Below are 144,179 nucleotides of genomic sequence, written 5' to 3' on the forward strand. Positions count from 1 at the left end.
ACCCCACTTAAGTACTTACCTCTGAAAGTACTAGCCCAAAGACCATCATCACGTTGTAACAAACGCTAACTGGACTTGGCCAAAAGAGCAGCATTCATGTACTTCATTCTTTTAAGACACAAACCACCTTTGTTCTTCGGAAGACAAACAGAACTTCATCTAACCAAACAAGTTTTACTTTTGACTTCAGAAGAACCCCACAAAAATTTCCAATTCAATCCCTCAATTAAATCACAAGTGCTAAATGGGAGCTTGGCTGTCTGCATCACATAAACTGGAATAGCTGAAGTAACCGCTTGAATAAAAGTAGTTCTTCCTGCAAGAGATAAAGTGTTGGCTTTCCAAGCAGAGAGTCTACTCTGAACCTTGTTAACAACCTCCATATAGGTGCTGGAATTAATTCTAGAATGAATTAAAGGCACACCTAGATACTTTCCCAAGTCCTGAACAATTGGATAGCCACAAATTTCACTAATTAGATTAGCAACACTGCTGTCCACATTAGAAGAGCAAAAAATTTGAGACTTCTCAAAGCTAATTTGTTGCCCAGACAAACAACAAAAATTGTCCAAACAATGTCTAACCACTTTAGCTTGAGAAATAGAAGCCTCGCTAAAGAGAATAATATCATCTGCAAAAAACAAATGTGAAATGGCAGGCCCATTTTTAGCCACTTTGACGGGCTTCCAACATTTATTAGAGACATATTAACTAATAAGATGCCCCAACTTCTCCACACATAACACAAAAAGATATGGAGAGAAAATGATCACCCTGCCTAACACCTCTCTCCGGCCTAAAACTGGTTGAGCATTCCCTATTAACTATAATCTTGTAATCCACTTTGCTTACACAATCCATAATAAGCTTGACAGTCAATTCATCAATACCCACTTCAACAAGCACTTCCCTTATAAAATCTCATCTAAGTCTGTCATAGGCTTTAGACAAATCAATTTTCCACGCCATACAGCCTATGGCCCCTCCAGTGATGGAGAAACTATGCAAAACTTCCTAAGCAATTATAATGTTATCAGTAATATGTCTTCCAGGGATGAAACTAACCTGATTAGGACTGATAACGGATTTCATAATAGGTCTCAATCTGTTAACAAGAATTTTGGTCACCACTTTGTACAAAGTAGAACACAAACTTATAGGACAAAATTGGGAAATATCTTGAAGGCCATCAACCTTAGGAACAAGAGTGATTAAGGTACTACCAAGACCATCTGGAATAGAGCCATTCTTAAAACACTCAGTAATAAGACAAAGGATGTCAGAGCTACATAACTCCCAAAAAGTTTGAAAAAATGCAGCAGGGTAACCATCTGGCCTAAGAGCCTTAAAAGCACCAATAGAAAACAAGAACTTTTTTTCTTTAATTTTAATTATTATTGTTTTAATATTTATGTGGGACCCTATGACACGTGGCACCTAGTCATTGCCCACGTGAGCGCCACGTCATCAGTTAACGGCTGATTTAACAGCAAACTTAACATATGTATGAAAGTGTCCCAAAATTATGACTTTATGTACCACTCTGGGATGAAAAAAAATTCATGTATTAAATGTTAAAAACCAATAGACTTCAAGATAGTAAACTAAAATTAACCCAAAAATAAATTTGACATTGATGTCAAATTTGACTCCTAAATACAAAGGCTTCAAATCCAGTCAGCAAATAACATTTCGGTTAGAATGATTTTTATGTCAAATATGCACAATCAGATCTCCATGTAAGATTTGACATCTTCTTTGGAGATGATCTTAAAATACACCACGAATTTTTTCCAACTTGGTCGAATTTCTCAAATTTTTAAAGTTCTTTAAATCAATTCTTAATTGAAAACATAAAAACTTCTTTAAAGTCCTAATTGAATACACCTGGATTTCTAAGGATTTTTTAAAATATTGATTGAATAGAGTTTAAATTTTAGAAAAGAGAAATACTAAAGAGGCTCTCTCAAAGTGGGACTCTCTGCCTGACACATCCTGACCCAGAATGCCCACTTTAACTCCGAATCGAGCTGTGTTGACCGACACCTAAAAGTTGACGAAGCCATAAAGTGTAGTGTAGTGGAAAATGTGAATAAATTTAAACTTATAACTGCCTAAATATAAGAGTGCACTGGTGAGCGGGAATGAACCCATTTCACACATGATAAGTAAAATACAGTAAAGTCGGATGAGAATTATACCATTGAAGGTAATCTCCAATACCAATATTTGCCAAGAATCCTCGTCGATACGAAAGTTCAACTACTAAAACCTGGAGGGGCAAAAAATAAGGGTGAGTGGGCCTGAAAATAAAGTTTTAACAAAACCTTTCTGAAAACATTATAACCCTTCACTGTAAAACAAGTATAGTTTTCAAAATATACATACTACATATAGTATGGAAATACTTACCGTAGCCTGTAATATCTCAAGAATTCATTACTGCACAATATTTCGTAAGTACGCATGACGTCCGTAATCACACAATTTCGCATAGGCAAACATATCATATCGAGTGCCAACGTCCGTAATCACACAATCTCGCATAAGCAAACATATCATATCGAGTGCTCATCGACACGTGCTGACACACGAGTTCATGCAGAGGTAATCTAACATGAACATGACTGGGTGTAACAATGACATACGCTCTAGTATTACAATCATGTGAAGACTGGCGTTATGCGCAACACATATGAGTCCTAATTGCCTACAGCAATCTAGGACAGAACTGACACCTACAATGGATCCAAAGTGAGCGTACGGTGCGATGTGCACATACACGTGAAAGACTGGCCCTAGCTCGGGCGAGTACTAACACCAGTGCAGCAAACAATGAGCAAATAACATGAATGTAGTCATGTCATAATGATTCGATAATTCTAGTCAACATAATATCATTCATAGTCTTAAATTTAGCTCAGGCATCCCGTGAGATCATAATGATTTCCTAATTCTTTTTGTTACGTCATTTTCTATAAATATTAATTTAATTGTGGCATTCATATAGAAAATTCATTATTAGATGTATATATATATATATGGAAACTAAACATATATATATATATATATGTATATATCAAAGAAAATACCCACTCATAAATCATGTCGTCAAGTCAAACCCGTCTCGTAGCATCTAGAGTCCTTGCGATGTGTTTCGCCTGGAAACGAAACCATTTATGTAAATACATAACGTATAAACGTATAAACGCGTTTTCGTACCAAGTATGGCTAATAAAGAAACTATTTTAAAACGGTCGAATTTCAGAAAACGGAGGGCAGATTCGAGTCTGGCATGTCGAGAAACCTAAGGAATGACCTGGAGTTCCTCCACGCACAGCCACACGCCGCACACGCCACCACGCTGGCTCCCTTACGCGCCCCTATGCGCCTGCGAGTACGACTGTACTTGCCTTCCTCGCGAGTTTCTATAGTTTTGCAGGTTTTTTGTCCAACTTCCAGAGCTCCAAACGAGCTCATCTCTTAACCAAACTCAATGATTCAAAAACCATAATGAAGTAAGCAATGTAGTGAATCGATCTGTACCTATTGGAAACCCAAACATGGTCTGTGATGGCCGGATATTTGGTCTGAAAATGGCCAAATGGCCACGGTTCCTTCCTTCCAAAAATCTAGGGAAAACTCCCCCGAGTTTTTTTCTGCACTAAATCACCCGTAATCATAATTTTAAGGTTAAAAATAATACTAAGGGTTCAAAATAGAAAGGTTTGAGGTTGGGAGTAGTCCAAACTTACCTTGGTTGTGCACGGTGGAAAGTTGCCGTGAAAAATGGCAAGTGAGGGTGGTGATGGTTGTCCGTCATGTGAATGATGATGGTTGCACGATTTTTCCACTATGAAATGGTCATGGTGGTTAGCTGACTGCCTCTGTGTAATGAGTACAGCAAGAGGGTTTGAAAGGGAGAGCCTAAAAGTGGAAGAGAAAGTCTAGGATAGACAGAAAATATAGAAGTTGGTGTGGTTGGTTCCAGGCCTTTGGGCCTCTCTGTTTTCAAAGAAGAAGATGGTGATAAGGGGGAATAAGCTCACAAAAAAAATGAGGGAGTTAGGTGAGAGAGATGAGAGTGTGAGGGCAAAGAGAGAACATGGGGAGGGAAACACATGAGAGATGGAAGGAATGGGGTGGGTCACATTGGCTCACAAAGCAAAGCCACAGACAAAACAAAAAAATAACTCCCGAAAACGTGAAATTACTAAAACGTCCTTCACATTCGTAGTTCCGTAAAATTTTAACCGTAGCTCCGAATTTAGTTCTATTTGCGCCTACGCATTCGTATCGTTGCGTACTACACAAATACGCCAAAAGAACAAGTCATACGTCTCTCCAAATAATGGTCAACGGAAGTCAAAATCCTTGCCTCTAGGGGCATTTTCGTCAATTCACACTTGTAAAAATTATATTATCGTAAAATTAGGGATGAGCTGTCACACTGCCACCTCACAATTTAATATCAATTCTCGTACTAACATTATAAAACATTGTGACAAAAACATGAGGTGGAAGATACTTTATGGAGAGTCCCACTTTTAAGAGAGTCTCCTTAGCATTTCACTTTAGAGAATTATTTAAAATCTTGACTAAATAGCAAATACTCCTAACTTTATTAAAAGAATTAAAATCTGTGAAAATCTCAATTGAATGCACCCTGCAGTACTAGACTAGACTTTGGTTTGTTCGATGAAAAGAAAAACTCATTGTTCAGCAAATGCAATGGAGGTTTATCTTTTATTCAGTGAATCACTCTGTAAAAGTAAAACATGCAAATTCATAGAATCTATTTACCACAAAATAACTTGTTTTGGAAATATAAGCCATTTTGGCAAATATATAAATTTTGTATATGTGAATTGTACACAGAACCTAGCTACCTGCATGGACAAAAATGGAAATTAAAATGCCAGTCTGGTGAAAACTGAAGATGTTAATTAATGAACAATTTTGTCAATTCACAGTCACCCATAAATATAACATATACACACAAAATGTTATAAGGTCATGTTATCCATCTTTTTGGTAAATTTTTTCGTTTTTAAATCTAACCAAAAAAAATTGGAGGGGAGAGGTTGATGAGAGATCAAGAAACATAGCTACTAGTACATATTCATGCAGCTAATTTACATACAAATTTAGAATAATGACAACTGTTGGTATTGAGAAAGTTGGAGCATTGGTCTTTGGACCTTGGCCTAAGCCCCAGTTTGGGGTTGAGGTGATTTTAAAAAAAGCTCTTATGAAAAAAAGCTGGGAGTGTTTTTGGTGTTTGGTAAACTTAAAAAAAAAAGCTTATTTTAGAAGCTGCTGTAAGAATAAGTTGAAATCAAAGGAAAAAGCTGAAGCTGCAATTTGTAGCTTTGGAAAACTGGCTTTTTTTCAAAGCACATAGAACTACAGTGCTCCTTTAATGAAAAGATCCACTATCAGACTGCTTTTTTTTCAAAAGCACTTTTACAAAAAAGTCACCAAACACTCTGCTGATTTATTTCACAGCCGCTTATTCTCACAGCACAGCCGCTTATTCTCACAGCAGCTTTTTTTCAAAGCACAGCAATACCAAACCAGCCCTAAATGAGGTATTGGCTCTTGAAGTAAATGTCCATACGAATTGGTCCCAGTTATAACATCCAAAATAAATGGTTTTAATGAGCATGTGAGGGACAGGAGTTCTAACGAACTTATCTTAAGGACCATTGCCCCCACATTGTGAGAAGTTCAAAGATTAACTCAAAAGTTTTAGTTCAGGGACAAAGCTCTAATTAGGACAAAATTTAAGGACAATTGCTCCAATTTCGTTTTTCATGCTTCCTACTATGCATTTTTTAGAGTAACAATAGTAATTTCATTGATTAAGAGAACAGGGTTACATAGCAGATAAATGGGTACCAATTTTCTTTTGTTCCGAGCAGTAGCTATTTTAATTGGTTCATTTCAGTTTAGTACTAGCTAATCTGAATCTCTCGTGATAATTTGTGTTCAACAGGCCATATCCTCATGTGGATTTTTAGTTTTTTACTCGACAAAGTGGATGCAAATTCATGAACCTGTATGTTAGCTATTTCGTTGTCGTATTCTTGCAGTATTCTTTTAATTTCTGAAAATTTTCCATATCACTGTATCATACTGTATTGTCGTGCCCGTACTCCGTATGCATGCAACACCGGTTAATTAGACTCTAATTTCCACCAAGACTAGTGAATGGAAGTTGCTGGAAATGCTTAAGGGTTTAGAGTTTAGGGAAAATTGTTTTGCATGTATTGGAAGATCCCTTCAAGCATTACGGTGACAAGTTCAATACATACCAAAACAATTTGTCTGACTAATGACTGTACTACTACAAAAGGGGATATCACTGGCGGTTTAAAACCGACAAGAAACACCACTTACTGTCGGATTTTTGGTAAAAATCTGACATTAAATCGTGCAATGTCGCATAGAGGAACCGACGCCAATATTACCGTCACAAAAGGGTATTGACGTTGCTTAGCCCTCTTAATCCGCCACCAAGAAGTAAAGTAATATAAATAAAAAGAACAACAACATCGCTTAAAAGTGACATCGGTGCTTACATCGCTTATAAGCAACATGGAAATCTGATATGATGACAGTCCAAACCGACGTTAAGTTACAAATAAACAATTAAATTATCACACTTACTGTCGGTCCAAACCGACATCAAGTAATTTTAATAAATAAAATAGTAAACTATTGTCGGTCGTAACCAACATTACCTAACATTTTGATAAATAAAATATTTAGGCTGGTGTCGTCCATAAGCGATACCAGATATATTAAAAATAAATAAATAAATAAATCTTCCAGCTACTGTCAGTTTTTATGCTGGAGCTGATGTCGTCCATATGAAAATGTACAACCCTTATAAGTTCTGCCCGAATTCTTTCAAAAGATTTTGCACCAGTTATGTGATTCATTGATTTCAACCGCCTACTATGCTTATTTTTTGTGGCAATCTCCTGAAAATAAAAAGAATTTATTAAACAAATTTCAAGCTATAACAAAACAAATCATAAAACATTTACCTTTTTCTTTATTCCAGTAGGCTACCAAACGGTTCTCGTGCTCATCCGACTGGTTTATCAGTATAATGTTTTTTTTTATTTTTTATTTATGTACTCTTTATGCGCATGCTCCGCAATATGAAGAGTCATGTGATGGATCATTGGCATTTTCGCCATAGCTTCTTCTTGAAAAATAATAGTTTCCTATACTCATAAAAAAAATTAAGCAAATTAATTATCACCATAAACATTGACTTATTCTACTCTCTTCAAGTAACAAATAATATTTATACCTTTATTCTATTCCAGAAAGCTACCATGCGTTCTTCCTTGATCATTTGATCATACGCCAATCTCTCACCAACGGAATATTTCTATAATCTCTAACCTCTACCGCTACATGTTTTGAAAAAGCACTAGAATTTTCACTAATGCATTTTCCAGAAGCATTAAAAGAACACGGTTGTTGCTTCCAACTGGAAATTGAGGGTCCCCTTCTTCTTGAGTTGATCCTTACAAATACAGAAAAAACAATTAAAAACCAAGGAACAAAAATTATATTTTCAATTTAGGCATCATACTAGTTGGAATACAAAACAAAAAACTAAAATTAATAACCATAGTAAATAAAAAATGGACCACCTTCCTCTTCGAATTGGAGTTCGTCAGCATGTTCATCTTCAAAATGATGATCCATAGCAAAAGTTTCTGGAAGGAGAAATGCAAAAACTGAAAAGGGAGAAGAAATGAAAGATACGGACGAAATTGGGAAGGAGAAGGAGAGACTGAAATTAGTCAACAAATGAAAGCACGGATGAAATGGGGAAAGAAGGGGTTTAATATGGATACGAAGTTGGCGTCGGTTAAAACCGACATTAAGTAAAGGACGTCGTATTCAATCCAACTTCTACCACAAATTACGTCGAATTCAATCTAACTACTTTCTGACCAAATTTATTGAACTAAACGTGGCGTCGCTTTAGTTAAATTTAGTGTCGGTTTCAACCGACACAAAATTCTGACACACTACTGATGTACACGTCCCATTAAATCAAACAACTTCTTTCTGACATAGTTTCTTGAAAAGCACGTGGCGTCGCTTTGGTTAACTTTGGTGTCGCTAAAAGCGACACCATCTTCTGACAAGCTTTACTAAAATACACGTGGCGTCGCTTTGGTTAACTGTGGTGTCGCTTAAAAGCGACACCATGTTCTGACAACTTTACTGAAATGCACATGGCGTCGCTTTGGTTAACCTTGGTGTCGCTTACACTATCTTCTAGCAACTTTACTTAAATGCACGTGGCGTTTCTTTTAAGCGACACCATCTTTTGACTCGTGCAAAACAAGCAGGAAAGTTCCCGCCTAGTGCACTTCAAATTATCTAACAATGCCGTCGCCTAAAAGCGACATCAAAATAGTTTTTTTTTTTTTTTAAAGTTAACCCATACAAAAAAAAGGGAACTTTAACGAAAAGCACCTGGTACTGTTCACTTTAACGAAAAACCACATTTTTACACTAAAAAGTCAATCCTGGTACTATTCACTTTACCCTTTATTTTGTCCTTATCATTAAAACTCAAAGTTTTCAAGCCCTTTTCATTAGTTTTCCTAAAAAACTAACGAGTTTTTTTTTTTTTTGGTATCTCATATAACATTTTAAGATTTTAATTAATAAAATACATAATAAAAAATAAAAATATTGTCTAATTAATACTTAAAACACATAAAACAAAGGTTATGGATGTTCCATGTCATCATCGGTTATGTCGTCGTCGTCGGCATTGGCATAACTAGCGAACTGGGTAAGCAACAGTAATGAATAAAATACTTTATGTTATCGCATATAATATTTTAAAATTTTAATAAATAAAATACGTAATAAAAAACAAAAATATAATTTTATGATAAAATATCATCACATACGAATTGAACCATAGTCTAATTAATAAATAAAATAATTAATATATTTAGTCTAATTAATGAAAGTATAAATAAACTCTAAATGTTAATGAATCTATCGTTTTGATGGGATACGCATCCTACGAAACTAGTTTTAACGATCCAACTGTCAAACATGTTTGTATATACTTCGAGATCGTATATGCCAAAAATTGCAAAAAAAAAAACATTCAAAGATCAAGCAACGGGACAAAACTTTCCGACGGTTATAAAACGAAAAATCACGATTTAACGGTTATTTTAACTCTGATTTTGATTATTTTTTATAGCTACACTCTTTGATCCTATATGAATACAATGAATGAATTCGATTTTCAATTTAAAATATTTACACTAGTGGATACCACAAAATCTTATGTTATACTTAATGATAGTATAAATAAACTCTAAGTGTTAGTGAATCTATCGTTTTGATGGGAGACACATCCTACGAAACTAATTTCAACGATCTAACCGTCAAACTTGTTTATTTATGCTTCGAGATCGCATACGCCAAAAATTGCAAAAAACAAACATTCAGATATCAAGTAACGAGACAAAACTTTTCGATAGTAACAGTTATTTTAACTCTACACTCCTTGATCCTATATGAATACAATGAACTAATTTGAGCGTCAATTTAAAATATTTACACAAGTGGATACCACAAAATCTTATGTTATACTTAATGATGGTATAAATAAACTCTTAAGTGTTAGTGAATCTATCGTTTTGATGGGATACGCATCATACGAAACTAATTTCAACGATCTAACTGTCAAACTTGTTTATATATGTTTCGAGATCGCATACGCCAAAAATTGCAAAACACAAACATTCAGAGATCAAGTAACGAGACAAAACTTTTTGACGATTATAAACGAAAAATCACGATTTAAGGGTTATTTTAACTCCGATTTTGATGATTTTTTTACAGCTACACTCCTTGATCCTATATGAATACAATGAACTAATTTGATCATCAATTTAAAATATTTACCTAAGTGAATACCACAAAATCTTATATCATGATGATCGATGAAAATTGAGGATTTTGTAAAAGGAATAACATGCGAGCTTTGAGTTCCATTGGCAAGGTTTAAACTTTTGAGAAAGGCTTCACAACCTTGAAAACAAAAACTCTTTCATTTTGCATATCCTTGCACATTTAACATTTTTGTGCAACATGTTTGTTTATTAGACTCTTATTTTCAAGTGTTGATGTAGTACTTAAACGATAAATGTGTTTTAATGTTTTGAAGTAATATTTATATGGCAATATGTGGTATGTGCAAATTTAAGAAAAAAAAATATTTTTCTTAACGGGTCATAACAGGTTGCCTGTTAAGATAATGGGTGAGACACGACACGACCCGTTAAGATAACAAGTGTTAGACGAAAACAATAGACACGACCTGTTTGCCAGGCCTAGTTGTGTGCCACTTCATAAACTCATCCTTAAGAAAGATGCAAGAGATGAAGAAGAAAACACGGGGGATAGTATATAAAGACCATCAATCTGTCGCTTACAATCGACACCGGGTTTCAAAATATTAAAAAAAAAAAATCTATGTCGCTCAAGCTTTAAAATATTTAAAAACAATACTTTATGTCGCTTAAAAGCGACACTATTATTTAAAAATTATTAAAATGTATGTTGGTTATAAGCGACATTACGTCGGTTAAAAACGACATTGATAGTTTATGACGCTTATAAGTGACAGTAAATCCGACGTCATGTTCAGTAAGTGTCGCAAATGTCTTATCCGTCACTATAGTATGTTAAACCGAAACCAACCACCGACACAATAAGCCGGTTTTGTAGTAGTGCTGGGGTGTTTTTTGGCTGGAATATGACCGGCAAGGCTTTCTTTGTCCAATCGAGCAACAACATCCATCGGGCCTAGGTAAGCCCAAAACATAGGGTTTGTTTTTAAGGAAAAAGTACAGTATTCATCTTACATATATATATATATATATATATATATATATATATATATATATATATGCTCACACGAGACTACAATTTATTTTTGTTACAATAATATATGCCTTGGACCATCATTCTTACGGATAAAAATTACCACACAAAATATAATGAATGAATCAATACAATAATTAACTAACATTTTATGGTGATGAAAACATAATCTGCAAGCATCACCCGCTTATCTCTACCTTAATCAGCAAAATAAATAAATTCAATATGTCACACAGGATTACATAATTAATTAACGGTCTGGTTCACGCTCATATGAAGCCAATTGGAAAACCCACTTGTTCTTTAACCACCTGGATTTAGACAGTCCTGTTTGCTGAGGAACGATGGTGGATTCAACGAGGGCCTTGATACGTTGCATTGCAACCATTAGGGTTTCTTCTGACATGTTTGCAAAGCACATTCTGAACCAACCGGGTTCAGAGCAATGGCAAGAAGAACCGGGAGAGATATTCAATCCGAATTCACAAACCACTTTCTTCCAAAGCTTTTTTTCAGCTTCAAAAGTGTTGGACTCCAAAAGGTGCCTCATGTCCACCCAGCAAAACAACCCAGCATTGCTTTCCAAACACCTAATACCTGCACCTTTGAGCCCACAAACAAGCATCTCCTTTCTTCTTTTAAGCCTCTTTTGATTCTCCTCCATGTAGTTGGCGGTAAATTTCTTGTCTTTGAGCATTTGGGAAAGCGTGTACTGAGTTTGTGCAGAGACAAGTCCGAAGCTTGACATCTTTGTAGCTGCGGACACAACGGCTTGATTGTTGGAGTAAATCATGCCTACTCGAAAACCTGGCAGCCCCAGATCCTTAGAGAGGCTGTACACAATGTGACAACGATTCCATACTTCGGCATCTTCTAGGTTTCTCTCAGTTAGAGCTTCTGCGATGCTTACGAAACTTGGGGAGTCGAAGACGGTGCCCGAGTATATTTCGTCGCTTATTATGTGTATTTCTTTTTCAATGGCAAAGTCTATGAGGTGATTGAGTTCAAGCCGAATCATTGTTGTGCCTAAAGGGTTTGAAGGATTTGTGACCAATACTCCTTTAACTTTTAGGTTGAATTTTTGGGCTTGTTGGTAGGCTTCTTCCAATGCAGTCTCAGTGATTTTGTATCCATTTGCACTTGTGCATTTTATTGGAATAATTTCAACTCCGGTACGCCACTTCAGATCTCTATCAAACCTGCCAAAAAGAAGTGATCAACAACAATAGTTGAGTTATATTGTCAAACAAAATATAAGTACTAATTAAGAATTATATGTGGGGGAAAATCATTGTATGTATCGATTATTTATGCGTGCGAAACTCACATATATCCGTCAGATTGATCACTATTGTGTGGTGAGTTTTACATGCATGCATGTCGTGAGAGAAAAGTTTATATGTAACTGTGCATACAAAAGTCCTCGAGAATTATTAGGAAGAACAATACGTTTGGATGTAAATATAATGTAGCGCACAAAGATTATGATCAATACCCTGGGTAGTATGGAATCGGGAGGAGGAAGGCGTCGCCAGGATCAGCAAGGCAAAACATAAGAGTCTCGTTGGCAGAAGTTGAACCAGCGGTGAGCACAAGCTTGTTAGGATCAAATTTTACTTTGTTTCCTCTCATGCTTGCCATGAAATCTACCATCTCCTGTATATACAAGTGCGTATTAGTTTAGAAAATATATATATTCGTATACTTACATACACACATAAGTATATACATGTGTGTGTGTGTGTATACCCATGATAAAAAATTTCTAAATGTTTACATTTAGATGTAATTACGTACATTCTTGAAAGCAGGGAAGCCGTTGTAGTCTTGAAAGAGAGCCAACTCTTTGAAAACAGATTCTCCATTTCTTTTCAACTCCAGTGCATCGGGATTGCTTGCAAGCCATGACTCAATAAGGTCAAATGAAAGCTGCAAAAGGATACGTACATATTAATAAGCATGTTACCGGAAGTGGAGACCAAAGCATGCACAAAATATTAACACTAAACTAATTGTAAAAATTAATTAAAAATTATATAAACAGGTATAAGACCATGCACACGTACGCAAATTCACCAACCAACTTAGAGATTGTCACTTTGAACAACGATGGACCATCTAATTGGTTACATTATTATTTCTTATCATGATAGCTTGAGGCTTGACCGCGCCATGAGATCTTTTCAAAATATTTTGTGACAAAGTAAGTTAGGTAGGATGTAGTATCGCTTTCTTTTTGTTACATTAGAGAGTTTCGAACCTTGGACTTAATCAACTAATCCCGATGGACTTTAGTAGTGATAATAGATTAAATTTTCATGATGACTGATTCTCACCTGATTCTCTGCAAGTCCCATCTGAATGATACCGTTTGGATTTTGAACTTGATCGTAAGGGTTCTTCTCGTATTCCTGCCATCCCAGGAAGTAGGATGAGTCTTGGCCATGCGAGTCACAACTTGCTTTCTTTGACAACATTTTCAGTTCAACCAAGCTAGCTGGCCTCTGATTAAGTACTTATGAAATGACAAGAACCTTTTCTTAAAAAGCTTTGAGAGTGAGAGAGAGTGAGAGAGAGAGAGAGAGAGAGAGAGAGAGAGAGAGAGAGAGTAGAGAAGTTGGTCGACTTGGTCCGTAAGGAAGGGGGGTTTGCTTTGTGGAAAATAGAGCGCTGCATGCATTTAAATAGGGAGCCTCAAGAGGCTCAGGATACAGGAGGGAACAAACGGGAAAGACACTAGTCCGACGCTATGAATAATGAATTGACGGTGATGATTCTTTGACCAGTGTTTACATATTATATACATATTTTTAGATGATAATAATACAAAACAATTATAATTACTAATCATAGTATAAGTACTCGCATTTTTTGTTAATTAGGTACAATTATAGGAAAGTGTTATTGACATTCCAAAAATCTCATTCTACCCTCATCATAAGTGTATTTTTCTATCTAAATATAAAAAGTTTGGAGTGTATAATGAGAATTTTAGAGTGCTAATAACAATTCCCTAATTATAAGTATAAGTCGCTTTATGGATATTGACATTATTATTAAAATTTTGCACGTACGTACTGATATCCACTTGTAATTAATTTGTGTATACAACAGCTCCAGCTAAGTGTTAATGTGCCGTTTAGAAGTGCTGCTTCCGAGATATAGGCATAGATTCTTATATTATACTAGGGTTTGGTACCGAATCTTAATTTCGGGCTTAAAAAAAAAGTATATAAAATGCACAAGTATTTGCTGTCAAATTAAAACAGCAAAAATTTAATTGGACACAGCTCCTCTCCGGATCTGAGCCTAGGAATCAATAGATCCGGACCATTGAAATTTGATCCAACAACTACAATTATTATAATTTTTAGGGAGGCCCCCTGTTTGTAGCCGTTGAATCAAATTTCAATAGCTCGAATCTATTGATCCCTAGGCTTAGATTCGAAGAGGATCTGTGTCCAATTTAATTATCTAATTTACTGTTGCATCCCATATATACCTGAGCATTATAAAATTTTCGTACACTTGCACCCGTAAATATAACATATACAAAAGTGTTACAAATCCATCTTATTTAAACGCAAACTAAAATTCTTATCCATCTTTTTGGTATTTTTTTTTTGAACAAGTATTTCATTTTTATTTTTAATAAAGGTAGAAGGAGATGAGAGATCAAGAAAAATAGCTCATACTAATACATATTCATGCAGCTAAATTACATACAAATGAAGAGAATAATGACTAAGCATAAATGGTACCTTTTGCCGCAATTTTTTTAAATATTGTTTAATTAATTAAATAATATATTTTTAGTTGTTGTTATAGGTGGATGGGGTTACTGGGAGAAAAAATTTTATTGTGATCGGAACACGAGTGGTATATCAGGTATTTTTATATAGAGGTGTGTTATCCACACATTCTTTTTTACTTCTCACACATCCCTTGTTAATTTCTATCCATTGATATTCTACAATTCATCCGATCCGACTGCCGAAAACCAAAAAGGTGTGGGAGAAGTAAAAATATGTGTGTAGATATCACACCCCTTTATATAAGTGGTGAAATTTTTTATTTTTTAAGTTATTAATTTTTTAACATACATATCCCACAATTTATATTATGACACATGATATACCATCTCGTATTCCCGTCACACTAAAAAATGTCTCGGATTATTGGATGTCCAAGAGAGAAGGCACTCAACTCTGACTTCCAGTGAAGCACCGACACGCTACCGTCATCTCTTTTGGTCTGAAAGCGAACATCCCCCTATTTTCAATTACCAATGTCTTTTGCGTCATCTACTTCTAGTTGACCAAGTTTTTTAGTTTTCAATTTCATAATATACAATTAAGTGTCTTATGGTAGGGATATGTAACCACGTTAAGTTTTGTGGTAGGAGTAATGTAATGTTTTCAGTTTATACATTCAAAGTTCGCTAAAACAGAAAATATTGCTTGAAAGGCAAGACAAATAAGCTAGCTAAATTTTGAATTGTTCACTAACTAAATGAGCAAAATGTTATAGTAATTCTTGGATATGCTTTTATACTTTAAACTAAATTGCACAAGGGGGGGATTCGAACTCAAATTTGCAATGTTGTGTTGTTTTAAGATAAAACCGTATCAAAAACATACTATTTAAATCAATGGCTTATTTATATTTTTTATGAGCAAGATTTGTCTTTTTGGAGTGATAATAAGTATGATTCCATTTTTTTTATTAAACTCAAATATCTCCCAAAGATGCAGATGTATGTTTACTGGCTATAATAATGTATGTTACTTTACATATGAGTTTGAATTATCTTATTATAAATCTGAATAGTGTAAAATGTCAAATAACATAACCAACCCTAGAAATTTATGAAAGTAGTGTAGAATATCAAATAACATATTATAAAAATATAAAATAAAAATAAAAATAAATTGTCACGCCTCATGTTACATATAAGTCGGTTTGGTATTTCGTAACCTAGAAAAAGAAAATTTGATATATTTGCATGATTGCACCTTTGGAGAAGAGGTTGTGAAATATTACTGTTATTTACAGTGTCCTAAGTAGTTGTAGTCAATCACGGAACCCATGAAGTCTATTCTACTTCTGCAGACCCTGAAATCAGGTAACGCAATTTGGGAACATTTGGGACTTGCTTGTGAGTTCCTCTTTGTTTTCATTTCTCAGAGAGAGAGAGAGAGAGCGCACTCTGCAAAGCTTGACATATGATGCCATGCCAACCACCCCCATGATACATATTTTCTCCATACAGTCATTCTATCCAAAGGTTAGCACAACCTATCTAGGTGGTCCATAGGTGCAGAAATGCTAGAGAGAAGTTTCTGGTTGTGGGCTGTTGCCACGTGTTGGGTTTTCAATTCGGACCTCGGGTGGTCCATGGTCATCTCCTTATTGCTGATATTGTTATCTACTTGTCTAGTTGATGAGAAATGAGAATCTCACTAGAAAGTGTGTAGGGTTCGGAAAAGGGCTGGCAGTATCATGGTCAAATCCAAATGATATCTGGGTCCTATCTTGTTACTCTCTGCTTCTCGATGGAACATGTTTACTGTAACGTGATGTTTAGTCTTATAATGTATTATTGTGTATAAAACAAAATTTCAAATGACAAACTTATTAAATCAGGTTTAGTCTAATAAATTTATTTCATGTAAATTGTTCACCTTAGTCTCTCAGTCATTTTCGATTGCATTCTCCCTTCTCAGTTTTAAAGCATTATCTCTCACCTTAAAAATCTCGTAAAGTTAAATTTCTTGTATAATAAATAATTTTTCAATCAATCGCATCCAATACTTATTGGACTATATAACTGATTAAGTTAAAGATAGTCTCAGAGTTAGTGTTAGTTGGTAACGAATGTTTGACCCTTCTCAGAAACTCCGACACCCATTTAAAAAAATACGACTTGCCTTGTATTCTGGATGAGTTTCTGAGAACTAACTGAAGTCTTATCCTATATCTCAACTAAAAACTACTAATTAATTAATTTATTTATAGAGCTAGCTAGCTGCCACTGCATGCTTATTCGTTTTAAGGATTGACTTATATAGCTATTGGTAATGATCATAGAGAATCAAATTCACACGTGCCCGATCCTTCATTAGGAAATCTATTTATTCTTACATTTCATGAACCGTCTGTCAATTTCTATGTTTTATTTCTGGTGCCGGTGATCGCACAATAATGGTTAAGGAGGTTGAAATGCCTCTATAAGTCTTTTCGGCCTTCAGAATAGGAAACTGACGTAGCAAAACCATCAACTGGTTCCTTTTTAAAAAAATAAAAATAAAAACAACACAAACAATCTGTTAACATCTTAATGTTAAGTGACTTCCTTACAATAAGATGCTAATTATTTTCCTGTTTTTAAACAATAGCACTTCCTTTGTTCAAAAATAAAATAAAATAAAACTATAGCACTTCCACTCTCGTGATTGAATCAACCAAGGAAGGAGATGAACTAGCGAATTAGGAGCAAAAACCAAGTGAATTACTTTATTTGGATCTGTTTTTAGCTATATTTCAACATTTTCTCTGATGACTTTTGTTTTAACCTAAATATTTAAGTGCAAATTTAATTTTGACTTGCAGAAAAGTTATACGTCTGATTTTCCCAACACTAATACAACAAAAAGCAGCAGATTAGCTAGATTGATTATTTAAAACAAGTGATTAAAAGGCAGTGACGGAAAGGGGTTGGTGTGTGGTTTATTTTCCATCCAATTAAGCTTGTTTTGTTTAGCATCATCACACGCGTTATAGAGTGATGTACAGCTCAATTGCAAGATTTGTTCTTGATTCTGCAATTATTTTCCACATTCCGTCTTAGCAAAATAATCTAAAACTACAACTCGTGAGTTTAATATTTATTTTTTATTTAAATTGACCACACACACAAAAAAAAATCAATTATTCATCTAAGAAATTAATTTAATTTTTGAAATAGTAACCATCATGATGAGCTGCCTGAAAACGAACTAGATAGTGATGAATTAACGCGGTTTTGTAAAATGCCAAAAACCCAGTTTCTGCTGGATGAGACCTTGGGAAGTTGATTGTACTTGAATTTTATTTATGTTTCTAATTTATTCAGAAGTGCGTTTTTCTCTTGTTTTTCTTGAGAGCTCAAAGTCGTGCTCTCACTTCGCACGACAGGGATATGAATTTGTCTTTGACTACTTGAGAGATTTTTTTTTTCAATGTGCAAATTTACTTTAATTTAGTAATTTAGTTATTTAATACAATTATCATCTCGACGGCTAAATGGTGATTGTATAAAACACAGATGTTCATATAATTATATATCTGATTGTTAGATAATGATTGTATTATAATTAACGCATTGTCAGTGGCGTAGTCAGGATTTTCAAATAATGAGGTCATAATATCAACCAAAAAGCTTCACTGAATGGCCTTCAAGCACCTAGTAGGCACCTATCAATATATACTGAAAGTTTATGCCTAACATATGTCAACAACTACTATTACTTGTAGAGGCTTGTCAAGGGTTGATGCATGATACTATGGAGTAATGTTGAAAATTGTTAAGGCTTTTCAACTGAAGTATTTCATGTGAGAAAAAAGAAAAGGAAGACAAATATGATAGAAGAAGTAGGAAGAGAATGTTATAATTTAGTTTGCCTTAGCTATTTATAGATTCGTATACAATAGGGTGAATTTCCAATTTAGTCCATGAATTATCACTTGAGTGAAAATTAGATCCCTAAACTATTTTTTTTCCAGAAAAATCAGTCCTTAAATTATAAAAATCTGCCAATTACATCCTAATATTATATTCAAAGCTACTATATTCAAATTTTCGTCAATTTAAGTCATGTTACTTGCATGTGATACACATTGGATGGTAAATTGATAATCTTCCGTAAATAAATAATGTATGGAGTTAACTTTGGAGGGTAAATTAGATGTTAGGTTTGCAACTCATATTAAATGTTAAGGGTTTATAGGCGTGAAAATGACATTATGATACTCTAAAGTGTGTCAAGTGACTTAAGTTGATGAAAAATTGGATAAAATAGCTTTGAATATAACAGTAGGGCTGAAATTAGCAATTTTTAATGAATTTAGGGACTTACTTTATCGAAAAAATAATTTAGGGACCTAATTGTCACTGAGATGATAGTTCAATGACTAAATCGACACTTTACCCTATACTATATAGTATATAGAAACAAATATACATGGGGTTTTTGAGGTTATTGTGGTAAAAAATAACCAATGACCACATACTGGCACTGCCACTACGTATTGTAGTCACTCTAAAAATATATAAAGTGTTTATAGTATGTTGAGCAATTTTATTTGTGAATCTCGTACATAGGCACATAGCATTATTGTTTCACTTACACACACACACACACATACATACATATATATATAACCGTAATTTGTTTTTTATTAATATAATCTAGAATTGGAACATATTAATTAATTATGTCATTCACCCTTATTATAACACGAATATAATATTACACTGTGTGAGTTGTGCTTGTGATACTTAAAAAAAAAATATTACGTACGCACCTTTCGGAATTTGTCAGTTGAATGTTTTCTAACAAAGTTGTTTTTTACCTATTACGATGCTCCCCATTCCTACCGAACGGCACATTTGATGGTAACAAGTAGTACTTTAGTTTTACCCATTTTAATTTGGGTCTACAGATATAATAGAAAAAATTTACTAACAGAAGTCACTCTGCTCAATTCCAACCCTGGAAGATTATGTGCCTTGAAAGGTTTGTGGCAAAAGAAGTGATGGATTCATATACACTCACTGTTTTTAATTTGTGTAACAATAAATGTGAGTAATATAAGTTAGTGTCTTGGGTACAATATTTAGCTTATATTATTACATCGTCACATGATGTTATTAACTTGTCTTTTATATTAACGTTCTAGGTAGACTATTAATCAAATCATGTACATGCACATCATAAATAACATGAATAAAATGATGATACTACGTGACAATATGATGGTACCATCGAAAATTCTCTCCAAATAAAGATGGTTTTGTAGAATGCCAGTAGGAATACAGTTGGCGAAACCTGATTGTGACGAGTGCGGTCCAGTGCCCCCTAGCAACAAAGTTTTTTCCATTATTTTGGGCCAACAACTTGGCTTATCCATTGATATTTTCCTTAAGGTGTTCGATTCAATGGCATTAAGGTAGCAACTAGTTTCAAATTATGTGGGAATATAGCATGTGTGTGAGGGAAACAGAGAAACAGGGATATGATAAGTGGGTAAAAGAGAGGAGCGAAAGGGTAGGGGGCACGTCGCTTTGTAGTACAAGATGATAGAGGTCCTTTTCTAAAAGCTCTGATCGAAATTTGTGTGACTTTAGACGCATACTCAGAAAAGACCCCAATATATGCAGTGACAACCAACATGGCTCCCACGTTACTCTCACTGATATGCCCTCATGCAGATGCAGCATATATATATATACACTCTTTCATCTTATATATCTTGTGATCTTTCTCGATCTCTCTCGTAACTCATTTCGTAGATTAAACAAGCCAATTTGTTTATCTTAATTAACAAGATTTTTCATGCAGTTACGTCTGCTAATTAGTACTCAATTATTAGAAATGAGCCAAATGATTGGTAATGCAAGTAGAAAAGAGTCAGGTCATCAACTCACCGTAGACACGGACTTATACTAGTTTTTTAGTTGTTTGATTAAGAGTATACTAGTTTTTTAGTTGTTTGATTAAGAGTATACGAAGGAGCATGTACATGATGTGTTTTGTAGGTATTCCTACAGTTCTCACAATGATAATACAAATGTGCATAGTTTTATTTTATTTTATATGCTTTTATAAGATTTCTGCATATATATCAAACTGTAACTTGCAGGAAATATGAATGACTTATTTCAGAGAATAAGCTATAGCAGCAGGAAGAATGAAATAGTACATTAGTATAATATGCTTTCATATTTATATACACAGATTTGGAGCTACAAAATACTGAAACTGATGATGATGATCATTTTAGACACATATAGATATGGTGAAAGAATACAAGATGTGTTTTGTACTTATGATCACCGTAAACAAAGACATAGACGTATAATAGTACGTAATGTTTGATATTAAGAATATAAGAAAGTTGGTAGAAGTTGTATTTCGTGCGTATATTTCATGTACTAAGTTTATTATCTCAAGAGCACAAAATTATCAACTAGGGTTGTTTGGAATGAAGAACAGAAGCAGTGAAGGTAGCTATTTGGATGTGACTGCATTTGAGCCGTATGTGAGTTCGAAGTCAAAAAGTAATGCAAACTCCAAGGAGATAACGATTTTAAGCTGCTACTTTTGTGGACATTTTCATATAGTTTGTACCATTGTCGGATGTTTCTGCAAGTAAGCAAGAAAATTATGGGAAGCTTGTCTGATAATTTTTTGGAGAGTTATAAAGACATTTCTCTTTTGACCCACATGTACTGCAGACTTTTCTTGCCGAAAATATATAATCATGGAGCATGCGTGTGGTACGTCTCGCCTTGTATGATCAAATTCTACATATGGCTTTTATTACAAGCACTTTTACAGTAAGAAATGTGGACGGTTTTCTACTTGTCTTCAGCCAAATGGGAAAAATGACTAAACTAAGAAGCTATCGAGTGTGGAAATTGCCAACAATCTGTGAGCTACTTTGTACTCTCCTGCATTTTGTTATAAATTCTAAGGCTACTTGGAGGCTCCGCAAACGTTGAAGCTTACATGGATTAGGTTAGGCTTGGTCGGTTGGTCCTTTCATTTATTTGAGAGAGATGCAAAGATGTAGCATGCAGGCAATGAATTGCATCCGCACTTGGTCTCCGCTCAAATCAATGTTCTTCAGTCATGGGCAAAGTTCTTAAGTCTTCATCTTCAGTCAAAACTATGCCGGCCGGCCCATGCGTGTTGCGTGTTTTTACCCTAAATGGAAGGAAAGACCATGTTTTTCTAAGGCTAGCTCCAATGTGACAGTGTGTGCTTGGAAAGAGAGTTGTGGAAAAATGGCATTTGAGTAACGTACGTACGTACGTTGTGTGCTTGAAAAGAGGTTGGAATCAGATGGAGAAAATTTTGTATACGGTACGTCGTGTCTTGTGATGTGACAGTATTTAGTTTGAAAAAAAAATGACATTTTCCTCAAAAAAAAAAAAATCAGAGTCAGAATGAGATTGGAAGTTGGAACCAGATGGAAGGAAAACTTGTACAGGATAGTTTATGACATCTCGTGATAGTACCTGTAGAAATGTTATTGGAGAATAAGATCTCACATCAGTCATATCAAATAATAATATACCAATTAATATTTGGGAATTTTCACTTTTAATATCACTGAAGCATTTTGTGATAAAACCCTACACCTAGTAATATGTTGTTAAGTTGGAACAATATCAATAATAGTGGTGGACCATGCTTGGACCTATAAAGTTTACAATGGTATTAGAGTAGATTATTCTCTCAACACGTGGAGCCCGAGTTACTAGGCTCGAACATGCTTCATGGAGTTGGGGTTTTGGAAAGATGCGCTAGCTCCAACTTAAGGCAACTGAATGACTGGCCTTCGAAAAGATTGGCATTGACTCCAAAGACTGAACACCGGCTAACCAGGCTCTCAAAAAGATTGGCGTTAGCTTTGGTATAATTACTTGACCAGTTCCTGATGTGGGAATTGGTTTCTCTTGTGACCTTGTGTGGAGCCACTCATGAGGGGTCGCATTGGAGAACAGGATCCCAAATCGGTTATATAACAAAATAATATTATAAGAGTTTCCACCATAATATCACCAATACCATTTGTAATAAAACTCAACACCTAGTAATAAGTTGTTAAGTTAGGATAATATAGTTGATATTAGCGGTGGATGATGCTTGGCTTGGACCTACAAAGTTTGTCAAATATTACAATTAGGAGTCTAGAGTGGATGGAGAAATTTTCTTGTACAGAGTGGTTTCTATCACGTGATGGTACTAATCATGAAAAAAAAAATGACATTTAATTAAGAGAAAGAACAAGGTCGTAATTTGAGCAGAAAAATAAAAATAAAGTTGTTTCCAACGCATAACAGTAACTAGTCACAGTACTAATTGGCAAGACATTCACATTGAGGTATATTAAGCCTCTAAACATTATCACGTAACAAAAAGAAAGCCTATTATTTTATCATCCAAACCTACTTCATCTCCCCTCATTCACGTCAAAAGCCCAAGCACCCCATTTTTTCTTGTCGTCCAAAATAGTTTGGGATGCTCATTCACGAAGACCTGCAGACTATCCGGTTAACAGATGCGATTACGAAATGAATACTTAGGGCTACAGGGATAGGGAAAGACCTATAAAGACTTGGAAAAAAACTTTAAAAAAAACTTGGAACACTTGGATCTAACAGAAGAAATGACACAAAACCGAGCATAATGATATTTTAAAATTCATATAGCCGACTCCACTTTGTTGAATAAGACTTTGTTGATATTGTTGTCCAGAATAGATTGGAAGATGTCATCTCCTCTCATCTCCAATTTTATCGGATTTCCCAAATGGAACAACCACCTCTCTAAATTTTCTAATAAAACGACCAACATAATCAAAGCAAAGGATAGGATGGAAATCAAACATGCGACACAGAAGCCTTGGTTTTTTTGTTTCCTCATGTGATGGGGTTGCCCCTGCAGACTCACTCAATGTCTCCCACTGGATTTGGTACACCGTATCTCTGAACACCAGTACCATTTACCACAACAGCTTCGAAGAATATGAAGCTTTGCTGCTTTGGGGTACACAAGAACTGTATTACATTGGCGTTCGAGTTTCCACTTTGGCTAGCATCAGTAGTTTCTATATTGCAGATTTGAAGCGTTAAAATGAAAAACCGAAAAACAACGAATACGGCGGGATGCGCTTTTCTTTTGACAATTAAGATCAGATGAAATCCTAGATTTGATTCATCTTGAAGAAACTAATGAGGAAGCATGAGTCTGCAAAACTCCATCCCAAATTACATCAATGCATTGGCTCAACAAAAACTAATTTATCCGACATATCTGAGCACTCACAACTCACCAAACTAATGCATGCTTCACCTCCCAAAACAATTTCAATGAAAGAATAAGGTTAGACAGAATGTCGTAAAGATTGTCCAAATATTTGAAATTACTGTACGAAGCAGCTTCAGAACGGCTACTATGTCAAGACGTCTTTTTTAATCGAATGTCAAGACATCAATTGAATGACCTGAGGTGGAAAACTTGGCAGTTTGAGACATATGACATCTTTGTTGCTGCCTCATTTAACTTCTTGGCGGCATCATCATTCTCTTCTAAGCTAATCTGACCAAAAAACTTAGACCACCAGGATGTGCTCCTTAATTTAGCCTCTAGAAAGAAAACACGACAATATGTCAGTTATTCTGTCTATAAAAACAACAATGCAAACCCTGACAAAAATTCAAGACAAAGTAGAATGACAAGAAGAATCGTCTGAAATGTTCGTCCTTCCCTCCTCCAAGGGGAAAGATACATATGGACATTACTCTCGCATAGGGAAACCTTAAGGCCTCATTTGATAGGGAGGACTAACTTGGATAGGACTATTCACTACATTGAAGGCAAGGAAGAAACAGAAACTTTCATTGTCCAAGTTGAAGGTTACTCATCAAGAAAAGATATCCCTAATAGTCTCCACAAAAATGGTAGGATTGAAAGGGACAACTTTTATTCATGAGTCATCTTCAACTTGGACAAAATAAGGAAGCTGCCATCCATTTCTCCCTTCGAAATGCCTTCAATATAGTGAAAATAGTACTATCCAAGCTAATCCTCTCTATCAAACGAGGCCTAAAAGTTTTGATATCCCAATAAACCAATCAAATAAGAAAACAAAATATTAAAAACAGAATGGTGTAAGGACATGGACAATGAAAATAAAATATCTATCCATTTGACATGTTCAAGGTTCATAGAATAGGCAAGATATATATGTACAGCAGTTACTTACCGCCCTCCCAAATTTGGAAACCTCAGCAGCTTTAGCTCCCTGCTTGCGAGGATAGCCTGTATGAGAAATATGAAAAATCTCACTACAGGTGGATTTGTAAGTTCCTCCCATCAAAATGCGAGTTTTGTATTGCTACTTGAGACAGATAAAAAATTATGTTCCTAACAAGAAAGAAGACAAAATATTCTCAAAGAAGGAGAAATACAACTTCTACATTGTAAGAGGCAAAACCAGGTGAACGACATGGGAGTCAAAAGAAAAGACACATTTCATCAAGTTATTAGAGAAACCTTTTGTCCACATTCTAGTTCTCTGTGACATGTTCATTTACCTTTTCAAAGCAAATGATACCATTCAGTATCATAATCCACTATAAAATCTTACAATACATTGTCGCAAATTGTTACAAGACAAGACGGGTTATAGAGATCCAAATCCAAACTTATGACATATTTGCTGTAAGATGTGGATTCGGGAAACATGTAAATTTGCGATTATATGAATTTGAACATCAGTAGTTTAGTGCAGGTTGGCAAATAACCGATATTCAATGAGAGGCATAGATTTGCGTAGAACCACAATGATATGGAGCACATGAGAGTACAAAAGGAGAAAATATAATTGGCTCGAGAAAAATAAAGGATCCACCTAAGACAGACTAATAAGTTAATAACACATATACACATACATATATAATCCCACATCTGAATGCAACCTACATAAATGTATATAACAACGGCCACATTTAACAAGTAGACATAAGATCTTACCTGTAAAGACCACAAGCCCGTCGGCCGACACCCTTGCCAAATCCGGGAGGGTCCTGTTGAGGTATCTTTCAGACAAATAATCCAATGCATCCGAAACAAGTACAAGAGAAAACGACTTTGGCATGTACGGAAGAGGATACTTAATATCAACAACACGCACAATGCCTTTGCGCACAAGAGACTTACAACTTCTACCAGCATCCTCTACATCGTAGGGTTCCACACCCCAGGCTTCAGTTTCTTCCTCACTCAGCAATTTAGAAACCACAGTACAAGTATCAAGGCCAACGTGCAAAACCTTATGCATGCTGTCTCCGTACGCTTTCTTCAAGATGGAAATTGCTCGTTGAACCTCGACCGTGCATGAGTAATCCCCAGCGGCTAAAAATCCTCACATGAGGTGACTCAGAGACAATTTCATCCACCAGAAAAAATGCAACAAAATTTTGAAAACATGAACCAAATTGCCACCAGCTTTGCCAACTCATACCATTTTCCAAAAGGGTAGTGATTTTCACACTCCAATTCTCTCCTTCTGCACTCATCTCCTTCTTTCCATTCCTTGATTATCCTTCGATTCATTCAATCCAACGCCTAGAAAACAAGAGAGGAGTGCCGGAGAGAAAAAGAGAGCGCGAATATCACCTCCCTTTCCGAAACTAGGAGCTAGGATTTAACTTCACAAACTTCAACATAACTTTCGAACGAAATTCTAATTGGTTTTACTCAAATTTATACTCATTTTCACTAAAAAAAACAGAAAAATATTGTCTTTAATTAAGCATGGGCTAAAAAAAACATAACCCAGAAAATGTAACAAAATTACCTTCAACCCTGCTAACAGCCCCTTTAAGATGGCCTCCACCTGCATTAATCCATACATAATACAAAACAAATTCAAATAAATTTTACATTAAGCAAACACGAATCGATATCTTTATAAATATCAAAACTTTATCAAAGTAAAAGGCTAATTACCTCTGCTGCTGTATGAATATGCTAATGAAATTGAGGTTACACCGTAAAACTAATTGGTAATATGAAAAGTAACTCAAGACCATATAAGCACATATCAAGCATTGTTCCTCACCAATGTAGGACAACTCTCAACATGCTTCTGCATGTATGGTGACTTTTTAAACATACACGTGGACAACAACCGAGTAACATGGAGCGATGTAGCCCGTTTAGCTTCACACAAAGATAACCCGATCCGATACCATGATAAAATTAAGATTCCAATATAAAACGGCAATATAACAATATTGGAATAGGAAGAACCTGAGAGCAAAGCTCCGCCGCTGTTCCCGAACCACCGGGAAGTGTTCAAGTTCAGATTCACCGGCCTCCGAGACATGGCTTTTGGACGAAAGTATGACTTGCTGGAAAATAGTAATTAAAAATCGAGCGAATTAATTAATTAACTGATAATTTGTTTAGATATTTTAATTAATACAGCATTACTGGAAAAAGAGGCGCTAACGAACCCGCATTGGATCGGATTTGTCTAGTGCTGAGACTCTGGAGGTTCTGTGTTTTGGCTGGGAGTTGAAGACAATTGTTCGTTTTTCAGTAAATGGTAGCAATTATCCTTATTTTAATCAGATATTTTTTGTCAACTTCGTTAAAATTTTATCAAAATAAGTTATGGTAGAATGATCATTGCTACAATTGGAATTCTTCAACTCATCAAAACGTGTAGCTATGATTATTTTGATCAACTTTGTCAGAATTTTGTCAAAATGAATTATGTTAGAGGGATCATTGCTTCAATTGTGTTAAAGTTGAGGAATTTTGCTCTAATTGGGTTAAAGTTGATGGACTATTTCTCCAATTAGATTAAAATTAAAGGACAAATGATAATAGATTTTTAGTTAAGAGGCTATTACTCAAATTGAGTTACAATTACGAGACTATTGCTACAATTTACATTTTTTTTTTTGTGCGAATATCTAACAGTTTGGATAGACGATGAAAATTAGTTTGGGCCTATTGAGCTCATGAGCCAAACGGCCCATAGTCACGCATGTCATCAAGATTCGGCCTCTTGACTTGCAATTTGATTTTCAGTCTTTTTAATCTTTTAAACGTGTCAATTTATTTTAATTGTTCAATTTCTCTTCTTTTTTTTTTTTTTTGCTAGTTTTATCCACTAATTTTTTAAACGTGTCAATTTATTTTAATTGTTCAATTTCTCTCTTTTTTTTTTCTTTTCTTTTTTTTTTTGCTAGTTTTATCCACTTCAAGTTGTGAAAGCAACTCTGAATTTGGCTATAACCGTTAGTTCTATTATCATCTGACGGTCAAATATGTTGTAATAAAGTTCAAAGAGTATATCTGATCGTTCAATAATAATAACACTAAGTACTAAAGTCAATTCCGAGAAAATAAGAATAAAGTACTAATAATATATGCAAGAAAGTAACAAAATAAATAAAAAAAAGGTGGGATACCAAAAACACATGAACAATAAGGTACCATATCAATTGACCAAAAAAAAAAAAGGTACCATATCAAGTAAAGAAAGTAGTTTATATCTTAGAAATGACAAGTATCATTTTGATTCACGATTTCCTTATTTCAAGTACGTAAACATATTTACGATAGAATTGCTAAAACTTTTTTTTTACCCTTTCTTACTAATAATTAGTTGGGCCTATTGGGTCATGATCCCACTACCCACCAATCAATAGGCCCATATCACCAAGGATTAGAGTTCGGGTACTCTGAATCAGGCGTCCCTCCCCGGATTTGGATCCTCGTCGGATCTCCTTTTTGGGATCCTAAAAATTAATGCACGTACACTGTTGATAAAAAATCATAAAATTACAATTAAATACTTCTTATATTTTTAAAAGTAAAGTAGCCTGGTGAAAGAAAAAAAAAATTATGATCGTTCATTTTTTATCAACGGTCCACGTGCCTTGATTCTGGGATTCAGAGGGGATCCGGCCAGATCTCCCCAACACCATTTCCATTGAGCATTCGAGAGACAGTCGTATACAAAGGCGGTGTAAAGCCAATTCGTGAAAAGTCCAATCTTTCTGCTTTTGAAGAGCCAAAAAGAAGGGGAAGAACCCTAACCATGGTTGCTGGGTTTCCTGAACATTTACAATCTGCGAAGAGTAAGAATTGCTGAACTCGATACCTAAAGTTTGAGAATTTCCTGGAAAATGAGCGGCGGCGGCGGCGACGGCGACGACCGTGATCGGAGTAGGAATAGGAATGGACCGTGGACTCCGCCAGGCAGAACGTACGAGGCAAAAGCGGAAGACATGAAGATTTGGGGAATTCTGGTGTTTGGTCTAATTGGCGCCACCGCCACCACTCTCGCCGTAAGTTCACATCTCTTCATTCCTATATGTTGTTTTCGGTTGTCCAATCTCCAGCATTTATAGAGAAATTGAGGATTGAGAATTGTGTGGGAATTTGGCAGGTTTCTCAGCTTCGTAGGACTGTTGATTGGGTCTATACTCAGGTAGATATCATAGAAGTCATGGGTTTATCGTCGATTTTGTAAATTCGAAACCTTTTCGTTACTCGTGAACCGAAAATTCAAAGCTTGAAATGGAGTTGAAGAAACCATAGTTAATGTAGATGCAATCCTGCAAGTCCTCATTGAAAAGTGATGCTTTTTTTTTTGGTAGAAATTAATATCTGGGTATGCTAGTAGTAGTTAATGGAGCTGATCATGTCTGTGATTGCATGAAAAAGTTGTTCAGATCGCCATCAACGGGGAGAGGAAGTGGCAGTTCATTCCGGACAGCTTTTCAGGAGGAAGCATGGAAAAGATACAACCGTCGCATGCGAGAGGAGTATGAAGAAGAAATGGAGAGAGTGGTGAGTTATAATTCCTCTGTGTTGTTTTTCTATTTTCTTCTCTGCAGCTTCCGGTTAATTTAGCACGCTTGATCGTAAAAAATCTAATTAAAAATAGTGGCTCTACTCTCATATTTTAACTCTGAGAGTGCAGTTTTCCGACCACTTACTATGATTGCTGTTTTCCCTAGTCACCATATTGCGTCACAAGACCCTGCTCGGTGCTGAATTTGATATTTTCAACTCCAATTCTAGTTCTTAGTGCTTGCCTTAAAATATGAAGCCTTTATTTATGCTATAGGAACACTCCTAATTTGACTCAAATGGGGATTTTTATCATGGATTTTTCTGTCATCTGTAGGAACGTATTAGGCGTATGCAAAGCGTGTTCAATAGAGAGAGGAGCAAATACAAAAGAACCTACGAGAGCTGGAGGGAAAACGATCAGGGTGGATATCATCAACAGTTCCAGCGAGAGGATTGGTATTGGAAGACTGATACATCCTTTAAAGACCAGAGGAGTAGCTACAGGGAAACTCCCAGAGAAAATGCCAACTATTTGTTATCACATCACTACTCAGTTTTAGGCCTTGACAGGTAATGTTAGCGTTTGCCGAGACCTAATCGCATTCATAACTGAAATTGATCTTAAACCATTTCCTCACTTTTGCATTCTTATGGACTTTGTCTAGTTGTCTGGGTCAGTTCTGAATTGACATGCCGTCAGCTGAAGTTTTAAGAAAATAAAAGTATTGAACTTAATAATTATATTGGAAGAACAGAATGGGGATGGATCTTCTAAGCTTTCATACTGATTTCCCTCTCTTGTGGTATTTAACAATACGCTAGCTAAATTTTCGTTGATAGTAGCTAGCTCCTAGAAATAGTAGATTATTCGTACGCATTCAGATTCTTTGTTGTTCGTTTTATAAATTTGAACTTCAGTACACGGTTAGGTATCCTGTGTTGGAATAGCACATACTCAATTCATGGAGGTTTGCAAATATGTTGCGAGAGGCCAAACCTATCTCTGTCAATGATATTTTTTAGATTCAAGCAATTTAAGTGTAAGTGAAGCAAGATTTGCACATTCTGTAAGAGATAAAAGTTTCATGCTGTAAAGTTGGATAACCCTGTGATCTCCTTTTCTGTATGTCTTTTATGGTGTATATCTTACTGACCCGCCAAGTCGGATATCTTTTATTTTAAGATGTAATGGTCATTCTTGATGTTGATGGATTCTCTTTGCAATTTTGCTTGTGTCCTCAAGATCAGGTCTGCTGGACATGTGTTTGCATGAGCACTCAATCTGATCAGTAACAATAAACTTGACGTTTTCACTTCTTTTTTAACAGGTTTAGAAAGGCACCTTACACAGACACAGAGATTAAGGTATTTCCCTGCAATCTTTGCATACTGTTGAGATCTAATATGTTTTTCCCTCAGTATTTTCCCCTCTTAATCCTACGACCTCGACAGTCACTATGTTGGTAGTTTAGAGTTTGATGGGATGTATTATGTTATATTCTCGCATCGCCAATAGTAATAACTTCCTTCTTGCAGACAGCATTTAGGACCAAGGCGAAGCAGTTTCACCCAGATCAGAACCAAAACAATAAAGGTGAGTATCATTGACACGTTGCCGATTCCAGTAAGCCGATGCCATTGCTTTGCATTGAAGTTTGGTTTTCAAATTTTGTTGCAGTGGCTGCTGAAGCAAAGTTTAAAGAGGTAATGACATCGTATGAAGCAATAAAGAAAGAGAGGGGGAACACGAGTTTGTGAACCGGCTGATACAGCTGAGATTTTGGAGAAGTTGAAGCACGCTAAGGTTGCGGTATTCAACCGGGCACTTCTACATTCCTCTGCACTACATTAGCAATGGCAAAACGTAATCCCGAATAGGTTAGTCTTCGCCTTTGGCAACAGAGTTTTTATTTTTATTTTATTTTAAACAAACGATATTATCTACACTAAGAGAGAGGGGTATGCTTAACCTCACACTGGGCTAGAAATAATGTGGTTCAAATTCCCCATTGGCGAGAATCGAACCTAAAACCTCTCACTTACAAGTGAGGAGGAATACTACTAGTGGCGATAGAATTTGAAAGTTTGTTTTTTTAATGTTGTATCATGCGGAAATAAATGGCAATTTTTTTTAAATACCGTTATAAAAGGGCTATGTATTAGGCTTAAAAAAAAATTCACATTATGTAATGTATATAATTCAGTTCTGTTTCATGTGTTCAGTGATACCAATAAGTTGATTTGTCGCATTTATCTTTTTTTTAATGGGATTTTTCTTGTGATATAAGCAATATCGAGGAAGGGAAAATTCGAACTTGGGGGCATCAGGCGTAAGAAAAAAATAAACGAGTCATATGTAGGAGATTCATACTTTTTCTTTCTATTATCAATGTGAAAAGATAAGATATGAACGTGTGTTTAAAATATCAATATGCAAATTTATGAAATTTATAGATATTTGTAATGGGATGAGTATAATAAGCTCATTCAGATTTAGTCGAAATTAGAGAAAATTTTCTCATAAAAAGTTCGAAAGTTTGAAATTTATAATAGATTTTCGCAAAATTTTTGTAATGAATCGGTAAATATTTTCAATACACATTGATTTTGCTATATCCCACAGATATAGAATTTCACCCCTATTTTCATATCAATCATTGTCTCTTCAAAATATCGTCAATTTCATAGATATTTTAAACAATGGTATGAACACAAAGAAAGAAGAATTCTAAAAAGCAAAATCTGCGGTTACTACAATAAATCTTTCTGTTTTTGGCATTCACCGTCCCCCTCAACTTCTAATGAGGAATGGCCGGGGGCAGTCCGCATCGGAAAATCCTCTCCCGACAGCGCTGTTTTCTCGGTACCATCAATTCACGCCATCTACGGTCCTCTTCATCTGCTTCTCACTTAAGACGGGCGCTCTGTAATATGCCGGAACAGTTGCAGGGAAGAACATTTGTCGAACTCCTTCTGCCTTGATTATGGGGAAGATGATTCCTGAGGCACTCTGCAGCAGAGACAATCGTATAAACAGAAACCAAATAAGAAGCATACAACCCAGATAAGTCTATTACGACGAAGGGGGAAAGAAACAATTTATACTTACTGAAATTAATCTGGCTCCAATCCAGGCGCGCTTAGGTGACGGAAATGGCAGCAGAAGACGGCCAACACCATACACTGCGACAGCGAAGAAATGGAGAACCAAACTCAAAGGGCGAGGGTTCAACCCCGAGAGTAGAGAGACTGGTCCCATAGAGAATACACCTCCGAGACTAAGATAGTCAAAGCAAGCCTGGCGCATTTCCTTCCTTGCTTGATCAGGTGAAGAAGAAAAGACCTTGTAAAGGGCACCCGCCAATGTATTTATCGTGGATGCCACTGGCTGCAAATTGGAAGATTATACAGACAATGAGCTAAAGTTAATATTTGGACAATTATTACAAACTTTATTACGACTTACCTTGCGGAGAGTGTAGAAGGATTCAAGATATTTGGACAGTGTAGATGGATCATTTAGGTTGCCCAAAGGCCTAAGAAGATTCCGCAGCACAACAATATCAGACAAGGCCACAGTCATTCCTCCACCTGTTAGAGGGTGGCGCATGTTGAATGCATCCCCCATCAAGAGAGCTCCCGGAGTAGGGTAGGGAGCGGCGGGCATGCTTCTGTTCGGCATTGTCCTTATGGAACCCTTATCCACTGCAGCTATGAAGGAATCATAAATTTGAGGGGGAATCTGCAATAAGAGAGAGGAGAAAACTTGAACCAAAATCCTGAATTTAACTGGTAAACAAAGTACAAAGAAAACGAACGTTAAATAACAAAACTGCAGAGCATAATATACGTACCTGCGGAGCCACCACAGTCTTCAAATACTTTGCCATTTCACCATTTGAAATGGATGGAACTTTTTGTCCCGGTACATCAACCAGACAGCGAACCTCCGTGCTACTGATTTGATAGAACAAAATAGGAGAAGGGTCTGCTAATATAACATGTCCATGATTAGCATGTGGAAGATTGCAATGCTCCAGAATTAACCCAACAAAACAAGAAGGCACATCCACCTGCATAACACAAAATTAATAAATAAGAAGTTGATGAGAGATGCTATGGATAAACAAGAAAAGTTGAATGTTAATTCTGCTTTCTGTTACTTTGTCGACATATATATAATGCTATCAAAATCTTACTATCCAAACCTCACCTTAGGATCACAAAGAGAGCGACGCAAGTTGGAGAAACAGCCATCACAAACAATAGTAAGAGGTGCATATGCGGTCATCTCTTCGCCAGTTTTAGTCTTGTATTGCACACCTTTAATTGTTCCCTTTTCTTCAAGTAGCGATGTAACTGTTCCTTGCTCCAATAGAACACTATAGAATATAAAAGAATAAAGGAAAGAATAACTACGAGTGAACAGAAAGTCTTCAAAGAAAGAAATGCACTGAACATTGGCGCATGAATCTCGCAACCGAGTCAACAGGCAGAAACAAACACTAAAAGAAACCAACATTTAATTTGTATCAAGTTATCACCAAGGGAGAAAAGAAGATATACTTGGGAAGAGTTGCAGCCTTCTCCCGCATCCTCTGTATGAAACGGCCATTGTGAAAGCTCCTTCCAGACACATCTGAGTGAAATTTCTCCAAGGGGTAAGAGAGTTTAGTATTTTTCCCATCCTTGAAAAGAGCGTATCCAAAAACCCGCTGAGCATCAATTTGCTCCACACAATCTGCAGTCAGATATAATACAAAGTTTATTAACTAATGATTTCTTCTGTGATTTGAAGCAAACAAAAATAATCATTTAATCAGTTCCAACGAATTCATTAACGAACAGAAACTCGCTGCATAACATATACATCTGCACGGTAAGAAGTTCGAACAAGCCTACCTTCTAGTCCCAGCTCAATTAATTTGAGGTAGCCTCCAGGTTGTAGTAGCTCGCCAACAATTCGGTCAGGCTCTGTCAAGTCTCGTTCAATCACATGCACCCGACGTCCATCCTGCAGTTCGAAGTACTTCCATCAATTTCCAAAAAGAAAAGAACTGGCACTAGAATCTAACCAAGTAAAAGAAAACAAGCCAATTTCCTTTGGCCAAAATGGCATCTCCCATTCTCCCTCAGGGCATCTCTTCAGCTTTAATGAGTTTTGGCATCTCCCTAAAAAGTAAGGATACAATATTCTTTTAGATCTAAAAATACAAACACGTAAAAGTAAAGGCAACGCGCATCAAAGCTTAATTTCAATCTATGACCCACGAGTGTAAGCTTGAATCCGGTCAGTAAGACAAATCTCGAAAAACTGCAGGCCCTCGTAATTACACGACCTGGAAATGGTACCAAACGGATTATTGAGTCGACGTTTTTTTCTTTTTGGTCGGACCACCATGTCCCGTTATACCGAGGAGGATTCTCGCCGGATCCTCTCTGTGGGAATCTGGATCTTTCCAATCACATTCGTTCATCATATATCGTGCAGTAAAAAATTATTATAATTTTTTTATTTAAAATTGAATATAATAGTATCTAATAAAAAATGACCGGTATAATGTACGACAAACGGAAGTAATTGGATTTTCAAAATCCTCACAAAGAAGATCTGGCAAGGATCCTCACAAAGAGGATCCAGTGAGAGAATCCTCTCTCCCGTTCTACACCCATTGCAATGTTTAAAACAATAATTAATCTAAACGAGAAATACAAAAGCTTGTTAAAAGATATATTCTTTAGGTTGGTACCTGTACGAATTCGACTTCAACAGGCTTGATCCAATCAAAAGGTTATACGATTATCAATTGAAACTGTAAAATACTAATGGTAACTTCAAACAAGAAAATCACTCGATTGGATGTGTTTGAAATTAACAACCACATACAATTTCACAAATGTAGCATAAAAATTTCACAATCAATATGTTCATAACATAACGTGTTGAACGTAACTGTTCGAGTGATGCAATACCCTCAGCGGAGACTCGAAAATTATTCGACACCAAGACTTCAAATCGAACACGGTATCTTCATTCATAATTCAGCTTGATTAATAAACTCATTAAGCAGGATTTTTGCTTGTTAACGCTTAATTAACAAGGTCATTAGAGTAATTATGTATAATGATTCCATATGAATATGCATGTGCCCGTCGATGTCACAGTATAATTAACCTTTAATATATTAATTCAAAAAACCGCAACTTTTTCAAGAGGTTTCCTTTTTTTGTTTTCCTTTCGAATTCAGGCGAATTCAAGCGCGTGCTTGGCAATCACAATTCCACATTGATTCAAACAATTAACAACAAAAATCGAATAAAATGTGTTTGTTTCCCGGGAAAATGCAAGGAAAACAGAGATTCAATTCAATATAAGCATTTCTATTTTCCCTCACCTTGCCGAGAGTGTGAGCAAGAGCGGCGCCGGCAACACCAGCTCCGACGATGATGACGTCGACGTCGCCGTCAGTGGATCTGCATTCTCCGTTGGAGACCATCACGCTCTTCACGCACTCGCTCCTCTCCTCCTCCACCAAAGCTCTCCCTCTCTCGCCGTTCCTCCTCGCCAGCGCTCTGCACAGAAACACGGCGCCCAGCACGGTGGCAAAGATCCATCCAAGCAAGTACTGATCCGCCATTCTTCCTCCTCCGAAACAACGACGCTTCTGTTTCTCTGCGCGCGGCCTTTTGTGGATGCCGCGGCCTCACACTCTCTCTCTCTCTCTCTCTCTCTCTCTTTCTCTCTCTCTCTCTCTCTGTATTTCTGGAATATTCGGCAGACTCTGCGCTGGCGAACTGCGTTTTAATTTTTGAAACCGTTTCGAGTCCGTTACAACAAGGTCACGAGGTGACCGCGTTTTATAGGGCATCCCCACAGGTCACCACGACGACGACAAATATACACACGCGCGCAGCCACGCCGATGCTCTTTGCGAAATACGAATCCGGATCCTTGTCATGATTTCAGGATTCGTGAACATATTCGTTTATCGTATATTTTACGATCAACAATTACTTTAAATATTTTTATTTAAAATTAATTACAAATAGTATCTGATAAAGCTGACCATGTAATATACGCGATATAAGAGGATGCTGTTGGGCGAAATACATGCGTTTTGGTTGGATTCTGATCTAAGTTCTAACGTGCGCCACGGCCCATGTGAGTGGTTTATAGCTTAAACAGCGCGTATTGGGACCCAGTAATGTTGACTGGTGGTGACCAAGAAAAGAAAAACAACTTCCCCGGTTGTGATGATTCATTATTATTCAATGTCTTAATTGGAAGAAGAACTTACGTGTTAAGGTGACATATTGTTCTAATAAAACGATCGGTTTAGGGATATTTTTTTCATTTGTAAAACAGAGTTTATAGGTTCGATTTTTGTAAAATACGAATTTAAATCATATTATTACTAGTTTATTACGAGACTAAACTTATCTATTTCCCAATAGTATAGATAATATCCTTTATTAAAAAAAATGATGAAATGTGCAAATTTTTTAACACATGTCGTTATTTTGGCTCGGAACACTACGCAATAGTCAAGTCATTTCACGTAAGGTGCTCTTCTTAATTTGAGTGATTTATTATGACAGTCATCTGATTATGGCTAAAATTTAAAACCAAAACAACTTAGCCTAAACTTTATTATGACAATCAAGCTAAACTAAACTGAAATGAATCGATTTTTTTTGGTTTTTTTTTACTGAACTAACAATCGAACCAAACCAACTTGAATATGTTTGGTTCACAGTTTTCATATCTTAAACCAACAGTTCAACCGAACTACATACAGCCAATGTACACAAGTGGCCCTCCAGCCTCCGGCCCAGGGCTATTAGGCCATCTCCAACCGAAGGGTCCAGAGGGCCAGAGGGCCGAAAATAGCCCTAAAACCGTCTCCAACCGAGGGCTAGGCCAGAGGGCTCTGGAATCTGGGAGGGCCCCACGGGATCGGAGAGGGCTGGCTGCTTTCGGCCAGCCAGCCAGCCCCGGGGCTGGCTATTTTTTTTTTTAATGTTTCCTATTGCTGTCGGTTAAAACCGACAGCATTAAAGAGCTTTTTTTTTTTAAATAGTTCTACTATTAGTGTCGGTTATAACCGACACTAATAGTTTGAAATGTTTTTTAATGTAACGGCTAGTAGCCGTTGGATTATTAGGCCTCTCTTTTTTTTTTTTTTTTTAATGAATTTAAACTTCTTTTTTTTTTTAATGAATTTAAACTTCTTTTTTTCCCTTTTTTTTCCTTTTCATATGAATCAAATTTTTTTTCATATTTTTTTTTCCTATAACTTCTATTTCACAAAATTTGTTTCATATTTTTTTTCAATTCTATTTTTTTCGTATAACTTCCTAGGCCATTTATACAACATTAAATTGTAGTTTTTAAATAATAAATTATGTTTGGCCCTATGGCCCTTTGGCCCTCGGTTGGAGACGGTTTTTTGTGACAGGGCTAAAACGAGCCCTTTGGCCCTCTGGCCCTCGGTTGGAGACGGAGACAAATATGACCCTGTACTGTTCATTAAAATATTAATATCTTGGGGAATCTTGGAGGGCCAGAGGGCTCAAACGAGCCATCTGGCCAGCCCTCGGTTGGAGATGGCCTTAGCCAAATGGTCATGAAATTTCATAGTTGCTCCTACTTGCGTTTATTTTTCGGCCCGCTATTCTCTTAATGTTTTTTTAAAGTTAACCCAACAAAATTAGACTAAATCATTCTTTAATATTTTGTAGCTTGAATCTTAAGCTATTAAAAAAATAAAAATAAAATAAAAAACCTTATTTCTAAGTGAAAGTTTAAAAGAATTAAAATCACTCAAATTCTCAATTGAATATACCCTCCTAAAGTTCTGTGATTTAGATGTTTAAGTTTTGCACATGACTTTATATATCAATTTAAACATTCTTTCTACTTGTTTGGGTCAATGTGAACAATTCGATCAAGATTTGATAATTAATTCAAATAATTCTACAAATTACGTCAAACAAATAAAATATTATCGGGGGAGACTGGATTAATAAAATATTTTCAGTAAAGAAATATTAAAATATCCATAGGACCACAGCCCTCGTGAATCTGATTTGAGACTATAGTTATATATTAGCTTATTAGGGTGCGTTTGTTGTATCAGATTGTCTCGGACTGAATTAGCATTAAGGACTAATCTGGATTAGCTTAAACTAGGCTAAACTGGACTAGCTTAGTGAAGTGTTTTGGTGTAGAGTCGGACTAAAGAGTAGGATAATGAAGATAGTATCGTCTTTAATTTGGTATTTGCTCGGATAGGAACTAAATTATTCTTATATTTTAATTTTTTTTCTATTAAACATATTATCAAAATTAATATTATTGATTGCAACATAATAAATAATCCAATTCAAAGCCCCCCCCCCCCCCCAAAAAAAATCCCAAGATCCTAATCCATCACTGCCCTTACTCAAAAAAACAGAAAAGAAAAAGGAAAAATCCATCACTACCATGCGAGTACTTGCTTCAGAAGGGGAAGCTGCAACATGCTTCTCTGCACCTTCAAAATGATAGAGCAGAATACCCTCTTGGAGACGAAACCCAGGTCCAAAAACGCATATTGAAGGCTGAATCTTCCTCCTCATGCTCGAAACTGTAGGCGCAGTGAAGAACCCAGATGCATTGGCCATTTATTTAAAGGAAAACTAATGAAAATGGTTTGAAAACTTTGAGTTTTAATGATAAAGACCAAATAAAGGGTAAAATGAATAGTATCATGATTGACTTTTTAATGGTTTTTCATTAAAGTAAACAGTACTGCGGGCTTTTCGTTATAATTCCCTTTATTTAAACCCCCAAAGCAAAATTTCACACCCACAGAAAAATATGCAGAGCTGCAGAGAGATTGAATTCAGCAACTATATGAGAACCACTAGTAAGTACAAATTCCCTATCCTCTTCCAAATCGAATTTAGCAAATAGAAATCATGATCAGAGGCGAATGCATTATGGGGCGAGGGGTCAGCTAACCCCCGAACTTCAGTGAATGTTTAGGAATAACTTGAGTGTTGATCATCCGAACTTCGGTGAATGTTCATGAATAACTTGGGTGGTACCCTTTAAAGATTGGAGTTGGTTTTATATATGTAGGGATGGGTTACCCCCCCATTTAAAGTTCACGGTTACGGTTATGGGTAACCGTTGAGATGAACAAACGGTTATGGGTATAACCGTTTATCCGTGAAATTCAAATGGGCGGTTATGGGTATTACCCGCAGTTATAACGGGTATCCATCGATTATGGGTATTACCCGCGGTTAGAACAAGTATTCATTTACCCATTTAATTTAATATATCTAAAATTAAAAAAAATTAAATTAAACACCCTAAATTTTCAATTTCTCTGCCAAACTCAGAGTCTCAACCCGCGGTATTACTAGCATACCTTTTTCTTTAATTTATTTGCTTGCTTGCTGGATGGTGGGGGTTAGGGAGTTGGGGTGTGGTTTAGACAACAAAGATTTGCTGCTAACCTTGAAAGTCAGTGCACCATTTTTGTTTTTTACTTTGGGTGTAGCAAAAAAATATCGTTCGTAAACTATTATTTTACTTATTGGAATTATATGAGGACTTGAATAATTAAAATAGGGAAATGCATGCTAAAATGTACCTGTAACGGTGTTTAATTGTCAGAAAACGAAAATTATGACAAATTTTTCTTTTGTAATTTTCAAGTTGTTAAAAAAAAAACATGTAGACAAGTGAAAAAATGGGTAAATGGGTAAAAAAAATGATAAACGGGTTCAAAAAATGGTAAACGGGTTCAAAAAATGGTAAACGGGTAAACAATTATGGTTAAATGGGTAAAAACAATTATGGTTAAATGGGTAAACGGTTATGGTTAAATGAGTACACGGTTATGGATATGGTTAACCGTTTATAAACGGTTATGGATATGGGTATAACCGTTTATGCAATTACCCAACGGGTAAACGGTTATGCGGCTATGAACATAAACGGTTATGGGTAAATAACCACGGTTACCCGCCCGCCATAATCGTTACCCATCCCTACATATATGCCCTCAAACTGTAAGAGTAACTCTTCTTATTTTTTTTAATAAATATTACTTTGTTAAAACGACATAGTTTTGGACCCTTAGTTTAATAAAAAAATAAACACCAAGAGCCAAAAAAAATAAACACATGGATGATGGATATATTACTCGAGGGAAATCACGGCATAGAGCTCAAAGAATCACAAACTTTCATCATTATCATGTGGAGCTCTTTGTTGTTATCGTTGATAAGCAACTTGTGGAATTAAATAGTTGCTTGATGAGGTAAATACAAAGTTGCTTCTTTGTTTAGCAAGTTTGAGCCCGAATGATTAATTCTTGGCTTTTGATGAACAAAAACTAATTTGTTTTGCTCATTTTATCTGAATAAATTTACTACTTGTCAACTCTTGGCACTTAAAGATCAACTTGGGTATTATATTCTTGATATGCATTCAAGTAGTGAATTTTCTCAATTGAAAGGAATTGATAGCCTTGCAAAAAAAATAAAAAATTGGTGGAGACGGGGAGGATCAGAGTATATAATCATGTGTAGTGGAGAGAGCTTTTTTCTGCTATGAATATTGGGAAGATTCCATTGCGTAACCAAATGAGAGATCAATGGTTAAGTGATAGCATGGTGGTTTATATTAAGCGCAATGTTTTTTCTTCCATTGACAATGAAGCTATAATGCAACATTTTCAAAATATGAAATTGCGTCAGGGACTATTGTAACTTGTATTGTTGTTTGTTCTATAATTTATGAATGATAAAATTATGGTTTAATTTTAAGGTTATTATATGTCTAAAAAATGTTTGTAAACTTTTACATATGACCCCACAAAAAAAAATTTCCATATCCGCCACTGATCATGATCCAAAAATAGCCCAGCCATATTCTTCTTCGCTTCAGCAACAAGATCATAACCGTCGGCCTTGCCGCCGTGAATCCACCAGATCCCAAATCGATCCAGTATAGAGGGAGAGAGAGAGAGGGAGGGAGAGATAGATAAAGATGGGACATATCTGAATGAAGCTCAGTCGAGGATTGTTTCGCTCCACTAGGTCACAGGAATGAGCAAGGAGGCAGCACAGTGAGGGAAAGCGCTAGTGAGGTCCTTAGCAATCCCATGCTTCAGCGCAGTACTAATTTAGGCAGTCTAACGAGGCCCGGAGTCCACACGAGTCGAGGCTAGTCCCGCTTAAACTAATCCCTAGACATACCAAACATGGGATAATAATCCTATCTAGTCCACTCCCTATCTAAGAAGGTGAAATTAGACTGGACTAGCCTTAGGGACTAAATTGGATTGGCTTAAAATAGACTAAGGTAGACTAAATTAGTGAAACGTTTAATGTTGTGTCGGACTAAAAAACTGGATAGTTAACACTAAATAATATTATATTATTTAATACATATTTAATAATAATTTATATCAACCTTTTTCTTTTTTTCTTAAAACCTGTACTATCTGGAATCTTTTCTCCCTTGTTGGCTCCGTCCAATCCCTTTATCTCCTTATCTCCCTCTTCTCATTCTTCATATCTCTATCACTCTTGCTCTCTGAAGCTACTTTCTCTCCCGTTCTCTAACCATTTCTCTCTTTTCCCAAAGCAATGAGATGATATGGATTGTGATTCATGCATCGGTGTCAAGTGAACAGCTCCCAGATTTCGAAGAAACCCAAACTTTCCTGCAACACTTTGATTCTCCGTTAAATTCCAGAACAAAATAACCATCTCCGAATTTTCTAAGAATAAAGGTGAAATTATCCGATTAGGGATTGTTGTTGTTATCTTTTGCTTTTCTTTTTTTTTTCTTTCAAAATTTGGTGGTTAGATTTTGAGATCTATAGTGTGGTGTGGCCATGTCAACTGTGGGCTGTAGCTGACGGCGCCGCAGAAGAAAGGAGGCGAAGCCCAGGGAAAACGAAAGCTCGGGTCTGATATTGTTTCCTGGTCCCGCTTATTACCAAGCGAAAGCTTGGGACTCGTTAACGAGGTTTAGTGAAGCAAGGAGCACCTCGTAGTCGAGGCGAGTCTCACGTATTGTAGTCCAACGCAATTCTAAACGCAAGATTATAGTCCTACTTAAGTTAGTCTAAGCCAATCCCACTTAAGGAGGTGCAACAAACGCACTCTTAGCTCTCGTTTGGCATCTTGGACTGTACTTACTATTTCAGTCGGATAGGATAATTTGTCATCGGATAGTGCTGACTATTTAATCGGGCGTTTGATGCAGGATGCAGTACCGGATTAAAAACCATTTATATATAAAAAGATAATGTCTATATACTTTTTAAGAAAATAAACAAATTAAAGAGCACCGATCAGATCTGTTCTCAGTTAAAAAAATAAAAACTCAATTCATCTTAGACTTGTTTTTGTCCGTAATTCTTCCTCCTATTAATAAAAGTTGATGTTGCCCAAAGAATCAAAGATTATCATGTTCATTTACTTCCTCAAAAGGAGATTGAAGAATATTTATGGCATTGAGTTTCACAATTTAAAACCAAATTTGGTATTAGAGCCTGTCGATTTGATGGGAAAAAACTAATAACCACCACCTCTAATCCAAACAAAAATGTTGCCGCCATGGATGTTCGCCATAAGCATCTGCAAATACAGGTCGACGGCATGTTCATCGATTAGCCCTAATTCCAACTTATTCCACCACCCAATCCCCATTCCCATACCCATCAACCATATACAGTCGCACACCCTAAACTCTAGTTCCTTGTTTGTCGAGAGAGAGAAGGAATACTGGTTGAGAAGATGGATCGGAAAGGCACTAGAGTAATCAGCAAGAGAGAGATGGAAAAAGAGCCAGCTTGGTTTTGTTTCCATTGACCCGACTAATAATACCAACGATTTGGAGTGTATAAGTTATCCGGCGTGTGTCGTATAAAATAGGCGGGGCTGCATAAATAATCAGGTGCTAATTTAATACTGAATAGCACCAAACACCGAATAGTATTAAATAGTATTATCCGATGTCTAATACGGCATGCCAAATGAGACCTTAGTGTACTACAGTCGGATTACAAAATAGTCAAACTTGAATCAAATACTCAAGTACATATTATTATTTTTCAGTTATTTTGATATATAAGAGAAACTTGCATACAGCTAAGACACTAACGTCACGATAAAGTATTTAAAACTCACGCTCGCATACTTATTGCTTATTTACATGCAATAAAGTTATTTTACACGCGCTACTCTATATTTTAACTTGAGATACAACCACCTGAAAAGTCCTAGTTACAGATGAGTTCTTCTCCAGATACTGAAACCTCATATTTTCGACAACGACAAGTAAAATTGATGCATCTCACTAAAAATCGAAATTAATTATCCTAAACCATGTTGTCACCACCCTGGCAAAGGTTAATTACATAGGAAGTGATTTTCCGCACAAAAATGCTACTCTTCCCACATGTGTTGATGAGTCATATCTCTATTAGATAGGTGGTATAAATGTAGTATGAAAATTGTGATAAATGTATCATTACTCTTACTCTTTTCACAACACCGTTTTTAACTTCTCATACATTTATCTGTATTTATAATCATCGAATCAAATGGATCAAATCAAGATTAAACAGAAATATGTAAGAGAGTAAAAGGGTGTACAAATCACTCCCCAATTGCTTATTGTTTATTGTTTATTGTTTATTTTCACCACTTGTTTATTGAATGAATGATCATACGCGCGCAAGACCTTTTTTCAAAAAAAAAATTGTCAGTATGTCCTTTTTCCTTAAATTATCAGCGTAACAGCGTAAAATCATGCATTATTCAGCATGGACCATGCAGCAGTTGGACCACCATGTAGCAGTTAGTATTAAGCCAATTAAATTTTGCTGACAGAAACAGAAAAAAAATGGACATAATTGGATGCTTGCTAGTAATAATATGGAAGAAGAGTGCGATAATTACCTGAATATATAATAATATTAATATGTGATAAGTGAGAGTGACTAAGTACAAAAAGTGTAACCACATCAAGTGGTCCAATGGTAAGAGTGCAGACTGCGACTTTCTAATAAATAAATATGGGAGGTCTTGAGTTGGATACTTCGAGCGGGTGAATCTACCCAATAAATAAATAAATGTGGGAGGTCTCGAGTTCGATGCTTCGAGTTGGCCAGTCTGCTTGATTGTGGTCATAGACAAGGAAAAATTCCCCATAGTCCCTCCGGTCCGAAATGAGTGAATAATCATAGTTTGCCACCAGTTGTCCCCCTTAAAAAAAATACAAAAAGTGTACGTAAGCGTTGAAGAAGGGATGTTTTTGGGGTCCTTAATAATTAAATTTTGGTTAAAAATACAAAAATTAAGATTTAACGATAAAAACACGAAAATATCGAATATTCCATAGCGCTTAAAAAAAAAATTGGCTGAAGAATTCAGCAAGGTACTTGCATAAGAGGATCTCCAACGGTTGGCATTGGAGTTGTTTGTCACTTGCATAATGCATTGCATGCCATGACATGTTGGTGATGTTTTATATTTGAGTAATGCTATGTGGACTAAATTTGTAAATTAAATTTTGTAAACTAAATGACATGGAAGTTGATGAGTGGATTATTACGTAAATGTTGATAAACATGTTCATTTTCTATTGATGACATATAATTTAGTTTGCAATTTTAGTCTACAAATTTAGTCTCCCTAGCATTACTCTTTATATTTTGCCAAAAGATTGAGTCGTTCTTTATTTAATGACGATATAGATCATTTTATTGTACATTTTTCATAAATCATAATCTTTTTTTTCTTTATCATTATTTAAATATTATATCTAGAAAATTCATTTAGAGACTGTTTAGTATATGTGTTGACATATAAACATTTATGAAAACAAGTAGTTTTCTCTTGATTAATCGTCAATTTATTTGATTAACATGGATGACTAAATGGTATCCAAATCGAATGAATTTTGTTTTATAAATAATGTTTAAATGATAATAATGATGATGATAAAGAAAATATATTGGTCAGATAATGACATTTATACAATAAAATAATGGCAAGTCGTCATTGAAAAAGAACTAACTCATTATGTAAAAAGTCAAACATTTGTGATTTGAGTGTCGTCATGTAAAGACCAAGCCAAGATTAAGGTTTTTGAGTCCGACAACAAAGGCAAGAATATGCAATCCTTTGGCTCTAATTTTCCTTAAAATAAGATATTCATCATCAAATTACTACGTCATTCACACCCTTTGATAGAATGGCGTCGTATGTAAGAAGTGACGTCTTTTTTAATTCTAAACATTAGTCTCTTGTCACGCGCCTACATGTATGACAATGGACTCTTTTTTGTTGTTTTACATTTTTGTTTATTTTAATTTTACTTATTTTAGATAACATTATTTTATAAAATATGTATGTGGTTTTTTCTTGTGAATTTTTATTTCTATTTTTTTGAAAATTTAATGAGAAACGTAATTTAGTATTATGAAAGCATACCCTTTGTACATTGGGCCGGTGTGTGTTACCAAAACTAAATTTTTATCTCTGGGCCTAATACAAAATGGGTCAACTTGGCCCAACCCTATGGACCCGTTTGGAAATCCATGAAGATTTAAGACCAAAAAAAAAGGCAGAAATTAAATTAAAAAGTCAGGTGATCTAGTGATATTCTTCTTCACATATAAGTAAGTTCAGTTCTCGTAAAAAGCGAATACGAATTTGAATTATATTATTACTAACATATTGTGAGGTTAAGTCGGCCCCCCATTTAGATGGAGAAAGATTCTCGCTGGATCATTTTCCTGAGGATCCCGTGATTGTTCATCGTACATCGTGCGGTTAGTTTTCGTTAGGTACTATTTAAATTTAATTTAAATTTTAAAATAATTTCTGACCATCCTATGTACTATGAACGATCACAATCACAGAATCCTCCATATCCTCAAGAAAAGGATCCGATGATCATTTTTCCAAATAGATAACATCTTTTGTTCAAAAAGAAAAATAAAAATAAAAAGGCGGGTGTACCGGGAATCGTTCCACCGCCCAACCAAACAGGCAAACGCCGTAAGCGAGAGAAACAACAACAGCAAATGAAGGTGCCTCATCCTCTATCCCTCTGACCCTGTCTCACTCTCTCTTGATTTCTTCTATGCATATAGTAATCTTGTACTAATTTGGATGTAAAATTGCGGAATTTGAGGCCATGTATGTTGGATTTTGTTTCAGCCTTGGATGATTTCGTGGTGAAATCGGCCTCCGAAAAGGTGTTCGATCACTTCCGGATATCTCGAAGGCCATCTCTAAGCTCATGGTTCTCAAGGGCGTGGGTTCGGCCACTGCCTCCGCCGTTGTCGCAGCTTATGTGCCCAAGGTGGCGCCTTTCATGTCCGACGAGGTGATTTAATAATTTGGGGTTTCTAGCTGTTGATTTTTGTGTTAGTTGCTTCTGATTTCAGTAATTTCTGCTGTATAATTTTGAAATTAATGTTTGTGTTTGGAATGGTGAAAGGCTATGGTTGCAGCTCTTGGAAACTCCATAGACCATACACTTAAGAGCAGCTTCAGCATGTGCTAGAGCCTGAGGGAAAATGGGGTGAACAGGGCCAGAGAGCCCGACGGATTTGGTCCAGTGTGTGGCAGCCCGAGGGACATGCCCGGCCTGAGGGAGAGGCCTGGCACGAGTTGCTAGCCCAATAGCTCGAAGGCATTCTGACACAAGGCTGACATCGTCCAGACGTCAGCCACATTTTTTTTTTCTATCAGGCGCGTGGCGCTCAAACGTGCGTCGTCCGACAAGATTTCGGAAATTGGGGCTCGCGGCCTATTGAGAAATGTTACCATTAGGAAGCCACGTGGTTTCCCCTCGTCCGTTGGATTTCAATGGCAACAATTTTTGGACCATTGGATTTCCAACGAAAAATAAATAAATAAACCTTATTTAATATCAGTCGTTGGATCTGAGATTAACGGTCCACATTATTTGCTCTTATAAATTAAAAAAAAAACAGTTTTAAAAATCAGATATGTTACCGTTGTGCCACGTGGGCGTGGCACAATCTAGAGTGTTGGAATTCAATTTTTTTTAATCCAACGACAGAGATTAATTTGTTGACTAATTTTTTTAAATGAATAAAAATCCGAAAAAAAATATTTGAAATTTTTTTAAAAATTTGATTTTACTTTTCTATAAATACTTTCTCATTATCTTCTACCTTACACCACAATTTCAGTTTTTCTCAACTACTTTCAACCACATTCCTATCTTTCTCTCAAAGTTTCAATCCAATTTTTTTTCCAATAGAATGACTAATGACTCATGTTGCACAGGTTCTTCGGTAGCGTCATGAGCACAATTTATACGTGTTCCTGAATTGTTCACCGTGTCTGGCTCATATTCATCAACAACATCATAATCGTACTCATCTTCCACAAGAATGTTGTGAAGAATGATGCACATCATTATGATGGATCGAAGCAACTTTACATCAAACATTCTCGTAACACCCCTGACAATCGCCCATCGAGCTTGTAGGATACTAAAACAACGCTCCACATCCTTCTTGCACCCCTCTGACAGCTTGCAAAGTGTTTTTCCTTTGTACTTCGCGGACGTGGCACTGTTTTGACAAATGATGGCCACCTTGAGTAAATGCTGTCTGCTAAATAGTATGGTTCATCGTACATATGTCCGTTGACGCAGTACATCACTTTTGGTGCATTTCCTTGCAGGACATCGTTGAACACTAAGGATTGGGTAAGGACTTTGAGGTCATTTTGAGCTCCCTGAACCCCAAAAAGAGCGTGCCAAATCCATGTATTAAAAGATGTCATCGCCTTCAAAATGATAATTTGTGCTCATTTTCTGTTCCTATAAGCCCCTTGCCATGCACTTGGACAGTTTTTCCATGTCCAGTGCATACAATCAATGCTTCTAATCATTCCAGAAAAACCTCGCATCTTGACCTTCTTCAGAAACCTTTGCAGGTCCATGTTAGTAGGTTTTTAGAGGTACTCTACGATGTAGATATATTCAATTGCTCCGCAAAACCTCATCAGGGACTCAAGAATGGTTGATTTCCCCATCCTCGCTATCTCATCCACTTTGTCTGCAGATGCTCCATACGCAAGCATTCACATCGCAACAGTAATTTTTTGCTCAAGAATGAGACCCATCGCACCAAAAGCATCATTCTTTTGCACAAAGTAAGAATCATGGTTGCAAATAGCAATCATGATTTTGTTGAACAAATGTCGTTCCATTCTAAAACGACATCTGAAGTACGTATCAGGAAATGCACTGTTACGAACAAAATAATCGTCTAAGAGCTCCTCACCTCGTCATTGCCTGCTTCTATCAATGTTTCCGAAACAGCTGGGCTTGGAGATCTGAGCCACAACTTGGATGACTCGACAGGATGTGAAGCTCTGGCCATTCTTGCTTCGTCATCTCTTTTTCTACGTTCCTCATCCTCTTCCATCTCATTTTGGGCCACCTGGAATTGAAAATTCCTTCTGATTGGTTAAACAATTCTTCATCTTGCTAATCGATTTCCCACATCATCCTTGAAGAAAAAGATATTGTAAAAAGGAAGCAGAAACTATGAATAATGATACAAATTTTGATTTTGGTGAAGAAGGAAATAGAAACTATGAATAATGATAGAGATCTTAAGAAAATTGGAGTGAGATTTCAGATGATGGATGATGGATTATATAGAGGATTCAGAAAGGATTAGGTTGTAGATAGTGTCACGTGGCATGCCGTCATTCGTTAAAAATCTGATCGAAATCTATCCTCAAAGATTCTGAAAAGGTAACGACACATGGCACGACGACATTAGATAAAAATCTTATCGAAATCTATCACCAATAATTATCTTTTAGGATAATGACATGTGGTGCAACGAGAACGATTTAAAATTTGATCGAAATCTATCCTTAAAGATTCTGAAAAGGTAACGACATGTGGCACGACGGCATTGGATAAAAATCTCATCGAAATCCATCACCAATAATTGTCTTTTCAGATAATGACACGTGGCGCAACGAGAACGATTAAAAATCTTATCCGAAATTACAAATAAAATGATTTTCTATTCTTTAAAAAAAAATATTTTATTGCCTATTGCCAAGGCTATTCAAGTGCAACGGTGGAGATGCAAAAGACAGTTACTGTTTATTAAGGGCAATTATTGTTCACTAAGTGGATTAAATAGTGAATAGCCTGGGGGTGGTTTCCCACGATGGAGGTGCTCTAAGTAGTACCTCTTATTCGCCAACAAGAGCTCGTTTGAATGTGCTTTTAAAATGACCGAAATCGCTTTTAGTGAAAATATTTTTTAAAATAATCTTTAGTAAAAATGCTCGTAAATCCTGAAAAAACACTTAAAATTGCTTACTGAAAGAAGCACATAATTGGTGCTTCTCGTAGAAAGCACTTACAGTGCTTTTATAACCAAAAATATTTTTTCTAAAAGTGATTTCAGTCGTTTTAAAAGCGCATCCAAACAAGAAAGCAAAGGTCAGTCAGTTTCTTCCTGATTTGTTTTACATCGAAAATTACTCGACGATTGTTAGATTGCTAGTACATGAGTTAAACTGTGAGCATACTGTTAGAATAGAACCCTTGACTCCGTATTCTTCTAGGTGATTGTTTCCTATTGTATATTATGTAATTCAATATCATAATTAGGGATGGGCAACGGTTATGGCGGGCGGGTAACCACGGTTATTTACACATAACCGTTTATGCTCATACCCACATAACCGTTTACCTGTTGGGTAATTGCCTAAACGGTTATACCCATACCCATAACCGTTTATAAATGGTTAACCATACCCATAACCACATACACATTTAACCGTAACCGTTTAATACTCGTTTACCCATTTACCCTTTTTAACCCGTTTATCTTTTTTTTTTACCATTACCCATTTTTTCACCAGTCTACATGTTTTTTAACAACTTGAAAATTAAAAAAAAATTGTCCTAATTTTCTTTTTTTTTTGACAATTAAACATCGTTATAGGTACATACATTTCCGTATTTTAATTTTTTAAGTTCTTATATCATTTCAATAATTGAAATAATAGTTTACGGACGATATTTTTAACTGTTACCAATGAAGGTAAATATAATATTTGCTAAGTATTATTGGGTTACAAAAATTGTTTAGAAATTTCTGTCAATTTCACTGTTACCCGCAAAGAATTTAAATTAATTTGACGAATTCCTTGATGATGAGAATCATCATTCATGTAGCAGTGTTATTGAGAGAATGACCGATGAATTCCTTGCTAATTTATTGGGTGCTAAGTATTATTAAATCAAGAACATGGTTTGTGTTAGTTTTACATATATAAAATAAATGGGTAAACGGTTACCCGTTTATAACCGCGGTTAATACCCATAACCGCCCATTTAAATTTCGCAGGTAAACGGTTATACCTATAACCGTTTATTTATCTAAACAGTTACCCATAATCGTAACCGTTTAATTTAAATGGACGGGTAACCGCGTTTACCCATAACCAATAAGTATTTGCCCATTCCTAATCATAATTAGTGTGTGTTTCCTACCGTAATGTAATGTGATGCGGTGTGGGGCAAAAGTTCTCTATTGCGGCAGTTGTATAGTGTTCCCTTTCCTATTTACCCGTTATTTGCTGCTCGTGCGATGAGATGATTATGAGAGGGCGCATATACAATCTTCTCGATTTGAAGACTTTCTCGGGGCTTGCAAAACTGTTATCACATTAACTGTAGGCATTCTTTATAACGGTTTAGTGTGCGGTGTTCAATTATAATGTTCAATGTAAGAAAATTGGTATGTTCTGTTCATTTCATTAGCATGTTGTTAAGCAGAGTCGACTTTTGATCATGCAAGTGCCTTGTATTTCAAGTTAATCATACAAGTGATTGAGCTGATGGAGCTTTACATTTACATGGATTTTGCTCCACTTTTAAGTATCTGTTGGAAATATCTGCAGGACTTGAGCATAGAGGGTGAGACCTTCACCCCATCAGATGTCGAGAGAGCTCTGTGGAGTTGCGCTGTTGGGGCCAAGTTATCTTCACAAAAAAGTACCAGACCCCAAAAGTGATACAAGTAAAAACTCCAAGCGGAAGAGAAAGCGTTGATATAGTGCCATGCCATTTAACTGACAATCCTTGTAAGTTTAACTAACTTTTTTTTTTGGTCGAAAAGTTTAACTAACTTGATAATCTAGATTAAAATGCCACTGCTCTTTCGGCTGTTCAAGCCAGCATTTTCATCAAGTCATGAACAGCCCCCCTGTGTACTGTATAATGTGTTCTAAGTTCTTAGGCCTAAACCTTGTCACTTCTACTTTGCATTCTACAAACGATGAATCTTCGACCCCAAAAGTAAATGTCCTTATCATCATTACACATTAGTGATTAGGTTTTTCTAAGCCAAAGTCTGAACTTTCAAGGCTAGTGATTGAAGCACTCCTCGTTTAGCCTCCAATCACGAGAAAAATTGTCAAATATCGAATTTGGAGTGCAGATGATCAGTAGTGAACTGCGAAAATCGCTACCCTTGAAATTGATCAAAATAGTGTTCTCGTCTTCCATGCTTTCATTTGCTGGATTCCAATGCTTATTAGAAGGGCTTGTAACATTTTTCATTTAACTTCTGTGTTTGGTCAAAAGTCTGCAATAAGTAAATTGGGCTGCAACGTCGGCAACCCAGGAGAACAAGCGTTGCCGTGTCATCAGTGGATACATGGTGTCACTATTTCTCGTTACAGATGTATAGACCTGGTGTCATCTACAATTCTGCCAAGTGCGAAATTCAGTTAGTATACGTGTTTGATTAAACTTTAAAACACCCAAATAGGAAGCAAATCTGAAATAAAAATCTTTTCAACTTAATCACTTGCGTTAGGTACTATGTAGGCGCCTCATCCCATCCTTGTGCTTTCCAAAGTTCACCCGTTTGTCTTTTTTCAACAAACAATAGCGTTAGTGGGTTAATTGTTAGTTGCTAGGGAACTTTTATGAGCCTATTTTGGTCAGATGACTCATATCAGATATCTACGTTGATAGATGCAGTTTTGATGATTTGAAAGCACTTGCTTCCTTCTGTTGTGCAGGAGCAGTAGTGGAATCATGACGAAGAAAGACAAACTAGTCTCGTGGGTGATCATAATTTTTTAGCAGTCTCCTCGAGCACGGCAGCCATCTCCAGTGACATTTAAGCGTTTTCAGCCGCGAGAAAGTCGCTGGAAGCTGACATACGAGGTCACCAAAGTTTTACAATCTTTTCATACAGAATTTAAGGTTTGATTTTTTTTTCCTTTAACTATTTTTTTAAAGAAAAATGAAAGCACCAAAAACTGTTCTAATGGGAAGCTTCACAAAAGCTCTCTCAATGATTTGATGATTCCATTAGTGTGGATGAAAGACTTCCCTTTTGATGTGGACAATGACATTACTTAACGATGATTTGCTGTCATTAACTTAGCCAAAGCTGTTTCGAATCTCATGATACCTACTGGCCCTCACAAGATGTTTTCATCTTTTTCCACATCGTATATCGACTCTTTCGCTTTTACATTGTGGTGGGCTTCCGGGGTTTATTCAAGTTTTCTTTTTCGTTTGACTAGGTAATTTGACGTGTCGTGATACATGAAGTTTCGCAGCATCTGTAGTACATTGCTCTCTCAAAGTTGTTAACTTGGCATCTCAGACCAATACGTTACCCCTGTCAAGCACTCACATTACCCGTTTTAAAACGTACGCGTTCCTGTTGTTCCCACTTAGTGTTGAAAAACACTGCTCCACAACAATGCTCCACAACAATGCTACATGTTGGAAAGCACTTTCGGGTCGTCCGACTGGTACATTGCTCTTTGGTAATGATCGATCTAGTCTCTAATCACGTACGTTACCACACCAAGCATAAACACCACCTCTTCAAGCACACAAACTCAAGAAGAAAAAAAACTATATACGTGAGAGTTTCCCTTCCTACGGCTCGAATCATTCTCAGCTGCCCCGACAGGAATTCTTTCCTTGTTTGCTGGTCTTCTTCCAATTATCAACTCAAATCCCAATTGGTCTTCTTGCAACTAAAATATATTTTTTCTGATCATTTTATCCACGTGATGACTGATAAAAATATGAAATAACGCCATCATGGAGCGTCCAAGTTTGAAAAAACTTTGTGATTTATCGATCGAAGAAGTCGCATGTGATCCAATATGTGGATAGAGTGTTGGGCTTCTATTCATGCGTTTCAGACTCGAAACTTCTTCATCTCCTAATTTATTGTAGTAGTTTCAAATCACTCTCTCTTCTTAATAATAAGAAGAAATTGTAGCAATAGTCTCTCAATTTTAACCAATTAGAGTAATGACTCATCAACTTAAAATTCATGATCATTGGTCTCTTAACTCAAAAGACATTTCATCAAAATGAATCATGTTGGAAGAATCTTTGCTACAATTTGGTTCAAGTTGAGGGACTACTGCTTCAATTGGTTTAAAATTGGGAAATCATTTCTCCAATTGAGTTAAAATTGAGGGGCCATTTTTACAATTTTCTCATTTAGTTTTCCATATTTACTTCTTGATTCAGCGTCACATGCATGACATGGAACTAATTTTGACGAAAGTTTTAATTGAGTTGATGAAAATTATCATAACTGCACGTTTTGATGAGTTAAAAGATCAATGGTCATAGATTTTTAGTCAAAGAATCATTATTCCGATTTGACTAAAATTGAGGAATCATTGCTGTAATTTTCTCCAATAATAATAAATTTAAAAGAATAAAAATCGATCCACGAAGTAAAACCAAAGGATAGTAAATTCCTATGCTCTTTTTTGTTCTTGAAAACGACAGTCGTTTCCATTGTTCATTCTCCGAAGAGCAAGTAACTTGATGGAATAATACTAATATTCCAGAACAAATGGTCCTGATTCCTGAGAGGACGAATACGTTGTTTCGTTGTTTGAACGATTCAGAAATGGACAAAGTCACCTAATTCATGCAACAGAATGAGGCAACAAAAGTTGTTAAACCATTTGTGGGACCCACTCTAATTTCGTCATCGCTCAACTCTTTCACTGCAACTTTGACGTGGTAATTTCTTGCATGATTTATTAGCTCAATGCGAAATGATCCGTTAATGTGTCGGGTTGTTATCAATTTACCTGTTAAGAATATGTTAAGATAATAGATTTCACATGATAATATCCATTAAGATAATGAGTATAATACAAAAAAAACACACACAAACACAAAAAACATAACTCATTTGCTAGGTCTACGACAACTCTTTCAACAATTTCCATGCATCCATCACCAAGCTAGCAATTTCCATGCATCCATCACTTGCATCCATCACCAGGCTAGTTCAAGTAAATTTATTTTAATCGTTAAATTTTTGTTTAAAAATATATAAATTATGATGTTACAGTTAAAACATTTGAAATATATATATATATATATATATATATATTTTTTTTTACCAGAATCCTTTTTTGTTTTAGATTATGTTTTGAGCTTGACTTTGGCCATCACCCAATAATTTAGGCAAAAGAAACCAAATTTACTTGACCTAGCTTGGTTTCTTCAATCTTGGCACCATGTACCTTCAGCCAAAATGCCAAAAAGGAAGACATTTAACTTTTTAGATTATGATCTTTTGGTCCAGCGATATCTAGTCTTTAATTTGCTGAGAAAGCTTTTATTACAAATTTTATGAACGACAAAATCATTTTTTGCACTCCTACAAGATTATACCCGCACTCGTACACTAACAACACAAAAATTATAGTCGCATCTTGTTTATATTCTAACAAAAGGGTAGTGTTTGGTGACTTGATTAAAACAGTAATTAAAATTTTAAACAATATTATATAAACTCTACATATTATAGTTGTCCAGTTTCCATCAGCAACAAGAACTACAATGAACTTGGACTGTTTGGATCCTCAGAAAGTTATTAGCATGAATAGAAAAAAAATGGGATTGGGAAAAACATGGACAGCATAAATCCCCACCAGAAAATGCTCAAGGGCTGCACGTTGACAGTGCATAATTGGATGGTTTAGACCAATCAGAAACTTGACCAAAAAACTGATATATTCATCAGAAAATGACATGTCAATTTTTGATTCACCCTGCTCTAATTTTTCAAAATTTTCAATTCAACTACCATTTTCCTTTTGTACCTTTCTTCCCTTTCCTTATATTTTAAGGAAAACTAATGAAAAGGGTTTGAAAACTTTGAGTTTTAATGATAAGGACAAAATAAAGGGTAAAATGAATAGTACCAAGATTGACTTTTTAGTGTAAAAATGTGGTTTTTCGTTAAAGTGAACAGTACCAGGTGCTTTTCGTTAAAGTTCCCTATATTTTATGCAATTGTGCTTTTCATTTTGCTTTCTCCTTTTAAGTGGGTTAGCTTAGAACTCGTTCGGAAGTGTTTTTAAAATGATTGAAAATGTTTCTAGAGCAAATGTTTTTTGTTTTCCAAAGCATTGGAAGTGCTTCCTCGTTAGTGCTTCTTCTAGAGAACACTTAAAGTGTCTTTTTTTTTTTCATAATTCATTTGTGTTTTTATTAAGGATTGGTTTCAAAAACGTTTTCAATCATTTTAAAAGCGCTTTCAAACGTTCTTTTAATATTTTTTCTATTTTTCTTAGATTAAAAATATAAGAACCCTTTGAATATAAAATAATTTGACGAAATAGTCCAAATTTAAAATAAAAATTTATCTTTCTTGCAGTCGTAAGAGTACACCTAGTTTGATTTTGCATAACTAATGGGTTTATAATAATTAGTAATTAATCATTGATTAGTGATTCGACAAAGAGCAGTGTCCGTATATCAAACACATTGACACAATTAAGTTCCACATAATTGTGATATAACTATTAGGATTAATATTAAATTAAATACTAAATATATCGTTAGTATAATTATTTCAAAATTGCAATAAACTGTCCACTTCGACTGTAATTGTGATCTGGGGGAGGAACGGGGTGGGGAGGACCTTAGACTATTTCTAAAGGAAATGTTAAATTTTAAATATATAAAATTTAAATTTGATAGCTTATGTAGCACTTTGATTTTTTTTTATTTTGTTCTCTACCGATATGTTAAATTTAAACTATTATTTATGGCATTATTTATTTTTTTAATTGTAATAAGTTATTTTTAGAACAAAAAATAATAATACAAATGATAAAAAAAAACATTTATTAATCATGAAAAATAGATTTGAAGTTGCAGTCAAATTTGACAGCAACCATTCTTAATGTGGTGATGAAGTCTAAACTTCATCTCATACTTGAGAAACTCTAAAGTTTAGGCTAAAATTGTCAAATTTCGTCGATATTTCCGATATATCTGTTAAATATCGAAAAAACTTTTATGTTTAGTCCAAACTAATGTTTGACATATTATAAAGTTTCATTTTAAATTTACATCAAAAGCAGCCGATAGTATCGATATATCCATCGATATTTCCAATGATATTGATGTATTAAACACTATTTTGATGTCAATTTACATCATGCCACATAAAAATTGACATTTAGATTAGAAAATACTTTGTTTACTATTGTTGCTGATATGGGCTTTTCTATGACTCCTTTAGAGATGCTCTTAAACCTTAATTATGGATTAAGGGCAGTGCTCTTTGATTGCACCCACCACCTAATCGTGATTAGATAATTAAAGATACCAGGTCGAGGTCCTACATGTTCTCCAACTTTAGGACTTACTACTTTGCTTAATACTTCTTTACATAATTAATTAACTTGTATAATTATGTGCGTGACTTAAAAAATGAAGGAGAAAATCAAAATCAAAAGCTAAGGCATGATCACAAAGTAGAGTTGTAATCCACAAAGTTAAATTATCATTGCTAATCCCAAGCCTAATCCACTGTACAATACAATACTAATTCGGTCATTAGTGCCTTGTTGCATGGCATTTTCTCTGAAATTGCTTAATTATGAAGGAACCGGATCCCCTTCGAATCCTTTAAAACTGAGCTCACTAATCAATGAATCCGGACCGTTGAAATTTGATCCAAATGTTACAAACAGGGAGCCCCTCTAAAAGTTATAATAATTGTAGTAATTTAATCAAATTTTAACGGTCCGGATTCATTAATTAGTGGGCTCAGTTTTGATGGATCCGGAGGGGATCCAGTTCCAATTATGAAATCATTCCATCATTAATCCTCGTGTATATGACTGTGAACACGAAAATTTCTTGAAACAAGAACAAACGTGTACAAAGAAAAATTTTAGTGTTAATGGATTTGTAGGGTTATGATCTCTTTTAACTTGATCCTCTCATTCGATCTCCATAAGATGTTGATTTATGGATGTTGTTGATCAAAGGGCCGTTGAGGCTTCATCTTGGATGAACAGTTGTGTGGATTTGGTGATCCAAGGGCCGTTGAGGCTTCATCTTGGATGAACAGTTGTGTGGATTTGGTGATGTTGTTGATCCAAAAGGGCCGTCGGGGCTTGATCTTAGGATGAACAATTGTGTGGATTTGTTGATGTTGTTGATCCAAAAGGGCCGTCGGGGCTTGATCTTAGGATGAACAGTTGTGTGGATTTGTTGATGTTGTTGATCCAAAAGGGCCATTGGGGCTTGATCTTAGGATGAACGGATGATGAACGATGAACACTTTCTTCAAGGACCGTTGAGGCTTGATCTTGAATTGGGCTGGTTTCTTCAAGGGCCGTTGAGGCTTGATCTTGAATATTTTTATTTTTATTTTTATTTTTTTTGAAATTTCTTCAAGGGCCGTCAAGGCTTGATCTTGAATGAAATTGGACCACAAGGAGTTTCATTTGGTAGATGATCTTTAGTTTTGGTAGTGGATGAATCGGCACGTATTTTGTTGCGTTTGTTGACTTTCCACAGCTTTGATCTTGAACTAGGTTGGAGGATTTTCTGGTTTCCTCCGAAGGTCTGAATTTACTTTCCACAAACTTAATCTTGAACTGAATTTGATTCAAGGGTGGTGAATCGGCATGTGCAGCTCACAACGCCTAGAGAGTCGACCCAAGAATTTGAGGGTCAAAACGAGTCCACCAAACCCAGAGTGATTAGAACCCTGATGATATGAGATACTTTTGCTTTTAAAGAAGTAGCGGATGAATCGGCATGTGCTTTGTTGTGCTTGTTTCCATATGCTTCAATGTATCATTTTCCCTTGCCTTATCTGTTCTTCGAGCAGATGTGGTATCTTATCTGGAAGCATAAGATGTTGAAACAATGGGTACTTCGAGAGCAGTGCTAGGTAAGCAATCAGAGAAGGGTTCCAGGCAGTCGGTTCTTGACTGGGAGTTTGACTTCAAGTTCCTATTGATTGCTCTCTTTCTCCTTGTCCTGCAGGTAAGAACAAAGACAAAGAAAAGGATAGGGAGAAATCATGACATGAGATACTCTTGCTTTCGAAGAAGTGGTGGCGATTTGACAGCGTTGCACAACGAAGCTTTGCTCTTTGGCGATGGTACCAGCGAAAGGCTTGTTGAAGTTTCTCGAGCTCTTTGATTAGGGCAACGATGCCGAGCTTGGCTTTGATTTAGCCTCCTCCATCTGGGTTATACAGTTCTGCAGGGAAGGGCGTCGTGCTATAGTGATATGTTCCGGCTCATCATTAATATTTCTGCTTTAATCTCTTGTAGTATTTGTCCATGATGCAGGAGTAGAATGCAACCTTTGCATTTAAATGGTCCTTCAGAACATTACTTCTTAACGACGATGAGTACTTGAGAGCAATGCAAGGTAAGCAATCAGGCAAAGGTTCCTAGCAATCAATTCCAGATCAGAAGTTTGATTTCATGTTCCGACTGATTGCTTTCTTTCTCCTTGTCTTGCAGGTAAGAGCAAGGGTAAATGAAAAGATAGGGAAAAAGCATGATATGAAATACTCTTGCTTTTGATCCTGATGATATGAGATACTTTTGCTTTGGTGTCATTTGTTTGCAGAGGTATTCTCAGAGAGGAAGAAAACTGAGTATTTCGAGAGGCTCTGCTGGGAGTGTACTCTTGGAGGTGAGGAAGAGTTGGGCATTTTTGCAGGTCTGCCTTGCCATGGAGGACAAGAGTCAACATATATAGGAATTTCCCAATAGCTAGTAGTGGTACTATACTTTTACTTTTGTCGACAACCGATGGGTAATTGAAACAGTAAGATTCACGCGTCTTCAACTTTGTCAGAAATCTTTGACAAAGTTGCGCGTGATTTCTGGAAAGCTGAGGTTGCGTGTGAAAGGTGCTGACAAATCCGGAAAAGCTGAACTTTTAAAATTTGAAGAGCGGTGCCTCTTCGATCTCTGAACAATTGGCCTTATTGCCTATTCGATTTGTGATCAAGCGGCATTTTTGCCTCTTCGATTTCTGAACAAGCGGCCCAACTTTTGAAATTCGGGGAGAGATGCCTCCTCGATTTCTAAACAGTCCTTGTTGCCTTGTCTTTTTATAGAGGCATTAATCGTGTTCAAAAACACACTTAGAGAGTTGCCGTCTGTAAGCATTTCCCTCTTTTTTTATTTCTGAGAATTCGATTTACCCGACCTCTTCTTCCTTCATCATTTTTTTGCAAATGGCTTGCCCTCTGATCGTCGTCTTGATTTGAATGTTGGGGAGGATGTTGATATGTCTTCTCCAGACAACATATGACACCTATCATTCTTATCCCCCGCTGGTCCTCTTACAATTGGGGACTCTGTGATGAAGAATGACATAACCGCTACGGTGGTAGCTAGAAATCTTCTCACCCCCAAGGACAACATGATCCTTTCCAAGCGGTCTGATGAGCTGATTGTTCAAGACTCTATGGCTTTCAGTGTTAAGTGTGCGAGCTCTGTATCAAATATGGGCCAACGCCTTCTTGCTCGAACTCGTCAAGTTGAGTCACTGATGACTGAGGTGGCGAGTCTTAAGCAAGATATTAGAGGGCTTAAACATGAAAACAGAGAGTTGCATATGCTTTCCAATAGTTACTCGACGAGCATTAAAAGAAAACTTGACCAGTTGCAGGAATTCAAAAGTCGGATTCAGAGTGACCATCAGCTGTTTGTGGCTTTACTCCAGAGGCACCTATTGCATTCATCATCTGGAGTTTTACCGAGTGTTGAGACTTCAAACAATCAACCTCCGGCGCCTCTTCTTCTTGGAGTTCCGCCGAGTGATGAGGCGCCACCTGATCAACCTTTGTGAAGACTCCCTCTTGTTGTTGTTGTTTTTTTTTTTGTACAAAGAAATTGTAATAAGATTGACTTTCATTAGTTAAGTATTTAATAAAACCCTTATTTTTTATTTTGATGTGACTGAACTCGAAAATTGAATGTTCGAGCTACCTACGTACCCCTCCAAAAAAGAGATCAAGTCATAACGTAGTTTAAATACTTTTTTTTTGTGTGTGCCGTATGCGTTTTATACTTTTGCGGGCCATGAGCATCTTGGTGCCATTTGCAGTTTTAACTCGTGCAGGCAATGAGCATTTGGTACCGTTTGCAATTTCAGCTCGTGCAGGCAAGGAGCGTGGCGCGTTTGCTTTATGGGTAGTAGCATTTCAAGAATCTCCCATTGATAGGGCTAATGCTCAAGCCGTCTTCCGCCATGATTAGGTAGGCGTCATTGATGTAAACTTCTTGTACTACGTAAAGTCCATCCCACTTTGATGTGAACTTGCTTTTCGTTTTGTGAGTTGTGATGATAGGCCTACGCAATGCGAGCACGAGATCTCTAGTTTGGAAAGACCTTGGGTGAACCTTCTTGTTGAATGCCTTGGATAGCCGTGCTTGGTAGCATTCCAAGTGTTGTTGAGCTTCGAGCCTTCTTTCGTCGAGTGCTTCCAACTCTTGAAACCGTAGCTTTGCATTTTCCTCTTCAATTAAGCCTTATTGTATATCCATCCTTAATGAGGGGATTTGACTTTCGAGCAGTAGAACAGCTTCCACGCCATATACGAGAGAATAAGGCGTAGCTTGGGTAGGGGTCCTATGTGTTGTCCTATATGCCTAAAGTGCTTCGTTTATTCTTTCGTGACAATCTCTCTTTATTTGACCGATCACATTCTTTAGGAGGTTGCACAACCTTTTGTTGAATGCTTCTGCAAGACCGTTGGCCTGAGCATGATACATGGAAGACTTATGCTGCTTGAACTTGTATTTCTCGCAGAGCTTGTCCACAAGTCGGTTGGAGAACCATTTTCCATTGTCAGTGATAATGTAGCGACGTACACCATATCGGTGGATGATATGCTCTTTGATGAAACGAACGACAATTTCCTTCTTGACTTCCATTAGGGGTATGGCTTCAGCCCACTTGGAGAAGTAATTTGTTGCAACTAGGATGTAAGTTTCTCCTACAGATGACTTTGGCGTAATTGGTCCTACAACGTCTAATCCCCATGCGTCGAATGACCATGAAGCAGTTGTAGGGTGTAATTGTTCAGACGGTTGATGTATGAAGTTGGAGTGGAATTGGCAGGCTTGGTACCTGTTGGCGTGTTCTAGGAAATCCTTCACCATGCTTGGCCAGTAATAGCCCATTCTTTTGAGCTGGAAATGCAGTTTTGGTCCAAACTGATGTGCCCCACATACACTTGAATGTGCTTCTTCCATGGCTTGACCGACTTCTTCCTCACCTAGGCATCTTAGAAGTACCCCTTCAAAAGAGCATCGGTAGAGTGTTCATTTGTAGTAGAGGAAGCGAGGTGCTCATCAACGTATTTCAGAACGGTGTCTAGGATCATCTGAGAGCTTTCCATGCTCCAAGTAGTCGATCAGTGGCTGTTTCCACTCTTCAGTGTCGACTGGAAGTACTGAGATGACATTTGCATCATCTAGTAACATTTCAGTAACGAGCGGGATCACCCATCTTTGGAAAACTGGCACGTCTACAGCTTCGTCTTCTCCTAGTGTCATACTCGAGGCTAGGTTGGCGAGAGCGTCTGCCATTTGATTTTATTTTCTTGGTACATGTTCTAGTGTCACGGCTTCAAACTTTTGTAGTAGTTGAGTTGCCAGTTGGAAGTATGGGACGAGATCATATTTCTTCACCTCGTATTCAGTTAAGAGTTGATTGATTATGAGCTTGGAGTCGCCATATACCTTAAGGGTTGTGACTTCCATGTTAATCGCCATTTGGAGTCCGATGATCAGCGTTTGGTACTCAGCGACATTATTGGAGCATAGTTCGCTTAGTTGAAGGGAATAAGGTAGTATTTGCCTTTGTGGCGACATGAATACTACTCCTGCCCCCGCTCCGTCTGCTCGTGCGGATCCGTCGAAGAACATTGTCCATGTCGGGAAGATGTCGACGTAGAACACCTCATCATCAGGCAAGTCGTTTGAGATTTTCCAATCAGTTGGGATTGGGTGATCGGCAAGGAAGTCTGCTAGCGTTTGTCCTTTGACAGCTTTAACTGGGACGTAAATGATCTCGTATTGATTGAGAAGCAACGCCCATTTAGCTAGTCGCCCTGTCAAAACTGGTTTGGACATGACGTATTTGACCGGGTCAGCCTTAGCAACCAGGTGGATGGTGTAAGCATGCATGTAATGCCTGAGCTTCTGGATGGCAAACACCAAGGCAAGGCACATCTTTTCTATTGGGAAGTAGTTCAACTCAGCGCTGGTGAGAGTTCGACTGAGGTAGTAAAGCGCTCATTCTTTCTGGGATTCATTTTCTTGTGCCAAGAGTGCTCAAACTGAACTTTCTTGAGCAGCGATGTACAATATGAGCGGCTTCCCGGGCACAGGCGCTCCCAATACAGGTGAACTTGATAAATATTTTTTTATGCTTTCAAAAGCATTGTGGCATGCTTCGTTCCATAGGAGCGGAACATCCTTCTTCATGAGTCGGCTGAACGGTTGACAACGCCCTGCAAGGTTGGAGATGAAATGTCTGATGAAAGCTAGTCGTCCTTGTAGACTTTTCAGCTCGTGCAGGTTTCTTGGCTCATGCATGTTTTGAATGGCCTTGATCTTTGATTGGTCCACTTCAATGCCACGGTGCTTGACAATGAAGTCGAGGAACTTTCCAGAAGTGACGCCAAATGCACATTTTAACGGGTTCATCTTGAGGTTGTATTTTCGCAACCTTTCAAACACTATTCATAAATCCTTCAAGTGATCTGATCTTTTCTTTGTCTTGACCACCACATTGTCTACGTAACATTCTACGTTCTTGTGCAGCATGTCATTGAAGATTTTCTACATTGCACGTTGATAAGTAGCTTTAGTGTTCTTTAAACCAAAGGGCATTACCTTGTAGCAGTAGATACCTTTTGGAGTGCAGAAGGCTGTTAGTTCCTCGTCTTCAGGAGCCATGCGAATTTGATTGTATCCAGAAGAGCCATCCATAAATGACAATGCCTCATGGCCAGTGATTGCGTCCACCATGATTTCGATGATTAGCAAAGGGAAGTCATCATTCGGGCAAGCATCATTGAAGTCCCGAAAGTCTACGCAAACACTTATTTGTCCAGATTTCTTAAGGACAATGACAATGTTGGAGATCCACTTAGGGTATTACACCTCTCGAATGAAGCCTGCTTCGATTAGCTTGTCAATCTCAACCTCAATTTGTGGGATGAGCTCAGATCGATAGCGCCTTTGAGTTTGCTTTATCAGTCGCGTTCCAAGCTTAACTGCAAGACGATGCACAACGATGATAGGGTCAAGGCCGTGCATTTCCTTGTATGTCCAAGTAAAGACGTCTTTGTACTCTAATAGCAGTTGGTAATGTTCCTTTATCTCATTTGCACTTAGCAGCGCACTTACGAAGATAGGTTCGGGTTCCTCTTTCGTTCCTAAGTTGAGCTCCTTGAACTCATCAATCGTGGCTTGCCCCCCGTCTTCGAGCTGTGATGGTGCATCAGTGACATCTTCCTCGAGGATTTCGTCTTCTTTGTCTTCTTGGATCGTGATGTGGAAGACGTCTTGAATCTTCCCTTCAGTGCCGTCCTCTTGGGATTGTGCAGGCGATGAGCGTTTGTTGTCACCTTTTATGCTCGTGTGGACAAGAAGCTTCAGTTGTCGCCTTTTAGGCTCGTGCGAACAAGGAGCTTTGGTGTCGCCTTTTATGCTAGTGCGAACAAGGAGCTTCCGTTGGTTTGTCAATCGATCCGGGAGAGTCGTTCCTCATAATCTTCATAGCAAGGAGCCTTGACTGAGTAGTTGAAGAAGTCTTCTAGGAAGAGGTCACATATCGTGATGAGGATGGATGATCTTCGTGTCAAAGTTTCATTATCTCCAACACTTTCACATTGTTTTGGAGGTTGACAGGAGCTGCTTTGCCCCATTTCCCATTGGTGAACTTGTGGAAGAGATGGTTGTTGCCTGGAGAGGTGTTCCTCGCAATCTTTATAGCAAAGAGCCTTGACCGAGTAGCTGAATAATTTTTTAAAGAAGAAGAGATCGCACATGGTCGATCTTTGTGTCGAAATTTCCTCATCTTCAACACTTTCACGTCACTTTGGAGGTTGGCGAAAGCTGCTTTGCCCCTTTTTCGATTGGTGCACTTGTGGAGAAGACATATGCTTCTTGTGCAGTTTCTTCGGAATGACATGAGTCCATCCTTCAACTTCACTCGGCTTGACTGGCATGGTTTTAGAGCATGCCCCCAGCGATTGAGGTGAAGATTTTGAGTTAACAGAGCCGGAAGTGATGTCTTCTTCCAGGATTTTGTCTTCTTTGTCTTCTTGGGCCTCATCTTCAGTGTCGTCCTCTTTGGTCTGTTAGCGTGAAGATTGGCATGTGTAGATGATGGTGCGCCTCTTTACCTTCAGTGGTCCTTTTGTGTCAACCTCCAAAGTTGCTTGGCGCTTCATCCTTGAAGGAGTCAAGATTTGAACATCATCTTTTCCTGCTAGACTGTCAAACTTTTCTTCCTTTGGCGTTGTCTTCCTCTTTCTAGAAGACTTCTTGGTTTCTTCAAGTCTGTCTAAAGTCGACGCTTCGAATGAAAGCTAGATGTGCTGCTTTGTTTCTTGGGTTTTGATAACTTTTCAAAGACAGATCTTTACGGAGTTGGCGTCTTAAGCCTTTTGAAGACGGAAGTTCGTTCTCGACAACTGATGCAATCAAGTGCCGAAATTCTAGGTTTTGAACGATTCAGCCTATCGAAGACTGAAGTTTGAGGGGCAGATTTAGGATCCTCTTAATCTTGTTTAATGTTCATGCTGATATGTTGAGTGCTCGCATTTTTTGCTTTACTTGAAATCTTTACAAGTGCATTTGGTGTGAAGCCAAGTCTAGCTTTGTTGTTATCAACTTCGTAACCATGCTCCTTCAACTTCTTTTGAGTCTCGGTGAGGTCACGTTCTTTGTCGTAGACAATGTTTGTATTCTTCTTTCCAAGATTTGAAGAGGAAGGGAAATCGTATCCAGCCTTTGACATGAGCTTGTAGGCGTTTGGATCAAAACCTTCTTCGGTCCTCTTGGTTGGAAAGGAGTTTGGTTTGCTTTGACGTCATGTTGCGCCTCCAGACGGTTGATGAGTATGGTGACCTGCAAGTTCTTCTCCTCCGCGGTCTTTGTGAACCTTGCAATAGCTTCACTCATTTGAGCTAGTTGTTCTTCAATGGAGGTGACGCCAATGGTCATGACTTGTGCAACCAACGGACACGGCTTTCCTTGAAACGTCCATGGTGCTGACGAAGAACCACGTTGGCCGTTTTGGGGTGTTATCTTGTGCGCCTCAGCAGCATGCTTCAGTGACCCCAACGAGGTTAGGTTGATGACGGACTCGCGCCTTTGATACTCCCCTTGCTCCTTTAACGGCATCAACTTTGAAGCTGCATGTTGAGGAGCGGTTGTGGCGCCAATGGATTGTTTGTTCATGGCAGAAGTTTAGGATCCTTCCCTTGGTGGTTGCCAGAATGGCTTGAGCCTTCCTTGATGCCATGTGTGTTTCTTGTGGATTTGAAGATAGAGATAAGAGGCAGAGAGGTCCCACTGGGCGTGCCAAATTTGTGAACACGGAAATTTCTTGAAACAAGAACACGTGTACAAAGAAATATTTTGTGATTTTGATATTTTTTTGGGTTACAATCTCTTTCAATCCTCTGATTCAATCTCCGTGAGGTGTAGATTTGTGTTGATCCAAGGGTCGTTGAGGCTTGAACTAGGAATGAACAATTGTGTAGATTTGGTGTTGGGTTGTTGATCTAAATGGTCGTCGGGGCTTGATCTTTAGGATGAACAGTGGTGTACGGATGGTTTCTTCAAAGGCTGTTGGGCTTGATCTTGAATTGGTGGAAGTTCTTCAAGGGTCGTTGGGGATCTTGAAGGAGGATTTGACGAAGAACAAAAAGGGCTTTCTTGATCCTTCGGGATTTGTTTGAAAGCTTTAGAGTTTCAAAGCTTCAAGGATTTTGGATGTGTGGGGAGTATTCTCTTCCATTTTGGGAGTAGAGAAATGTATTTGTGAATTTTAGGATTATTGATACCTTGATGGAGAAACCTATTTATAGGCTTTGAGAATGAATTACCACCACAAAATTTTCCCACTTAAGCATCATTACCTAATTTTCCCACTTAATGCAATATTGAAATTGAAGTGGTCTAACATATGGCCTAATTTCCCACTTAATACCATTTTAAACTTGAAGTGGTCTAACTTATAGCCTAATTTTCCCACATGATACAATTTTAAACTTGAAATGTGCTTGCTTTGTCATTGTCCAAACGAGAAAAACTTGTTTTGATCCGTAATGGATTGAAATGTGCTTACCTTGTCATTGCTCAAAATGAGAAGAAAAACTTGTTTTAATCCATAATGGATTGAAGTGTGCTTCTCTTGTCATTGCCCAAAAATGAAAAGGAAAACTTGTTTAATCCTCCAAGGGTATTTCTTCCAATTTGTTGAGTCACATGCCATGTGTACAATTGTGTGACATGTGGCGTATCCCATGTATGCCGTAACACGTCAAAACTTTAATGCGTTGGTGAAGATTTATTTACCGAAATTTTGTTGTCTACAATGACAAATTAATTATATTTTCGTACGTAAATCTAAACAATATTACTTTAATCACCAAGAGAAGTATGTGTGTGTGTAACATGTAAAACAATCTGCTGATAAGAGTACGGCGATGACATTTGGTAAATAAATTTTAGCCTCAGCGTTATTCTAAAGAGTAATTTTCTAATCAAATTTACTCGTAAAATGATATGAAAATATTTTATTGATGTAAATGTGAAGTGCCCCCCATTTTACTTTTGTAAAATGATATGACAATGTGTTATAAATTAGGACAATTAGGAATGATTATTTTTTGACATTTGGTTAAAGAAATAATTATTTTTAATAACGGTCAGATATTGATTATATATTGACGACATAATAATCACACAACGATGATATGACAACTCCTAATGATTTCTTATAACTAAGAATGTCAAAAAAATCATTGACGCTAATAGCAATATAAGTTATCATCCATTCTTCTATAAGAAAGTTTAGTAAAAAAACTTGTGACCCTAAGTATATGTATCATTGAATTTGTATATAATTACAGAGTGACATATGTTCTCTATTGAAGAACGAACCATAAATATATTAGAGAGATTACGTTTTTCAATCATATTTGTGTATCATCTAATTTGACAAGTAAATATTACGTCGGTTAATTAATTGAGTTCATTAGATGTTGAAAACATTCGTTACCTAGCTTGAGATAGTACACTAATTTAGTATAAATATATGGAAAAGGATTCGCACCGGATCATTTTCTTAGGGATCCTAGGGATCATGTGATCGTAACCGTTTATCGTACATTGTGCGGTCAGTTTTCGTTAGGTACTATTATATTTAATTTAAAATTTAAAATTTTGAAATGATTTTTTACCGCACGATATACGATGAACGGTCACGATCATGGTATCTCTAAAATCCCTAGAAAAAGGATCTGCAAGGATAATTACGATACAACATTCGTCCTCCATGCAAGGATAATTACCAAGGATAATTACCAATAAAACAGAGTAATACTTAGGGTTGAGTTTTAGTCTTAGGGTTGGTGAATCGCAAGATGATGGCCAATGATGCTAAAATATCTCAGTGAGTCTTCTCTGGCCTTGAAAATGTGAACTGCCGTCGCAAAGTCGATAATTGATTGCCTTTTAAGTGGGAGAGAGAGAAAATGAAAAAGAAAAAAAAAAGAAACTATTCACTTAACTTACGTAGTAACTACGTGCATGTTGCATTGGTTCTCTGTTTTTCTTTTCCCGAAAAAGACAAGATACATGGAACGTGTTTCATACAAAGTGGGTGACCTGGCATTTGGCAAGGATGCGAGAATTACGCTAAAAAAGCTGTGGGCCACCGCCGGCTGAGAGGTCGGCAACCAGTTTATGACCAATGCACCACCGCCGTTCCACGTGTCTCACCCTCCGGTCATCGTGCCACACACGCTAGATAAAAACCTGGACATCACGTGCGGTTTGTGATCTTATCTAATCGATCGATCTTACGTGTCAAGATCAACGGGCCGTGTAGCATGTACATGGCCTTTTTACAGTTTTACCCCTTATCCTGTACGAATGCACTGTGTCCCAGTCATCTCTTTGCCAGAACATTTTAAAATATTATTTTTTTAAAATTTTGAATTTTGAAAATGGCTCCCTGAAGAAGGTTGCTAGGGTTTTAGAACGCATCTGCAACCGTACACGTGTTCAGTACTTCAGATCTTAGATTTCGTCGTCGTTGTCCGCTGAAGTATCACCTAACACCCTGGAACTGCGCTTAATTTCCATAACTATCCTCGTTCACTTACTGATAATTGTCGGTGGTAAACGTCGACGCAAGGGTAACTTAGACATTTCCAATTGTCTTATCTTGTCTGCGGACGCTATTGAAGTACGGACGCGTCTCATCATTCAAAACATCTCCAACTAAGATAAAGCTTAAACTTTTAGGGGACGTTTGTTGCGCCGGATTATCTCAGACTGAACTAGCTTCAAGGACTAAGCTGTACTAGCTTAGACTAGACTAAGCTGGACTAACTTAGTGAAGCGTTTGATGCAGTTTGGACTAAGAAGCTGGATAATAACAAATTCTAATATTATATTATTTAATATATAAATTATTAATATTTTATTATGATCTAGGTGACCGGAGATAACAAGGAGTCTATCGGGAGTGGTTGTTGAGCATAACGAGGACGAGAGAGGATAGTCTTAGCTAGTCCCATGGTTATTGGGGGGTCTCGCTAAGACCTCTTAGTGAAGGGTTTTGTCCATGCTAGTCCCCATTAGTCTCATTAATGTTAGTCACAGCATGGAACAAACACAGTATTGGACTAACAGCTAGTCCAGTCTAGTCCAGTCCCACTTAGTGAGGGCAAACAAACGCCCCCTTAAGCTTTACGCCATAAATTGATTTTCTTCTCCAATCTTTTTGGTTTAAAATTTTAGCCTGACTTTTTATTTTCGGTAACATTCTTTATTTTTAAATAAAATTTATGTAGATTATCTTAATTTATTTTTATGAACATTTTAATTTAAAAATATTTAAATTTTGATAAGTAATTAAAAATCATGTAAAATACATAGGTATTTATAAAGTTTTAAGTTAAATTTGATTTAAATAATTTTCTTAAATTATTTTAAACGTTAGATTTAATTTTGGGTCGTCAAATCTTTTTTTTTTATTAGATTTGATCTCATTTGATCATAGCCATTAGATTATAAGTAAAAAAACAAAAAATGGTTTGAAATATGACAATTTGGTGGGTCCAGAATAATTTTAGCCAGACGGCCCAGACTTAAATCCTGGGTGGAATCTAGCCCAGAAATATATTTTCTCCCCAGACTTATTTTAGCCCATGGTTGGAGATGGTTTGTAGGGGTTTTAAAGCTTATATTTTAAGCTTTATCCTATGAGTTGGAGATGGTCTTACTGGGCAAAAACTATATATATGCAAGCTATATTACGGGGGTGATATAAATTTTTATATGTATGTGTAAAATTTTTTTTTCTGAACAAATAATATTATTTATATTAAACGAGAAGATGTGAGTTTAGCTTCTTAATAGGTTGGTAATAATGTAATTCAAATTCATTTTTGGAGACCACTCGCATACAAATGAAGATACATATTACTAAACTATAATACTAAGTGACATAAGTGAAATTTTTTGAATTCAAATATTATGAATGACGTTTTTAAACTAATTTATTTTCTAGTTTTTAGTATATTATATTTAAAATAACCAAAATCACCTCTTAATGGATTAATTTTTTTAATATATTATTTTTAGATATATAATTATAAATATATATATATATATATATATTATTTAAGTCATTAACTATAAAGGTAAAGTTGTCAGTTTATTAGCAAAATTTTGATTGAATGGCTATATGAAACTTAATTAAAATTTGAAAGGTTGTTGGAACAATTATGTCATACCATATTTCAAATGATACCATTAAACTGGGCTAATATTTACGATTTTTTTTTCTTCGAAATTTACTTACTTTTTAATGTTTCTCCTTATTACTATAATTCATAATCTACTTTACTTGAACCTCAATAATTTATCTTTTCAACATAAACCTCATTAAGAATCTAGCTACTTTTGCAGCTTCAATATTTAAAATTTTACATAATTATATACATTTGGTGATCGTCGCTCGCTGTCACGTATCTTAAGTATAGGTTTCTTAAAGACTTGGTAAAATGGCAGCAGTGACAGGCACGCTCTCGTTGGGGGCGCGGGGGCGCGGTTGTTGTCCTCCCTAAACAAGCCCATATGAAGCTTCCAATTACTAATCCTCCATTAATCATTAAATTAAATTTTAGAAAATACTAACTAATAAAATACAAAAACAAAAGTAAAACAAAAAAAAATATCATAAAAAACCCAAAATACCATTCACTTTTTGTCGCATCGAGAAGCATTTGGTGGTTCTATGATCTGGTCACCCTGTCTTTTCCGTGAATATTTTATTATTATTATTATCTACAAATATAATTCCTTGTTTCTTTTTTTTTTCTCATATTAAAATGTAAAAAGTTAAAAAAAGAAAAATGGTAAAACACCTTTCATTTCTTTAAAAATTATGAGCTTCGAATTCACACGAGGAGGAGCAGCCACCCAGATGGAATTTCAATCGGATTTTGAAGGAGGAGTGAAGCATCTCCTATCTTTCGCCACACCGAAACATCTCTGTAAATTCTCATTCCCTTTTTTTCTCAATTCTTAAATTGTAACAAAAAACAAAAATTCTCCAAAAAAAAAAGATGGTTCTTTTATTTGTTCGAAGGAAATTTCTAGGGTTAGAGCTTTCATCGTTGGTTGTTGCTGATTTTATTATTACTTAAAGGTATTATGTAAAAATAAAAATAAAAATAAAAAGAAACCCTGAAAACCAAGAAAAGAAAAGTAAAAACATTGTTTGTCTTTGTCGAAAATCCGGTTAATAATTGCATCTTTTTCTGATTTTTTGTACTGCTTGATTGACTGGGTTTTTTTTACTGTGCGGAACCCAAATTATCGTTTTAATACACGATTTATATGATTTTCTTTCCAAATTAATCGATTTTTTTATGAATTGGTGGAAAATTTAGAAAGAAAATCTGGGAATGTTGTTACTTGTTTATTGGTAAAAAAAAAAAAAAAAAAAAAATCAATTTCAGACATTGACTATTGAGAACGTGGGTTCTGTGAATCAATTTAAATAAATTAATTATCTTATTTCGTCAAGTTTTTTGTTTTTCTTCCCCCTCTTTTGATCATTTAATTAGTTAATTAATTAATTTCCCTAATCAAATTCAAAGACGTGTTTAGCTGTTTCCATTTCCATTGCCATCTCTTTCATTTCTCAAATCTCTCTCTCCTCTGTCTTTTTCTCTCTCTAGATTTCTCTCTCTCTCTCTTCGTATTCTTATTGCTTCCCAGAGGCCTCATTTGCAAGCTGTAAAAATTGATGGTAGCACAATTGGCCTCAGCCCCCACTGACAAAGTCACAACCTTTGTTGTTCTTGCTGTTTCTCTCTCCTCAATCTCTCTCTCTCTCTCTCTAGAATTCCCCAGTCCTCTCTCTCTCTCTTGTTACACTCGGCAGCACCGAATGTCGCATTGATTTAGAGACGCCTCGCTCGCTCTGCTTTCTCTCCACCACGCGTCCTTCTTCTCCTTCGCCATCTCCCTCTCTCTCCTCTGTCTCACTTTCTCTCTCTACGTTTCCTGACAATGAGATCAAAGTCGTAGCCTTTTTCTGCATTCGAGGTCTCTTCGTCTTCAAGCGGTCGAGCAGGGGTTTTGCCTCGGACCGAAAAATCGAATAGATTACAAAATAAGAAACGTTTCGGTTCGTTTTGGGTCGCTTCTGAGCTTGGTTTCGTGGGATCAGACACCCAGAAGAACTCGCACCCATACAAATGGCGCCCTCTTTCAGCTGGTGGAATAATACTAAAGACACCCACCGCGGCACACCCGTCGTCATCAAGATGGAGAACCCCAACTGGTCCATGGTCGAGCTCGAAGGCCCCTCCGACGAGGACTTCCTCATCTCCGAGTCGCCGGGTCGTGTCCGTGGCAAAAACGCCAAGCAGTTCACTTGGGTCCTCCTCCTCAAAGCCCACAGAGCCGCCGGCTGCCTCACCTCCATCGGCTCGGCAATGCTGGGCCTAGCATCGGCAGTCCGCCGTCGCGTCGCCTCCGGCCGGATGGACACAGACGCCGATGTCGAGCCCCACGGCGTCAGGGAAGTCGACAACCCGGCTGTCCGCAGCCGGTTCTATTTCTGTATCAAGATGTTCTTGTGTCTGTCGGTTCTTCTTCTGGGTTTTGAGGTGGCGGCGTATTTCAAAGGCTGGCACTTTGGGCCGGCGCATCTGCAGCTGGAGTACTTGTGGGCGTCGCCATTTGGGGTTAAGGGCGCGTTTGATTGGGTTTATTCGAAATGGGTTTTGTTCCGGGTGCAGTATTTAGCTCCGCCTCTGCAGTTCCTCGCCAGTTCCTGCATTGTTCTTTTCATGATTCAGAGCTTGGATAGGTTAATCCTCTGTCTGGGTTGCTTCTGGATCCGGTTCAAGAAGATCAAACCGGTCCCGAAAGAAGGCTCTTTCGACCCGGAAACAGGGGAAACCGGTTACTTCCCCATGGTTCTTGTTCAGATCCCCATGTGCAATGAAAAGGAGGTAAATTTACTGAATTTACGAATTTTTTTAGCTCAGTAACTTTTAATTTTACGATTTCTGTGCATTTTGTTCTTGGCTGATTGTGGATTGTTTGGAAAATCAGGTTTATCAGACGTCAATTGCTGCAGTGTGCAATCTGGACTGGCCGAAATCGAAGATGTTGATTCAAATTCTCGACGATTCGGATGATCCAACGACGCAGTTTCTGATCAAGGAGGAAGTCCATAAGTGGCAGCAGGAGGGAGCCAACATTGTGTACCGGCATCGCGTGATTAGAGATGGGTACAAGGCTGGTAATCTCAAGTCTGCAATGAATTGTAGCTATGTCAAGGACTATGAATTCGTCGCAATTTTCGACGCAGATTTTCAGCCCACCCCTGATTTCCTCAAGAGAACAGTCCCTCACTTCATGGTAAAACTTAATTGCTGCTAATTCTGTTGGTAATCATAATCTGTGAGACTCTGATTGAGACTGATCGAACTACATTATTGTAAAGATTGTTGCTTTTAATGTGAAGATGCGGATAATTATTGCGATTAAGACAGCGTTAATTGCTAAAATCGGTTAATTATTGTAATTTCAGGGCAATGATGAACTAGGGCTGGTTCAGGCTAGATGGTCCTTTGTGAACAGGGATGAGAACCTGCTCACAAGGCTGCAGAACATTAACTTGTCATTCCACTTTGAGGTTGAGCAACAAGTGAACAGCGTGTTCATTAATTTCTTCGGTTTCAATGGGACAGCTGGTGTGTGGAGGATAAAGGCGTTGGAGGAAGCTGGTGGGTGGTTAGAGAGGACCACTGTCGAGGACATGGATATTGCTGTTCGTGCCCATCTCCACGGATGGAAATTCATCTTCCTCAATGACGTCGAGGTACTATTTTGTCCCGAATTATCCTTTGTTAAAACTAGTTTACTTGCTCTGTTTCAATGGTTGGCTAATGGTTGTTAGTGCTATATCGTTTATGTGCTCAGTGCCAGTGTGAATTACCGGAATCTTATGAAGCTTATCGGAAGCAACAACACCGATGGCACTCGGGGCCTATGCAATTATTTCGCCTCTGTTTGCCGGCTATTATCAAATCCAAGGTATATATCCTTTTGGTGTTACTTGTCCCTTTGTCTAATTAAGGTTGTTTTGCTTGCCAAGGGATTGTTGTGGGTTGCGGTTCGCTAATATATATCTTGTTCTTTACTTGTCGCAGATCAGCATTGGCAAGAAATTCAATTTAATCTTTCTCTTCTTTCTGCTTCGGAAACTTATATTACCCTTCTATTCGTTTACCCTTTTTTGCATAATTCTCCCCATGACAATGTTCATCCCAGAGGCCGAGCTACCAGCGTGGGTTGTATGTTACATCCCCGCCACCATGTCATTTCTCAACATTCTCCCAGCCCCAAAAGCCTTCCCTTTCATTGTTCCTTACCTTCTCTTTGAGAACACCATGTCAGTGACCAAGTTCAACGCTATGATCTCCGGCCTGTTCCAGCTTGGCAGCGCATACGAGTGGGTTGTCACTAAGAAATCTGGCCGTTCCTCAGAGGGCGATCTCACCTCCTTAGTTGAAAAGCCAAAGCATCAAAGGGGGGTCTCAGTGCCGGACCTTGATGAAATGAAGGAAGAAATTAGACAGCAGGAGCAAAAGGTTTCCCGGAAGAAGAAGCACAACAGAATATACACAAAGGAGTTGGCATTGGCTTTCCTTCTCCTAACTGCCGCGGCGAGGAGCCTTCTGTCTGCTCAGGGTATCCACTTCTACTTCTTGTTGTTTCAGGGAGTATCGTTCCTGCTGGTCGGTCTAGACCTAATCGGTGAGCAGGTGGAGTGAAGAGAGAGAGCAATAAACTTTTGTAGCGATAAATGGACGATAGAAACACAGACAAGCCGGGGTGGTACAAATCGTATCTAAGTAGAACAGCCCGGAGAGAGGACTCCTTGGGAGAAGGTCGTCGAGAGGGCTGAGAGTGTTGCTCTCTTTCTTGCTTGTCCTCCGCCCTCCAGACTCCGGCCACCCTGAAGAAGAAAAGTAGTTGTGCTATAAGTGGAGAAAGGATGTCATCGATGAGGAAAACACAGATGAGAAATAGTGATGCATGTTCAATGTGTTTTTTTTTTTTTTTTAAATTTATTTTTCATTCTTTTGTTTTTAGTCATTCTTTTTGTAAGAAAATCTGTTTCTTCAAACATCAAAACACAAGCTACTTTACAATTCCAATGGCAATCTTCTTGATGCTTTTATTCTTCTCATCAATTATAAATGGTATATAGTTTCTCTTCCTTTTTATTTTTTTTTTAAACTTTTGTAATTTCAAGAGGAAAAACACTCCTTAGAAGAGGTACGTTTATATAATAGTAATGATTGAGAATGAATTTTAAGCCTGTATTCTACATGGCAAGTGCCTTCGCCCATGAGCGGTAGGTCTCCGGTTCGAGACTTGGGAGCAGCCTCTCCATAAATGGGGGTAAGGCTAGCCGACATTCACCTCTCTCAGATCCTGCGTAAAGCGGGAACCTTGTGCACTGGGTACGACCTTTTTTATTCTACATGACACGTCCATGATTCATTTGCTGGAGCTGGTGAATGACATGATGGGGGGTTAGGAAGATGTTGAAATGCCTCTGTAAATCTTTTTGACTCCCAAATAGGGAGATTGTTGTGGTGAAACTACCACCTGGTTATGCAAGAAAAGATCTCTGTTTATTCTTTGATTCTCATATTATTATTCAATGCAAGTGCCATAAACATAAGCAGTCGTCAAGCAAGAAAAGATGTGAATCACAAAGTGAATTATCCAATTTAATCCTAAAAAAACCAAATGGGGCCATATCACATGTTTTATTTTATTTTAAACAACGATATTGAAGATGAGAGTTGAGTTAGGCCACACGATGAATTAACAATAAGTTGGTATCAAACATCCCATTTATAAGACTCAACCTAAAATTCCCGCTTACAAATACATAAGAATATACTAGACCATGGTGCTAGTGACAAGGCCACATCACTCTTGAATCCTCACGTTTTATGACAGAAAGCAAACCCAATTTGATTGTAGATGCAAAAAGGACCTAAAAATGGTTTGCAAGGAAAATAAAAAACCAACCCCCCACAGAAAGTAAGCTCCTTCTTCAAGCGGTGAAGGCATTTGTGCCGGTATAAATGGCAGATTGGTTATCCCCTAATGACTCAGACGATAAGATAAGATGAGCAGAAGTGACGTATTAAATCAGATGGTGTTTGGTTTCTTTACCTTGAAATTGCATCACCTAAATGTGCTGGTATCGCATCAGAAACAAAGAAGCCAGCACCGACGAGATTGACATCTTGTTGTAGCAGCAGCAGAAGAAGAAAGAAGCATCAAATCTGTTACTTTCTTGGAAAAAGAAGCTTGACGTGTTTTCCTTAATTTGATCTAGGAAAACGATTTTCGTAACCCCTGTTTTCTCCTTCCACACTCCTCTTTGTTTCCGTGCTTAATTCTCTTTTGATTCATTCAATCTGACGCGTGGAAGAAAAGGAATCCATAGGAAGAATAAAGGATGCATGGCAAACACCTGGAAGAAGTTTCACTTTTTTCATCCTGGGTCACAGGGGCTAGCCGGTTACAAACTATTAATCGAAAACAGAGCCGGGGTACTCAAACCTGCAATAGGACGGTTTTATTTTTTATTAAAGTTTGTACCCCGGTTCTATTTGTGCATGAAATTAACAACCGCGACTTTCAGAAACATAACTCATAATTTATTGCAAAAGAAATGGAGATTTTTCAGAGGAAGTTGCATGAACATCAGAACAAATCTGTTACTCCTTTCATGATGCAGCAATCTACAAAAACAATTCTTTCACAGATTCCCCTAAAACCCTAGAAAGCTTCAAGCAAAGTCCTATTTCTGCAGACACCCAACAAACAGAGTTCTTCTTCTTCTTCTTCACCAATCAGACCTCTTGCCTTGTTGTCTCATTATACACATTTTTTGTAATATAACAAAGTCATCTTCTTCTGCTAAAAATTCGAAGAACAAACAATTAGGAACCGAGAGAGACTATACAACCGAAATAAGCTTTCTTTCTTTTTTTCGTTTTCTTTCCACTTTTTCTTCTTCTCTAGCTGAGTCAAGTAGAGTTAACCGAAAATTTGAGTTGTCTGTCGGGTGGAAGTAGCCCCTAATATCCGTTCTGAATCTTATAACTCCGGTTTCAAGCGGCCTGCTGAACATTGTAGCGTGTCAAGGTTAGAAGAAAGCTAAAGACATAAGAACTTTGAAAGCGATTTGCAAACATGAATGAATTTGTGTTTTTTACCATTTTGTCCCATATTGTCATTAGCTGAACTAGAATCAAAACCCATATGGAAAAGACCTTGGAGCTCATTGTCTAATACATTCTGCAAAATCACATGCATTAAATCAGCCGCTGTTTCGTCAAGCAAAAAAGACGATTATATCTTATGATTTGAAGTCTCTCAATTCTAATTACCTGAGGCAAGGAAGGAAATTGTGGAGCTGAAGTTGGCATACTTGGCAAGTTTCCAGGGAACATACCGGGAGGGTATGGGTGAGAAGAGCCGATTCCAGGACTAAACCCGAAGATAGCTCCACCGCCACTCCGCGAGTTAAGAATCTACAGAGAAGGCAATCCAAGATGAAGTTCAATACATTCACTAATATTTTGTTGTAATTGACAAAATTATTGAGTAATACTTGCGCTTGGACGGACTTACATCTTTGGTTAGAATCCGTTCAATATCAATGTTGAGTTCTGGATTGACCGTCGCAAGTTTCATTGATAAAAACTGAAACATTAAAGAAAGTAAACCTTCACTGAATCATAGAACATATCGAAGCTAGACAACCACGGTATTAACATTTCACAATTATGGACATGGTTCTCTAGTTTCAGCTTACAACTAGCAGAAATTGCAGTACAACTATAAACATATCGGATATATTCTTCTCTACAAAACATGGAAGTAGTTCTGCATTTTAGGCTGCAGAATTTCTTACCTCAACTTGCTGTTGCAGAGACTGCACATAATTGATAATCTCATCAAGCATTACAGCCTTCCCAGTAATCTAGAAAAGTGATTGATTAACAAATTGATCAGTCATCTATGTAACATAAGAGATTACTCAGAAAACTGACCAACTCCAAAATTTATGAATACCTTATTGCATCCCGGAACAAGTTCTTGAAGCAATCTCATCCGCTCGCTAATCTTTTCTCTTCTTACCTGCAAGCAGAAAACTTTATTGCTTCAATAAACTAATTGAAAAGGAAATTTTCATGAAATTTTGATACATGGATATATCGTAATGAGAACGCACCCTTTCAGCGAGGCTATGACTATTTGTAGCCTGGCCCCTTCGGGCTCTAACATGAATGTAACTGTCTTTTGGATCTCCGCTTTGAGAGTTTTCTTTAGTCTGTTTGCCCATCTGCTTGCCACGCAAATTTGCAGCGGCGTTTTCTTCAGTTTTTGCTTTCTTCTCATCTTGCTCTTTCAGATAATCAGAGCTCTCCCCAGACATATCCTTGTTAAGTTCCCCATCAGCATTCTATTAACAGATAACAAAGAAATTAACATCACCGGAATAAATAATCAACAAAAAAAAGAAAAAAAACTGATACCAATTCAGCATAGCTCAATTTACCTTATTTGGACTGAATGCAGAGTTGGATTCGGAAACTCGTTTCCTTCTCTTTCCATTCGGCGAAGATGCTAAAGCACCCTCTTCAGAAATTTGGCGATCATCGTGAGATTGGGCACCGATTGTTGAAGTCTTCTCAGTGCCCCCCTCCCTGTTGGGGTTATAGTTCGGAGGACACCCAGGGTTAGCAATCTGGCCACACTCAGAGAGACCAAAAGAACCAACCATTTCTGAGAAGCTTCCACTTCCAAAACATTGAGGAAGCTTTGGCACCATCCCAACATAGCTTGAATCAGATGGGTATTGAACAAGGTGGGAGGTGCTACTCATTCCCTGATTCTCCATCGCAACGGGGTAAGGCGGATTGGGAAATTCGCCATGGGAAACACCCGAAGGACCGCCAAAATTATCATTCTGACTCAATGAAACAATTGGATCCCAACCAGAACCAAAGAAAGGGTCAGCCCCATTTGAAGGCTTAAACATGGACACAGAACTCATTGCCATTCTGGAAACCTTTTCGGGCAGCGGATTCGTGCTCATCCCGGAAGATGGACGGTTCAGGCTCCCATCATTTCTATGCTGAAACCCTACATCCTCACTGTCATGACCTCCCATTTTATGGACTCAGAAGTCCTAATCCTCCAAAACTATGGAGTCCTCCTCCACCAACCTATATATTATTCAAATGACAAAGGAAATCTAAGACACTAAAGGGAAAGTGGGTAGCTTTGACCAAAGTTGACTGGTGATATCTTGCAGACTCAACAAGGAACAAGTAACCTCTGCAGCTTTATAGACCTGAGAGGGTGCTAAAGCAACAGATGCCTCTTGTTGCAGCATCCCATGGACACAAAGTGAGAGGACAAATCCAGTGTATCAGGCATAAAATCTTATACTGCACCACCCAAAACACCTCAAAAACCCTAGGATCAAGCTTCTAGTGCAGGGAAGGGGAAAATAAACAAAAGAAAATGCTCCCCACAGACAAGAAAAAGTGAACCTTTCAGAGCATAAAGTTAGACATGGACAAACAAAGACATTAGCTAAGCAACAGCTCACCAGACTAACAAAAAGAAAGCAGATTCCCTTTTTCTCTTTGAAGAGAGCTAAATTTCAATTTTTTTTTTCAATCCTCAGTTGAATCAAACATCAATCTGGTTGATGGAACCATATGGAAAAGGGGGTTTTGAATCTCTCCAAACTATGACCAAAATTAGGGAGAAGGAGAATCACTCCAAGCTTCAAGCAATTGAATATTATAATAATAATAATTAATAAAAATGGCTGCCAATTTATCTATCAGGAAATAACAACTAGCTCTTGCAAGTTTTGAATCAAAAGAGCTAGAAGCCTAGAAACTGGGAAAAAGGAAAGTTGCAGAACCCCTTTTGAGATATTCTTAGATGGGAACTCCAAGAAGGACCAAAAGGCATCAAATGGGCAGGGTTTTAGCTTAGTCCCTGAATTGGGATTTTGATTTTTCCTCCAAAGGAATCAAATTTGACAGGAAAATCCCAATTCACCAATTGGGTATTTGCACAAACAGCAAAAGAAGCATCAAGTTCCAAACTTTTTCTTATGGATCACACACAAAATGCAGCAGAGCTATGGAGCTACAAAAAGAGTGAGGCTTTGCTTACCTGCCTAAGTTAACAGATGACATGTATGATTTAAAAGACCCAGAAATAACCACTGCCAACTGCTCTGGTTGGAAAAATTATTACAGAACCTAATCCCTCTCTCTCCTTCCACACTTTACTCTTTGTAATTCTCTCTCTCTCTCTCTCTCTCTCTCTCTCTCTCTCTCTCTACTTTGAGCCTTCACTTCTTTGCAATTTTCCAATATAATAATGCTTTCCCTCTGTTTTTTTTTTTTTAACTTTGTTTTGGGAATTAAAAAATTGGAGAGGTTCTTCTCTTCAAGGCCAAGCTTGCTTGCTTGACATCTTTGACATACTTTTAAAATTTTAATTTATTTATTTTATACTGACACATTTGCCAACTATTGTAACAGACCTCTCTTTGCTGTTACACACTCATCTTTCTCAGTGCCAACTAACCCATTCACCCCCTTTCATTTCTTTTGAGAATAAAAACTCATTATGCTCCTAACCTCCATCATCCTTCCATCTGCATCATTGCACACCAACTCTCTGGGCCCCACTTCCCAATCCCCCCTTCTCCATACTTGGCTTTCTGATTTCTTTTTATAATAAGTTCCATAGAGAAATATTATGAGAGATTAGCTCTTCGGCAATGATCGAGTCTAAGATACTTACCCTTTTTCTATAGAGGTGAGGATCATTACACCTAGAAACCCTTGCACGTCTCTCCTCCGCCATTTTTATTAAGAAATATTAGGAAATTAAAAGACAACAATACAAGTGGGAGGACTATGCCAAGTCCTGCCGTTAATCAACGAAATCGATAATAAGGGAAAAGTAAAATATCATGAGTATTCGTTGAGGCAATAAAATCCGGAACCGTAGACCACCATCTATAAGCATAACTATCTGCCCAAATGAAGCTAAATAATTAGTGACATGATTTCCTTCTCTAATAAATATGTTATAAACAATTTTTCCAATTCACCATAAAGAACCATGGGATCTTAAGACCTCACACTTTTTTTTTTCTTGAACAAATTATTTATTTACACTAAAGGGGATGGGGTGGGTTTAGCTTCATAATGTGCTAACAATAATATGGTTCAAATTCATCTTTGACGAGAATCGAACCTAAAATCTCTCATTTACAAATGAAAATGAATACTACTGAACCATAATATTAAATAGAAAGACCTCGCACTTAAACACTTAATAGAAAGTAATATTATTAGATCGTAGTATTGATTGACAAAGTTCTTGATTACTTTTATCTTTTCATTGCTAAAGATTCCTGGTGGGCCGCCGCTTGACAGGTGTGTGCTTCTCAGGGGACCACACTGAGTGTTTGGCTGGGGATGCATAACAGAGGCTAATATCTAAAAAAATTCTTTAAATTAATTAAATTAAATTAATCTAGAACTTGTAAATTGTAATATTTTGTATCTTTTTAAAAAAAAATAAAAAAATTAACTTTGGAGGGTTTTAAGTCTCTGTGTGCTGAGGAACATAAGGAATAATGGAATCTAATCATCAATTGACCTCCTTGTCCTGGTACGGTTGTCCAGCTGTAGTATTACTCTCTTAATCCAAGTAAGTACCCAACAAACCTGGTCAAACCAAATTATCTGGTCAAACCTCCTCCTCCTAGGCCTGGTTGTGATCTTGCTGGCAAAAACTCAAAATTTATTCCGAATTTAGCGGCTAATTTGATGCCAAGTCATCATCAGGTGTGACACACACTACACCCTAGAAATGAGTCCCAAAATCTTCATTAATTGAAAATTAGGTTTGAATCGCTATTCTTAAGTTAGACTCGAACACTGTTGAAATAAGGACCCGTTGAATGAGGAAAAATGGATCCTCTCCAGATTCTTTCTTCTAATCCACCAAATCAAGAAATTCGTGCTGTTGAAAATTGATCCAACGATTACAAACATGAGCCAACTTTAAAAGTTATAATAACTTTAATCGTTGGATTAAATTTCAACGACACGAATTCCTTGATTTTGTGGATTAGGAGGAAGAGATCCAAAGAAGATCCCTTTCCTTGAATGAGGTCACTTGATAGTTCCCTCCGTATCGTTTTGATGATTTTTCGCCTGAGTCACGATACGTCTTCGATGGGTTTGGTGATTGATGACATCAAACAACTGCTGAATGAGATTGGTGGGGTGATTATGAATTCTATACTTGTTGTCAAGGTAATGGTGTGTCTGATCGGTTAACTCTTTTTTTTTGTTTATATATCGATATGAATCGCTATTGAAGAACAGCCGGATTTCATTTTGGACATATTATATGTTGATATGTAAGTTATTATGTCATTTTCAAATTGTGTTTAGTTGAGGGGGGACCTACAATAAGTACTTCAAAGCAAATATAATAGTTAGATACGATGATAGGGATGGTACACCAAACTGATCAATGTGGGGACTCACAGGGAATCATAGCCCTCAGTTCATTTCAAGTTGGAGGCTTGGAATAGGACTCGAGTAGAAGAACAAGGTCTTGGTTTTTTTTTTTTTAAATTTCTTAAAAGATGAAAACAATAATCAATAATTGGGTTTGATTGTTTGAAAAAGTGATTAATTATCTAACATATATATTGAGTCTAAGCAGATGTCGCTTTACCCCAGTTAAAAACAATCATGTATATGTACCATGGTACGAGTTCGATTTTATTGATCTCTCTTCCTCTAACAACTAACAATTTAACTAACTAACAATATCGTTTGTAAAAAAAAAAAAAGTTTACACTCTAAAGGTCAGTCTCATTGCTTACTACAAATTTATTGTTGTATCAAAAATCTTATGTGAATGAATTCATCTGAAATCATGAGCATGAGACATTGTAATAAGAGATGCTAAGGAAATTCTCTTATCGTAGGATTCTCCATATATTCTTTATCACCTCACAGTTTAATAATATTAATTTTCGTATCAATGTTAAAAACATTATACAAAAAACATGTGGTAACAGAAAATCTATGAAAAGTTTTATTTTTGGGAATCTCCTAGCATTTCTCTTCTAATTTATTCCACCCCATCTTATTTTAAGATCAGTAGAGCTTTCATTTAATCTAATCAATGTTTCCCTCTGACAAAGAAATAAAAAGAGCTTTAATTTAGTTTTGCCAGCTCTGCTTGAAGCTTAAAACAAAGCCACATATTTGATTCAATTCATCCAACTTCCTCATAAAAATGTTTCAAATTCCAGAACCCCACAAAAGAAATGTATTGCTTTTTCTCAAAGTAGAATTGATTATGAAATAATCACAATAATTCACCTCGGGTCATCTCGACAGAGCAGTTCGGATATGTGAGTTAGGCCAGTTAATCACGATAGTCTACTTACCCCCCTTGCAACCACGCTTAAATCCTTTTAGGGAAATCTTAAAGTCTGTCGCACATGCATATGTGAATTAATCATGACCATTGATGAATATGAAACACACAATGTATCAACGACACAATCAACCATTAAGAGTAGACGATTGTCCGAGCTACACAAGCGATCCCACCTTTGAGAGTGAGAGGGCATGTCATCCCAACAATGTTTGCATGTGGTTGGGGAAGAACTTCAAACTCATATTCCTCACGGTAAGTTCTGGGTTCGATTTGTGGCACTAGTGAATCACACAACGGTGGACAAGTCAGGCTGAAATGTCTCTGTGACTCTTCTCAACTCCCGGAAGAGTGGACTGCTATGACGAAGCTACTAGCTCGTCTCCTTTAAAAATAAAAAGTGAGAACTGTAGCAAGAATTGTTCATAAAACAAGTAAACAACCAACATTATTATTAAGTTAATGATAAATTAAATTAAAGAACCGCCAAAAAGTGTTTTTATTGAAGACTAATTAGAGAGAGAAATTGGTCCTAATCAGCAATCACGCGTGCAGCAGCATGCATTGAAGGTTCATGTGGGTCTTAATCTTATTAGAAGCAGCAGCAGCACAGATGTGGATTTGTGGTGGTCCTGCCCTGCCCTGATTAGCAATGATGGGGTTGATATCTTACAAGATTTAGCCTCCATTGATTAGAATTTTCTAAACCCCAAATTATCACTCTAATTAAAAACTCTAATCTTTGCTTTAACTTAGTTCACAGCCCATGCTTGAAAGGTTTATGCTTTTAAAGAAGCTTTTTCCTTCTTTACCATACAAAAAATTATGTTGCCACCCATCCTTTTACAAATTGCATAAAGCTATACTAACTGCAGATAGGAACTCAAAAAGAAAAATACTTATTTAGTGCCCATTTGGAGTTGCTTATTTGGGACAACTTCTGTTCTTTTATAAAGTTTTGAAGTGCTAAGTTGTTTGCTAAATTACCAAACTTATGCTTTAAAAAAAAGTTGTGGTGGGGAAAGCTGGTTTAAAGCTAAGTTCAAGAAGTGCATGAACTGCGAAACTAATATGGTAAAAATTAGTTTTTACGAATCTAAAATCAGTTTGAAGTTTAGTTTTTATAGCTTTTTGATAAGCTTATTGGGGTTTGGTTTGCTTGTTTTTGGGCTAGGTTTATTAGGGTTTGCGTTTTTGTCTCTCTTTGAAATGATTCAAAACTAGTGGAGTTCTAAGAAATGTATTTTATGTTTTTATCTTTATAGGTAAAGCTCCCATATTTATATGTAATTATAAATTATTAGTTTTTCTCTTGTCAAAATATTAGAGTGTTCCAACAAAAAAATAATATTTTTAGAGTGTTTTTATTAATTGAAACATGATTTCAAATATTTAGTTAAGTAAATTTACAAATATATGATGTGAAATTTAGTTTCTTTTTTACAAACAAACACTTTGGACATTATGGTTTTTTTTTTTTTTTGTTATTAACGTATTATACACGTTCAAAGCACTTTTATACTGATTATACTCAAAGTAGATTTACAATTTAATTTACTAAATGCCTTTTTTTTTTTGGAAAATTCTACGGTACTAGGGAAATTTTATTAATAACGAAAAAAGAAAGTACACCTAGTCAGGGGGGACATAAACCTTACCCCTCATAAAACAAAGATAACAAAAACAATACATGAAAAAGAAGGGAGGGCATAAACCGTATCCTTCTAGAAACGAAAACAAGAGAGATACAAAAAAAAAGAGGAGGGGACATAAAACCTAACCCCTTTGAAACCAAACCTAAAGGTTTAAACCTGCAAAACAAGTTGAGCAACACCACAAAGTTAGGGGGAAAAAAAAGAAAATAGGACAAACTTGGATGCCAATATGCACATTAATTTGAGAAGCGATAACCAGTCAAGCCAACATAGTCCGAAAACAATGATGCACGAGCCGCTGGCGGAGGAGAATCATGCCAAGTTAAAGTTGGAGAAGACAAGCCCATGTTAGCAAAATTGTTCTGAACAAAATTTCCCTCCCGATGTATGTGAGATGAGTAGAAAGTCATTTTCTGGATGCGGTCCAAACAAATCGACCATTGCCTATGAAGAGGCCATGGAGGATCAAAATCAGACGATTGAAGAGCAAAAATAACACTAGAGTTATCACTTTCCAACCAAAGACAATGCCAACCTAGTTGATATGCAAACTCTACACCAATAATAATTGCAAATAATTATGCAAAAAAAGAGCTATGATAACCAATCCATTGGCAAAAACCACCAAGAAAATGACCATGACAATTCCTGAAAACTCCTCCACAAGCAGCAGGACTGAGATTTCCTTTAGATAAACCATATGTATTAAGTTTAATCCAAGGAATCCAAGGAGAAGACCAAAGGACAGGAACAATAGTAGTCGCCTTGTGAGAGATAGGTCGGATCCCCATTGAAGAGATGATTCGAGTGTCATAACCCTGAGAGTAACCAGGAATAAACTTTCCACCATGAACAATCGTATAATTGATAGACATGTAGAGACGATGAAAACTGAGTGGTCGGCCATCAAAAATAAACTTATTTCGAGGCTTCCAATTAGCCGCAATAGTAGAAAGACCCGCAAAAATCCAAAGATTGTGCAACTGCTGGGAAAAGGGCTTACGCGTATAGATATCCCAAAAAACATCCAAAGAATCTGAAGGAGGCAAGGTACCAAAATGGCAAGCTAACCAACTCCAAAGTTGCCTAGATATCCGACAACCAAATAAAAGATGAGCATTAGATTCTTCAGAATTACGACATAAACAACAAATGGATGCCAAGGAAATACCACGTCGTTGAAGCGCACCCTTGGTAGGAAGTTTAACATGAAAAAGCTGTGAAACCAAAATAGATAGCCGTGGCGGAATAAAATGACGCCAAATAACCTCAGCCCAAGCACAGTCACTACGTTTCCTTCGAATAAGCTGATAACCAGAAGAAAAGGAAAACTTCCCAGTAGGTGAAAGCTCCCAAATCAATTTATCATCATCGACATTTAAGGGCAAAGGTAGACGTAAAATTTGTTGCACCACAGAAGCGAATAAATTTATAAAATAAACTAGGAAAGACCAATTTTGTGCTTCACTAGCATTTGAAACCCGAGGAAGAACCTTAGGTGAAATGACAGAAGATAAACAAGGACTAATAATAGATTCATCCACCATTTGTCAAACCAAAAGGAAACGGACTTCCCATCACCAATAATTCAACGACTATTATTATTCAAAATAGGTAGAGCACGCTTCAGACCATGCCACACAGAAGACCATAAATAGATATTTTGTTTTTTGGAAGGCGAAAGGGGAAAACGCTGACGAGCAAAAGAACCCCACAGGGAAGAGGATTGTAAAGCATCCCATCCAAAACTAAGCAAAGCCGTCAAGTTCAAGGAAGCTAAATCACGAAGACCAAACCCACCTTCATTTTTAGGTCCACACACCATGTTCCAATCAACAGTTACCAACTTCCGGGAAGCTAAATCCCTTGACCAAATAAAATTCCTTGCGCAAGCAGAAAGATGTTTTAAAAGGCAAGATGGTAATTGATAAACTGAGAAACTATGGAGGAACAAGCTTTGATAAACAGACTGCACTAATTGAAGTCGTCCAGCAGTTGAGAGAAGTTTTCCTTTCCAACCTGAGAGGCGAGCTTTAGCCTTGTCAACCAAAGCTTGAAAGTGAATTCTGCTTGGCTTACCACGAAAAAAGGGTACCCTAAGATAAGTGAAAGGAACAACACCCAAACGAAAGCCAAGGTGTCTCGATACATGCACTCTACGATGAACAGAGGAGGAGCCGAGATAAAATGTACTCTTAGTTGCATTAACAAGTTGCCTTGATACACGCCCATACTTATCTAAGAAATTTTGAAGAGAACGAAGAGATCGAACATTCCCACGACAAAAAATGAAAAGATCATCATCATTTAACACATGAGTAGGAAGGCAACAACCTCATGGGGCGAAAATAGTAGTAATCCGTCCAGTAGAGAAAAGCAAAGATAAACTAAGCCTTCTAAAAGTGATTTTTTCTAACAACACAACAATGCCAAACTAAGCCTTACTGTAAATAACCTATTTGACAATAGGTGATGTTAGAGAAACTCTTTGAGTCAAAACATAGAGAAAACTCATAATCTGTGAACTATTAGGTCCAATAAAATAATAATACGGTGCATGGGAGATTATAACATATAACTGATTGAGACCTCATATCTCTCATACCATATCACGCATTGACAAACCAAAAATTTTGTCCTTAAAAGGGCATGGTGGGTTCAAAGTAGGCTTAAATAGAAGCGTGTGGATGGTTTAGATGATCAACTAATAATTTAATACCAATATTAGCCCATTCATTAATAGGGATTAGTACTTTAAGCTTAAATAAAAATATGTTGTGGGGATAACATCCATACTTAGTTTTACGTAAGACCGATTATGATGACACATTCAGGTAATGAGAGAGATTTTATCATTTTAGAGAAGAGATACATGCATCCTACCTTAGTACTCAAGAATTTCCAAATTCAAATTTTGTTTTTCTTAATTAAGTTGCGTTAAGTGTTTTTTTTACTAAGAAACATAGTTTTGAATAATCTTAATTCTTGTTTTATATTAATGGGTGTTTGGAGTTTTTAAAACAAAGTACAACTACAACTCATCAAGAGCACATTAAACAAATAGAGGAACTAGTAGTAAAATTCAGTGCATGATGGAGATTAAAGAAATTAAATCCACACATTAAAATATAATTAAGAATCCTCAAAACCCCATAATCTTCCAATGAAAATTATCAAAGCATGCGCAGCAAGAGAAGAAATCATCATCCTGATTTAGCTTATGATGCATGCATCCTTGCTCTTTACAATCATTATAAATGTTTCTTCAAACAAAGAAAAACAGTTTTCTGCAGGCAGCCAGGCACTGCTCACTCAAAACTTGATTCTTTTACGTGGGGAAGTTACTAAAACTTGACCATTTGATGGCCAAACTAAACATGCTTTTAGGTCCTACTACAACTACAATGATATGATGAGTTTACTTTATTTTGTACTGCCTCGAAATTTTTAGAATAATTTGGAAATGAGAAAAGACATCTAATTCGTTATTTTTCTGATACGATCTAATGCAATTTAAAGTTTGACACATATATGAATGAACAAAAACGTAAAAAGAAGTCTTTTTTTAATACATGTTTCAAATTAAAACAATAAGACAATAAAAATGGTTACGTTTAAAGCGTGCTTGACTCAAATTATAGTTTAACGCATGCACATACCTAAGTGATTATTTTTTACACACATGTCGAATTGATTGTGATTGACATGTAAGTGAGAATGGCTGGCTAGTTAGATTTTGGTTATTAGATTCTTGATCAAGAATTTAACAGAAAAAAAAAAAAAATCATGGCGTGTGGAATACATTAGAGCATACTAAAAAACCCTAGGCTACTGATAATGAAATGAGGCAAGTGTTTTTCGAAAAGAAATGAAGGAGCTAGCATATGAAACTTGTATTGACAAGAATCATGTATTGAACATAATGATGAATTCAGAAGCTATAAGTTGCAGCAGCAGCAGAATACTGAAACACAAAGACTTGCGGCAGATTTTATTCTTCTGAAAAGGAGGAAGCGTCTGCTATCAAAATCTATAGAGTCAGTCCATAAGAACATAATTTCATATTGCAGATAAGCTTTATCTCTGTAGTCCATGATCTCTCCCAATCTTTATACTACGTACTACTATTCCCCCATGTGAATATATGTTGGAATATATATATATATATATATATATATATATATATATATATATATATATATATATCATAGTTCTTGACAAAGAAAAAATAAGAAAAAAAAAACTAATGTGGATGCGAATTTCTTCCTTCTTGTTCTTGAACAAAATTGCACCTACAAAACAAATAACACATTTGGTCAAGGTCAAGAGCCTCACGCACTCACGATGAATTTGGGGGGGGGGGGTTTGGCCAAAGAACCTTCAATACCAAAGTTAGAATTTTAAGATAAAAGTGTTTGGAGAATTTACAGAATTTAGCAAGAGTGTAGAACTTAGGTTTCGGAGAAAATGACGGTGTTTATATAGGGGTGTGGCTGGCCCCTTTGGGAGGAGATGGACCAGTCACTTGGGTGGTTTTTTGGGTGAGATTCGTGATTTGTAGCTAATTAATAAATTAATTGAATAATAAATCAATTAATTAGCTAATTAATATAATTTGAAATGAAAGATTTGGGGGTTATCTTATGGAGAATATTTGATGAGGATGGATGAAATAGGTTTTAAATAAATACCTATTTTGGGCACTTTTGACTTGATTGAGGAATGGTTGTCCACTGCTCGCGTGTAGGAGTTCCTCGATGGTAGTTTTGTCCTTTTAACCCTAGAATCTATGTGTTACCTCCATATTCTTCTTGATTATTTTTTACTCCACAACTAAGGACTTGTGTTGGATGAACAGAGAGAGAATGTATCCCTATATCATCACCATTTGATTTGGCTCCTTTTTACTTCATTTGGTTAAACCACAACGGAAATTTTCTATCACAAATTCATCTTCTTTTTTGCTAGAGATTGTGGTAGATGGCCTTTTGTTTTGTTTTGAAGGATTTGTTGTAATATAGAGTTACCATCATGAACAATGTTATTTGCGCACATGAAACTAACATACCGGTTAACACACTTTTTAATACAGACGAGCGCATACAATGTTAAGGCTTACTTTTACTTGAGAGTGCGTTAGCAAGGTTGTTACATTTGTGTGTATTAGATAATATTATTGTTCTAACATTGATGAGTGATTTTTGCTACCAAGAGTCTTGCAATTTCACATATTGGCAAAAAAGGTGTACCGTGAAACATTATGATTCCATATACTAATCCAATATTTATGTTGTTTTTTACTTTTTTTGATACAATTAGTATCGAGAAGAGGAGAGAATCGAGAACAGGACGTGAGTTGCAAGGATAATTACCAGTTACCCCCAAACAGAGGGTATAAATTCCAAAGTGGTATTATGTAGATGCGGCTCCTCTACGTTTTTTTTTTTAAGGAAAACTAATGAAAATAGCTTGAAAACTTTGAGTTTTAATGATAAGGACAAAATAAAGGGTAAAGTGAATAGTACCAGGATTGACCTTTTAGTGTAAAAATGTGGTTTTTCGTTAAAGTAAACAGTACCGGGTGTTTTTCGATAAAGTTCCCTTCTTTTTATACTGATTAATTAAACCTTAACTTTTAAGTCTGAAACGTGCATGCGTCGTACTTATGTCCAAAACTACGTCGTACGAATGTGGATCGAACTGCAGCCCAATTTTGTCTAACGACGATAAAGTGATAGCCCATTACAACAGTACCTGACCCATAAAAATGGTAACAAAGTAGGCAGGCTCAAGATTTTTAGCCCACCACAAGCCATTGCGGACCTTCATTTTATTGGGCTTAATGGGCCTCACGGTTAAACTCCAATAGAAAGCAAGTGATGAAGCTCATCCCTGTCGTCTCAATAATCACTTTGTGAAAGCAAGAATTTTAGCCTAGAAGGGACTTAAATATCTCAATCCGAAACACTCTCCTAATCTTACAAAAATTATTGTGTCGTGTGGTGAGAAACTGACCAATGGTGTTTGGGTCAGGTATGGTGTCATCTTCATCATCCTCTTCCTTAAACATAAACCCAGGCCTCTATGACTTTCTTCCTCTCTCCCTCCACTGATCCCTAGAGCAAAGTTCTCCTCAAAGCTCACAAGCAACAGATTGCCTGAACTTCATAGGAGTCACCAACCTCGAATCAAACTCGATGAAAGAAATTAAAGTAAAAATGTCGGATTTAAACCCTAAGTGGCTGAGCCTAGAAAAAACTTTGCAAATTAAAAGCATAACAGTGATAAAAATGTCAAAATAAGCCTGGAATCATCATGGTCCCTTCACGTTTCCGCCTCTAAGTATAATATGAATTACATGGTGGGATCTTCAAAACATAAATGTCTAACGAGAACACATTATTTTGGCCGAATGTTGCAGATCTTCGTTGAAATCGTAAGAAAATAGTATGAGAATCAAATTACTTAGTAGCCAACAGCTCTATCTGCAGGAGATTCAGAGAAAGTGAGCGAGATAAAAACAAAGGACAAAACAATTGAGTAAGCAACAAATCACAAGGAAGTGATTGTGCGTGAGATACTGTGACAAGGACATTCCCAAAAAACCATTAATGTTTGAAGGGCCCGTCTGCAAAATTCGTAAAATCTCAGGGTCCAGTAGCTACTTTGACTATAGAGTAGTAGGGGTTGTAGACTGTCTTGCAAAAATAATAAACATTAAAATTCATAGAATAAAATTTTATTGGATTGTTTTATTGACACTCCATAGTTTGTTGATTATACCTTACGTACTAAAAATACCCAACATTTACATTTTAAATTAAAAAATATCTTAATACACCCCACATTATTTCCCAAGCTACCCTTACACCCTAAACTCCTCACATACACCCCACATCAAACCCACGTATTCGTTTTCACAAACTTGTTTCCTCTAGTTTTCTTTTCAATTTTCATATTAGTAACCTATATAATTCTTCAATATTTATTTTAGTCAAAATGGGTTTTCATTAAAGCAAAGACAAAAGGAGACAAGCCTCACCCAAACTGACTCGAGGGCAAAAGGGTTTAAGTCTTCTAGTTGTATGTATATAATATTGAAGTGATGGAGTTTCACATTGAGTTTTCAAACTTTTACAGAAAACCTGTTCATTCTTTTCTGGAAAAATTGTCATATTACTTATGTGAGAGCGTAGAAGAAAATTTTAGGCATGACTCAAAGAAAGAACTTGGGGTGTATTTAGAATCTTCATTTTAAGTTTTAGAACATTTTAGGGCTTAAATAGTCATTTTATGAGCAATTTAATATTAAATTATTATGTGGGGTGTAGTCAACAAAATATGGGGTGTTAATAAAAAATCCCAATTTTATTTCGTTTATAAATTAAAGCTGGTTTGGTAATACTTTTAAAACAATTGAAAACATTTTTGATGAAAACATTCTTGAACCAATTCTTAATAAAATCGCAAATGAATTTTTGAAAAACACTTTAAGCGCTTTCTTTGAAAGGAAAACTAATGAAAATGACTTGAAAACTTTGAGTTTTAACGATAAAGACAAAATAAAGAGTAAAGTGAATAGTACAAAGATTGACTTTTTAGTGTAAAAATATGGTTTTTCGTTAAAGTGAACAATACCGGTAGTTTTTTTATTAAAGTTCCCTTCTTTGAAGTGCTTTTTTCATAAAGTACTTCAAGTGTTTTTGAAACTTAAAAATATTTTTTTTAATCTCCTTCAGTAGTTTTAAAAGCATTTTTAAACGAGCTCATAAATTACTAAAAGAAGGAAATTTTACAGTAATGTGGTGAGCCACATTTAAGTGTGGTTTTTAAATTAGGGAATTATAATGAAAAGCTCATGGTACTGTTCACTTTAATGAAAAATGAAAACTAATCAAAAGAGCTTCAAATCTTTGAATTTTAATATAAAAAAAACCATTTACTAACTTTATTTAATAATAATGACAAAAAATAAAAAATAAACATAAAAAAATCCAAATCGCACGTCTCTCACCCCCAACCAAAAACCCCCAAAACTCCCATCAGACAACTTCACCACCACCACCTCCCACCTCATCAAACCCTAGACTAATCAAGAAGAGATCTTGACCTAACCCCAACTCTAGTTATTGTCACCCCAAGTGCTGCAACAACAATTGCTAACGGATCAAATTTCAAAGCACTAGTAGCTCCATCGCAACCGCCGCCAAGTGCAGTAGTATCAAGAGTTAGGTATAGGGAGTGTTTGAAAAACCACGCCGCCAGCAGCGGCGGGCACGTGCTCGATGGATGCGGTGAGTTCATGCCGAGCGGAGATAAGGACACTCCGGGATCCCTAAAATGCGCAGCTTGCGAGTGTCATAGAAATTTTCACAGAAAAGAGATCGATGGCTAACATGTATCAAATAATTTTTAAACCAACAATTCAATAGCCGCATAGACTTGGCAACAAAAGGATAAAAATATGTGTATATCATATTTTTATAAAAAAAAAGCCAATAAAAATGATTTTTAAATATTTGTATTTTAATAAGTATCGAAGAAAATGTGTTTGGAAGGTGAGAATGTGCCAAGAATATTCAAGAAAAGGAGAGAGAAGAATGTAGTACCACTAAGTTTTATAAACAGTGTAGTATCGTTAAGTTTCATAAACAATGTAGTAAGTTTTCATAAACAATGTAGTAAGTTTCATAAACAGTGTAGAAAGTTTCATAAACAGTTTGTGTGAGGATTTGCATGGGTCCGCACATCATTTTAAAAAAAAAAAAAATTTAATATTAAAATTATGTCATTTTCATTAAAATTTAAGTTCTTTTGTCATTTTTATTAGAATTTAAGGGTTTTTCATTAAAATTTAAGTCTTTTTAATTAAATAAAGTTATAGCATGGTTTTTTATTAAAATAAACTTAGTTCAAGCCTTTTTCATTAAAGTTCCCTAATGAAAAACCATATTTTTACATTAAAAAGTTAATTCTGGTACTATTTACTTTACATTTTATTTTATTCTTATCGTTAAAACTCAATGTTTTCAAACTATTTTAATTAATTTTTCTTTTAATTTATTGATGGAATTCCAAAAGCTCTGAGAGGCTCTGAGAAGTGTGGGCCAAGATGAAGATGAGGACATCAATAAGGCTCCATCTACTCTCTTAAATTTGAAAGTAATATCGCAACTGACATGTATATTCCATGCATGCTGCATAAATTACAGCCATGTATCGAATCTTGATCACCTAAGTTTGTACGTGCACTTGCATGGGGCACATGTAATTCAAGTGATTAACAATGTTTATTTTTATACCTATGTCTTGTATTTAATTGTCAATTGTCTGTTAAGAAAAATAAACAATAGTATGTCTTCATTGAAAAAATGGTTTCTCATAATTGTTAAATTTACTGACAACCTAACAAGTGTAAATTTGGTCAGTTGATCGAAAAACTATGAAATTCAACTTTTTGGACCCCATCATCTAATACAACCCACAACCAAAAACCCCACCCTACCCCCACACCCATGCATTCATGGCCCGCGCACCTCATTCTCTGTTCTCACCCCCACTCTCGTAGCTGCAGTCCAATCAAGCGGTAAGAAGAATCTTTCGGCCGGTTGGTACAATGTGTCCACCCCATTACACTCAAGTTAGAATTTCTATACTTGTAGTTTAAATACCGCATTGTAAAAACATATACATGTAGAGCTTTATCATCAATTTTAAGTTGGCATCTCTCTATTGTAAGCTAATGAATTAAGGTCACATGAGGACTGGAACATTGATGCAGCTGGTCCCAAAATCATGCGGCTGGTCCCAAAATAACAATCAAACAACTAGAAAATTGAAACGTACTAGGTGGATAGACAATGTGTGGTCCAAACCAAACCCCAAAAACCAAAACCCTAATAAGTTCAGTGTTTTGAGGTTGAAGTTGGGTAAAAAAATCTAGGGTTTTGTAGGTCTCCTTGGGAGAAACAGGAGTCCTTCAGAGGGAGCAATGAGCATCAAGTATTGACTATTTTTTATCCCATTAAAACAATTATTAGCAAAAATGGTTTGGCAGGGCTCCTATTTTCAGTCCCAAAAATATTGCCAATCTTGAAGAACGATCACAGCACCTGAGATAGGTCACCATCCAATGAGCTGTAAACATTTGGGACCATTTTTTACTTATTTTTTTGTAGGAATACATGTTTATTCGACATTGCCCATATCTAAAACTACTCGGAGGATCTTTCTCTCAGGCCACCACCATGTATCTTGGATCCATATTTGTATTTCCCAAATCCCAAATTGATTGACAAAATCACAAACATTGTAAGGTTATTATTATCATTAGCTTTTTACTTTTGGTGTTTTGCATGGTAGGGTTTCGATACTTAAAGCATTGTAATTTATGTGTTATGTAGACTGTCCTAAAATGCAAGTAACTATTTTATCGTGCGGTCGTGACAATTAAGATGCAGTCTTCTTAAGTTTGAGTTGATGGAATACGAATCAAAAGTTGTAATTAGTTTTTGTTCTTTTTCTCTTTTTCTGTTTTATTAACAACTAAATTTGTGAGAAGCAAAGTTAATCAATGGACATGAATTTTATGTACAAAACCAGATAACAAATTAATCTCATAGCAGACTTTAGATTTTGGAATATATTAGAGCAATTAAGACTGGCAGTGAATCAGGGATAGAGCTTCCATAAAAGTAAAGTTTATTGAATCAGAAATTCAGCAGATATAAAAACTGCAGGATTAGAGCTCGAACTCTTCTGGCAAGTTGCATGAAAACTTTGAAAAAAGTTGGAAGGACTGGTTGAAAATTTATAAACTTGCTATATGGATGTACAGCATACGTGTAATTTTTCTTCTTTTCTGTTCCTTTTGGGGGCCTCGTCTCAGAGCACTGCGCAAGACATATTGTTATCACTGATGCTTTGCTGCCAAAATCCTTCAATCCTTGACAAAAATGTGAGCTTTTACCCATTGGCATAGGCCCCATTGCAGACAAAATTTAACCAATTGTACCATATACATTTTTGTTATTTTTGTCAAGTACCATACAATTTTGTTTATTTACCTAGGCCACCTCGCACTGTCACCAACTTTAAAATATATATATAACTATATGGTTCTCATCTAAACAAGATAATTTATTTTGAAACCGCGTAGACCTTCGTGTGTATCTCTATTATTATGTACTACAACCTAAGATAATTAAAAGTCTCCCTATCTAACTTGTTTTAACTTATTTATCTATTACGATAACGTTTACATAGTTACACTTTTTATAGTTATATAGTTCTCATTCGAGAAGAGAGAATTTGTAATGTAATTGGATGTATATCTAATGTATGACATTTGCATGTATCTTTCGTTATGTAATACAACGCTAAAACCTCTCAATCTAACTTATTGAAACCTATTTGCCTACCATGATCACGTTCACATGGTTTCACTTTCTGCAATATCTTGGTACCATGTACTTTTTCTCTTCGATTAGATCTGCATGCAAGGAAGGATCCAGCTCGTGCGCAGATAAGATGAACAGAAAATTTCGTGGCATTGTTTTCTCCTATCCAACCTGTACTCAACAAGCTAGTAATCATATTTGTTGACTAAACTCAAACAAGGTTGAAGAAAATGTCATAACTGATCCTTACTTTTCTGTAAATATAACAAGAAACCCTATTTGCTTTTCCACCTTTTTCCACAAAACAAGCTTTGACATTTTGACCATTGAACTCATTACTCTTATCGAATAAAAATAAAAATAGAAATGAGTAATCCTTTCCTGCCAACTTTATTTGTTACGTTAGTTGTTTCCTTCTTACCTGTAACGGGAGTTAATATTTTGATTACACGTACCAAGTTTTTTCTTTTTGATATGTCTTTCCTTGCGCGTTCAGTCTTGTATTGTTTGCTTATACAAAAAATAAATGACTAATCTTCGATTATTACTCTCCTCTTGTATTGAATAACTAGATGTCTAAATCTAAACAGTCGTGAAAATTAAATTTACTTGTCAAAACATCCATATATTAAAGGATACATAACACTAAAGCCACACTCGTAAAAGAGTTCGACTATTATTCTCTCCAACAAAACAACTTTTACATTGGCTTAAGCTTCCAGCTTTTCCGGCACTAATCCCTCATTGCACTCCCCATCATATGAACCCTAAATGTCAAGATTGCAATCGACCTCACACGCGTGGAATGCCAAGAAGCCAAACACTGTAAACGCACGTACGTGTGGAATGATTTTAACATTACGATTTTATTTTTATTAAGCATCGACATTGCAGACCACGACATGGAATATCTTTAACATCCAAAAATTCTCTTTGGATTACAGCAAGAAGTGGGATTACAAAAGCTAAAGAAATTTTCATCCCACATAAGTGCTTTTGCAAAAAGAAATAGCTGACAAAGTGCCTACTAATTATGAGCCATTAAATCCTAGAGGCTTTTTAGCCAAAAAACTTCTTGAGTTTGGGACAACTCTTTACTTAGTTTGTTACATTGAAAATTTATAGAAGTGGTTTATGAGTTTGTCCATTATAAGTCATTTTGGTTATTCATTGAAAAATCTATGAATATCCTCGTTAATATGTCACATAAATGACCACATGACTACTTTTTTTAGAGTCTTTTTGTCAAATCAACTCTTCTATTGGAGGATATTGATAGATTTTTCATGAAATGATTAAAATAATTTACGATGGACATACTCAAATGCCATTTCTATCAATTTTCAATATCAAGAAAGGAATTGAACCAATCTCCAATACCATTTTGGCTATAAAAAAACAATAAGCCAAACTAAAGTCTTGAACTCCAAGAATCCCTCCCCCACCCTTTTTTGAATAATGAGGAGGAATGTTTGTTTGCCTTTGAGGAAAGCTCAAATGAGAAAAGGGATTGTAATCATGGTGTTATGCAGATTGAGGAACATGGATTAGATAGTTGAGTCAAAGCAAGGACTTTAAACTCCTTTTTTTTGCATTATTGAAGAACATTGAGCTGGTTTTGTACTTTGGGACCTTAAAAAAAGTTTAAAAGCTACTTCAATTATGCAAGGGCTACTTCTAATGTTGCATGCATCAGTTCATAATTTCATTGCATTTAATCATAAACATAGTCTGAAATATCGATAATATCGACGAAATATCGAGGATAATTCGGTTTTTTCGAATCACGGATATTTCAGAACATATCCATGTACATATCGTACAAATATCGACAATATCGACGATAATATCGGAAAATATCAATGTCGATAATTTCGCTCACACTTCAGTCATATTTTGTCAAAATATCGATGTAATATCGCTAAAATATAAAAAATATCGATGTAAAGAAAGGAAAAAAAAAAAGAAAAAGAAGAAAAAAAGGGAAAAAAGGGAGGGAAAAAAAACGCAAAGGGAACCCCTCCCATTTTACTCCTCCAACATCTTAACCACGATATATCACTTATGTTTTAGTGACAATATGCTAAAATATTTATATTTATATGAGTGACATGTTAACAATTACATGCAAAACTATTTTCGGGATTTATCATTTGATGAATACTCTTCACAATAAACTTACTCTACACATAGAGATGATGAAGATAGTGAAAAATTTGAACCTCATAGGAACTTTATGTGGTACTAAATCACTCATGTATCTTACCATGCAATGTATAATGTGTAAAATATAAATGATTATGGTGTGTTCAATCTTTTTTTTCATTAATTACTACATATTTTCTACTCACAGTGTTTGCCAGCCCGCTGTATAATCAACTTAAATCAGTTAAATCCATCATGTAATGCATTTCCTTCTAATTTTTTTTGATAAACTAATAGATAATTGACTAAATAAATATTCTCCAAAGTTTCAATAAAAATTTCCAAATTTTTCTTATATAATTTTCGTGGTTTTTATTTAATTTTTATGGATATCGATAATATCCCGATATTTCCATTGAAATTTCTATATTTTTGGACTACCGATATTTCCGATATCATCGATATTTTATACCATGATTATAAACCACCCCTTAATCTCTTTTCATCTAGAAAAATAAAGAGATTGGACGTGTGCAGTGAAAATTATACGTACATGAATTTGGACGAAACACAAATAGAGTACAACTCAGTCCTTAATAAGAGCAGCTCATCATATGACTGTTAAGACTGTCGTACTCCATATTTTTTTTAACTTCCCTCCATCTTGCAAGATCTTCATAATTACCATATGAGCCAAAAGGTTTGGTTTGAAAAAAGTTTCTTACAGACAGAAAAGTGGGACCCCCAAGGCCCACAATTGTCATTTTGATTAATCCAGAACTTTCTCCACTAATTACTTAACCCTCACCTCTTTTTTTCCCTCCCTAAACATAACTAATATCTTCCCATTTTTCCTTGTTCATGCAAAAATCTTTGAAGGCATTTCAGCAGAACACATCAGAGCTTTCTAGGTCTCATTCCAGGCAGCAAAGAGAGGCAATTGAGACATTGAGATGGCAGCAGGCCTCAGCTGTGCTGATGGGAACCAGGAGCTAACAGTTGCCGCAGAGGTTGGACTTACAAACTTTGATGCCAATGGAGGTTTTGCAAACATCATGTTGGAGCCCGATTTATCAGGGCTAGCTTCTCTGGAGCTGCCCAAACTTGTCACCAACGAGGACGGATTCGAAAAATGAGGCCCAACCCTAGCTGTTTCATCCATCATTGTCTGACTTGAGTGCGCTGATTCAACTCCAATATAATCCTCCAATGCCATTGAGAATGAGAGATTTCTATAGCTCACTGAACCGACCGATTTCTGATCAAGTGTTTGAACACAACTGTCTGCTTGTTGCTGAGCTGCAGATTGGTACAGTGCCATCTTCCAGTCTAGGCTATTCCCATTGTTGATTTCGGGTTGATTGACTTCCGCATTGTTCTGTGTTGGTGGGTTATACTCAATGGCTGGCGCTGCAATGTTAGGTTCGATCACCTTGGCGCGCCTAGCAAACTCTCCGGCGAGTAGGGTATTGCTGGACATGATTTTTTCAACATCATATTTGGTAATGTCAAAGTTGGTGACCGCATTTGCGCCGCGGAACTTGATTGCAGCTATGTCATAAGCTTCTGCAGCTTCCTCTTGGGTGCCTAAAATTCAATTCAAGTTTAGACTTTGTACAAAACTGCATTAATTAGCCTTGCAAGAAAGATCAAGACTTTGCAGTAAAAATATAGCCTTTAATAAGTGATTTTAGCTGGGAAGTCCTTTTCTAACACAGCCTTAAAAAAGTCCATTGTTACAGTTAAAAGCAGACATTTCATCAGCCTTATAAAAAGTGTGAGAACAGAGTTGCGGTAAAAATAAGTCCTTTTGAAAAAGTGCTTAAGCAAAGAGCCTCATGGAATTTAGAAAATGTGACCGAAAACAAAAGGAATTCAAACAATGTATAAATTTTACCAAAAGTTCCAAGATAAAGATCCTTGTTCCCAGCAACCCTGCCAATCCTAGCTTGCCATCTCCCATGCTGGTGATGTCTGCAGAAAACCAAGATCAGAAAACAAAACCAAAATTAGAACAATATTAACCCTTTTAACCTTCAAATTTGGTGCGTTTAATGCAAAACTGAAAAAACCTTGTCACGCCTCGGTACATTGAAGCCCCTCTCGAAAATCCACTGCTTTTCCTGAAAATCAAAGGAACTCATGAATGCTTATAAAAAATTCTAAAACATTGGAAAACAAACAAATCCTATGATTAACAAATCAAAATCGCTACCTTCGCAGATGCGCAACATATTCCTGCCGGCTCATGTTCTTCATCTCTTCAAGTTGTGCAGCGTAATTGTCCAACTGCCAAAAGACCAAGAGAATGAAACTTCAGCTACTAAAAAGCTTTCACAAACCGATGAAAACTCTTGGAGAGTCAAAACCCTACCGGAAAGTTTATATGAGTTGACGAACCCCAGTACTTAAGAGCAGCAAGATCATATGCTCTAGCAGCTTTCTCCTCCATATCATAACCTCCTGCAGTTCAAACGAACAAATGATTAATGCAAATCAACAAATTAGGTGACAATTAAAACTAAAATCCCAAATTATTGTTGGAGAGAAAAAAACATACCAAGATATACTGCATTATTTGATTTGAACGGAATCCAACAGCGGCATAAACATGACAGGTAAAGAATTAATAGCAGAAGTCAGATTTCAGCAGCAGGTAGGGTCCTAAAAAAATTCAGTAAAAAAGAAATAATTCCCCCAAAAACAGTAAGAATAGTGTGTGGTTTTCATTGACCGACCTTGCCTTCCTTTTCTGGTTTGCCCTTCCTTCTTGCAGCTGTTGTCCCACAGATGTGCCTCATATCTTCCCGTCCACCTATGCCTAAGAGAAGCAAAATTTAACAAAATTTTAAAAAATGGTTACTTGAAGAACACTTTGAGAGAAAGAAAAAAAAACCGATGTTCGCACTCCGGTTTTCTCCTTAGTTACTACTTCCCTAGTTTCCGTCCTTCGATTCTCCTTTGATTTACCGTATTCAAAGAAAGGAGTGGTGGAAGAAAATGAGAGTGCCGAAATCACTTCGAGGAGAGATACACAACATTGTAATGAAAATTGGAAACAATTTCTAGTAAAATAACAAAAATGAAGTGATGGTTTTGATATGAACCTTGTGACACCTCTAAACTGTGAAGTTCTCTGCCCAAATGTGTCAATGGACTTCCTGTGAACAGGCTGCTTCTGGCCAAGCTTTCCACATCCTCTCTTCTTTGTTTCAATGACTGCCACTGCACATTCTGTCTGAGTGGGAGATATCTGCCTTGGAGCTGTGACACAGCTGGACTGTGATCCAGGGCTCATGGACAACGTTAGAGACTGCAAGTCGCCGCGGTTCATGCCGCCATTAATGGACCCAGAACCGCCACTGTCATCAACCATGGTTACATTATTCATGTGGTGGTGCTCCAGAGCTGGGTGGGCAGAGTACTGCCTGGAAACCCAGCAGGTTTTCAAGTCCTCTGGGATTTGAGTCATTTGGGTATTCTTAGAATGTTCTTCCTCCAATTGGGTTTGGTAGATTCCTTGGATTGGTATTCCAGAGTAGTAGGAACTGGAGTGGAGTGGAATGTGATGATTCTGCTGCTGCTCTGCCTCTGCATTGTAGTAGCTGTCTAAGCTCAGAGCCATGGCTTCTCTCTCCTCACTCACATAATCATGAGCTGCTCCTCCCAGAAAGTCCTCCAGTTTTGGGGATGTGTTGGGCATCATTCCTTCAAATAAAAAAGCAAAAATATATCAAAGCTGTATAGAATTCAAGCATTTTTCAGAGAGAGAGAGAGAAATATTGATTTGGGTTTTAGAGAGGGAAGAAAAGTACCTGTTTGTGACCTGCTGAGAGCTTCCATGATGCAGAGAGAGCCATCTGACCTGAGGGGCATTGCAGAGAGAGGAGAGTAGTGAAAGTTACCATTTTCTCCAACTCCATAGCAGCAGAGCCCAGAGCTGCTGAGGTTGTAGAAGCTGCTGTTGCTTGGGAGGGTAGCTGAGGAGGAGGAAGAAGCAGCAGCCTCCATTTTCATGTGGGGTAAGAGTGAAAAACCCAACCAGTTATTATTGTTACTGTTACTGCTTCCATTGTTGTTATTGTTATGATCATTCATGGACTTCATCTTCCTCACTCACTCTTTCTTTCTCTCTCTTCCTTTTTTTGGGTTTTTTAGATTTCAACTTCTTACTTCTAAAATCTACTCAATCATTGACACCAAATAACCTAATCATGTCAAAAATCTCCTCCCTCCCCATAAGAAAAAGAAGAACTTGGTTTTTTGTTCTCTAGCTTCTGAACTTCAAATACACTTCCTTCTATGCACTCACATATATAACATCATCTCTCTCTCGCCACTGTGTTTCTCTCTCTAAAGACAGAAAAACCTGTGGTCTCTTGAAACTAAACAAAAAGAATATAAATATATTCAAAAGCTTTGGCAAGCAAGTAAAATGCTGAAGGGCATCCCCAGCATATATCCCATAGGGATCTGTGTATGTGATAAAGACCACGACTTTTCCTTTTCCTCTTAAACCCTACCAAAATCCCAGATCCAATATCACTAAAACCCTTTACCTAACATACAAACCTCGTTAATTACCCAAATAAACCCAGAAACACTAGCCTAAATAAAACCCAGAAATTCTTATTCTCAATCTTTTTTAATAATCTTTCTTCTCCCTCTTCATTTACAGTAGTCAGCTGAATCTAGTGGGTATGTGGTAGCCAATAGGGAGAGAGACAGAGAGAGAGATAAGTCAGATATCCAAAACTAGTTTGCTTTATTTTTACAGTCACAGGGCCTTAAGATGGATTTGACGAGCAGGACACTGCCCCATCTAGTCACTTCATACAGTACAGCCTTTGTGCCCCTCTGCAGGCTCAAAGTATCTACAAATTAAAATTAGAAATAATGCTTTTTTATTTCTTTTCTACTTTTGTTTTTCAAACTTTCGAACGCGAATACAGGAGGAATACAGTATTGTAGTTAGCTCGGTTGAATTCAAGCGTGCAAAACTTGAACCAAGAAGCTGAAAAACTTTACTACTAGAGCAAGTCCACCCTTAAAAAAATCCGTTGGCATTCAGTTCATTTAATCCACTCAATAAACAGTGATAAGCTCTATAAACAGAAAATCAGTCAAATGTTTCTCCACTCCTAAAAAATGCACTGGCATAAACAATTTTCATCCATACAAAATGTGCTAGCACCCAACCTATTTATTAAACTATTATTATTATTTTTATATATAATAAATTTTATTTAAATTTAGTTTTAATTTCAGATAGGATTTTTAACCAATCTCGTCACGTCACTTATTACTATTTGTTTACAATAATTTAGCCAATATTTCGATAAGATTTTCAACCAATCTTGTCATGCCTCGTGTTATTATCCGAACATACTATTTTGTGAATAGATTTCCGATTAAATTTTTAATCAATCCCGACGCGCCACGTGTCACTATCTATTTACAATAATTTAGCCAAAATTTCGATAAGATTTTCAACCAAATACGTAGTGTCACGTGGCAGTGTCTAGAACCTCATCCTTTATTTATTTTGTCCATATAAACCCTACATCCATCATCATTCACACACCAAACTTAATCATTCTTTTTAGCTAAGAATCATTCTTCGTCGTTTTTAAATCTTGAGTTCTTACAATGCCTTATTCAAGGAGATTGTCTAAATAGTTTGAGGAGCAACAGAAAAGATTGTTGGCACAACAGGAAGAATTGTTCAATCTTGAGGAAGGTGGAGATGAGGCTTTCGCAATGGAGGAGGATGAGGATGATGAACATAGAAAGCAGAAGGCCTCACATTCCCGTCGTGTCATTGAAGATGTGGGTCAAATATTCAAACCCATACATGCTGCAAACTTGGATAGAAAGAGGGAAAAACGAGGTAAAGGGCTTTTGGAAGATTATTTTATCCCTAATTGTGTATTCCCTGATCATGTTTTTAGACGTCATTTTAGAATGCAACGAAGTTTGTTCGACAAAATCATGAGTGCTATTTGCAACCATGATTCCTGTTTTTGTGCAAAAAAAAAATATGTTTTTCATGTTCAAGGTCTTCTTCATGAGCAAAAAATTATTGCTACCTTGTGGATGCTTGCATATGGAGCATCTGCAAATCAAGTGGATGAGATAACAAGGATGGAAAAATCAACTGTTATTGAGTCCATGATGCGGTTTTACTCCGCAATCGAAGCCCTCTATACCAATGAGTACCTCCGGACACTCATGCCAAGGGACATGCAAAGGCTGCTGAGGAAGGGTGAGATGCGAGGCTTTCCTAGCATGATTGGAAGCATTGACTGCATGCACTGGACCTGAAAAAATTGTCCAAGTGCATGGCAAAGAGCTTATGGCGACAGAAAATGAGCCAAAAGTATCATTTTGGAAGCTATGGCTTCATTTGATGCATGGATTTGGCATGCATTTTTTGTGTTCTCGGAGCTCATAATGACCTAAATGTCCTTGCCCAATCTCTAGTCTTCCACGAAGTGCTGCAAAGAAAAGCACCCAGAGTCACATATTGGGTCAATGGTCATAAATACGAATGACCGTACTACCTTACAAACAACATTTACCCAAGGTCGACAACGTAATCGGGTCATGAGTAATGTAAACCTAGCATTCACACAACGTAAGATTTCCGATGAGCTTCCATGTAGCCATTTTTTTCACACAAAAAGCATATGAAAGCTTTGGTAGAAAGTGTTGAAAATATTGAAATGTGGTGTAAGGTGGAAGGTGATGGTTAGGTATTTATAGAAAAAAATTTAATTTTTTATGTATTTTCTAATAATTTTAATTTAATTAATTAATCTGGACCGTTAGATTTGAAAAAGATTCAAATCCAACATCCTATATGTTGACATGTGGCTAAAGGTCATAATTCTGACCGTTGTGCCTTTTTTTTAGAAAATTTTTGGGGAGAAAAACGTGGACCGTTGATCTCTGGATCTGACAGTCTAGATCAAGCCACGTCATTAGTCGTTATATTTCAAATTCAAAATTTTTTTACCGTTGGAAATCCAACGGCCCAGAACCAAACACGTGGCCTCCCTATTAGAGTCATTAGTGCATTTATGCATGCGGGCCAGCCAACGTTTTCTTGTCAGAACGAGTGGCCACGCACCTGGCGCAAAAAAAAATTTGGTGGCCTTTGACGTCAGGCTGACTCAAGCCTGACGTTAGATGGGTCGTCCTATAGCTCAGCACATTTTAGGCTGGCTTGGGTTGGGTGCCAGCCTATTCGGCTAGGCTGGAGCAAAAAGAGGGGAGGCTGGTCCATTTTTCATGCTGGGTGTCGGCCTATTGGTCCCTGATGGACTTGCTCTTAGGTTCGCCTAACTTTGATGGTGAACTTGATGCGTAATTATTATAATTGATTAGTTGTGTTACTTGCCAAATATTCGACATTTTTTTTTATATACAAGCGATGTCGTTATTTTTTATTTATACTAAAAAGTTGAGAGATTTGAATTCAGAATTAAATTAAAAAATAAAAATTATTTGCATCAAACAATTCACTACTCACAAACATCCAACACTAAAAGATAGAACATAATTGTCAAAAGTAATATTAATAAACCATCAATTTGGTTCACGACTTTAAAAGTAAATTACAATATTGTGGTCGTAGTGAATTGAAATGGGAAAGAAAAATGGTAACATTAAAGAATAGAACAACTAAAAGAAGAAAAAAGAAATTTTTTTATGGTGATTTATTTTATTATTGGTTAGAGGTGGATGCATATTTGGATTTAGGTGGTCCTAGGATCATCTGGAGTTCAGAAAATATACATGTGATTGTCTTTCAATGACACTTCATATATTTTGTACGGGGCATTTTGTACATACCAAGTGTTTGATATAATACTTGTTAGGCATATGTCGATAGGTTGTGTGGACAACACTCGACAAATTCTCTTGATATTACTCATCAAGTGTTTTATGAAATGCCTCAATGAATAAACTGAAATTTTTTGCCGCTTCGCACTCTGCGCTTTGTTTCTATATGAAAAACTTAGACCTTTATCACTAGGACAACCCAATATTCGAATCATGGATTCGTCATTGCTATTGGCACTCTAAAATTCTAATTGTCCATTTTTCATAAAAGTATTTTGTAAAAATAAAATATTTATGATGTACGATTAAATTTTTAAAGTGTCAATAATAATTCTGCATAGTATTTCTTCTGTTGCAATGACTGTTCACAACTATCCGGTTTTGACTGAAAATTATATCAATTTCAATCACCGTTTTAACTAAAAGGCCTAGAACCAAAGTACCAAAAGAAGGTGGTAATGGGTTCTTCAAAAAAAAAAAAAAAGAAGAAGGTGGTAATGGTTGTTCTCACAACGATCGGGTTTTTTGAAAAGGATTGGAGTGAATGAGGTGTGACAGCAACGTTTTTACTTTTTCTGGTCAGAGCAGAGCTGTGATATGGTAACTATCAATTGGAATCCAACTTACATTTTCCTTGGTTTTATCGGTTTGGTTTCGCATAATGCTCCTATGATTGGAATGAAACTGGTGATAATTGCAGCAGCGATCTTGACGTTTTCTGGAAATTACCAAATCAGCAAATTTATAGGACATTGATTTTAAGAAACAGTGTATAATACTGTATGAAAAAGAATATTTTACTGTACGTTGATAAAAATTTAACGGCTACAAATTTTGCGGTGTGGAATATATTGCGGAATAAAACAAGGGAGGAATAATAAAACCGGTTTGAATTAAGTTTGTATGAGGAAGTCATAACATACATAATTTTAAGGCTAAACTTCCAAAATCAAGTACTTTGTTATCAGAGTGGAACTTTGCTCAAATAGGTAAGAGTCCAAAGCAGGTGCATGTACATGGCCTCTCCCTTTCACAGCTTTGAGAATAAATTAGGGTTTTAATATACTTTTGAGTATAAGATAAAGAGTAGGCTGAGGAATGATTCATGATCAAATGCTTGGACCAGCCTAAGTATAGGAGGTATAGAGTTTTATACAAAAGACTTCGATACAAGTAGCAATAAAACCGCTCATTATTTTTATTTCAAAGTTTGTTAGTTGATCATGTAAGAACTTTAAATGACCATAAGGGGTTTTGAGAGAGAGAGCGAAGGGTGCAATTACACACGACTCCAAATTTGAAGAGCCAAAAAATGTTGTCATCTAATAACACCATCAAGTTTGTCATATAATTAATAACACTCTAAAAATGTTTTTTTTTTCAATTTTATTATATAATAATGTTATATATTCAAGTAAAACATTAAAGTAAGAAGTTTTTTTTCTTGTTTGACTGTTTAAGATTGAACTGTTTTTTATTATTTAGTAAAGGTTATGATTTTAGCTCGTTTTATTTATCATTTAATGACATTTGTAAACTTACCATCAGTGAGTCTCATAATTTATTTTGATTTAAGTTATTACTTCCTAACATCAATAAACTATCCTATTTTTTTTGAAAAACTATCTTAAGGAATAATTTTTTTTATAAATTTCACGCAACATCTCCGAAATCTCATAAACCACCATTTGCAGACCTAAAAGTTAAATCGGTCGGTTAGTATTCAACATAAATAGCCAATTGAGTGTTTACCCAAAAAAAAAAGTAGCCAATTGAGTTTTGAGTAATAAGGAACTTAGAGTGTTTAGTCAACACCTGCTTCCAGACAAAAAGTGGGACGTAGGTCTTGTGATATGCGTGAAATATTCCAGAAATGATGAGCAAAGGCCCATTAAAAAAGAGCTTTCTTTTTGCAAATGCGATTTCCTACCATCTTTTTGGTTTCATGCTATTTTAAATAAACGCGTCCAAACCTAGACCTCGTGTTTGTATTATTTTTGTATCATACTTATTATCTTAACAAGTTTTAACAGGTATCCTGATATGGCGATAACGACTTGATTCGTTAATAGGTCATGTTATTCCATGTCCGGTTAACGGATTACGTAAAAAATTATCATATCTAATGTCTAGATTTAGAAAACGATGTCTTGTCGAGTATTTAATGAATGACTAGATAACGACTTGACTCGTTAAAAGTTTGACCCAAAACCTGTTATTTTTGTATTGTTTTGTGTCGAGTTAACGAGTCGTGCAAAAAATTGTTAGATTTATCCAATCCTACCATTAATTTATATATTCGATTTCAAATGAGCATAAATTGAACATTTAGGATTCCCCATTTTATTAAACTTGTTCTTTGATTAACTAGTCAATTACTATGAGAACTCATAATTTAATTTTCCTCCATTATTTTTCTTTTCCTACTTTTTTTCTTCTTCTGAAAATGGCAGGAAGTTATGTAAATTACTTTTTCATTGTCTGCCCCTTTGTTATTTATGGGGTTTCTTTTTGAGTGGGATCAGTGGCTACATGGAGTTGTTTTTGCATGAAAGTTTTTCATGGCGACAGATTTTCAAATATGAATGATTTTGGTTTGAACATTTTGACTGAGTTTGCGAGGGAATTAGTGAATATACCACAAAAAGTTTCATAAGCCTTCAAATTGTACAATATATTATATTAAAATTATTTAAATTGTGTGAGGGAAGATCCGAACTCGGACACAAAAGATTCACTTTTTCTTGTCAAATAGTGCATGCCATTTAAATGCATACCCTTAGAATCTAATTTTGCATTAACTTTGATTTTGACAATGTCACACTCCAGACTCGGAATTGGTGAAAAAAATATAAACCCCGCGAGTAAAAGTAAATAAAATGAAAAACAAATTTGTTTTATATAAATACTCTATTTTCTAGATTGTAAAACAACATTGCTTGACTGACATATTACATATTCTATTTATAGGCGACGATGGTTGTTGCTCACCCCTCACCTTTTTTTATACATGAGTTATTTGAAAAGATAGGGACTAGACGAGCTGCGATTGTGTTAGACTTAGATGAGAGATTTAAGAGTTTTTATTTTATTATTTTCTACACCATATAAGGATTTTGGAGCCGGGTGTCCGGGGTGTGACAAAAAAAAAACCATATTTAAACTATTTGACCATACTTTTAAGTGACGCAAATGTTATGGGATCAATGGGTACATAGTGCTTAACTATCAACATTATCACGGGGAATTCGTTTAATTAATTAAGCTTAGTGGGGAATTCTTTTGCTTTGTAACTCTAAACATTATCACGGGGAATTCATGAAAAACAAAATTTTATTAATTATTATTTAATTATACCACTAATAGATGGATTACAAAAAGGGCGGGAAAAGTGGGATGCCAGAAGCACAAAAGAGACAATATTTGTCTTAGCTTGTAACTTGCATTTTTTGTAGTATTCAATTAGTCAGAGATGTGGACCTCAGGGAGAACAGAAAGTACCATAGAATTACAAAACACAATTGAGCAAAGTCGAACAGTAAAAAATTTAAGAGTTAAAATGCCAGTAATCACACACCAAACTTCTTAAATTAACAAAGAAAACCCCCCCTAATCACTAACTAATAACAGCACTTAAAAGAGAGGTTAACTATTTCTCTATTGTTGTAGAAAAACTTGCATAAACTCGTTATACACGTTATATACTACTCGTGTCTCACATGTACAATCGGTCATGCGCCACTAAAACAATCTTGTAAATATTTGAAGCATATGCATGCATGCAACGTTCATCTCGCGTATATGTCAATCATGTCCTACTCACACAATATTAGCATGCAAGTTTTTCGTCGCATAGCAACTTAACTCCATAGCATGTATATTTAACGAAATTAAATCGAAATTAGTTGATTCATCAAGACATGTTCTTCGAATCTTCGCAATCACCAACAGTATTTGTGGTGCAAAAGTCAATAGAAATTTGCAGAAATGAAGGATGAAACTGCAGTGTGCTTTCTACAGAATCACAGTGTTAAATTAATTTCTTTGGCAGCAAAAACAGTTTTGTCTTTGGCGTAACAGTGCCTCCTCTACAAGAAACCCAAACCCTAAAGATTAACTGCTGTCATTTTCCAGCTACCTCTGCTGCTAATATACCAGTTTCTATTGAATAGGATGAGTAATATGAATACACTGCTTTTAATTTGGGAACTTTCAAATATTACATTTCAAGTTACCCTAATTTATGGTGAATTTGCTAATATAACCTCCAATGCACTCGGCATGGTCCAATCTCAAATGTTTAGGCCCAAGGGGTGGCAATGGGTCGTGGTCCAGTTTATCCACCTGTATATATGTCATCTTCGTGTTAAGTTGTTAACCTTCACTTGAACAATATCGCTCGATTCTTAACCATGCACGTATCAATCCTATATTTCTATGAACTTTTAGCAGTCGTAGTCGTTTCTTTTGAAAGTTCGAAGTTGATTTTCATACTACGATTCTTAATCGTGCACGTATCAATCTTTGTATGGAGTGTGATATCCATACACCTCATTTTACTTCTTACACAGCTTTTTAATTTTAGGCCATTGGATCATATGAATTGAAGAAGATTAATGGACAGAAATTAACAAAGGACGTATGAGAAGTAAAATAGAATGTGTGAATAACATATCTTTTCTTGTATTTGTATGAGCTTTTAACAATACCACGTGTTGTGTTTAGAATTGTCGCGGTCGTTTCTTTTGAATAGTTTGAAATAGATTTCCATGTGTGAAATGGTGGAAAAATAGTGTGCTTATGTAGATGCAGTGACAGGGGGTATTAATTGAGGGGGAGGGGAGTAATGAGAATCACGTGAGGAACAACAAATCTAAGGAAAGATCACCACATAAGCCAAAACTGTGAGCAGAAACCGGAAAGAAAGAGAGTGGATTATGAGATCACTGGATGGATGATGCCTACTCAACTCCACTGTGAGAAGTACATTTGTAGCTCTATACTACACCCTCTCTAGCTACCTAGACCTATTAGGTCTGCAGCAGCAGCTGCTGCTGCTGTGTCACTCCTCCTCAGGCTGCTCTTGCTGTTTTTCTTTTTGCAATGCAATGCATGCCTCTCTCTCTCTCTCTCTTCTTTTGCATGCAAGGCCAAGTCCTTTTAAACTTACCAGTTTTATTATCTGTCACTGCCCCCCCACCCTCTCTCTCTCTGGTGACATGTCAAAATCCAAGCTTATTTGTCATGTCACAATCACCATAGATTCTCTCTCTTTCATTCCCTAGTGCCCTAGCTACTTTGATACACTTCTAATTAGGAGATCAGAGGATTGCTAAGAAAGACCATGGTCCTTAATCGAAGTACCTTAATTACGGTGGAAATGGTAGGATACTTGTGTATGCGAGTTAATCTTCGTCGTTTTAGCTTTATGCTTCTCGCAAACTTGCATGCATGGTTAGAATTAGTTCGCGTTCAAAAACAACTTTAGCCCTCTTCTAATTATAATTAGTAGATAAGGATTGCTAAAAAAACCATAATCGTTATTTAAAGTAGGTCACTTATGATGGAAATGGAAGGATAGTAGTGCATGTGTGTAACTTGATCTTGGATTCTTGATGGGATTGTGATTGCATAAATAGTCAAAATTAATTCAAACTTCATTGCTTTATAGTAATGAATGTGTCGTGAGTTGATTTGTTTTTTTTTTTTTTTCGTCGTTTTAGCTTTATAATTCTTTTAAGCATTATTGGTTAGAATCAGTCTACATGCATGTCTATTCTAATTACGTGTAACACTTTAACTTAAGAAAATCAACATACCATACTACTGTACATAGTGTGAAATCATCAAACCATCAAAACATAGCTGCTCAAGAGTGTACAATAATTGGTTGGAAAAATTCAAAACAAATTAAAGATCTTCGTACTTGGGTTGGTAGGTTATTTTACTTCTAATTCGTCCAGTTTTGAAGGACTTTATCATCATGACAATCTCTACGATTGGGAAGTGCTTTTAATGTTTGATGACGGTGCATAGTAGCACAACAGCATAGGCACATAGCTTGCTTTTTCAAATGTATTCATTTCGGGTTTCCCCTTTGCTTGTTGAAATGGATAAAGAGGACGAAGGATGTTTACTTTTCATAGAATTATGGGTTCTTAGGTCCAAACACGTTCTCACTGGAAGAAACCGAAATTTGATTCTATTAAGATGAATACCGATGCGGCTTGGTGTAAATCTTCTCTGCGTGCTGGAGTGGGATGGGTGGGCCGTGATTTCGCGGGTTTCTTTCAAACTGCTAGAGGGTTGGGAACTGGCTTTTGTCACAGTGCGGCGGCTGTTGAGGCGTGTGCTATACGGGGTGTTCTGATGGCCTACATTGATAACGGTTTCGACAACGTGGTAATTGAATCTGATGCTTTGGTTTTCATCCAGATGCTAAAGAAGGAATCTACACCTGACTATAGTATTGAATGCATCCTTGGTGACATCGAGCTTCTAGTACAGAGGTTAACGTCTGTGACGTTTTCGTTTGTACCTAGGGAGAGTAACCGTGCGGCTTACTCGGTAGCGAAGTTTGCTTTTCAGAAAGGTAGTGATTTTGTATGGGATTGTATTGGACCAGAGTTTATGTTTAATGTTCTAGCCCACGATGTAAACATTTATATTGGTCTCTAATATATCCTATCTTCAGTTTTTTTTTTTTTTTTAAAAAAAAAAAAACACGTTCTGACCCATGCCAGGAATGTGGCGAAAAAGAAAGCCACCCCCACACCACATGCTTATTTCTACATTTACATCCAAATTCAAACCTCCCTTCTTCACATAATTCTTTCTATCAAACAACTTAGAAAAAACTTTCATAACGAATGTCGAACATGTCATATGTAAAACAACTTTCACAAAAATACGAGATTGTATATATTTTTATCTCACAACACCATACTAGGCTAATTTAGTGTGAAAACGGCTCTAATCAGATAGTCCTACTTTAGTTTTAAGTTTTACAGCGAAAAAAAAGAAGAAAAGAAACAGAAGCATGGGATAGCTTGTACTTTAGTCCTACCAGACAGTGGCAAAGCCACATAAGAGCAAGAAGGTACGGTCGCACCTCCGGTCATGGAAATCGACCTTAATAGCAAGAATCCGTCTTTGTGATTCTTCTGAATCTATACGAGACGGTTTTGCTTTCTACTTTTTCTACCCCCACAACACCATGATCTTCTTCTCCCTTCTCATGGATACCTGTGACTGTAACTCACATTTGCTGAGATCTCTTCTGGTCTTCAAGAACACCTTCAATCACTGTGAGTTTTTCAAAACCCACCATCCCCATTTGTGTTTGAAATGTAATAATTGCAGTATTACCGATGACGGATTTGTAAATATAACTTTAGGATGATTAGCTTGATTTTTAGGATTTGTTTGTCTCAACAATTTCTAATTTCGTCACTGCTGCCTGACTACACACTTCTTCAAGAAGTTATTATAAAATGCCATTATCCCAAATGAGAATCCAGTTGAGTCTTACTTAATCATATACTCATGATCACATGATCAATCCAAGGTCAAAACTGTCAACCATGACTGCAACAAACAACTGTGTGCGAGAAATTATTTCAACCCAATGAGTTATTAGGTAAATTAAGATAATAAAAGAAAGGAAAAAGAAGTGGTTCTTAGCCATGCTCTGGCAGATTGGACATTTTAGGCAGGCACTGGTGACGGCAACAGCCACAGGCTGCTTCTGCCTTCTATCTCTCAGTCTCAAGCATAATCCAACACCATAGTCTAGTCTGCAGACTTATGCCAGCTCACAGTTACACCCCAGCTATCACCCTTTGCTTTTTGACCATGCATGTTTAATCTTCTTTCTTCTTTTTTTAGTTCTTTTTATCCTTTCTTTTATAACTTATTATACCATGTTTATATTATTTCTCTAATAAAAATTATTCGGTTTCGAGATGAGTTTGTTTCTCCCTTTAACATGCACCAAACGTACAATGACGTATGTTCATTCTTATAAAAATAAATAAATAAATAAAGCTCTCATTTATAGAAACTATTATTCACGCTTAAACTCTTAATTTGATTTTTTTTTTAAATGAACAAGAGTTAAAATATAATTGGTTGGATCAAGATTCTCTCCTGAGCTAAGGATGAGGATCCTTCTCATCAATTGGTGTGGGCCTTTGAATGAAAATTCAACGGTTACAAACAAGGAGGTTCCTTTAAAGTTATAATAATTGTAACCGTTGAATTTTCATCTAACGGCCCACATCCTTTGATGAGGAGTATCCTCATCCTTAGCTTAGGAGAGGATCCTGGTTCCATTTTTAAAGGGAAATGAGCGCATCTCCAAATCGGATAACAGACTAATTTTTGTCAACTTAGTTTGTATCATCAAACCCTCTCACCAAAATTAAAAATATAATAAAAATCGTAGACAATTTAATAATTACATGCAACATAAATTTTGCTGTTTTTTACGTCATTCTCGCAGCCATGTAAATATAGCATATTTTATTTAAAAATTAAGTAAATTTAAAACTTTCGCAAGCACACCCGTAGGGTGCATTTTGCTCGTGTTTTATTAATGAGAAGGAAGGAGGAAAAAATACAATGTAAAGATAAAAATAAAATTCCGTTGCCGGGACTTGAACCCGGGTCTCTCGGGTGAGAGCCGAGTATCCTGACCAACTAGACTACAACGGATTTGATTGTCCTCTGTGTGGTAGACTTATTAATAATTAAATCAACTGGTTTTCCGACAAGTTCTTAAGAAAAAGTAATCACAAGCCTGGCCCAGTTACTTATTTCTAAGGGCTTCAAATTGCAATTTCAGTATATTTCTTTTGGCTATTAATTCCTTTTTCTTTTTTTTTGAAACTTTAACGAAAAATTTTCGATACTGTTCATTTTAACGAAAATCTATATTTTTACACTAAAAAGTTAATCCTGATACTATTCACTTTATCCTTTATTTTGTCATTATCGTTAAAACTCAAAGTTTTCAAGCCCTTTTCATTACATTATGTTTGGACGAAGGAAATAAACTTGGAATTTGGATAAAAGTCAGAATTTATAAATTGACATACACCAATTCCTTTGTTTGGATTTATAAACATAGAAATTTAGAATTTCCGCATGGAAAAAAACTTGGAATTTGGGACATCCAATTCCCAAGTTTAAATACCATGTAAATAGGTGTCATTTCTCAATTTCTATGATTGAGAGTTTAAAAATAACAAATTCCGTATTCAATTCCATTATTCTTTTAGGTTAACCAAACAAGAAAATTCACAAATTCTAGAAAATAAAATCTCATCATTTCAATTACCGTCATTTTAAAATTCCTTAGTAATCTTAAATTTCTTGATCCAAACATAATGTTAGTTTTTTTTTTTTTTTTTCTCTCTCCTTAGTGAGACAATGGTGTTCTAGAATTCATATACCTGACCCTATTTAATGAGAAAAAACTTTGTTGTTGTTGTCTCCTTAGTGAGACAAGCAATGGCGAGAAAGGGAATCCGGACGTAGGACCTCAAGTACAAAAATACGATACATTTTGTTCACCTTTACTATATACAAATGCATGCAATTACCCATGTTTACGATTGAAAGCTCCACTTCATTGTACTTCTTGTTTCAGGAACGACTATCAAAAAAATATTTTAAATGGAATAAGAAGAATCGAAGAACACCAGTGACAGTGAGTGCTGGAAAAGCACTTTCTTAATGAATTGATCTGTTCTCGTATCTTTACATTTGTGTGTCTGCTTCACAACAACACGCTGGAGGTAACATTTCTATCCAAGACTATCTTGAGCGAGTGCGACTACCGTCAAGATTGCTGGTAACATGTGATACAGGCTGATCGAAACAACTGTCATTGGTCACCACCTTCGTATTAATGAAGTGAGCAACTGCAACGAATTATGAACATTTGAACGTTAGAAACAGATGGTCAAACGAAATTTCAAAACTGGGTGAGAAATTATGAAGAATAACGCCGGTCACCATTATATTCAAAGGTAAGAGTAATATGTTGTCTCTATCAAGCATACGAAACGATTTTGCTTATTCTCCATCATTTCAGAATATTTACCAAGTGTAACAAGAGGATTACAAGGAAAACATTTAAGTTCTATCATTTCAAAGTAATGCAATATCCGATGCACTCAGCAGTTTCAGGGAAGTTAATTTCAACAAACGATTTGAGGTCATAGCTTGGAAGGATGGTTTTACAATATCAATTATCGACTAACTCCAAATGCGCAGACTTTTAAACATCTGTTCAGGCTACATATGGTGCTTTAGCTTGTTCAAACTTATGCACATTATGCAAAAACTATCTGAACAGTTTCCGAAACCAAAGAACAGTTCTAGTACTCCCCTACCATGAGAACGAGTGCCGTTCTGATTGTGTATCCAATGAAATTATCCATGAAAAGTTGGATTTGTCGAGGCAAAGTACTGGAATCATGATATTATAATTTTCAAAAACGACTGTTTAAGCAGGAAGTGTCGCTGTACCTCAAACAATTCAAATGGGCTACCGCGGCGATATACATCGCTCTTCTTGCTCTTATCACCGGGAAGAAACTTATACAATAGTGATCTCCATCCAATAAGTAAAACAGCAGTGCTCCCCATTGTTACAAGTATGAATTTGACTGGCGGAATGTGGCCAGCTGTTGATGCCCTTATGATTATCCCAAGCTGCCAAAAAAAGGAAAAGTAGCAAACATAATACTCTAAATACTTATTAACAAGTAATGCAATCAGCATGTAAAGCCACAACAACAAGAAGAAGTAATGCAATCAGAAGAGGCAGCAAAAATAACAATACCAGAGCTAAAAGTGTGACAAAGTAAAGTGAAAAATAATAAATGAAACTCTTGAATAACAAAGCTAATACTCTCAACAATCTCAACAAAACCATGGAAGTCGAAGCAAACCAAGCATATGAACTTACTGGAATTCCCAAGGCCCATGACTTAGCCGTAGCGGTAAGAGCCTTCGATTGTCCATTGACTCCACGACCATCCTCACCAAATCCTCCTAGGAAATAAGCACTCAAAAACCACCCTGTTCAACCACATTCGGCTTTTCATTCAAAACGAAAAAAATACAAAGGCCATGCTTTCTTTCAATTCAAGCTCAAGACAAGTAGCAAAGGAGAACAACCATACCAGCAATAAAAGGGTCAGCCGTGCGCAGTGTTTCGAAATCGAAAACGGAGAATCCATGGCTGAATCTTCCAATTGCAGCAAACGTAAGCAATGCCAAAACATCCCCACCAGCAAGCAATGCTACACGACTGAAAACCACAAACAATCAAAACACACAAGCTAAAATCAATCAATAAACAAAAATATTGAACAAAATCACGAATTGGGTTCTTCCTGAAATCGTTAGAAATTACCCCCATTTGCGCAAGCGAGCAGAAGAATCGGACTTCTCGAACTGAATCACGCCTTCTAGATGTATGTTCTCCTGACCCACGAAAACTGGTTGGTTATCGACGGAAGGCGGAGGAGGAGGAGGAGGTGATGAGGCGGAGAAGCCCTGTTTGGCAGTGGAGGAAGCCGAGTCGACGCCTCCGTTGGCCTTTACGAGCGTGATATTGAGGGATTTTGAAGGGTTTACATTGGAGAAGAATCTGCTGGGTCTGCGGGAAGAGAAGAGGGGAGGGTTTGGGTTTGAGAATTTTGGCGGGGAGGTGAGAGAACACCGCCGGGCTGATAAGGCTCCGCCGGGAGCTTGGCCGAGCACTAGCATTTTTGCGCCTTCAGTTCCGTGGGTTGCTCAGTTGCCCACACTCGATCGCTATAGCAACACCCACACAAGCGCAGCGCTGCCCAAACCCTTTTCTTCTTCTTCTTCTTCTTCTTCTTGTCTAGTTGTCTGGTTTGGTTTTTGGGCCTTTCGCTTTGAGGATATTTCATAATTTTTCTGGTTTATATATTTAACTTTCTCTTTTTGGAAAAGAATTTTGTGGTCTATATTTAGGGGTTTCTCTAAATTGTTTTTAAGAAACTTTAACGAAAAGTTTTGGTACTGTTTATTTTAACGAAAAATCACATTTTTACACTAAAAAATCAATCATAGTACTATTCACTTTTAATTTGTCTTTATCATTAAAACTCAAAGTTTTGAAGTTCTTTTCGTTCGTTTTTCCTTGTTTTTATGGTTTTTGAAATTTTAAACCATGTTTGAAAACATGACCCTTCTGTTTAAACCAGTAACAAGGGTGATTTAGTTTGAGTGGTTAAAAATTTGTACTCTTACACCTAATGATCTGTGTTTGAATCCCTATTTCCCAAATAAACAGCAAAGATCCTTTGTATATCAAAGTTGGGTTTGGGCCCAAATGCTATTTGTTTGAGTTGCATGTAGTTTGTTGTCATTTTGGGCTTACAAGGCCCAATGGACAATACAACCAATCATATTTTTTTTTTTATAAAAATGATATATATTCTCTCCTTCTAAATAAATCTAAATACGGGAAGCGTATTGGAACTCGAGTGAATAGAAGATCGCATCCGTTCTAGACCATGTGATTATACTCACGTCTCCTCATCATGGTTAACACAAAAGAAAACGAGAGAGAAATTTGACCGTGTAGTTTCTTCCTAAGACAAAGTATTTTCCTTTTTACAAGATTATATCCTATGATACTATAATTTGGAGTGAGAGAAATTCGAAATCGGATGCAAAATGGACGAGCGCAGTACCCCAAGTAATTGCATGATGTATGTGGCACTAACTCTTAGTTTAATCGTAGTTTTCATCCAAAGTTTGATTCTCTTCTCATATAGCAGTCACACAAATCCCTAACACGATTTAGCCCTGATTTGGTACTGAGGTGATTCTGAAAAAAAACTGATATAAAAAAAAGCTGAAAGCTTTTTTGTGTTTGGTAAACATTAGCTTCAACTTTTTTTTCCACAGTTTTAGGTGAAAAAAGCCAAAAACAAGAAGCTGCAAAACCCAGCTTTGAAAAACCGGTTTTTTTTTTCACATCTGTTTTACATAAAAGTTTACCAAACACAATAATACTGTTTTTTTTTCAAAAGCATTTTTACAAAAAATTTTACCACACACTCTGCTGCTTATTCTCACAATACAGCAGAAACAATTTTTTTTTTTTCAAAACACAGCAATACCAAACCAGCCTTTAGGTGGCTACCACACCTACCGTCGACTACCCCTTCTTTGTCGCTTCACTGAAATCCAACCATCACATGAGCCACATCTAACCCCCATTCCCGCCGTCCACCCTTCCTTCAACCACCATTAGCACCACCGACTCCTCATTTGTCTCAACCTTTCCTTGATCACTTGTCAAACTGAGTTTGATAATTGTGCTCTATGGGTTTCAATTTTTATAGTTTTCAATTTGATTTCTCTCTTTTTAGTGCATAAGATACATGGATAACTCATCTTCCAATTTTATTGTTCTTGAGGAGGGGTGCAGGGAATATGTATCCATTCTCGGAATCGAAAATTTGCAGCAACAAAGACACAATGTTTGAACATTTGAGCATAAGTAATATGTGGGTAAGGAGTTGTGATATAGCCATATGAGATGAATGATGTAGTGGATTGTGGCTGTAGAAGGAGTTCTTGAGATGGGAGGATGATGGAGGAGGACAAGAGTGGCCCGGTGGCTGCTGATGTTACCTGTTGGTATGTGTATTATTTATTTATTTTAGTTTTGTATTTTTCATATTTTTAAAGTTGGATGAATTGTCAATTTAGTTCCTAAATTATCACTTAAGTGAAAATTAGGTCCTTAAAATATTTTTTTTCAAAAAATTCAATCATTGAATTATAAAAATATGTCAATTACATCCTTAATATTAGATTTGAAGCTACTATATTCAATTTTCCGTCAATTTAAGTCGTCACATTACTTGCATGTGATACACATTGGAGGGCAGATTTGTAATTTTACGTAAAGAAATAGTGTATGGAGTTAAATTTGGAGGGTAAATTAGACGTTATATTCACAATCTATATGAAATATTAAGGGCTTATAGCGAGAAAATGCTGGTATTACATTCTAAAGTGTGTTAAGTGATTTAAGTTGACGAAAAATTGGATAAAATAACTTTGAATATAATAATAGGAATGAAATTGACAAATTTTAATGAATTTAGGGACTTATTTTACTGAAAAATAATTCAAGAACCTAATTTTCACTGAGATGATCATTCAGGGACTAAATCAACACTTCACACTTTAAACTTAATGATGTTAAATTTTAGTTAAGTTTTTATCACAAATGGTCTCTGAAATTTACCATCACCATCAAGATGGTCCCTGAAATTAAAAATCAATCAATGTAGTCCTTGAAAATAGGTGTTGCAAATCAATGTGGTCATTCTATCACAATTCTGTTTAAAATTCCGTTAAGTGCTGATGTTGCACATAAATGGGCCCCACAAGATTTACGGGTTTTATCACAAGTGGTCTCTAAAATTGATACACACCATCAAGATGGTCCCTGAAATTAACCCACACCATCAATTTGGTTCCTGAAATTGAAAACCAATCAATGTAGTCCTTGAAAGTAGGTGTCGCAAATCAATATGATCATTCCATCACAATTTTGTACAAAAAATTGTTATGTGCTGATGTGGGTTTAATAATTAATTAAAAAAGTTGTCTAAATACCTTTTTGTACAATGGAATTTTTTTTCTTATAGTAGGGCATACTCCGAAGAGAGCCCATTTCCATAGATTCTCAAAGGCACAAGGTTTAACCAAGGCTTAAGAGGGGGTGTGGAAATAGTTTTTAACCAACAATGGACGCACCTCGGTTATAACCTCATTATCTCAAGGTCTACCTCGTCGTTCTTTGCATCACTAGACCACTAGGGAAGCGCCAAACAAGCTTTGCAAGATTAAGGTTGTGAGGATGTTGATTGCCTAAATGTTAACGGTGATGTTCTAGAAGTTGTTGCCAATGAGCCAAGCCGTCACCAAAGGTGATCTTGATCTAGGTTCACTTCGATGAAGGGTGTTGAAGTGTGTAAATATGGGTATATTGAGATTTTTTTTAGAGAATAGAGAGTGAATGAGTTATAGAAATGTGAACTAAGATCAGAGGTGATTGTAGGATTGGGTTTTTGCGTTGACAAATTTTTTATTAACTATTAAATTATTAAGTCTATTTGTATTTTTTTTTTTAAATTTAATTAGACTTGTGTGACCCATTTATGTGTCACATTAGCACATAACACAAATTTTGACAGAATTGTGACGGAAGAACTACATTGATTTCAGACACTTAGTTGAGGGACTACATTGATTGATTTTCAATTCCAGGAACAATTTTGATGTCGCAGGTCAAATTCAGGGACCATTTTGATGTCATGGGTCAATTTCAATAACCATTTATGAGAAAAAAAAGATTTATGGGGCTCATTTATGTGCCACATCAGCACTTAACAGATTTTTTAACAGAATTGTGATTGAAGTACCACATTGATTTATGATACCTATTTTCAAGAACTACATCAATTGATTTTCAATTTTAAAGATCATCTTGATGATGTAAGTCAATTTCAAAAATCATTTATTGTTGAAATAGACCAAAGTCACAAGTATGGGTTGTAATTATCACTATAGCTAAGTTATGGGTTAAAGTGATGGCTACAACCTTTCAACTTGTCATCTCACTTCTTATTCTATCATACTTTTCCTTTTGTCAATGTTTCTCCCTAAAATTTGGGATTTGCTTAATTGTATATTGTTATTTGTTCTATCCTTGGTGTGTTCGATTTCTTAGGGCAAGAACCATATGGTGGGTAGTGGTAAAAAGTCTACTATCTTGTAATTTGTTCTCCGGCTCTTTATGAGAGCTTTGTTTTCTCTCTTGTAAAGTTTATGAAATATATACAAACCTTGAAATTCAACATGGTATCAGAGCAGTGACCACAGTGGCCTGTCTCTGCATATCGTCTTCTTCAACCTTTTTGTTTTTCCATAGCTGCTTCAAATGGCTGAGAGAAATCCTCCTAGTCCTGATACTACAAGCTCTAGTGTTTCACCCACTTTAAATTTTACCTAAGTAGAAGTTAATCCAAATCAAAGACTCAGTTCAGTTTTGTTGAATGAGTTCAACTATCTTCCTTGGTCTCGAGCAGTTTCACTTGCTCTCAGTGGAAGATCAAAGCTTGGCTACATAAATGGAACCATTCAGGCACCTAAAACTTCATCACCTTTATATGGGACATAGCTATGCAAGGATCAACTTGTCATGTCGTGGCTTCTCAACTCCATGGAGAGGAAGCTAGCTGAGATCTTCAGCTATTTAGAGTCTTCCTTCCATCTCTGAAAAAATGTCTGCGAGATGTATGGAAATCGAAACAATGTTGCCCGGATTTTTCAACTAAAAATTGAGCTTGCAGGTTTGCAACAAGAAAGTAAGTCTTTTGTTCAACACTTGGGTGATATCAAGACTATGTGGAATGAGCTTGATGTATACAGGCCTCACATCACAGATGCTTCCGTGCTTCTGAAGAGAGCTGAAGAAGATAAGATTTTTCAACTCTTGGCTAGTCTTAGCTCAGACTATGAAGATCTATGTAGTCACATTTTGATAAACAGTGAGCTACCATCATTCTTAAGTGCATGTGTCATTATTCAACATGAAGAAACTTGAAGGAAAGTGATGAATCTTGAAACCAAAAACAGATTGCCTGAGTCTAGGGCATATTTTTCAAACCATTTTGCTGTAAGTTCCAACAGGGAATCGTTCTCTTCTCAAGAACACCATGACATAATCTCCTTCCTTAAACACTTTAATCCGCCGATGTTTGTCCACTGCTTCCTTATACTTAATATTAGTTTGTTCAAGCCGTTGCTTGACCTCATCACGAATTGCCACCACATCTTCAGCCATATTTTCTGCAGCAATGCTAAGTTCATGTCCCCTAGGTTGCTTCACCAAATCCATCACGTGATGAGGAGTGGCAGTGTAAACAATAGAAAATTGTGACTTACCAGTAGCACGATGCACAACACTATTATAAGCAAACTCCATCTGAGGTAGGGCATAGTCCCATTGTTTTGTTTTGTCTCCACAAATGCTTCAAACCATGTTACCAAGAGTCCTATTTGTGACCTCTATTTGTCCATCAGTTTGGGGATGTGTAGTAGTACTTCGATTCAAAGTAGTCTCAAACATTCTCCATAATGTAATCCAGAAATGACTCAAGAGCTTGGTGTCTCGATCAGAAGTGATGGACTTAGGTACCCTATGCAATCGAACAACCTCCCTGAAAAACAGTTTGGCTATGTTTGATGCATCAGCGGTCTTTCTGCAAGCAATGAAATGAGCCATCTTGGATAACCTGTCAACCACCACAAAAACTGAATCCACTCATCTTTGCGTTCGGGGTAGTCCGAGCACAAAATCCATAGCAATGTCCTCCCAAATATCGTTAGGAACGGGTAAAGGCATGTAAAGGCCCGTATTTTGGACTTGCCCCTTTGAAACCTGAAAAGTGTAACACTTCCTCACAATGGCTCCAACATCCCATTTCAATTGTGGCCAAAAGTACCTTTCTTCCAAACTTGCTATTGTCTTGTCACGACCAAGATGACCGCTTAATCTTCTTCCATTCAAATCTCGAATAAGCTTTTCCTACAAGGAATGGACAGGAACACATAATTGGTTACCTTTGAACAAAAAACCTTTGTTGATAGAGTAATCTGCCATAGGTTCATGATTAATGCATTTCCTCCATATTTCCTGAAAATCATCATCGGTTGCATACAACTCTTTTAAGCACTCGAAACCCACAACTTCTTGGGAAAGAGTGATTAGCAATGATGCTCGTCTACTCAAGGCATCGGCAACACGGTTTTGAGCTCCAGATTTGTGCTTGATAACGAATGGAAATTTTTGCAAGAACGTTACCCATCTGATATGCATTTTATTAACATGCTTCTGATTGTTAATAAACTTCAAGGCTTGATGATCCGTGAATAGCACAAATTCTTTCTGAATGAGATAGTGTTCCCATTGTTTTAGAGCTCGAATCACCGCATAAAACTCCTGATCATAAGTGCTCCATTTTTTACGGGCTTCACTTAGCTTTTCAGAGAAAAAAACTATAGGTCTCTTCTCTTGGGAAAGGACATCACCCACTCCCACTTCACTTGCATCACATTCGACTTCGAATACTTTCTCAAAATTTAGAAGAGCTAACACCGGAGCAGTACAAAGCTTCTTTTTGATCAAAACAAAGCTTTGTTCTTGTTCATCTCCCCAACAGAACTTGCCTTTCTTCAAACATTCTGTAATGGGTGCGGTGACGGTGCTGAAATGCCACACAAATCTCCGATAAAAAGTAGCTAAGCCATGGAAACTCCTCACGTCGGAGACGGACTTCGGAGTTGGCCATTCTCGGATGGCCTTGGTCTTCTCATCATCCACCTGAATACCATTTTCACCAACCACAAATCCTAGATAACAATTTACTTGTACAAAATATGCATTTCTTATGATTCATATACAATTTATTTTCTTTCAAAACACCCAAAACGTGTCTCAAATGCATCATGTGTTCTTCTCTGGTCTTGCTATAGATTAAGATGTCATCAAAGTAAACCACAACAAAGAGACCAATAAAGGGACGATGAACCTAATTCATAACCCTCATGAAGGTACTCGGCGCATTAGACAATCCAAATGGCATCACTAGCCACTTAAACAGTCAATCCTTGCTCTTGAACGCCGTTTTCCACTAATTTCCAGGCCTAATTCGAATTTGATGGTAGCCAATGCGAAGGTCAATTTTTGAAAATAGTTTCGAACCTTCAAACACATCTAGCATGTCATCTAACTGAGGTATTGGAAATCTGTATTTGATGGTGATTCGGTTAATAGCTCGGCTGTCTACACACATACGCCATGCCCTTTTCTTTTCCTTGTCTTTCTTTGGAACTAATAGGGCAGGTACTGCACAAGGGCTCATACTTTCTCGGATAAACCCCTTTCGCAGTAAGTCTTCAATTTGTTCCCTCAAAATCTCATTTTCTGTAGGGCTCATTCGATAATGGGGAAGATTTGGTAGGCTAGCTCCAGGTACCAAATCAATTTGATGTTGGATGTTCCTCATGGGAGGAAGCTCGTTAGGCAACTCGTCAGAAATGAGTTCATGAAATTCCTCCAATAATTGTTGCACTTCTGAAGAGATTTGTTCCTCTTCTTTGTTTTCTATCAATAGTCCCTTCATCACGATCGGAAAGAAAGAATCTGCTTCTTTTATGGCCCCTTCAATCTTCTACTTATCACTAATTAGAGTGAGGAAACTAGTATTCTTTGCTTTTGGTACATCAGAGGGCGAAACAGGAGCCATCGTAATCTTCCGATTATTCCAAGTAAATAACACCACATTATCTCGACCCTTCAATGTCGAATCCATATCAAACTGCCACGGTCTCCCTAATAGTATATGACAAGCATCCATATCAATAACATCGCAAAGTACTTCATCACGGTAATGCTTACCAATGGAAAGTGGGACACGGCAAGTTTCTGTGACATAGACGGAAGGTCCTTTCTTCACCCATCCAAGTGAGTATGGGGTGACATGAGGCTCCGTTGGTAGCTGTAAACGCTCCACCACTTTCTTGGCCACAAAATTTTTACAACTTTCATTGTCTACAATCACTTCGCAAACTTTGCTGTTGATGGAGCAAAGAGAACGAAAAATGCAATGTCGTTGCCCATCATCTTTTGGTGTTAAAAGAACCCGCTGCAACACCAAAACGAGGTGATCCATTCCTTCTTCATTTGCGAATTCAACACCTTCATAGTCGTCATAACCAACTTCTTCTTGGTCGCCTTCAGCCTCCAACAAGTTGGCTTGTCTCCGTTCAGGACAAACGTTAGATCGATGCCTAATTTTGTTGCAACGATAACAAATGTCTCCCATAGGCTTGGCGTACGGATTCTCCCTTGGAGGTTGGTTTCTATTATGCCCCTTGTTAAAAGTTCTGCTACTCCCTTCATTTGATGCTCGAGAAGGAAAACTTGAAGGTTTCAATCCTCCCGAACTTTGTGGCACAGATTTCCCTTTGTCGGTGGATGAGACAACAGGGTTTTCAAAATGCTCCGTCACATTCCTCCGGAAAGTGGTTTGTCGCCTTTCTTTCTCTATTATCTTCACCTTCAAGGCCATGTTAATGGCCTCTTGCAAACTCCACAGATTTTGCAGCCCAATCTTTTCTTGAATAGAGGGTTTCAATCCATTCACGAACCTCGCAACCCTTTGATTTTCTGTCTTCATCAGATTGTTTCGCTTCGCAAGTCTCATGAAATCATCCGTATAATCAGTCACGTTTCTGTTGCCTTGGACGCAGCTGATGTACATATGATACAAAAGTTGTTTATAATCCGCAGGTAAGAAACGATCCATCAAGAGTTGCTTCATTTTTCTCCAAGTGCGGATTTGATTCTTTCCTTGCCTCTGCCGGGTATTTTGTAATTGATCCCACCAAACAACGGCAGTTGCTTTGAGACGGAAGGCCATCATCTTCACCATCTTTGTTTCGGGAACCTCCATGACATCAAATAATCTTTCTACTTCAACTAGCCAATCCAGGAAATCTTCGATTTTAAGGTTTCCCGCAAAAGTTGGAATGTCGGCCTTAATCCGAAAGTCATCAAAGTTGTTGCAGTTTTGATGATTTAGATTGTTAGCTGGGTGTGGTTCCACATCTTCTTCTTCAGACTCCGATTCGCTGTCTTGAACATGGAGCCTAGGAATTCGCAGATTATTGACTCCAGCAGCTCTATGATTATTTAGACCGATGGCTTGGACCAACATCTCACGAAGTTCCCCAATTTGAGTAGTCAAGTTTGTAATTTGTTCAGCTTGAGCATCCAAGTCTGCTCGAGTGATAGGAGCAGGTTCACGATCACGATCACCCATGGATAGATAGGATAATCAACGATGCCAAGACGGGAGAAACCCGCTCTGATACCAATTGACGCAGCACGAAGCAATGAAAAGGTTACCAGCGTAATCCCTTGTAAAACAAAGTTACTGGAGTCCACCAGTTGATAGAAATCCCAAAGGATAATTTGATTAATTGCTTGAAAGATGTCTAAATGATTACAAAGCCATGGCTTAAATAAACCTTTTACAACCTCTTGGAAAACTCAAAAGACTTAGGAAATTAAAATGAAAATAACTGACATATAATAAAGCCCTTGAAACCCCAAAAGACTCCATTTATTAGTAGGCTGCTGTCTTGATGACTTTCTGCAAAAGATGGCTCAAGCCACTTTTGTGGGAGAATTATTTTAACAAGTTTCTGCGAAAAGTGGCTCAAGCCACTTTTATGGGAAATTAACACCCCTTTTATGATTGTGTCATTTTGTCTTCCGACGTTCCATCTCCTCCTCGATCCATACCGCCATTTGTTCTACATTATTCTCTCTCTTGTAAAGTTTATGAAATATATACAAACCTTGAAATTCAACATTTATGATAAAAACTCATTTTAGTTTAAATGAATGGACACAAATCAAGTAATTAAAAAAAAAGATACAAATGAGACACAAAAACAGGCACTCAACACATCCGCGGCCAGTTGAGGACTCAATCCCAAGAACTCTTCTCACATGCAGGGTTTTGTAACTCAATGCGTAAAGCAAGAGGCAACTAATTACAATTAATAGTAATATAATCCTTGGGTTCATTTGCGTGCGAATATTCGAAAATCGTGTCCAAATTTTCATTTCAACATGAAGGATATGTGAACATAAGAATCCACGTTAATCATTTTTCTAATCAATCTCTTCTCGTATTTTTAATTATTTGCATGTGGCATAAGCTTTGAATATTAGAATCCGCTTAATAAATTTTTATTAAGGTTTGTTTGAAATTGTTTTTAGAAAGGCTTAAAGTGTTTTTTGTAGACATATTTTGAACTAATTTTTATAAAAAAATGCAAGTGAATTTAAAAAAAAAATCACTTGAAATGTTTCATACAAGAAGCATATAATTGGTGCTACTTGCAAATTATATGCTTCTTGCAAAAAATACTTGAAGTATTTTTAGAATCCCTAAACATTCTTTTCTAAAAATCTTTTTATTCATTTTAAAAACACTTCTAAACAAGTTCTTAGTTTTTGACATAAAAGAAGCTGTTGTAAGACGATAACAATGTGTACAACTTTTTTTTTTTTGATAATGAATACAACTTATTTGAATATGTGGTTTATGTTGGCGCTTGACAATGAAAAATTGTTTGTGTTTAGGACAATTAAATTTATACTATGATAGTGTAAATTGAGAGTGTGCGTCTGTATCTTCTATATGACAAAGACAAATTTGGCTTTTTGTTCCCACGAGTGCCCCAAATAATATAGGACCCTTCTTCGGAGATGAATTCTTTTTCTCTTGCGAATAATGTATTTTGATTGCACAAATTTATAACTGGAATAATTTAATTTGTTAATTTTTATTTCAAGATCACTTTACAAAAAATCATTTCAACTGGAGATCATTTGGTCATTCAAATGTATAGAACAATTCGGCGGTGTAGTTACTAAGTAATATATTAATGATGAACCACCTATTTATTTGATGTGTTTGGATGACTTAAAGATCTCAAATTCGAAGGATTGTTTGTAGGAGTGATTTTCAAATGAATATTAACAAATTAATCATTGTGTTCATTTGGTCAAGATAGGTATTCGTAAATAAGGGATATGTGCATCCTTCACATAGGGATGCAAGTATTATCCAATAATATATGAATAATGTTAGGTAAACTAATTTTTTAGACTAAATTTTGTAAATCATGTGATGTGTCACTTATTTAAAATAAACAAATTAATCAGCACTTAAGTAATAATTCAATCATCAACAATCACATTATATGTTTTAAATAATTGATCTTCATAGCATTATCCATAATATATAATAAAGTATTGAAAGATGGAGGATGCAAGGAATCAGGTAAAGGATAATATTTGTGTTGCCCAAATGGGGACTGCATATTACACCATTTCCGAACAATGTAACTTCACAATATAAAATTCTAATTGAAATTGTTCAATTTATTTAATCTTAATTTGAAGATCATTCTTACAAAAAATCATTTAAATCAGAGAACATTTAGTCATTTAAATTTATGGAACAAATCAACGGTGTGAGAGAAGAATTCTAAAAAAAATGAGAGAAGATTTCGTCTACCAAGTGACCAAGTAACATATTCATGATAAATTGACTATTTATTTGATGTATTTGGATGGTTAAACGATCCTCAATTCGAATATTTTTTTAAATAAATGATCTTCAAATGAAGATTTATAAGTTGAATAATTTCAATTATAAAGTTTATATAAGTACATATTATTCGAAAATGATGGAATGCGTGCATTTTTTTATGTAGGGAACACTAGTATTACCCTTAGGTAAAAGGATTAGTTAAATTAATCAAACAAAATGATGATGTGATGAGGGTTGACGAGCATCTTTAGTGTTTTATGCTTTCGAGAATTAACGAGTCTAGGAGCCTCATGCATTTGCATTGCTTATCTTTGTCCTCTTCTCGTTGCCAAAAACATGACATATAATACCCAAATCTCGTTCTTCATAAAAAGCTAGCATTTCTATACACAACTTTTCATAGGGTTTTGGGCAAACGCCATGGTAGTGGAGGCCATGAGTGCAATCCAAATTCCAAGTAAATAAATCTACTCAAATGCTTAAAACTTAGATGTATATGCAGATAACTTGTTGAAGTTTGATCCAAGGCTGGCTTACACTCTCTCAAACCAAGGTTCTATTTCTATATATATAGTTTAAGTTTATAAGAAGTGGTAAGGAAACTTTCTTAAAATTGAACTTTTCATAGATTTTTTGTCATCTTATGTTTCAGACACAATGTTATCATAATGTTGACATAATAATTAAGTTAAAAATATAAAGTGACAAAAAATCTATAAAATATTACACTTTTAAGAGAATCTCCTTATCATTTCCCTCAATTTATATGTGAAAAATGGCACCGGTAGGCAACGACATGGTGATCTCTAGCCATGTGGGCTCAAGCTCCTAGCAAACGAGAACGTGGCATGTATCTAAACTTAGATGTCCTATAGAGATTGTTCCGTTATTATATTGTGATTTCAAATATAATTGAACGACAACGTATTATAAAATATAAATTATATTATTATGTTGTATTACTGTGAATTTAAATAACTAAACGATAATTTATTATAAATTACATATAACTATTTTATTGTCATACTGTAAATTCAAACAGCTAAACGACCACGTTATATCGTAACAACAAACATGCAAAAGCGTTAGAAAACATGCTCATGTATGATTATAAAAACATCTCACATTTAAAAGAGAGTAAATTGTAGCAATAGTTCTTTAATTTTAATTAAATTAAAGAAATTGTTCATCAACTAAAAATCCATTACTATTGGTCCCTCAACTCATCAAAACGTGTAGCTATAGTCATTTTAGTCAATTTCGTCAGAATTTTATTAAAATGAGTTATTTTGGAATGATTATTGTTACAATTGGGTTAAAGTAAAATGACTATTACTCTAATTAGGTTAAAGTTGAGGGACCATTTCTCTAATTGAATTAAAATTTAGGAACTAATGGTAATGAATTTTTAATTGATGAATCATAAATGCATATTTTGATGAGTTGAAAAATCAATAATAAATTAATAATAAATTTTTAATTAAAGAACTATTGTTTAAAATGAGTTAAAATTAAAAGATAATTTTTACAAAGACTTCTCCTCTAAAAGATACGAGGCGTAACAAAACGGAGAAGGATTGTCTGCCCTCCTCTTTCCATACTCTTACCATGCCCTCCTGTTTTGTGCGGTCACGGTTAAGCCATGCCAATATTTTATATTAATTTTTATATAAAAATAATAAGACAAAAAGCAAATGTTGACGTGGTTTAACCGTGACCGCACAAAACAGGAGGGTATGAGAAGGGTATGGAGAAAGGAGGGCAGACAATCCATCTCCTAACAAAACACCTTGCGATGACCTTTGAAAAAGAAGAAAGACAACCTTGAAAATATAAGAACCTTGAAAACAAAATAAATAGGTCTTTATCAGCTACGAGGGAAAGAGAAGGGGAGGGACAAGCGTGGTGGGTGTGGCACCTCAAAGATTACGAGGATTTGTTTACGTTGACCAATGACAAAGGTGATAAGACATGCCTTTGGGATTACACACTCCCCTTTGGTTTTTGCAAGCCCCAGACAAATTAGGGTTTTGTTTTTTATGCTCTCCCACATCGAAATCCGTAGGTTTTATTTTATTTTTTTCCTCAAGACCCAATGAATATAGTGAAGCTTTCCCTATGCAAGACATTTGCGACCCGCTATATCTCGAACCAAAAACCCTAATAACCAACTAACCCAAATATTATATGCTTGTGAGGCTCCCTTTGTACTCCTTCCCAATGCCATGGTACTTCCATGTCTTGGAAACCCACAGTAGTTTCTTCCTTGAACTCAGAGCAAGAAGAAGTGAGCAGGGCAGGCACTGAGATTTCCGGCGCCCGAGGCGAGCTTGCAAAGGGGCTTCATTTACAATTAAATAGTTTTTGTTTTTTTTCTTTGTTAAAGGAAACTTCGACGGTATAAGAAGATATTTTATTGAAAGAGAAATGTCCGGGAGAGTTATTCAAAGTGAGATTTTTCATGGAATGTTAATTTCATGTCAATATAATAAGATATTATGCAAAAAAACATAAGTACAAAGAATTCATAAAGAATATTACTTTTGAGATAATCCCTTTAACATTTCTCTATATTGAATTCAAAATGATAACTTAAGGTACCGTTTGGTAAGTGGGACAGGACGAAACGGAGTGGGACGAGGTGTTCCGTCTCACATTTGATGTGCCTAAAAAGGGTGGAACACGCTGTTTCACGAGACGAATTTTGGATGAATTTTAGTTCTGCCTCACCCCCTGAAACGACTCGTTCCACATCCGTGTAACACAAAATCATAACATCTCCGTCTCTTTTTTCTTCCTCCTTGTTTCTATCCAAGGACATCTTTGTTCTGTCTCTGTTCCATTCCGTCCCGTCCCGTCTGCATACCAAACGATATCTAGCGAACAAACTTGCATGCTTTCCACCACACTGCTTATCAGTTTGTGAAACATTTTTTTACCTTGTATTTAACATATATCTAATAAGTTAAAAAATTAGGCTCCCCTCTTCGGGCTGGTTTGGTATTGCTGTGCTTTGAAAAAAAGCTGTTGTGAGAATAAGCAGTTGTGCTGTGAGAATAAGCGGCTGTGAAATAAATCAGCAGAGTGTTTGGTAAACTTTTTTGTAAAAGTGCTTTTGGAAAAAAAAGCAGTATGATAGTAGGTCTTTTCATTAAAGGAGCACTGTAGCTCCGTGTTCTTTGAAAAAAAAACCAGTTTTCCAAAGCTGGAAATTGCAGCTTCAGCTTTTTCAGCTTATTCTCACAGCAGCTTCCAAAATAAGCCATTTTTTTCAGTTTACCAAACACCTAAAACCCTCATAGCTTTTTTTCATGGGTGTTTTTTTTTTTTAAGCATATCACTCCCAAACCACCCCTTACTACTCCCTTCAAAGCCACTTCCGAAAGTGAGAGTGAAAAGACACATACGATCGTCTCATTATTCAAAGAGATTTCATAATTTTTCTTGGCTTATTCGGATAAATGGTTTTCGTGGTCATAAGGTATTCGGATGATAGCCCCTGTGATAAAAAAATTCAGATTTAAACCCCTGTGGTCATAGTCTGTTAGGATTTAAACCCCTGTGGTTTAAGTCTGTTAGGATTTATGTCCTTCTGTCATTCCTCCATTAGGTTTAGGTTGGCAAAATCGGATAAATGGTCCCTGTGGTTATAAGGTATTCGGAAGATAATCCATGTGGTAAAAAAAATTCGGATTTAAACCCCTGTGGTCTAAGTTTGTTAGGATTTATGCCCGAAACTAGAGGTTCTGTTATTTCTCCGCTAAGCTTACAGGTAGAGCAGAGTTTCTCTTAGGAGACGCGATAGAATGAGGTGAAACTAATAAATCACATAATTCATTAAAATTCAAGATCTAATAAATCAAATAATTCAAAATGCCTTTATAAAATTAACAAGTTTTTGACTCCCGAATATCCAACCGATTAATTAATTCTTTACTAGCCTCTTGCCACACGCATACGCGTGTGGCAATTGACATTTTTATATATCTTTTATTTAAATAATTAATTTACATATTTAAAAAAAAATGAATTAAAAACGTGAAACCACCCACTAATGTGGGAGGTTTTTTTTTTCTATAATTTTAAATATTAAATTCATTCAAAATAAAAATATGGTTAAATACTTTAGCTTCTTTTGGTTCAATTATAATTTATGAAATTCTTAAAGGACAATTTATGGTATTTTGAATGTTTCACCATTTTTGGGTGCTCACTTTAAATATATATATATATATATATATATATCTTTTATTTAAATAATTAATTTACATATTTTTAAAAATTTTATTTAAAAAAAGAAGAAGAAATGAATTAAAAATTATTTAAATCCGAATTTTTCTACCACAGGGGCTATCTTCCAAATTCCTTATGATCACGGAGACCATTTATCCGATTTGACCAACCTAAACCTAATGGAGGAATGACAGAAGGGCATAAATCTTAACAGACTTAGACCATATGGGTTTAAATCCTAACAGACTATGACCACATGGGTTTAAATCCAAATTTTTTACCACAGGGGCTATCATCTGAATACCTTATGACCACGAGGACCATTTATCCGATTAGGACATTTTTATTTGTACTAACATAATATTGCCTGGTACGGTAAATAATTTGTTGATATTAAAATTAGAAGATTTAATAGTTGTAAAAGTAAAATATAACAGTTAAAACACTCGTAATACTAAATACAATACAACATAACACTGATATCACGTTCGAGATTCCAACATACACTAAATGCAACCTAACAGAAGAATAACAGTTTGATATACATGCAGCGGAAAAAGAAATTTTGGTGTTCTACTTCTCAACTCAGTAAATACATGATAGTTACGTAGTGAAAACAAAGACGACCAAAAAGATAGGTTTAAGTGAAAACGAAAAAGGAAGAAAGAAGCAAAGTTTGTCACATGATCAACGTGAGCTCAAGCAGGGACCTATGTGAATTATATGATATGATATTTTGGGACCCCTATATTTATGATGTTTTGGTTTTAGCCCTTCTAGATTAAAAATACTAAATGCAACTCAAAGTCTATTGCTTTTTTGTCCCTTAGTTGGTCCACAACTTGTCTTTATATTCTTGTTAATTTGCATCACCGTTTGAACATTGGACTCCCCTCTTATTCTTATCTTTTTTCCTCCTCTTCTCTTATACTTTGTTTTTTATTGCTATAAAAAAGATCAATATAAAAAGTCGACATGTTTTAATCGTAATAATTCAAGTAGAAAAAAAAAGAAAAAAAAAGAGAAATTAGAAGAAGAGATAATCCTCATCTTGTTAGAATATGGAGAACAAGTGAGTTGTGTCTATAGAAAAGAAGAAAAAGTGATGAGTTGCATGTCAATCACCAAAAGTTTGTACAATGTTATATTTGAATCAATGTTAAAGTATCGGTATTTGTTTCCACAAAAAAAAAAGAAATAAATAAATAAAAGAGTATCGGTGTCTTTAAAAATATCGATGAAGATATTTTTAATAAAAATAGTGGAAATTTAAAATAGTAGTGTTAGAAAGATTAAATTTATAAAATTTTGGAAATAAAATGTCTTGAAAGTTGATGAGTAATTTATTACTTAAGCGTTGATAAATCTGTTTATTCTTATTGGTAACACATTATTTAATTTGCTAATTTTGTCTCCCTAGCAATGTATAAGTTGATTTTAGTTAAAATTTAAGAGTTTTTCTAATAAGTGATAAAGTTTAGACTGCACCTCACCCTTTTTTGATTTTTTTTTTATATTTTCTTAAAAATATCAACTGTATCAAAAAAAATTTCAAACACTGATTTGAATTCAAACGCTATACTCCACTTGGTAATACTCAAATTTGAATTTGAACTCTGAATTGTTTTTTTTTTTTGGCTCGAGTGCAATAATCAAGTGTTAAAACCCAAAATTAAGTTTAATTATGGCATAAATTGCACCATTGGAAATTTAATGATTACCTTCATTGGAAAAGGATCCTCGAAGGGTCATTTTCCTGAAGATTCTAAGGATTCCGTGATTGTGATCGTTTATCGTAAATCGTATGATCAGAAATTATTTTAAAATTTAATATAAATAGTACCTAACGAAAACTGATCGCACAATGTACAATAAACGATTACGATCACGAAATCCTAGGATCCCAGGAAAAAGATCTGACGAGGATCATTTTCCACCTTCATTGAACTTGTATATCCCAGAATGAGTATCCCTGTGAGGAAAGGATTCTCAAGACCTGTGCATTCATCGTATATTTGTGTATCGTGTTCATTTATCGTACATTGAAAAATCAGAAATTATTTTAATTTTTATTATTTAAAATTAAACATAAATATTATTTGACGAAAGTTAATTACACGATGTACGATAAACGAACTTAATTTACAAATTCACAAATCTAGATTCTATATCCCCGATGCTAAAGATGCATGAAAGATCTTGTATATGCGCTGTCAAATCAAATTATGAAGTTAACATTATAAAAGTCAAAATTATACAAGAGAACTGTACAAAAGTCAGAAGAGTAGTAGTAATACTGTAAGCACAGTGAGGTCCACAGCTGAATAGCATAACTCCTCCACAAAATAACAGAGGAAGGATGGAGGGCAGAGATAGCGATCAGAATACTCTACTGAGCAAATGGTGATGATTCTAATGACTAGGCTCATCGAGTCATTCAAATTTTATTCAACGGTTATAAATAAGAGATTCATCTAAAAATTATAATAATTGTAACCGTTGGATAAAATTTGAACGGCTTGATAAACCTGGTCATGAGGATCCTCATCATTTGTTCAGGAGAGGATCCTGATCCCTAAGATAGAAGTATGATTCTCTCCCTTCTTCTTTTTTCTCTTCTTCTCTCCTTTCACATTTAAACGATCACAGTTAAATTACGTTAATATTTTATATTAATTATTTATAGGAAGAAAGTGACAAAATAAAGAACGTGAAAAAATGGGATAAAAGAAGATGAAAAAAAATAAAGGGAGAGAATCCTAATCCGACAGTGATGGATGCATGGGCCCATTTAGACATTTAGTGGCGCGTTTTAAAGATGTACGAGATGGTGACGTAAAATGGGACAAGGCATCTCAAGGTGGGGCCCGGCCCACGCCTGTCGGCAAAAAAGAGGTGAACTTGGTCTTCATCCCAAAAAAGAAAAACTAATTTTTGTTCCTAAATACCGTTTGGTACGAGGGACGGGACGAGCCGTTCCGTCCCACGTTTGATGCGTCTAAAAACTGTGAAACGGGTTGTCCCATGGAACGAAATTTGGCTGATTTTTTGTTCCACCTCTTCCTCCTGGAACGACTCGTTCCACATCCGTGGAACACAAATTTATAAAATTTTATGACAATTTCTCTTTATCTTTTTTAATATTTACATCATCCGTTCCGTCCTGTTCCTTCCAGTCCCGTCCCGTCCCGTTCCGTCCCTTCTGCGTACCAAACGGTACCAAAAGAAATAGTTCTCTTCAAGGCCCTACAAAAATTAGATTTAATTACTTCTTGTAACAGTTTAACATGATTTTTCTGTTAAGAGTTTATTGATCTGTATCATTGTGCTGAGTTTGAATGAGTGCTAAAGGTCTATTTATTATTTGACGATTAGTAATATTTTATTAATGTTCTTAATTAAGGGTGCGTTTGGTACGTGGGACGGGACGGGACGGAACGGGACGAGGCGTTCCGTCCCGCGTTTGGTGCGCCAAAAATGGGTGGAACGGACTGTTCCACGGGACAGATTTTGGGTGTTTTTGCGTTCCACCTCCCCCCTGGAACGGGTTTGTTCCACGTCTGTGGAACACAATGTTTTACCATTTTAAGACAAATATACCCCATGTCTTTTTCAAAAATTACACCTTCGTTCCGTCCCGTTCCGTCCCGTCCCGTCCCGTCCCGTTCCGTCCCGTCCCGTCTGCGTACCAAACGCACCCTTAAAAGAATGAACTATCGTATTCTTCTTCGTAATTAACTTCTTTAAAAAATGGTAATTATAGAAGGATTTATATGGACTACTATATCGAAATAGTGGCGTTTCGGCTCAAAGATAAAAAGTCAAATTAATATTTGTTTTATTGAAGTCACGAAAATACAGTGTATTTAGTCAATCTCAAAATTTCTATAGTAATGGAGAGAATTTTCAATGTGTCTAAAACACAGAAGGAGTACCACGTGTCTTTATATAATTAGATAAACATTTGAAAAATAAAATTTTATTCAGTTATCTAATCACATGTAGTATTCTAAATACGTTGAAAAATCTCTCATGATAATGACGTGGTGGAGCCACCACTTGTTAGTATATAAGGAAATGGATCCTCGTAGGATCATTTTCTTGTGGATCCTAAGGATCCTATGATATTGATCATTTATCATACATCATGTGGACAATTTTTATTAAATAATATTCGTATTTAATTTTTAATTTTTAAATAATTTTTTTACATGATGCACAATTAATAATCACAACCACATAATCTTTAAGATCCGCAAAAAATGAATCCGACAAGAATCCTTTTCCAATAGATAATAGGACAATAAGACTAGGAGGGCACTGGGGAGACATGTTGTGGTTCCACGCGGCACTGTGGTCACCACACCCCGTCGTGACACGTCAACGTCATGCACTAACCGCCTCTCTGACTCCACTCCATACCCTCCTTCGTTTTCTCTTTTTCAAATCCCTTCCACGCATTTCTTTTTAGTTTTCGACAATTTTTAGTAGTGAGCCCAATGAATTAGATAATTTCTGCTAATTAATAAAATTTTCTTTATTAACTAAAAAAACAATGAAAAAATGAATTAGTTTTCTATCACAAAAAAAATAATGGACAATAATATAATTTTACAGATTCAAATTTTTTTATTTTTTATTGAAGCATCATATATATGTGATATTAAAATACCTCTAATATTAAAAAAACGAAAATCTCTCACACCCCCACTTTCTCCCTCTCTCCCTCTCTTCTCATTTTCTAAAAAAAAAAAAATAAACAAATGTTAGTATTAATTATACAAATTAATAAAATATATATATATATAATATATAAAAATAAATACGTTAATAGTACTACTTTAAAATTATATGACAAGAGGCATCGAGATTGAAAGGGAAAGGAATATTGTGATTTCACCACGCCATGGAGAGTATGTTTTCTTTGCATTATTTTTGCCTTATTTTATTTTATTATTGTTCTTAAACAATAATATTCAAAAACAAAATAATAAACAAACACTTTTAACTTTTAACACATTTTTGTCTAATTCTGATCGGAATTTCATTTGGTTTATTTCATTTAATGACAAAATTAAAAAAAAAATGTATGAAAAGCTAAAAAATGTGCGAGAGTATCACTTCCCTATCCGATGTTACCTTATCAAATATACATATAATGTTATCACATTGTGGAGGAGTGAAGTAGTATGTTGGCTTTTGGGTTAAGATTAAGAATAGCTAATAATTTAGTATTTAATACGGTATAATGATATTCATCTTTACTGGTAAGTAAGATGTTTTATGTTCAATTATCACAGAGGCCAATTTAAACCATATTATTGGTAACTCATTGTGAGGCTAAGCTCACTCATTCCCCTTAGTGTAGATAATATCGATGTTAAAATAATAATTTAGTATTTAATGATATGTATGTTGTAAACTTTCATAATTTAAGTATGATTGTGTAAATCCTAGATTATATTTGATTCTAATTATTATTTCCTATTATAACTTGTATTCCTTGGGGATGAATCTCTCTCTCTCTTTCTCTCTCTCAATCTCTCTCCTTGCTGCCGGCCCCCTTCCCATTGTCAGATAAAATAGGCTACAACAAGTTATCAACACGCTCCTACCGCTGCGCTTAGGAATTTAACGAGGAGATTTTTTGCATCAAACCAGTCCATCCATATCATCATGCAATTAGGTTATTCCAAAATAACGGTTTTATCTCGATATTTTTACAGCCCTGATAGCATGAACATTCATCATAATGCATGACCCAACTTAACGTTTTTCAAATTTTAGATTTTACATAAATTGTGTACGCATTATATTCATAATTGTTGAATTATGTGAATTTGATATTGCCATGAATTGCATCAAATATATGAACTTGCATAAAGTTATTGAATTGAATACGCATATAATTGAATTTCATAATCTGAAAAAGAAAAAAAAAAACTTTGAAATCACCGTTTGGGTTCTTTGAACTCGTGACCCCATGCAAACATGGAGCATCAAGCTCATTTGGAACCCAACGCCTATGGCGTCCAACCCAAAAAACCCAACTCGCCTGAAGCGAGACCACGACCTTGCCGTGTAATTTTCTAATTAAATTTGACATGGTGTCATGATTTTTTATCCAATATCATTGAAATTCCTGAAGAATTTCTTCAAATTTAGGTGAAATTCCAGTTTGAATGTCATAGGTTTCCTTTTTCCCCCCACTGTTGAGTTATCATCTTCGTCCTTAAGAATTTGCTTGTTGTCGAACACATGACCTTGCACCGAGAAATTTCTTCCAAATCACGGCTGCTGCAGCGACAACGCTGGCATTCGTCCCAGGTGACTGCACCCAGCTCCGGCTAGGGTGTTCTTGGTTAAAAGCCTAAGCCTAATACCTAGGCTGGCCTTCTTGGCTCGTAGAGAAATAATTTTTTTTCTAAAATGGGCTCGCATGATACAGCCCAATACCTGGGCTCGACCCAACACCAGCCTGAAAAGCCATAGTGTCACGGCATTGTGTGTCGCACCAGATCCTAGCTCTGCTGGCGTATCTGTGTTCGCTTATGTTGCGTCACACGTGATATCGCCCTCGTCTGGGCCATTCTTTTGAGCTTGGCTCTTTTGTGCAACTAGATTGTTGCTCTGGGCCTGCAGCTCACTTTCAATTCTTCGGCCTAGGCCGCACGACTCTTATTTACTCAGCTTACCCATGGGCTTTGGCCTATTCTTTTAGGGGCCTCGAGTTTAATTGCCTAATTATTTTAGGCCCAATGGTTTTCATATTTTTTCACCCACACCTTAAATTTGGCCTGAAGTCCGAATAATTAATTCAATTATAATTATAGACTTGAAGTTCTATTTGCATATTGCATATTTTTGTGTATATGTTTGTGTTTGACTGTAGGAACATATAAACCTGAAGTTCATAATTACTTCGAAACCTAAAGTTTCTAAAAACATGCCTTGTTTGAAAACCTGAAGTTTTCTTTAAAGACATCACCCATGAAAACCCGAAGTTTTTCATGCAAATTTAAACCAATACATGTCTATTAAAACCTAAATGTTCTACTCCTATGTGAATGGATTCATTTTTTCTCCATTACACTAACCACATCTTGTCCATCTATTTTGTGATAAGAGCACGTCGAATTTGAACAAACTCGACTTCACCACTTTGGAGGTCTCTGGAAGGGATGTGAAGCTTCACCTCACTGCTCGGTTGACAAAGCTGAGAAAGGTACTGCTATGATCGTCATCCGAAGGCATATTCATGACGCCTTGAAAACCGAGTACCTTGCTGAAGAGAATCCACATGCATTATGGGTCACTTTAGCTGATCGTTTTGATCACCAAAAAGACATATTCTTGTCTAAAGCAAGACATGACTGGCAGCATTTGCGCTTCCAATACTTTAAGTCTGTGAATGAATATAATTATGAAGTTTGTCGAATTCGATCACTTCTCAAGTTTTGTAATGAAAATTTGATTGAAAATGATGTTTTGGAGAGACTTATTTGACCTTTTATGTTACTAATATTGTCCTACAACAACAATATAGAGCTCAGAAGTTTAACAAGTTCTCGAATTTGATATCTGTTTTACTTATAGTTGAAAAACAGAATCAGCTGTTGATGAAGAATCATCAAGCTCGACCTATTAGGGCGACTGCTGTGCCTGAAGCAAACTATAGTACAAACCAACTCCCAAAACTCCAAAAGAGGCATGGTACGGGTGGCCAGAAGATACCCCGTCAAGGTCAACAAAGCCAAGGCCAATCTAAGGGAGGAAACAAAGCCTAGAAATGCCCAAATCTCGCTCCCAAGGCCTCGAACTTCAAGAATAAGGGCACATCACCTGAAACCATGGATGCGGATATGTGTTATCGCTGTGGTTCAAATGACCAATGGTCCCGTGTTTACTAAGCTCCCTAAAAGGTTGTAGCTAAATATCATTCTTGTTGTAAGAAGTTTGAATCAAACTTTATGCAAGTGGACGAACCAGAGAGTACAAATATAGAGGTTTTTGACTTTTAAGAGGATACCAACCCTATGGAAGTTTAGAATCTTACACATAAACTTTTTTTTTTTATAGTTGAAATAAGACTTTGGGGCCGAATTCCACCTCGTGGCCGAACCCCCCTCTTGTTTTTTGGTAAAATTTTGAACAATTTTCCTTCATATTTGGATTATTTGTTGGTGATTTGTTTTTGGATATTAAGTTTTTAATTAATTACCATCCTTGAATACTTAAATTATTTTGAATGGATATTTGTTTTAAGAACTTTTATGCATGTGATTCAAATTAATTTTTCATTCGAGCTATGACTAGCAGGGAAGTTAGACCTAGTTTGGGAGTGAGGTGCTTAAAAAAAAAGCACTCATGAAAAAAAGCTGTGAGGGTTTTAGGTGTTTGGTAAATTGAAAAAAAATGGCTTATTTTGGAAGCTGCTGTGAGAATAAGCTGAAATCAAAGGAAAAAGCTGAAGCTGCTATTTGCAGCTTTGGAAAAATGGCTTTTTTTCAAAGCACACGGAGCTACAGTGCTTCTTTAATGAAAAGATCCACTATTTGACTGCTTTTTTTTCCAAAAGCACTTTTACAAAAAAGTTTACCAAACACTCTGCTGATTTATTTCACAGCCACTTATTCTCACAACACAGCCGCTTATTTTCACAGCAGCTTTTTTTCAAAGCACAGCAATACCAAACCAGCCCTTAGTTTTCTGGCAAATAGTGGAACCACGCACACCATTTTGCGTGAACGCATCTATTTCACTAACTTCATACCTAAGAATGCACATCTGACAACCTTGTCAAGCCCATCCAACCTGATTGAAGGACACAGTAAGGCACGTATAATGTTGTCCAATGGTACAATCTAGACCATTGATGAGGCACTCTATTTTCCATGTTTCGGAAGAACGTTGCTGAGTTTCAAGGACATTAGAGATTACAATTACCACGCTGAAACCCATGTGGAACATGAAGTTAAATTTCTGTCCATAACTTCTTACGAATATGGCTAGAAGTATATTCTAGAGAATATGAAGCGTATCTCGAGTGGTCTGTATACTACGACCATACGTCTTATAGAATGCCACTATGTGGCCAACCCTACCTCTAGGATTGCGCACGAAATTATACTTTGGCACTACCGTTTGGGACATCCTGGACGAATAGCGATGCGCTGTATCCTCAAATCATCACACATGCATCCACTAACCCGAAGTTTAAGCAAA

At 36.3% G+C, this 144,179-nt stretch overlaps 7 protein-coding genes, 1 non-coding gene and 2 pseudogenes across 14 annotated transcripts; 3 read left to right on the forward strand and 7 right to left on the reverse strand.

The window, feature by feature from the left end:
* Positions 1-11,073: 11,073 nt before the first annotated feature.
* Positions 11,074-13,590, reverse strand: LOC126631622 (1-aminocyclopropane-1-carboxylate synthase 8-like). Its single transcript, XM_050301743.1, has 4 exons — positions 13,293-13,590; positions 12,754-12,885; positions 12,452-12,612; positions 11,074-12,155 (listed from the first exon to the last, which is right to left on the reverse strand). The coding sequence occupies exons 1-4, from the start codon at positions 13,431-13,433 to the stop codon at positions 11,207-11,209; spliced, it is 1,383 nt and encodes a 460-aa protein (XP_050157700.1). The 5' UTR covers positions 13,434-13,590; the 3' UTR covers positions 11,074-11,206.
* A 10,332-nt stretch (positions 13,591-23,922) lies between these two features.
* On the reverse strand, positions 23,923-27,322 carry LOC126631229 (probable pectin methylesterase CGR3). Of its 2 annotated transcripts, none has more exons than XR_007626323.1 (6): positions 27,228-27,322; positions 26,590-27,145; positions 25,950-26,144; positions 25,764-25,816; positions 24,994-25,049; positions 23,923-24,373 (listed from the first exon to the last, which is right to left on the reverse strand). XR_007626323.1 is itself a non-coding variant. In XM_050301400.1 (6 exons), exons 3-6 carry the CDS (start codon positions 26,306-26,308, stop codon positions 24,219-24,221), a joined length of 645 nt encoding a protein of 214 aa, XP_050157357.1. In that variant the 5' UTR covers positions 26,309-26,357; positions 26,590-27,145; positions 27,228-27,322; the 3' UTR covers positions 23,923-24,218. The 2 variants fall into 2 exon arrangements, 1 of the variants encoding a protein (XP_050157357.1); XM_050301400.1 differs by adding an exon at positions 26,254-26,357 and having other exon boundaries at positions 23,923-24,371; positions 25,764-26,144.
* A 1,324-nt stretch (positions 27,323-28,646) lies between these two features.
* LOC126632199 (uncharacterized) lies at positions 28,647-31,823 on the forward strand. 2 transcript variants are annotated; one of them, XM_050302489.1, is made up of 7 exons: positions 28,651-29,098; positions 29,200-29,241; positions 29,478-29,603; positions 29,944-30,179; positions 30,938-30,974; positions 31,146-31,203; positions 31,288-31,823. In XM_050302489.1, the coding sequence occupies exons 1-7, from the start codon at positions 28,937-28,939 to the stop codon at positions 31,365-31,367; spliced, it is 741 nt and encodes a 246-aa protein (XP_050158446.1). In that variant the 5' UTR covers positions 28,651-28,936; the 3' UTR covers positions 31,368-31,823. The 2 variants fall into 2 exon arrangements, with proteins under 2 accessions (XP_050158447.1, XP_050158446.1); XM_050302490.1 differs by lacking the exon at positions 29,200-29,241 and having other exon boundaries at positions 28,647-29,098.
* A 410-nt stretch (positions 31,824-32,233) lies between these two features.
* Positions 32,234-36,525, reverse strand: LOC126632198 (squalene monooxygenase SE1-like). The gene is made up of 8 exons (XM_050302488.1): positions 36,005-36,525; positions 34,512-34,623; positions 34,176-34,350; positions 33,823-33,991; positions 33,464-33,682; positions 33,076-33,351; positions 32,719-32,997; positions 32,234-32,619 (listed from the first exon to the last, which is right to left on the reverse strand). The coding sequence occupies exons 1-8, from the start codon at positions 36,245-36,247 to the stop codon at positions 32,479-32,481; spliced, it is 1,614 nt and encodes a 537-aa protein (XP_050158445.1). The 5' UTR covers positions 36,248-36,525; the 3' UTR covers positions 32,234-32,478.
* Positions 36,526-46,396: 9,871 nt separating this feature from the next.
* On the forward strand, positions 46,397-51,795 carry LOC126632648 (uncharacterized; annotated as a pseudogene).
* A 20,659-nt stretch (positions 51,796-72,454) lies between these two features.
* Positions 72,455-76,038, forward strand: LOC126631815 (probable xyloglucan glycosyltransferase 12). Its single transcript, XM_050301967.1, has 5 exons — positions 72,455-73,798; positions 73,902-74,210; positions 74,383-74,673; positions 74,775-74,888; positions 75,005-76,038. The coding sequence occupies exons 1-5, from the start codon at positions 73,037-73,039 to the stop codon at positions 75,626-75,628; spliced, it is 2,100 nt and encodes a 699-aa protein (XP_050157924.1). The 5' UTR covers positions 72,455-73,036; the 3' UTR covers positions 75,629-76,038.
* Positions 76,039-77,520: 1,482 nt separating this feature from the next.
* Positions 77,521-81,478, reverse strand: LOC126631816 (transcription factor bHLH74-like). Of its 2 annotated transcripts, none has more exons than XM_050301968.1 (8): positions 79,453-81,478; positions 79,126-79,356; positions 78,966-79,031; positions 78,805-78,873; positions 78,522-78,593; positions 78,278-78,421; positions 78,104-78,185; positions 77,521-78,010 (listed from the first exon to the last, which is right to left on the reverse strand). In XM_050301968.1, the coding sequence occupies exons 1-8, from the start codon at positions 80,065-80,067 to the stop codon at positions 77,985-77,987; spliced, it is 1,305 nt and encodes a 434-aa protein (XP_050157925.1). In that variant the 5' UTR covers positions 80,068-81,478; the 3' UTR covers positions 77,521-77,984. The 2 variants fall into 2 exon arrangements, with proteins under 2 accessions (XP_050157925.1, XP_050157926.1); XM_050301969.1 differs by having other exon boundaries at positions 77,521-78,007; positions 79,453-81,474.
* An 18,657-nt stretch (positions 81,479-100,135) lies between these two features.
* LOC126633386 (AP2-like ethylene-responsive transcription factor ANT) lies at positions 100,136-104,364 on the reverse strand. Of its 4 annotated transcripts, none has more exons than XM_050303971.1 (9): positions 103,419-104,363; positions 102,711-103,311; positions 102,342-102,424; positions 102,164-102,172; positions 101,978-102,066; positions 101,819-101,892; positions 101,676-101,726; positions 101,539-101,577; positions 100,136-101,192 (listed from the first exon to the last, which is right to left on the reverse strand). In XM_050303971.1, the coding sequence occupies exons 1-9, from the start codon at positions 103,708-103,710 to the stop codon at positions 100,511-100,513; spliced, it is 1,920 nt and encodes a 639-aa protein (XP_050159928.1). In that variant the 5' UTR covers positions 103,711-104,363; the 3' UTR covers positions 100,136-100,510. The 4 variants fall into 4 exon arrangements, with proteins under 4 accessions (XP_050159928.1, XP_050159927.1, XP_050159930.1 ...); XM_050303970.1 differs by having other exon boundaries at positions 100,136-101,190; positions 101,501-101,577; positions 103,419-104,362; XM_050303973.1 differs by lacking the exon at positions 101,676-101,726 and having other exon boundaries at positions 103,419-104,364.
* Positions 104,365-116,093: 11,729 nt separating this feature from the next.
* On the reverse strand, positions 116,094-116,166 carry TRNAE-CUC (transfer RNA glutamic acid (anticodon CUC)). The gene has a single exon. It is a non-coding gene; the product is annotated as a tRNA-Glu (tRNA).
* A 992-nt stretch (positions 116,167-117,158) lies between these two features.
* LOC126633388 (uncharacterized) lies at positions 117,159-119,419 on the reverse strand (annotated as a pseudogene).
* Between the last annotated feature and the right edge of the window lie 24,760 nt (positions 119,420-144,179).

This window comes from Malus sylvestris, chromosome 8, assembly GCF_916048215.2.
Source record: "Malus sylvestris chromosome 8, drMalSylv7.2, whole genome shotgun sequence".
Taxonomy (NCBI): domain Eukaryota; kingdom Viridiplantae; phylum Streptophyta; class Magnoliopsida; order Rosales; family Rosaceae; genus Malus; species Malus sylvestris.

Bases quoted from the DNA above. Each gene is read 5' to 3' on its own strand.
- LOC126631622 (XM_050301743.1), bottom strand. From the start codon at position 13,433: ATGTTGTCAAAGAAAGCAAGTTGTGACTCGCATGGCCAAGACTCATCC. The intron at 12,613-12,753 runs GTACGTAATTAC...TTGTATATACAG, and splicing joins GCTTCCCTGCTTTCAAGAAT to GAGATGGTAGATTTCATGGC. The intron at 12,156-12,451 runs GTATTGATCATA...TCTTTTTGGCAG, and splicing joins CCGATTCCATACTACCCAGG to GTTTGATAGAGATCTGAAGT.
- LOC126631229 (XM_050301400.1), bottom strand. From the start codon at position 26,308: ATGAGTGCAGAAGGAGAGAATTGGAGTGTGAAAATCACTACCCTTTTG. The intron at 26,145-26,253 runs GTATGAGTTGGC...GAGGATTTTTAG, and splicing joins CACTACCCTTTTGGAAAATG to CCGCTGGGGATTACTCATGC. The intron at 25,050-25,763 runs GTAAGATCTTAT...TTTCTCATACAG, and splicing joins CGGGCTTGTGGTCTTTACAG to GCTATCCTCGCAAGCAGGGA.
- LOC126632199 (XM_050302489.1), top strand. From the start codon at position 28,937: ATGAGCGGCGGCGGCGGCGACGGCGACGACCGTGATCGGAGTAGGAAT. The intron at 29,099-29,199 runs GTAAGTTCACAT...GGAATTTGGCAG, and splicing joins CCACCGCCACCACTCTCGCC to GTTTCTCAGCTTCGTAGGAC. The intron at 30,180-30,937 runs GTAATGTTAGCG...CTTTTTTAACAG, and splicing joins TCAGTTTTAGGCCTTGACAG to GTTTAGAAAGGCACCTTACA.
- LOC126632198 (XM_050302488.1), bottom strand. From the start codon at position 36,247: ATGGCGGATCAGTACTTGCTTGGATGGATCTTTGCCACCGTGCTGGGC. The intron at 33,683-33,822 runs GTGAGGTTTGGA...TGTGTTATGCAG, and splicing joins GCTCTCTTTGTGATCCTAAG to GTGGATGTGCCTTCTTGTTT. The intron at 32,620-32,718 runs GTAAGTATAAAT...TCTCTGCTGCAG, and splicing joins TTGGAGCCAGATTAATTTCA to AGTGCCTCAGGAATCATCTT.
- LOC126631815 (XM_050301967.1), top strand. From the start codon at position 73,037: ATGGCGCCCTCTTTCAGCTGGTGGAATAATACTAAAGACACCCACCGC. The intron at 73,799-73,901 runs GTAAATTTACTG...TTGGAAAATCAG, and splicing joins CCATGTGCAATGAAAAGGAG to GTTTATCAGACGTCAATTGC. The intron at 74,211-74,382 runs GTAAAACTTAAT...TTGTAATTTCAG, and splicing joins GAACAGTCCCTCACTTCATG to GGCAATGATGAACTAGGGCT.
- LOC126631816 (XM_050301968.1), bottom strand. From the start codon at position 80,067: ATGGGAGGTCATGACAGTGAGGATGTAGGGTTTCAGCATAGAAATGAT. The intron at 78,874-78,965 runs GTATTCATAAAT...TCACTTTTCTAG, and splicing joins TTGTTCCGGGATGCAATAAG to ATTACTGGGAAGGCTGTAAT. The intron at 78,594-78,804 runs GTAAGAAATTCT...TTAATGTTTCAG, and splicing joins CTCTGCAACAGCAAGTTGAG to TTTTTATCAATGAAACTTGC.
- LOC126633386 (XM_050303970.1), bottom strand. From the start codon at position 103,710: ATGAAGTCCATGAATGATCATAACAATAACAACAATGGAAGCAGTAAC. The intron at 101,893-101,977 runs GTAGGGTTTTGA...GTCTTTTGGCAG, and splicing joins CAACTCATATAAACTTTCCG to TTGGACAATTACGCTGCACA. The intron at 101,191-101,500 runs GTAAAATTTATA...ATTGAATTTTAG, and splicing joins TCTTTATCTTGGAACTTTTG to GCACCCAAGAGGAAGCTGCA.